The 144,179-nt window shown below is 32.0% G+C and overlaps 3 protein-coding genes and 1 long non-coding RNA gene across 49 annotated transcripts in view; 2 read left to right on the forward strand and 2 right to left on the reverse strand.

Annotated features, from left to right (window-relative positions):
* The first annotated feature begins 306 nt into the window (after nt 1-306).
* LOC148612835 (uncharacterized) lies at nt 307-7,318 on the forward strand. Of its 4 annotated transcripts, none has more exons than XM_088594612.1 (3): nt 307-350; nt 5,717-6,343; nt 6,598-7,318. In XM_088594612.1, the coding sequence occupies exons 2-3, from the start codon at nt 5,852-5,854 to the stop codon at nt 7,228-7,230; spliced, it is 1,125 nt and encodes a 374-aa protein (XP_088450738.1). In that variant the 5' UTR covers nt 307-350; nt 5,717-5,851; the 3' UTR covers nt 7,231-7,318. The 4 variants fall into 4 exon arrangements, with proteins under 4 accessions (XP_088450738.1, XP_088450736.1, XP_088450735.1 ...); XM_088594610.1 differs by lacking the exon at nt 307-350 and adding an exon at nt 2,465-2,583; XM_088594609.1 differs by lacking the exon at nt 307-350 and adding an exon at nt 4,080-4,263.
* Nucleotides 7,319-12,764: 5,446 nt separating this feature from the next.
* LOC148612836 (uncharacterized) lies at nt 12,765-63,511 on the reverse strand. 15 transcript variants are annotated; one of them, XM_088594650.1, is made up of 3 exons: nt 63,440-63,511; nt 40,899-41,131; nt 12,765-16,755 (listed from the first exon to the last, which is right to left on the reverse strand). In XM_088594650.1, exons 2-3 carry the CDS (start codon nt 41,034-41,036, stop codon nt 15,637-15,639), a joined length of 1,257 nt encoding a protein of 418 aa, XP_088450776.1. In that variant the 5' UTR covers nt 41,037-41,131; nt 63,440-63,511; the 3' UTR covers nt 12,765-15,636. The 15 variants fall into 15 exon arrangements, with proteins under 15 accessions (XP_088450776.1, XP_088450774.1, XP_088450779.1 ...); XM_088594648.1 differs by lacking the exon at nt 63,440-63,511 and adding an exon at nt 61,639-61,988; XM_088594653.1 differs by lacking the exon at nt 63,440-63,511 and adding an exon at nt 60,378-60,576.
* LOC148612837 (uncharacterized) lies at nt 17,346-40,322 on the forward strand. Its single transcript, XR_015924509.1, has 3 exons — nt 17,346-17,596; nt 35,636-35,753; nt 38,839-40,322. It is a non-coding gene; the product is annotated as an uncharacterized LOC148612837 (long non-coding RNA).
* A 12,695-nt stretch (nt 63,512-76,206) lies between the features above and the next one.
* The window catches only part of LOC148612838 (disabled homolog 2-interacting protein-like), a 119,092-nt gene continuing 51,119 nt past the window's right edge, over nt 76,207-144,179 (reverse strand). For 10 of the 29 annotated variants that reach the window (XM_088594614.1, XM_088594613.1, XM_088594627.1 and 7 more), the window contains 19 exons: nt 139,699-139,811; nt 134,276-134,388; nt 125,607-125,717; nt 123,329-123,373; nt 95,332-95,553; nt 93,587-93,688; nt 90,219-90,317; nt 89,274-89,359; nt 88,507-88,694; nt 87,282-87,444; nt 86,676-86,755; nt 86,070-86,245; nt 85,499-85,647; nt 85,043-85,118; nt 84,499-84,589; nt 84,142-84,258; nt 82,386-83,801; nt 81,617-81,819; nt 76,207-79,062 (listed from right to left, as the gene is read on the reverse strand). In XM_088594614.1, the coding sequence (XP_088450740.1) occupies nt 78,813-79,062; nt 81,617-81,819; nt 82,386-83,801; nt 84,142-84,258; nt 84,499-84,589; nt 85,043-85,118; nt 85,499-85,647; nt 86,070-86,245; nt 86,676-86,755; nt 87,282-87,444; nt 88,507-88,694; nt 89,274-89,359; nt 90,219-90,317; nt 93,587-93,688; nt 95,332-95,553; nt 123,329-123,373; nt 125,607-125,717; nt 134,276-134,388; nt 139,699-139,811 (3,800 nt within the window). In that variant the 3' untranslated portion in view covers nt 76,207-78,812. Of the gene's footprint in view, nt 79,063-80,739; nt 80,760-81,568; nt 81,820-82,385; nt 83,802-84,141; nt 84,259-84,498; nt 84,590-85,042; nt 85,119-85,498; nt 85,648-86,069; nt 86,246-86,675; nt 86,756-87,281; nt 87,445-88,506; nt 88,695-89,273; nt 89,360-90,218; nt 90,318-93,586; nt 93,689-95,331; nt 95,554-100,042; nt 101,126-110,751; nt 112,382-119,369; nt 119,509-122,213; nt 122,360-123,328; nt 123,374-124,080; nt 124,224-125,606; nt 125,718-127,870; nt 128,018-131,089; nt 131,109-131,965; nt 132,259-134,275; nt 134,389-139,698; nt 139,812-143,732 lie in introns of those variants that run through there. The other 19 variants (XM_088594616.1, XM_088594617.1, XM_088594633.1 and 16 more) reach the window with 17 other exon arrangements.

The following is a 144,179-nucleotide window of genomic DNA, read 5'->3' on the forward strand; positions in this document are numbered from 1 at the left end:
AAAATACTTTGTCTTTTATTTACATAAAAGAAGTTTAACCTACTGGAACGATGAAAATCCTAAATATTTGTTAAATACCTAGAAAACATTCGTAATGAAGACAGTTGTCAAAATTACCAGCAATTTTGAATTAGGTCACTAATTTTACGGAAAATAATACATTTTTGACAAAACGAACTTCAAGTTGGTAAAGGCAATTCGTTGGTTAATTTGATATGTTCGTTTCGCAAATTTAAAAATCCGTAATTTTATCAACCGGAATTACACACTTAAAGGCTAAAAACCAAATATGAAGTTCCTTTTCACTGCTTTTACAAAGGATTTCCAGGATTGCTGGATTTTCTCATCAGGTAGGTCATTGTTTTTCTTTAGTTTAGTCACCTACTCTACCTCAATCTATGAGGAGGGTACGGACACGGCCGAAGTTGCGACGAGTGCACTGTTACTCTAAAATTGATGACGTCATTCGATTCTCCTCGTGAAAATTGAGTAGGCTTATTTATGGGCCGAATATGTAAGTTTTTACTACGGATGTTATTTGTTTGGGCATACTTCGAGTTACGTTCAGAACACAATGTATGATTGCATCAAACACGAAAATTGAGACAATCGCCGTCTGTGAACATAAACTGAATAAAGTAAAAATAGTTCATTATAATGGCAGGGTGCGTGGTTTTTTAAGGGTTTGTCGTTTTTGTTGGAGGGAGGAAGAAACCAATTATTCCCATTGGCCGTTTGTTCGACCTTTAGTTAGAGAATTTCATCATCTTCGATAAAAGCGAAGAGTGCTTACGGGTCATTAATTATGGAAAAAGCCGTTGGCATTTTACGCCTTGACAATGGAGAAGATGTTCGGGACATCGCCGCCTTGTGTGTCGACTCCAATGGTTATATTTGGACTGGCAATTTTCACCAAGGAAAATTGGTGTTATTAAACCGTACTTTTACAAAAATGACTTTGATCAAATTCAGTTACCACTCTTGTCACTGTCACGATGAATTACTATCTTTAATTGGTAGACATCGCACAGAGACTAACGAAAGTAGTCTGACTTCGGAAAAAACATTTTTCAAACTAAAGATTATTCAACTTTATAGTAATGAGACAAAAGTTTAAGACCTGTCACTGTATTCAAAGTTGACTGTTTTTTATCCTCTACCTATCATGTTCAAAAAGACTTTACAAAATCCCATTCATTAAGGGCAAATTTCAACATGCTTTTTAAAGCGTGCATGTTTCACACGTACATGGCTTGAAAGCCACACAAGAACTTCCTGTGTTTTTGTATTTGGTAAGGGCCCGTCATCATGAATTTCAAAGGGTCATGTGATGAGACTTACAAGTCCTATTAGAAGGATAAAAACATAAGGCATACCCTTATGGAAGGACCATTTGGGTATTTTTGAAAAACTCTTATGGTACGGACCGTATATGTAAGGTCCGAAACCAGCTGTATGGTTTTGAGCACCGCGTTTGAACGCAGATAAATATTCAATTCACTATTTCATTCAAACATACAATACTAAATAAAATTTGTGAAATGAGCCTAGTCTAATATCATGTTTTTTTGTCTGTGGAGATAAAACTCTTTAACTACTGATTTTTGTTACTTTTACCATAGACTTCTATATACGCATGTACTTTGCCCGCCACTATTACTCTAAAATTAATGACGTCATTCGATTCTGCTCGTAATATGTGCGTACGCCTTAAAGGCGCTGGATGTGTAAGTTTTTTATTTACCACAGATGTTTTTGTTTGTGCACGAGACATTAAATGATCAATCTTTGATTTTTTAAAAATTTCATCTTAATGTAGAAATTTATATTTTTGAATTGGAAAAGATGTAATTTTTGGCATTAACTTTTGATTTCATAATTGTTACCTTTAATAGTTATCTTCACTCCCAACCTGAAATCGTGATTGGCACGACCCTTTACCTGTAGAAGAAGTTAGAACGGGTTTACACGTGGTGTTTGATTGTAGCAACCTTGATTATTCGTTATCCTAAAAACGCGCATCCGTTTTGATGAAATTTAAATCGATTATTGTAATGCATATTGGTGAAATTCTAACATACATGAAATCTTTCTTCTTTATAAAGTGTTGCATCTTTCATTTCACTGCCTTTTTTTTACTTAACAGTAAATATGATAGGGCATTTATTTAAATAAATTTTCTGATGTATAAAGATAATATGCCCTTTATCCATTTCAAACCTAGAAGTCTTTATTCGTGGCTGATACAAGGTATCTTAAATTTAAATAAATGACTCAACAATCGATTAAAAATCAAAAGTGGAATTATATACTTAGTATATCTAAAGACATTTGACCTTGCTTCAATAAGTATAAATCTTTAAATAAACGTTTATTATTTAATTTTTACGTGACTCAGGTTAGAATTGTACAGTTTGGTTGTAGGTGTCGCGAGATTTGTCAAAAAGATAATGACTAAAACCGCAAACTCTCAATTCCCACCGAAATCCTGGCACGTACCCCGGGTGCTGGTGCATGTCTGAATATGTTAATAAAAGTCGCACCAATTTTACTCGCTGCACTCTGGCTTGGTTTGTCAGTAAGGTAAGTTATCTTTATTGCTTACTTGACTTTATATATTTTATATAGATATTGTTTATAAATGATTACTTCATATCAAAATGATTGAAATTATTCCTGAGTTTTTTTTTCTTTCTTTTTGTGGTGCATTCATTAAATCTTTGATAGTTTATGCATATATGACAAAGGCAATGTCAGAAAAAAAAAATAAGCCAAATATGCAAGTATTCTTTGCCACCTTTAGTAAGCTCGAGCAAATTTTCTGCAAGCAGGGACATAATGTGCAGGAAATCAAATCATAACAGCTATAAGCATTGAAATCTGTTCTTGAACAGCCACAACCATTTTTGACTCACCGTTGAAACCCGGAAGATTTTTTTAAAAATTACTCCATTCTAAATAAGGTTCCATACTGTACAGTTAAATATTCGAACACTCGAAATTTCACCAATTTCGAAGATTAGTCTGTACTGATCAGAAGTATATACGTGAATGCATACATTTTCTAGATACTCAATATAAGTGTAAATCTTATGAAAATGAAGTGAATGCTAAATCGTTTGCTTTTGATGATGCATTTTTTAAATTACTTTTTGTTATTGTTTTTATTATTATTATTATTATTATTATTATTATTATTATGCTGATTTACAGTACTTAATGACATGTAGTTTACGGCCGCGCGTACTAAGATATAATAATATATTTAACAAGTAATGCATTGAGGACCCTCCACGGTCCCGACTATTTTTTTTAAAGCCAAGTGTATGAATGGAGTCTTGTAGCGATCGTTGGATTAAATCTGGTTCATTTTCCTCCCTATATAAGCTTCATTTAACTTGACATGTTAAATATTGAAGAGCGGCTTTATTAGAAACTCATAATATAAAGTAGTCTTTAATATAGCGTTTACGGCAGGTCAAATCCACAGCCCTGATTTAAAAAAAGGGTGTTAAGTGTTAAATGCAAGCATTCTTGATTTCAAGTATTATTCCCAAATAATTCTTGTCTGGAAATGTGTACACCGTTTTTATTTACCGTGGGAACTTAAGTGCAAGTATGGGAAAGTCAGCCAAATTCAACAGAGGTAAATACTGCAGTTTGAATCTCTAAACACTAACACATTTACATAGCAAATAAAGGTCATTCAAAATATCTGTCGCTATTACGGTAATACTGACACCGTTGTCGTTCATTCGACATGCATTTACTATGTAGATATTTGACATCGCTATGATATGTCATTATTTTTTTTTGGCTTACGTCCATATGCACAAAGTTCATGTGTAATTCTTTTTTTTTTTCAGTAAAAAGATGTTTTCAAAACCATACACATATATACATTTTATTCAGTATTGTTGCCATTGAAGGCGTGTGAAACGTAAACATTTTTGTACAACTTATAATGTAATTACATTTGTTCGTTTTCGACAGGCACAATCAAGTTTGAACTCTATAAAATGAATGCACACCCATATGCTGGTTAATAAAGTTTTGTAAGCCTGAGTTGGTCCATTGTAGTTTGATATATGATAAGGGTTTGCCAATCATTATTGACCAGTTTATGATTTATGTAGAAATATGATCCAGATAAATTAGGCAGATTTATGATATAATCGGCTTATCGACAATTGTTGTATAAACTCCCTTTGTTCATATCAATCTAACAACGGGGATCATAGAGCAGAGTCCTTCAAATTCAATGTAAGACTTTTCATAAATATTTGGTTTTATTCCTTCTCTGAATTACAGTACATTTTCCCCAAAAATACTTTCAATTGAAAGAGAATGCATTGTCAGGTTATTGGTTAATTTTTTGTCAATCAGTTTTGTAAGCGAATGCATTAATATTGTCAGATTATTGGTTGAATTTTTTGACAGTTTCGTGAGATGGCTTAAAAAAAACTTTTTCTGAACTGTAATACTATTACAGAAACAGAAAACTTTCAACCAAAATTCACATGTTCTATCAAAAAGATTTCATACACAAAATTTGCTTACTTCATTTTTGTGTTAATTGACTTTATTGCACTAGTACTGTTAAAGGACTTCGGAGATATAGTATTATTTACATGTAAACACGTGCGTCAGATATTCAACAGTTCATAAGAAAAAAAAACGTTAAACATTTTTTTCAATTCATAAACGATACAACATATATCAACTTTCCTATTTAAAAACCATCCTTTATTAAAACGGTCTATATGTCATTTTGATGACGAATCTTAAAAGTACTTGAGAGTACTTATAGATCCTTATAGATTCATAATGCCTTTTGAGTGTTTTGAAAATAATTCCTACGTCCCTCTTTTTAAAATCTTTTAGGTGAATCGGCAAGTTAAATATAACATACATTATCTATATGGACCACTCCAACTGATTTTTGAATTTTAAAAACCCTTTTCAATTAGAAAATTGATTAATTTGTAAAAGGTGAATGAATGAATTACGACATCGAAGGTCTGATTTTTTTCTGCTCGTCGGATTTCAATGAAATTTTGTACTAATAAGGATAATGTCATATCATAGTAGGTAAAAATTGCCGTTTTTTTCTTTGATCACACGTGATTTAAAATATCAATTTCTTCGTTATTTAGATTTCATTTGAAAAACCAATATAATTCATTTATAATCGTAAAATTATTGCTTTACTTTACTTTAATTTAAACCAAAGTCGAAAGGTGTTTGATTGGTTCTTCAAACAAAGTAATTTGGTCTTAAGTATTATGATTATTTGGAAAAAGGAGAATTTTATAGAAACTTGCTACTTCGACGTGAGAAGGTAGTGTTCATTTCATTATTTTAACAGTCATTAGTACATTTTTACATTATTTTTTTCTTACATAAGTACGTATATACACACTTGATCAGGTTTTTTTCCTGTTCTGTCAGAAATATCATATTGAAGTGTTTTCTTTTATTTTGGATATCGTTTGATGCAAAAGTCAATATCCTTTAAGAATATGGAAAAAAAATCAGCGATGTCCCCGAAAGTCGTAAAGCTTTATATTATTTTTTTTTATAAATAATTATGTAGAAAACACTACAGTTTCATTTATTTACATTAAAAATCTATAATTGTCATGATTCAGTTAACTACACAGGATAGATAAATTATCTAACTAATGCTAATAAAAAAAATTTGACTTAATTAAAGGGTTAATGGAAAGTGAATGACGTTAATTACAGAGCTATCAGAACTGATGTGTCAACTATCGCCTATCACCTGGAATAACTTAACACCACTGCTTGACACGGATATCACTTTTAGCATTACAGATATTGATTGTACATGGAGCTAATTAAGCCAAACGCTTCGAAGGAATGTGTTGTTCAAACATTGCGCTGGTGCGTTTCAATGGAACAGACCGACGTACTCCAAGCTCTGCTCAGAACTCATTTCACAAAATCCAAGCTCTCGGACATGTCGGAGTTATGTTACGATCTACTCATCGAAGTCGTGTCAAATGGGTCATGTGACCTACTTCAGCTTATATTACTCTATGTGGATGAAAAATTTTTATCGAACAAAAATAACAAGATGGGAAAGACTTTTCTATCCAAAATGCTCTGTAAAGCCATTACAAATGGCAACAATGCAACAGTCCAGCTCCTGATTAAGAAAGGTGCGAATGTAAACATCTCGTATGAGGGCAAACCTTTGTTACATTCAGCTATTTTTCACGGACATACAGACATTGTTAAGACATTAGTTGCTCACGGAGCTGATGTTGATGGTGCATTGGTTCCAGTTATTCATTCCTCACTAGGAAGCAAGGATAAGGTAATTTCTATAAAATACAAATCAATGAATCTCACATTGTCAAGATTCATCTTTCAATATGAATGTGACTGCATTCTTTTCTCACTCAATCTTACTTAGTTAGAAAATCGATCTCATATCCTGAATGACAGCTTATTTCCTTTAGAGTTGATTGAGATGCCTCCCATGGTCACAAATTCAAATAGATAGTGAATTTCCAATTCTTTTAACATTTATCGAATTATTCCATGACTATCTTACTTTAATTTTTATAGATTGAACTTCTGAGTATACTGCGGAAGCACGGGGTAGATCCTCGTCGATCAGGAAACAACGGAAAACAACCAATCCATGTAGCAGCTGCCCATTCAGCAGCTATCGTCGAGAGCCTTGTCGACTGCGGATGCGATGTAAACGCACAGGACCCGATCCACGGCGATACGCCGATGCACATTGCATGTGGCATGTGCTGTACCGAGACAGTCGAATCTCTTATTAAATGTGGTGCTAAATTTAACTTGCTCAATAACCAGGGAGAAACGCCTTTGCAAAAATTGCTCAAATTCGTTACAAATTTTCAAGACTTTCATGCTCAAAGTAGACTACGACTTGCCAGATTTCTAGTCAAAATTGGATTTACAATTACTCAAACAGACAAAAAACTTGATTGCCGAAAGCAACGAGGCAGAGACAAAGTTGGGGAAACATACAAGAACATTGTTGCGTCATCGAAAAATGTGTTCACGTTGCAGCATATAAGCCGATTAGGAATCAGAGACAATTTGCAATCGAGTGCACCGAAGAAAGCTGTAGAATCACTGGACATCCCAAGACATCTTAAACACTATCTTCAGTTTGGAGATGGGTTCCACTATAATACTCAGATTCCTAGAGCGGTAAAAGTATGATACTGAATGGACTGTGATAGTTTTTGACTTGTTTATTACCTGGTGAATGCTACCATTGTCTTTCCTATAAATGGAATTGTCTACCATATTTTATTTTATTTTTTGCCCCAATCAAACAAACTGATATGCTGAAGATAAATTGGTATTACATGCTTAATGTGAAAGAACCTGGGTGGTACGGTAAAATGAATGTAATTCATAAACATTTTCATTGTAAGGAGACAACTTTTCTCAGCACAATCTATTATATTAAGATATATATGGTAAGATTGCCAATGAGACAGTCATCCACCAAAAGCCAAGCAACGAACAATTAACTTACAAGTCACCACACGGTCTTCAACGATGTGCAAAACCAATATCAAAAAGCAAGCTGTAAAATGCTTTAAAATAATGAGGCGAAACTATTAATAAAAGACGAAAATCGACCTAATCTATTGAAAAACAAAAATGTAAAACCAATAACAATGAACATTAAAAAATGACATCCACTGAACTACAGATTCCTGGCTCGGGACAGGCACATAAAATATGTGGCGTGGTTAAACCCTCCTCCAACCCTGGAACAGTTGGAAAAATGCAACAATACAACGAACTATAAAAGTCTGTTGAATTCGGATTAAACTCTTAAAAATCTATTATAACTATTTACTAACTCAAACATCATTTTGAAGTAAATTTCGTAAACAAAAACACAGTCCATTCCACCAATAAAATACTTAAGGCTAACTTATTATATATAACAATTTCTAGATGAAACCCTGAAGACTGGGGAAAGACAAAGGCAGAATTCGAGGGCGGATCAAAACACTTTAAAAAGGTGGGGTTCCAGCCGGGGTTCATCAGAAAAAGGGGGTATGATAGGACGTTATGTACCTTTTTTTTTTGTCAACTGACAAATTTTCCATAAAAAGGAGAGGTGCCAACCGCCCCTTCCCCCTTTGCACCCTCTCCTCTTGGATCTGCCACTGGAGTTATACATTAAGTTTTCCTAAAATGACGATAATGATTGTTTTTTTACGGTCTTGACCATCCTTACGGATCTCGCACGACCGCCCTTACGGGGATTCTGTTAGTAAATGTCTGTTAGTAGTTGGAGGTAGCGGAGCCCAGCCTTCGGGATACCCGACCGAAGAACTCAGTCAGAGTATGTCCTACTAGCGGCTGGGCTGCTCTGTTGACGCTCTGGCATACTCCCAGACCCCACGTGGGTCCGAGAGCGTTTCCCCACTCTAACTGTTTGAGAGTACGTCAACGCGAAGAGTGTTTCCTAAAATAATCGTGACGTCCTATTTATCCTGCTTTCAAATAAATACAACTCCTGGTGTTTCATATTATTGGTCTAGGGAAATCAACCATTTAATATTAGGGGCGGGGCTACGTGAAAAAAAGACAAGAACATTAATTTATAGTGACAGGTTTCCAGCTAGGATAAACGATACTGATAAAATTAAAATGTCACCAATTGAAAATAAAATTTCTCATAACATAATAAAGACTGAAAGAAAAAATCAACACAACAAACAACCTCCCCACCGCCGCGAAAAAAATAAGGTGCAAACTCCTGTTAAATAATAGCGGCGCAATATGATCCACCATACAAAGTACGGCTAACAATCGTACAAAATTTGAACAAAATCCGTCCGGCGGTTTCCGAGGCACAGTTGTGTCCACAGGTATGACTGGACGCACGGACGCGCGGACGGACATCGGTGTGTCTATGTCCCCTTCTGCGGAGCGGCGTAGGACAAAAATGGTTGGAATGGTTATACACAAACTAAAAAACCATACATGTTTTTGCATTTGAGAAATGAAACTTTTGTAAACGGTTCATATGTACGGTCATCAAAACAACGTTCATCGCGATTCTTTCCCGTAATTGAGACCACCTTTAAGCATTATCAAAAAAGTTGAAAAAGAAGTGCAGCATATAATGAAAATAACATTCAACAACCATAAAAATGGGGGGGGGGATATAAAGAAATACATGTAAGTAAACGTAACCGAATAACAAAATAAATAATTAATTCATGAACAAACGTTTCATTAAATTTTTATTAGTAGTTTCAGATCGATGAGTTGCATTGACACATGCTTTAGTTGAATGTTTTGAGAAGTTCATGATAAAAAAGTGTATTACTTGCACAAAATACAAGGAATTAAAATCACCTAGTAATATGCACAATTATACATATGGTGTCCTCACTACCTACCACGAATAGGACAAAAACAATGTGTACCCCAACAAAGTGGAGGAGAAAACGAGGTCTTACATGTACACTGGTATACATCTGTTAAATTATTTTACTATACAGATTAGAAGTGTACTAAGTCAACAACTGACTTATTCATCTCCATGTGATTTCATTCCATCCACAAATGATCATATTAACATATAAAAATAGGTTACGGTAACCTCCAGTATATATGCTATTAAAATCGGAGTTATTCCGCTTTGTACATTTAAATCTGTTTATACTTCAAAAAAATTAGCACGACTTGTCAATAGAGAGTAAACTATCAGCTATTTATTTTAACATTATTCTATTTGCTCTCACCATAAAGCCACCTAATAAAGCTCACCATGATTCATTGGGAAGTAATATAATTTTGATTTTAAGTTTTTTTAAGCCATCTCACGAAACTGTCAAAAAATCAACCAATAATCTGACAATATTAGAATACAATTTTTTATGTATGTTATGAGATATTTTTTATCAAAGTATTTAAGTAGCGCTCCAGATAAGAATCATACAAAATGTGATTCATGGGTAAAAAGCCTACATATTTTTATTTTTGATATTTTGTTTGAATTGCCATAGTAAACAGATATTAACATTCAGTTTTTCATATAACCCGTGTTCTTATGAGATAAAAATTATATAGAATGCACTGTAGATTTCAAAATTAAGAGAGATAACTCTGTAAATGACACCCAAATACAATCTATTGTTTTGGATTTTCACTGTTGATTATCTCCTAAGAGCAGGCAGATGTGAATGAATAATTACACATTTCATAGTATAGACCTATAAAACAACTTAATTACAAAAATAAAAATATGTAGCCTTTTTGGGGTGTATTACATTTTTCAGATTTTGCATGATTCTTACAGGCTAGAAACCACTAATTCCACTTCCCATAGGCTTCTATGCTAATTTCACAATATTCAATGGCTTCTCTGGACTTTACCTTAACTTTAACCTGCAGAGGACTATATATCAGCATGATTCTACATATGTCAGCTCACAATCCTCAGAATGGCATTTGGGGTTAGCAGACTTGCAGTGCAGTACTGGTCACCGGAAGTGAAGTGTCTATACAAAGCATGGGAAATCCCAGTGTTTTCACAAGATAGGGGTATATTTAGAAATCATTATGGAGATTAGGCATCACATCACAAGAAGCAAAATGCACCTACAAAATGTACAGAAATGTTTTTCCTTTCAGAAACTGTTTAAATTTTTTAAATGAGATGAAAACTTTTTTCACAGCACTATGAGGAGCAGGGGTAATTTCTGCGTAGGACTATTTTTGCCTACGTTCCAAATGCTCATTGGTTGAATTAGTGGTCTGTAACCTACAAAGACAGTTACTTAAAAGCAACTTATGTGCCTAAACGTTTGTAAGGTGTTTTGTTGTTTATGTCTATGTGTATGTGCAAAGGGAAACCTTACAACATATTGTTCTATACTTTATTAATATACTGCAAAGGCAAAACAACAAAATGATATTTAAGATACTTTGTTGGAGCAAGCAAAATCATCTGTGCATGCCTTTAAAGGAAGGTTTTGACGAACATTTGATCAATTCAACATATCTTTCTTTTTTCAGCAAAAAGGTAAAGTAAAGTTTTTCATATGCTTGCTCACAGGACAACATTATACTGCAGGAATACAGCTGGTCACTCAAAATGTAGAGAATCACTACTCTGACTCCTACCACTTAATCTCTTATATGCTGAGGAAGAAATAATTACTGTAAAGTTATTGTTTACAATCAGAAAAAATCTGAAACAAGCATGTAAAAACGTACTGATCTAACAATATATTATGCTTTCACGTATGGAGACATTCTATATTCGAAATAATCACTATTTGATCTCTGCACTACTAGATTTTTTTTAAATAGAATGTTAGAAAGTTAGAATTTTGACTGAGATTTCTGTCCTTAAAATTAGTCGGTTTCAATATCATTACGGAACTATAACTTAAATTACTAAAACGATATGGAATTTTGTCTTTATTCTCGCAAAATCACACTGTAAAAGTTGTGGTGTATTTCTTACCGTGTCAGGTCAGGCCACAGCTAGAATTTTTTAGGGGGTTCAGAGAGGGTTATTTTGACATAACGTTCCTGACTTTTAATAGTGCTTCATCAATTTTAAGCTTCTTAAAAAACTCGTTTTTGCTCCCAAGATCTTTTTTGTTGTTGTAACCACTTCACCTATGTGTGTGGGTATTTCATGTTACAGTGGTTGAAATTAGTGGTAGACCAATGATCATGCAGGTCTACACTAAATTCAAGTAATTTTATATACATTGAACAGAAAATTTCCTGAAAATTTTCTGTTGGTCTGTGATGCAATAAATCTAGTTTCGAACACTGTCCATGACAGTGACTAAAATTGGACCAAGGAAAAAGACAAAACACCAGAACTAATGCAAATCTACTAAAAATATACACAGAAACTAAAGAATAAATTAGCAAAGATTGGGAGTAAAGGCATCAGTAGGGTTAGCAGTTCTAGAAACACTGGCCAAGTAGTTCATTTGATGTCAAGTCAGGGTAAAATTAAACTAGGTAACAACATTGTGAAAATATCTGTTCACATGGTAGAGATGGTCACCTAACCGTCAATAAAGTTCATGTTGTTAACCTCACTTTGGTCCAATAACTTGTATGTAGAAACTGGCATAATGCATGTGCAGTGATATAGGACCTCCTTAAGCAGTTGAAGTACATACAATGAGGACATAACTTTTTGTATGTTTAAACAGGTCTGGAGCTGGTATGTCAGTTTTCTGTTGGTAGTCATTTGTTTGTACATTAGTGGGAATGTATAATCAGTTTCTTTATATCTGTTTTTAAAAAGGGACTCTGATCTTTTAAGCTGATTTTAAGGTATGTTTGATTGTGTAATATTATATTCACAGTGGACAGATTTAAAGGGGGAGGGTTGTGATTTAGCATGTCCCAAGTCAGGAATTTCTAGTCTCTGTATGTCTTGTTTTATTTGCACTTTCATTTTACTTTTATATTTTTGGGAGTCTATAGGAGCATCTATTTCAATGTACCTGCATGCATATAATGTTGTTTTGGGAGCAGCTGCAGTCTGCCCAGTGGTATAAGGTTTCCTCGTCATTTTGAAGACCGATATAGGTGGACTTGAGCTGACAATTTTCATTCCGGTTGGGGTTGTTGTCTTTTTGACATACTCACCATATCCATTCTCTTTATATAATATTGCAAAAACTTCCCAAAATTAAGGCTGCATCGTGAATCAATGCCTGATTAATTTACTGAAGATTAAGTACAAATTCTATAATGTTTATTCAGAGTTATCTCCCTCCTAACAAAAATATTTCATGAAAGACGAAGATGCATATATAGATAATAAAAAAATTCAAAACATTTTACAGTGCATGGAAATATAATCCAAGAGTAAAGAATAAAGCAGTGATCTATTTCACAAAATATTCATTAAGTAGCTCTAAACAGACAAGCAAAACATACACAGACATTTTAGCGATTGTTCTGAAATTTTATCACATTTCTAGTACCAATATTAACAATTGAGTTACCTCCCTTTAGCCATAGTTTCTTTAACAACAACCATTTATTTATGATTTTTTTCCTCTAATTTCATGTGCATCTCATATAAACAAAAGGTTAAAGACATATCACCAGATTTGTTTGCACATGCTTTGAAAGTAGAAAAAAGAAATTATTTATAAGAATGGCAAAATTACACACGACATAGTTTAAAGGTTTAAATTATTATTTTGTTCTCAATTTCAAGAATGTTATTTAATATTAATGGAAAAAATAACCATTAACCATAGACTGACTAGTTTTGTGATGAGTCATTTATTCATGAATTTTACATGAGAAGTACACATAGATTTGAGAGCTGAAAATTTCAGACTACTAGTTCATGTATACCCATGACTTGTACCAAGTAATGTTTAGTCAAAACAACAGATTTTTACAATACAGTGAAATCCATCTAAAATACATTTGATAGTTAAGTGTCAGTCACTGTAAGAATCTGGCAGGGGGTGAAACATGGTATGAAAAAACCCACCATTTTGAAAGTTCAATTTGACTATTTGCATCATAGGAAACGGGGAAAAAAAAACAAAACCTTACAAATCATTTTGGTGCATTGAGTTATAATTTCATTAAAATGCACTGAAAATGAATATTTCAAGGGATTATGACTCAGTCAAATCTGATTTTTCTAACACTCTATAGAAGAGTTTGAGCCAGTCCAATGATGCAGAGATCAAATAATGGTGTTTTCATGTAGAGGAAGCATCCTTGAGTGAAATTATAGTCAAATTAGTGGGTTTTTGACATGCAGGTTTCTGATTTTTACCAACTTAGCCTGATTCTTACAAATACTTCCACTTAACAGACTAGTATAAACCAAAAGGTTCACATATCTTTTTTCTTGCGTAAGAAGAATTTGTGAGTATCAATTCTGCTGTTTTAACTCAGAACAACGTATCATTCACTTTTTTTTATTTACTTATTTTCCATCGAGGAAATACAAAACATCATAAAATATAATTTTTTTTTAGGGGGGGGGGGGGGGTGAGAGGGTGTAAATTGTTTTTAAAATATCAAATGGAATAGATGCATTATATCAGTATTCAATAACAATTGATAAAATTGCTCTTACTCTTGTGCTATTACGATACTGAAAAATATAACATTTTCTTGATGGAAGATAAGGTGCTTTCTTAAGAGATCCGCGTCATTGAAAACTAGTTGTTATATAATTGAATTTGACTGTATTTCCACAAGAGGATAAATCTGAAACAATTCAATATCGGGTTCCCCTCAATTTAAACAAATCAGTTTTGGTTAAATTCCCCAAAAGATTCTATTTCAAAATGGAAGGCTCTTTTTCAGCAGATTTTACCGTACCTCTTCTTATCATCACATTCAGTTGTTTCTGATATTAAATTAAATTATCGGCAGAACCTTTTTCATTGCCTCCATTTTATCTCAACTATGCAGGAGTTGAATAATAGTTTTTGACAATAAAAATGTTAGAACAGGCATTTATATATATAAATTTATTCATATTTGTTTTCAAGATCTTGTAACTCACAAGGAAAGTACTTAGTTAATTTCCTGGAGATATTTTATAAGAGCAAGATGAAAAAAATTAACAACCAAATTAATTCTACAATAATGAGGTAAAACCTTGCTGACCCCTTTTGCTATATCCTTATAATGATTTTATGGTTGAGATAGCAAAGAAGCTGTGGACAGAACTACAAGGACTTGTAAATCAGTTGTTAAGTTGGTTGTACTATGCCTCCACTCTTTTACACCTATGAAATATGTCACTGTGTCATACTTCTGTTTGTCAAAGGAAATCATGAAATTTTATATTAGATTACGATGTCAATCCTTACGGGCAATTCGTGGGCCATTCACACAAGAAAATAACTCATGTAGACTTGAAAAAACTTTGCAGAAATACTGGGGACCCACAAAAAATCTTTGTTATACACTTTTTAATGAGTGCATAGACACATAAAAATACATTATTTTCATAAATTTTCAAATTCATAATGGCGGGTCCATCCCCCCTTGTATCCATTATGTAGTACTATACATTTGCTGCAATAGTTGACAACTCTGAAGTCATTAGTTACAATATTTTTTTTTTCATTTGAAGACAAATCTAGAATACATTCACTCAAATACCTTTCACTAAAAGCATTCATCATTTACAAAATATGAATTGAATATTGACAATGGTATTAAGTCATCGAGCAAGTGTCAGTTAAGAGTTGTTTCCCCTTTTCTAAAACAGAAATAATTGTTGTTTATGCCTTAGAGTTGTGTAAACACAACAGACTTATCTAAAACTCACAATTTCTAGACTACATGTATTATGGTATGGAAAATCTGAAGGCTACCACAAAAATAACCAACAAATTTCTGAATTTACTGCATTGAGATACCAGTATTCATCTTGAATAGTACAACTAAATATGAAAGCACCATTTCTGTTGCAAGTAAACCATATTTAATACAAAATGTGATGAAAGATATCACAGAGACAGTCAAACAAAACTTGTATGCATAATAATGAATATTCATTCAAAAGTCGTAAATATTCAATGGATAGAGGCAAACAATTAAGAATATTCATTAGTTATATCAGGACATGTCGTATCTTTCGAAATGTTTCCTAACTGTTGCTTCCTGTGGTGGATTCTGAGAAATTGAAACATTTCTTTTCTTTTTTGACTTGCTTCCTTTTCTTTTCAAAATAGTTTTTAAATTTTTAAATGGATTTGACTCTGAAGTTGGTGTTTGCGGTGACTTTTGTGGTGTAGAGGATGTGTCATTTTTAGCAGGCATTGAAATATAATCCACCATTGAATGTGGCCTTTCTTTAGCAGGTGAAAGTTCAGCATTTGTGTCTCTTTGTGAAAGAATTGGCATTGAGCCAACAGAAGTTATTTGGTTACCATCTCTATCCAGATAGTTTTGGAATGGTACATTATCAAATTTAGGACTATCTTCACCACTTTCATATAATGGTTGTTCTAAATCTGAACTAGAGTTATTGCCCTTTAATTCAATTCCTTCTGGGATTTCTGGGAAGAAGTCACAATATTCAGGATAACCTGCAATACTACGGCACTTTTTATCACGCTCCCTTTCTTTCTTTTGTAATCCTACTGCCGTGAGATTTTCATGACTACTGAACATACGGCCACGTAACTTTTCCATATTTGATTTAGAATAAGATAAATCCATAGAACTCTTGTGATGCCAGAGCCTCTCTTTCATACTTTCAAATCTTCCTTTTTGAGGAGTTTTAGAGCTCTTGTCTTTCCCTTTATTTTCTTTCAGGCTTTCAGTACTACAGCTATCCAAAGTACCAAGCACAGTTCCATTTTTGCCTTTACGCCCATAAGCCTCTCGAACAGCATGAACTAGTCTTTGATTTGTTTGTGTCAACATATCAATTTGTTCTTGTTGTGATTTGATAATTTCGTCTTTTTGTTTCATCACAGCTTGAACTTGTTTTTGTTCCTTTTTCAACTGACCCTCTAAGAACAATAAATGTGCAAGCACTTCTCCTAGCCGTCTGTCAGCCAATACACGTTCATTTCGTAACGATTCCTGGTTTCGTTTAAGCTGCATTTGTAATGATGAATTCAAAGAATTACTTTTAGCTTGCTGTAGAACGAGGTTTGACTGCAGCTTCTGAACCATCATTTTAGCATCCGTCAACTGCAGACGGAGCGAATCTACTTCTTCTTGTAACTGAAAGGAGAAGAAAATGCTTCTGTAAGCAAAGAGTATGAATTTCACAAAGTATACAAATGGTGCAAAAATAATCTTGATTACATCCATCTGATTGAGTACATGAAGAAAAAACCCTGCACGTGTAAAAATGTCTACGTGAATGTCATTTTCCACATGTCATTGTGTATACTTCCAAAAATAACAACACACTTTGCATACAAAGTAAGACTGCTAATTTCATACTCATGAAATCCATTATCTTTTCCATTTTCAAGATATTTTAAGTTCATATTAATCCTTGTTTTTCACTACCTGCAGTTTGCATTTCAATTTTTCATGTTAACAAGAATAACTATGCACAGGTATATGAATAAATACAATTTCATCTTCACAATCATTATCATTTGTAATCCTAATGCATTTCTTTTATGAGGTTTGAAAATTATCCATTTCCCAATAATTCTTTTATAAAAATCCGATGCAAAATTCAATTAAATTCACACTTCATCAAATCTCAGATACAAACGTAAGTAATTTCTTGTAATAAAGCAGGATTTATACTTTAAACAGGATGAAAGTGTACATTTCATACAAATCCATCTGGTTGTGAAGTTAAATTGAATACATATATACCTAACAGGATTTGAAAAGAATTTAAGTTCAATAATATTGTGTTTTAGAGACATACAAACATAAAATTTAGTGAAGAGAATCATTACATAATTGAAATAAGGTCTCAAGAGTTATCTTCCATTGGCAAAAGATGAAATGGAGTACACCTTATCATCAAATATTATAAGAAAGGTCACATTTCCCTGTAGATCACTGAAGAAGAATATTGATGGATTTTGATTAGAAAGTAAGTAATAAAGTTTTTTTTTCACTTTTACAGCAAAACTATATCTTTTTTACCTGATTTCAGGCATATTTAGTCTATCTATACATTATTGCCCAGATACAAAATCCTTGCTCCTTAATCATATCTCGAGTTCCATTCCTGTTCTTGTCATTTTTGATCATCCAAAAGTTCCCAACCAAATGCCATCTTTAACCTAACCTTTTCTTATATTTTGACAAAGTGTCAATTAACACCCTCCCCACAACTTAAATCATGACACAATCTTTTTCAGTTGATATCAGTATAAATCCCAACACATTATGCCATAGAGTATCTCTAATATATCTATTCTTTTTACTTAATATCATTTCTATCAAACATTCATTCACTATCCAGATATGGTATAGAGAGTCAAATAATCATTCACTATCCAGCTGTGATATAGAGAGTCAAATATTCATTCACTATCCTGATGTAGTACAGTCTTTTCTCTGTACCGAAGCTGGATAGTGAGCAAATATTTGAAAGTAATGATATCAGTTTAAAAGAATACATATATTACAGAGAGACTTGTAGTAAGTCTAATTATGCCATACTCTTATTATGACTTGTAGTTCTCAATACATAGAATGACATACCCTCCCTATGATTTCATAACTCTCCATTACCAACATATTTTGATACTTGGCAGACCTATTCTGATAAATCTTCCTTTTCTTCAACTGAACCAAAACATCAAATACTCCAAACAAACACATTGATATAACCCTCGTTATTGCCTCAATCAATATCTAAATTATTTGTCCGCAGTAGCAACAAATAGTACTACAATGAAGTTGCAATGTAGTACATTCTTTTCAGCAGATTTCACTTTGGGGAAAAAGAAAACTAAACACCAAGAGTAATAATATCCAGTTCAATTCTTCTACAGTAGGTAAGAGACATACAAACATAATTCTGTCGTAACATTTCATCAAAGAACTTTTTTGGGAGAATTTTTTACACTTGGCAATTATGTAATTGCCCCTGGTAATCCAATTGTAAGAATTCATCGAAAGAAAAAGTATATTCATCCTGTGCACAATTAACAAAGTCAAGTACATGCATCCTTTTCTGTGCCCTATTCATAATAGAATACAAAACACTGTTACAAGTAACTATACTATCATGATGAAATTAGATCAATAAATGGTAATTCAATACAATTCATCTACTGTTATTTCACTAGAGTGAATGAATTTGATTTCCAACTTGGTGTTAATTGTGGTGGGCAAAGTTCCCAAGCACAGACATATATAGATCCATCATAAAAGGCTGTTTTCCAAAAAGCAAATTTATTATGGCACTATAATTAAATCACTATATTTAAAATAATTTGTACAAATATTATTCATGTAATCCTTTTCACATCACATATACTCGTTTCTAATTAAACTTTAATATTAAATCTAATTTACGAAATTTAAAAAGGCATCATAGTTAAACGTCCACAAACCACAAATTAGCCCTTAACCTTTTGAAAAGTAAATGTGAAAAAAAATGTGACCGTTTTCAAACTTTTTACAAAGTAACGCAACTCAAACAAACTGTCTAGATGGTTGTGTATATGACAATAAAGGAAAAGCAACATTCTATATTGATTTTCAACATATGTACAAACTATATATGATATTTGGGTAGAAGAGAAAAAAAAATTTTCCACAAACCACAGCTTGTACATTTCAATTAATAATCAATGTTTTATCGACTATCAATCAAAGTAAAATATGTGATATGAATTGGGTTCAATGAATATGATAAGTGAGAAGGTATAATAATAAAATATCAGGAAAAAAAGAAATTGAACAAATCAGTTATGGAGAGGTCATGATGTCATCAAAAAATGAGAAAAAAAATTCTTTTTTTTTTATACAATAACAAATTTTTGACCTAATAAATTTTGTTGAAGGCAGATAATGAAAGTACTAAATGACAACAGAAAAGGAACCATTTCAACATGACAATGCTTTGTTAATTGTCATGGGGTGAGAGAGAGAGAGTGTGAGGAATAGGGTTGGGTGGATTAGAGAGGGTAAAAATGCAAGGAAATTATTTTAATGGAAGAGAAATGTACTGTTTGTGTTAATCAATCCCTCCATCCATACAAACAGTCCCCATTTTTTTCCCATATAACACTAGTACTTCAATGTTGTTCTTGTAATTTAACATAAACTTTTTAAAGTAGAGGGTGTCATTTCAAAAATAGGTTTGACCTTGACTTACTCACATATCCTTGAGACAATGATGCAATATGAAAAATTACAATCATCAAAAATATAAAAAAAGTTTGTCATTACCATAACCAACAGACAGGCATACATGTCCAACCCAATATGAGCTTGCTCCCTATTGCCCTATTACATGTACTTCCTTAACTTCTAACAGATTGGCTATCATACAATAGTAGAACATCAAATTATTTTTAATACTATATAATAAACCTGTTTATATTCAGAAACAGTAAAACCTGACAAGTATTTGTCATTAATAGTCTCGTCACTTATATTTTATTGATAAAACATTTGAGTGATTTCTAGTTCAAGCTAATAAATAATATTTTTTGTTATGATTTAGTCCTTTTTTAAAATCAGAAGTTTTGATCATGTTTATAGAAAGGTTAAGATTATTGTTCTCAATTGCTTTACTTAAAACTACAGTTAATAATAAAATATCTATGTCTTGTTTCGTTTTCACCGTTAATTTATTTTTTATGTTACTTGATTATATAGGGGTAACTCTTTCGCTGTAACTGTGTATAATAATGTTTCGGGGCCAGCTACAGCCTGCCCTGTGGTAAGAGGATTTCCATATAGTTCATTGAAGACCAATGGGTGACCTTGGGCTGACATTTTCATCCCGATGGGGTTCTGTCTCTTTGACATATACACCATACCTATTCTCGATATAATTGTATGAATATTATTTTCTTCAAAAAACTTAGGAAAATAAAAATTACCAATCATATGTATTGCAAATTTCAATATGCTGTACATATTTCAAGGAGTAACCTCTAATCAGCAGCATTAGAGTCAAATATATAGGAAGATCTAATTCCAAGAATTAACTGTATACAAGAAGTACTCAAAACTAAAACTATCTAAAAAGTAAGCCAAATCTATCAACAGGAGGTTTTACAGCATGCAATACAAGGAATAAAGCATCACTGTTTTAGGTATTTTGAGGTCTCTGACATGATAATGTATTCTGGATAACAAAAGGCAAGGAAAACTTAATAGATAGCATGACTAACCTCTTTACTAGGGGTAAATTTTATATATTTTTTTTACTTATTTTCTTAAATACAAAATAATTCTAAATTCTAATAATCCTTGTTCCAATAATATATTACTGCAAATTTGATAAGATGTACACGTTTCAAGGAGTAACCTCTCATCAGCAGCATTAGAGTCAAATATATAGGAAGATCTAATTCCAAGAATTAACTGTATACAAGAAGTACTCAAAACCAAAACTATCTAAAAAGTAAGCCAAATCCACCACCGAGAGGTTCTACCATATGTAATATATTGTATAAGGAATGAAGACTCAGTGTTGTAAGTATATCGAAATTTGTAATACAGTAAATTTGGTTAATATGACAGATAAAATCTGATATAATTTGGGGTTAGAGAAGTCTGACTACTTGGTTGGTGAAAGTATGAGTTGGTGAAAAAAAAAACCTTTTTGATGGATGTTTCCACATCATATATAGTTAAGTGAGTAGGTCTTGTATTCCATTATCTGATACAAACTTATTTTTTTCTTTTTCCACCAGTGAGTAATATAAAGCCAACCACTAATTGTTAACCAATATAATGGAACAGAAATCTGTGGCTCAACTGGAATAAACTTCATCATGGGAAAAAACCAAATAACTTGTGTCCTATGTAGAAACCCAAAAGTAGCAAATTGTTATCATTAGAACATCATGATGGGCAATGTGAAACTAGAATGAAAATTACAATTAGAAGCAATGCTAACACTAAGTTATAAAAAGGGCATGTTCAAGTCATCATAAGAAAATCACGATGGGCAATGTGGAACTAAAATGAGAATTAGAAAGAGTAATCAAGGGAACCAAGGTTATAGCGGTAATCAAAAGAATGTAATCCAGGGACAAAGACCAGACATGGAAAACAGACATACACAACAAAGAACATAAAGTAAGTAAAAATCAGAAATAAAAAGTAACAAAAGCAAATGAGCAACTCGGACTCCACTAAAAACTGGGAGCATGGACCAGGTGCACCGGTAGGGTAAGCATCCTCCATCTCTGAAGCAATGCTAACGCTAAGTTATAAAAAGAGCATGTTCAAAGCAACATGTTCATAATGACAGATTTGGTTCTGGTAGATGCCACTAAATCTTAAAATCTAGGTCAAGACCCAGTAAAATATAATAATAAATTAATACAAGACTCTCATGTAAAACGTAAATTAAGTCATAAATTTTACACTAGAACAAGTTATTAGCACAAACATGTACAATATGACTTTGATCTATCTTGCTCAATCTGACATACTTCGGCTTAAAAGAAAAAAAATGACACAGGAACAATACCAAATATGATAGTTCATGCACGAATGGTAATATTCAATGAATTTAGGGTTTTAATTACCATTAATGTGAACACCATTCAAGGACAAGTAACAAAATATGAAAGTCGGCTGAAATGAGACTGTCTTGTGTTTATTGATTTAACATAGAGATAGGAAATGAGGAAGGAAAAGGATGATACTTTGAACATACTATTGTCCAATTTTCGTGTATTTTGTGGGTAAGGTAAACCATGAAATTTCATTCCCAACGAAAAGGATAATTTATTTCAAATTGTATGACAGGATCATCAAAACCATAAATTCAAGAATCCACTAACTTGTGTTTTTCCCCTAAACCACGAAAACTGATACCACCGAATATAAGTACTTTCACAGTACACAGAGTTACAACTTCAATATAGAGCAATAATATAATGATTAACTTGCTTGTTTTGAACACTACTCATCTTCAGTATCTTAACTACATAAAAGACAAAAACATAAAGTGTGATACAAATATGGTGAACCATCAACATTCTACAATAACTGTTACATGCAGTAATAAACAGTTTATATAATTTGCCTCCTTTAGATACAACCCCCTCCCCCCTTAAAAGTGTAACAATTAACCAATTCTGAGAAAGCCTATGCCTGGCAATTCCTGTGAAGACAGAATGTAATTGGAAACCTGAACCCTATTTTTTTAAATTATTAGTTCCTTAAGTAGAACGGTATCCATTTAATTGAAAACTAAACAAAGTCTGAGTCCTTCATATGAAGTATCATTCATATAAATATCATACACAATTTTATTAGCAGTAACAATGAACTCAATGTTGAAGGAAAAAATCTGCACATAAGGTAAAATTATGTAAAACTTCCAGTTTCACAGGAACATGTCCTGATAACCAAGAAAGAAGTAATAAATAATGAAGGACAATACACCACATTGCCTAAATAAACAGTTACAAGAAAAAATTATGTTACAAATAACTTCTACATAAAAAAAAAAAAATGGAAAAGAAAAATTTTACTTGCCATATCAAAGCTGCACAATGTCATAATAGTTTAAATATGGAGTCACAAAGCACTCTTCTGTATGTCCTTTCAGGTGTAAAATCAACTTAACCTTATCTAATTTGCATAAATTTACATAACAGGTAAAAAATTTACCGTTCTTCGTGTTTTGAAGGTTGACTCATAGCCCGGAAAAAACTAACTGTTTTAAACATTTGATATGCTATTCATTCAATTGAAACAAAATGTTTTTATTTGCATTAAAATCTCAGTTCAAACAGTGTTTATTTACAGATCATGTTTGTATGAAAGTAGGAACAGAATCTTTAGTGAAAACATCCATTGTGAAGCATTAAAACTAAGTACTCTCATAAAACATGTAAAGTAACATGTAAATATGGCATTCAAAATACAGGGTTGAAATTTAGTTGGGCATAAACACAGCATGTTTGAAGATATATGTTACAATCGTTACTCTATAGTGAGGTACATATGAATATTTTCTTGTATAAAAGGGTAGTTGGTGCACCCTAGCTTATTTGTTACAATAATGAATAAAAATCCTAAAACCAAAATTGTTGATACAAAGAACTAAAATCTTTGATGGCAAAGTTTTAAGCCTATGCATGTTACACGGTGTTTATAGATTCTAGCTTTATCATTCAAAAAAAAAATGTAACTAGGTCTGAATGGTAATTTGGGGTTCCCGTTTTATAGGAAGTGAGTGTTTGTCTGTCGCACCCTGGAATGGAGCTTCTGCTCCACCCCTATATGGTCCAGTTGTGGGAGTAGGGGTATAGCAACAAACCATCAAGTTATAATATATCCCCAATTGAATTTGGTTACCACAGATTACTAGGAACTTGGTCTGGATATTTTCTGTACAAATTGCAGTAAAAAATATCAGGATGCTCTTAATAAATGTAGTGAACATGAAAAAAAAAAAAGATCTTTTCCAGATAAATGCACCAGAAAGAAGATGCAGCCTGAGTCAAACATGTCTGAGTGAACAACTGAATTCAGCAACAGCTTGCCTTAGAACTATGATTAAAATATTCCTAGTGCATCTTTCATAAAATTAACCTGTATATAAAGACCACCTGTGTTATCTGACCATGATCTTGCTCTCCCACTGGTGGTCACTTTAGAGCTACAGATGAGTTCCAGATCAGTTATAAATTGTGAATACCATATAAGGTTATGTCTTCATATTCATTATGCGTAATGTTCATTCATCTTGTTTACCACAATTTAGGTAAGGTTGTTTATTTGTACGTAAGAATAGGACAAAACTTTTGTTTATTACTTCTATATTTTCAGTTATTTAAAGTGAGTCAGATGTGTTCGTATTCAAAAGAATCCTTAAATAATCCTACCATTAAATGAAAGTTAATTTACTATCAATTCGGATTATGACAAATCAGAATTTTTAGTTTGCCCTCAGGGAAAGACTATTTCTATTTAAATAAATGAAGAATTGTAGAAGAAAGGATCTACATACTTGAAAGGTCGTGAAACCACATGTAAGAATAAACAAAAACAGCGTCCTTTGAATTTAGACTTACCTCTGGGTAGTCTAAACTTTGTAATCATAAGCCAAATGCACTTGATTGTACTAACTGACTGTTTATCATAAAAATAGTACACCTACGTTTATCTTGAGTACTAATATATCATAAGACAAAAGATGAATTACGACTCCCAATTTGGGAATGACTTTAGTCATTAGGACCACATTTACCTATCACTAGTCTAGGCACTTTGACCATGTATGTGCAAGAGACATAATCTGAGGGTAAAATTACTTTCTATAGGGGAAAGTACTGGTATTTTCCATTTTCACATCAAAGGTCCACTTGAAGAAAATCGAAAGTCCACATTAAAGTGACAATCAAAAAGATTGAAGGTCTAAGACCCAGGTAAATGAAGGTTGAAGGTCTAAGACACAGGTAAATGAAGGTTGAAGGAACAGGACAGATGGTAAATGAAATTTCCAAGGCCCAAGGTTAGAAATTGAGGACCCGCAACTTCGACTACCATTAATTTAAACCACTGCATAATCTTCTAATTTCACTGCAATAAGCCTTTTTTTTTTTTTTTAAATAGTCAGTCTCAGTAAGAATCAGGCAGAGAGAAAAATTGGAAACGTGTATGTCAATAAGTATGCCACAAATTTGGGCCACTCTAATTTTGCTAGATGCTAAGTTGTGGTCTAAGTACCTATGCTCAGAGAAAATATTTCACAAAATTAATTTTGGCATTTTTAGACAGACCCCTAAAATATGCAAAATTAGCACCTTGCAAAAATTACCTGCTATTCGGTACTCAAACCAATGCACTTCCAGTTTCAGCACATATTAAATACAATGGGTTTGTTCAACTAAAATATCATACAGATAATATCGTAAAGAAGTCCTCGAAATTCTTTTCTTTTTACACCTTATTACATAATTTTGATAACTTACATTCAAGGCAATATAATTTCCTGCATCCATGTGCACCTTTCATGAAGAAATGAACGTTAAAGATCCAAGAACAACTTACATCCAACACAACTAAACAACAAAAGAGTTTTAATTCCCAATTCAAGCTTTTAAACATTTAACTCGGAAACACAAATTTATAGTACATCTTGAACAATACAAGGCGTTTTAAACTTAACTGAACAATTACAAACATAACCTGTTAACCGAAAGGTCGCTATCAGAAAATATCGCTATTTTAAAACTTGATTTGGAAAGATACGTAGTTACTGACTTACAAGTTGACCGTTCACAAAATATAAAGTTGCAACATTTAGAGTACACTGGTTACAGGTTATAACTGAATAACATGATGTTAAGATAATGAATCAGTAGATTTCCTTGGTTAAAATTCAACCACTCCCAAAACTATATATACATGTATTAGTAAGACTGAGATGCAGTAGAAATGCTCATACAATAACAACCACAATCTCATGTTTGATCAAAAACAAAAACAAAAGAGCATCCCTAAGCCTACAACATGGGTTTTGACTTTACTCAACTAAATACAAGAAAGAAAATAAACAATTTGACAAAGATTCAAAATTAGCAATTATAGACAGTTCAGAATTCAATAATAAATGGCAAAGGTAATTAATGATTATCAAAACCATTTTGTATTAACCTACATATTTAAAAAAAATACATAAAAAAATGACCAAACTACTACTTGGTCTTCACTGTTTTCATTTAAAGAAACCTGATAATGTATTACAAGTCTTTGTAAACCAGTTCACAAGATTTAGACAGAAAATTAATAGACCCTTTTGTGGTAAGTTGGTGAGCATGCTCAATATACACTTCCGCGAGGCAGGGCTTGGGTAGAACAAAAGAATTTTCCTTGTGGAAGTGTATATTGAGCATGCTCTACGCATGCTCATCAACTACCCAACATTAGCACAAAAGGGTCTATTTACTAGGAACTGACTTGTCAAAAACATTTATACCCTAACAATGTTTTAAGTTCCTAGAAAAATATCAAGAGGATGAAGACAGCATACTAATAATAAGTGGACAATCAAATAATTAACAGGAAGTAATTAGACAAAGGGAGATTATCAAGATTATGTACAAATATAGTAATAAAACTGATATTTAGAGGAATTGCTCAAAAGACAATCACAATCTCATGTTTGATCAAAAACACAAACACTCGAGCATCATCTAGCCTCACACACAGATTTTGATGCACTTACAAAAATGTGAACAGACAAACAGACAGAGATATAACACAAAATTATGAACAGACAGACAGACATATACAGACAGTAAGCGTACAATGAACCCAATGTATTGCTCAACATCTTAGAAAATATGTAGGGGTAAGGCCAAAATAAAAAAATATCCTAGATTCTCATGCACTCCCAACCCATTATTACCCAATTTTTTCATCTGCCCCAAATATATTTATTTGGATTTTCCCCCAATTTTTCATTTAAACTGATAAAAATAAGAAAAAAAATGTGCCCTCCTGCCCCCAATTTAAAAATAAAAAGCTGGATGAGAATGTAAGAATTTTTTTTATGATGGCCTAAGAGATATCAAGACCTATTGCACTGTATAAAAAGGATGTCAACAAGCAAACTGTCTTAAACTTTGGGTCAACCATCTTCTAACTGAAGAGGCAATGTTAATAATTAGGTTTGGTACTAATACTAACTGGTACAAATATATGATATATGATATTATAAGCACAGACATAACAAATCTCAAGCTGCTTTAATTGCAAACAAATAGGACACTTTGAATAAATATAATTGTACAGTTTTTCAATTTCCTCATACAAAATCTTCAAGTACCTGTAAAGCGTGGTTATGGGAAAGTAATATGAACCACTAACTGCAAGATTACTACTAAGATATGCATTTGAAGGTGTACTTTTTATCAAGGCAAATTATTTCCATAAATGGTCCTTGTTGCCATAGAAACCTTTAATGACAGTCATTTATAACAAATTTATGGGTGTTCACATCTGTTTTGGATGCAAGTTTGATAACAGTGATAAAATATTACCTTTGGGTTTTTATAGTAATCAATATCCAGCCCAATAATGGAGTAACATGGATATCAATAACATAAATCCAAAAACAGGTCAAATGTAGTTAACGCTGGTTACTGACTTCCCTTGGTAAAGAATGAATTCACTCGAAAACTGAGACAAAACAAGAGATCAACATATAGCAAATTTAGACTCAAAGAAATACTCTGAATTGATTTTCGATAGGAAAGCAAGACATGAACAAAATCAAAGAGGAGACAACACAACCTCTTTAACATGTGATATACCAGTCTAACCTCTTATTATAGTGTCAAGGTTCCTTAACTCAATAACAAAAATCAGGAAAAGGAAGAACAAAAATAAGGTAAAAATAAAAACTCTACACTAAATTTTTCATAAAGTTCCTTCATAGCATTCTTAGCTTCTTGTTGTACTACACAGACAGACAGACATCAATATATCAAACTATGCCAGAAGCTGGATATAAAATGGAGACCACACATATTTGTATTGAGTTACATAACAAATAAGCAACAGATAAAATTGAAAGCAAGCCCCTTTCTTTGCCTTTTTAGTCAGGTAAATTAGGGTAATTTACAGGTAGTTTTACTTTATCAAGTAACACTAATGTGATAATTGTCTAAATGTGGGTACATTAACATGTCTGGTAACATCAAAATCAGTAAGTGGCCTTATGTCTCACACAGAAGTATACTTTAGATGGTAGACACTAAAATTAAAATTTCATGGAGTGCACAAAGTTCGGGCTGGTTAACAACCCTCAGGGTGTCAACTAAATGAGGTAACCCTAAATTCAAAAGATTGAGGTCTCAAAATAATTCTCTTAGCATGGACCAAGAACCAGCTACCCCATGTTGACATCAGGATTTATCGATTCAAAAGATATTGGTATAGGAAGAGTATAATAAATGCAATATTTATTCTTTCCTAGGAGTAAAATGCAGTGCATAGTACTGTTTTTAGCACTGTATTCCTTTAAACTATAAACTAGACAAACAGAAAGCAAAGCTCACTAGTGGGTATATATCCTCTGCTCCCCATCCATGCTACCATACAATCAACAGAATAACCAAGTCATCAAACAGGAAGTCAATGTCACTTCAGTCTAGAATTGAGTCCCACAATATGGCATGCCTAAATAAAGCTTCTTTCAAAGTATGAAGTGGCAGTGATACATACATATTTGCAAAGAAAATTGTTTTGAAAAATTTGTGGATAAATGGATGGAAAAACACCATGATGACAATATACTTCCTGAAAAGGTAAGGGGGTATAAAAATAGCTCTATCTGTACACTGACAAAAACTATACAGCAACACAACAGTCCACCTGAACCCATACCTTATTGTACAAAAACAATTATAGAACTTAGTAGTCCATCATCTTTATGACCCAACATCTTTACTAATCTCATCAACTCCATCATTATATGGAGTTAACAACACATCTAGCTAAGTATCCTATTAATCAAAACTCTTATGAAATGAGGAAAAATTACTTTTCTATTCCAAGGTGACACTACTGTTTAGACCACTTATTTATGACCTGGCTATATGTAACATTTGGGGTGGTGGAAAGGAATGGTGTGTTGGACTGGACTGGACTGGCCTGGTAAAACGAGCAAAAATAAGACACACTAGTTATTCTTATTTTGTTTGAGCATAGTTTTCTCTGGTAGTTTGCAGGTTTAACTGTACAATGACATCCAATAAAATTATTAGCTGACAGTTTATGCAGCAATCAAATAACAGTTAAGCCAGTTCATGATCCAAGAAACCCTCCCTGTTGTAATTACCATAACATAAATAAAATAGGTTATTTCTTGTTAAGGTAACTTTGTTGCTATCATAAATAATGAAGTAAAAATACAGCTAAGATTAACTACATTAAAGGTTTGCTTCAATATTTGGGTTCCACCAATTCAGAGGATTTATTGGGACATATCAAAAAGGGAGAAAAAAATAACATTTTTGTGCAGTACAACTCCTCTGAACTAAATCTTTAGATGATTATAATACAATTTGATATGATTCTAGTTTCACCACATAAAAATAAGACAAAAATGGAACACTATTTCTGGCTATTCCCTGAACTACATGTTTACAAGCATAAGACAGAAAAGGATTTTTGCAAAAAATAAATCTGGAAAATAACTAAACAGGGCTGAATCAAGTTAACGGGAAAGAACAAACAGTGCCTAAAAATAGCTTTAGCAGTTTGTGTTTCTTCATATAACACATTATTTTTCCTGTCAACTCAGTACATGATTATTCTCAGAAATTACTTATAAATTTGACTTAGCTACTAGTGAACTAGAAAGAGAGGGAGAGAGTTTGGTCTGATGATCACAGGTACACCCCATTCTTAATGTTGAAGGGATAAAGACCCTGAACCATAAATGCAGTATAAAGCAAAACCATTCATAAATGGTTCACAACATTGGGAACACCTTATTAAAAGATGTTAAAAGATTTCTTCATAAGTGTGATGTACAGATGGACAGACATTCAAATGACCAATATGAGAATTACTATATACCCCCAAGTAGTTGATTGGCGGAATATAAAACCAATAATACAAATTAACATTCCTTAATCTTCTCTCTCATCTAAAAATATGGTTTTCTATGTCGCAGTTGTCCTGAGGCAGAATTGAATGTTAGTTCAAGAAATATAAGTATCAAACCTACCTCACCAAAGTCATGTAAATCTTTGTTTTTGGGAATCACATCACAATGTCTGTTTTCCGTCAACATGTTTAATCCAAAAGAAAAAAATTATTATTTTATGCAAAAATAAAAGGTCTATGTTTTCAGACCACGAAAATAGATGATCATAGTCATAAAGTTATGGTCAGCTATTTTGTGTTCATTCAGGTGTGAAATGAAGTTTGAGTGACCATAATAAAGAAGACCGATTACAGGGAAAAGTTAGTTTCACATGGGACCTAAAGTAAATTGTACCATTAGAGGTATTAACTGTTGCAAGAATCAGGCAAAATTGGTTCATATCTCACCAATCAAACACAGTTTTGATTTCTTTAAAAAGATCACAAGGATTGGGAAGCATTTCAAAAAACTGTTAGAAAATCGTGCATTTTGACAGAGTTCACTCCCCTTAATTGTACAGTGAAATTATAATTCATACTACAAAAAGGATTTTACAGACATTTTAGGGGGTTCAAAGAGGGATGTATTTAAACGATTTACTTGATTAAAATAATTAGTAAGCTTGTTTTAATACAACTTTTGCTTCCAAGGGGGTTTGTTGTAACCCTTCAAACCCAGGGAGAGGGGGTTTATTGTAACCCTTCAAACCCAGGGGGATTTGAGTATACTCTTTTATATTTAGATGCTGAAATAAGTGAAAATGCAATGTTATGATTGACTCATCCTTTTGCCTGACTTTTAAAGAGACTGAAACTGACCATGTATAAACAGTGGTCACCTGTAATTTAATGCCATTCTAAATAGCTTACATTTCTTGAATGATGTTTACAATGCCTTGATAACAAGATAATTGGAAAGAAAATATTCTGAATATTTAATACCATGTAATGTTCTTGTTACAGGGTACATGGGACATGACCTCAAACAATGTAAATGTAGCTAAAATATACAGGGTACATGGGACATGACCTCAAACAATGTAAATGTAGCTAAAATATACAGGGTACAGGGTACAAGGCCTCAAACAATGTAAATGTAGCTAAAATATACAGGGTACATGGGCCATGGCCTCAAACAATGTAAATGTAGCTAAAATATGTTGTGAAAACAAATATTCCTGAACAAAGTAATATCAATATTGTGTTTTCTACTTCCTCTGTTTCTAAGCAATAAATACATGCTTGTTTTTGAAATAATTATACTTGATTTTCAGTAGCTTTATAAGGTTCTTAAAAAGTCCTCCATCGTGAAAAAAAAAAGAAGTTTCATATGTGTTTATTTCAATGTTAATCATATATATTTTTCTAATACATGTACATTGCTAGCAAGACAATGCAAGGGGCGGATCTAGGATTATAGATTAGTGGGGGTGCACAGTTAAAAGTTTGCCGAGTGGAGAGAGGCGAAAAAATTTTGAGGTTAATTTCTTTATATATTCTTCTAGAGTGGGTGCAATGTAGATATCTTTTGTGGTAAAATTAGCGAGAAATTATTGTTTCAACCTAAAACCGCCTAAATCTACCCCTGACAACCCATGTTTTGCAAATTTTAGGAGGGGGGCATGTGCCCGCCACTTCCATGCCTGAATCTGCCACTGAATTCATTAGCTCACCAATCTTTCAGATTTAAAAAAAGATAAATTTTGGACAAGAAAATCTGTCTATTTCAGTCAAGATGTCTGCAAAAAAAAACTGCATAAAACTATTCCCAACCTTACAAAATGTCTATCGTTTCTGTTAAAGGAACCTAGATGCTTTAATTTGGTTTAAAATGTTATAATCTCTAAAACTTTTAATGTTTCTTAGAATCATCAACTGTAAATGACCCCATCTAAGCATGGGACTATGTTATTTAAATAGATGGTTTACAATTCAAGAAGTTGTAGACAAATGGTAAGAAATATCTCAAACTATTTGAGAAATAAAATTATAAGCTAGACATTTCTACATAGTATTCATAAATATTTGTTATTTTTGTTTACAATGTTCCAAATATTGAAAGAGTATTTTTTTGAAGTTTCAAATGAACCCAAATCTTGATATGAAGGGCTTTTTCATAGTAAACATTTCTGTCAACAGCTTTAAAAAAAAATGTCATCAAATGCAACATAAGACAGAATTAAAGTATGTAAACAACTTGATATAATTACTTCAGTACAACAAAGGTAATGTTCTTCCATTATAAAAAAAATTTGTCCACAAATTTGTCAACTTTGCTTTGGCCTTGATCTTTGACCCCATATCTATCAAGACAAAAGTACAAAAAGGACACAACAAAAAAGCATCATTTCAGAGTGCAAAATCTGAAATGAAAATTTCAAGTCTTGCTTTTGCTTTGACCTTTGACCTTAGAATTATGAGGAATAAGCTAGTCCATACAATTTTGATCTGAGGTATTGGAATAGGCAGACGGACTGGTGATAATAACATTACAATAGTTCTGTAACAACTTTGTCTAAGAGGAGAATAACGAAAGATTCCTAAACCATCTGGATGGAATAATTTCCAGTTAAGGCAGGGGATTTTGTTCCAAAGTTTCAATGAAATCAATCTGAAAGGAGTAGAGAACACCACTGTTTCAGACAGGTTTCTTGTACAAGTGTCTCTGTTCAGACCTGTTATATTGTAATGATAGACAGTTTACCAAGGATGTCATCAATTTGAAAGGAATGAGAATATAGCTGTTTCTGTCAAGTTTCTGGTATAGCAGAGGTGTTTACTTATACAGATTTCCAGTATTTTCTACGAATATTGACTGCACCATTATGCTCTATGGATTGTGAATATCTCTATAGTACCTTTGTTAAAATTTCAGAAAGTTCAGGATTTTACATATTATTTCCATAGATTATGGTGAAAAATATGGATTGTCATCAAGTAGTATAAACAGATCTGGTATAGGTGTCTCTGCTAAGACAGGTTACACTGTTTATGAAGGGTGTTATTTATACAGCTTTTACTGTACCATGACTAAGTAGGTATATAAATATGCAACCAATCTACATCTTGAGTAAGTAGCCAACTAATAAAGATATCATGTATTTTATTGAAATCTTCCACCAATAAAAGAATTATTCAATTAGTTTCAATACTTTTTTATTGCAGAAGAGATGGAGCACTTATCATGAATTATAGAAATCTATGATTTTAAATTCAAAATAGGTTTAAATCTCTCAACTCTACAAAGCTTAAAGATTTATTTAGGACTACATCAACTTTTCTCTTCAGTGAATAACACATTATGAAGATTTCAAAAACACATTATATTATATTTTGCAAATTTACTCATGTTTCTCGTATTATATTCATTCCACTTAATAATGCATAATATTTTTTAAACCCCACGTCAAAACTGTGAGCTACGTGCTAATCATGGACTGGGATCTGACAACAAAGGGCAGTACTAAAAAGAAATGGTTATGTAACAAAAAAAAAAAAAAAATACTGCAGTTAATTTTTTAATTTGTTTATGTACTTTACTGGGGTAGGCTTGAAAGACGGTGATGACCAATTGGAGTGGAATTGAAGAATGGCCACTTACAATGCTGACGTGTGTGAATGTGTGTTGTTTGTGCGAGTGAATGACAAAAGGTTCATGATCTTGAATAATTATATCTTTATGACTATTTTACTGAATCTTTAAGACGTACAAACAACAGCATGAAAGAACGAAGACTTTAAAGTTATCCAATTAATAAGTAAATTTATGTGCATTATTTTAGGAGTTCAAGATTTTAAGCAACTGTAGAAATGAGTAATGAAACACACTGCCCTTATTTTAAGAGACTGAGAAAATCGAGAATTTTACCAATTGTCTACTCTTACACAGGAGTAGGAGACAATTTATTTGTGATCAGCCCAATTGATAGAAGGGTTAAATAAAATATTATTCTAGAATTCAATAGTCTAATTTTCAATTTAGAATTTAAAAAAAAAAAAAATAGAAAATTTTCTTATTTTTCCCAAGTATCAAATAAGTCTTTCAACAAAGAGAAGCTACTAATGAATATGACTTTAGTTATAATAATTTTCAGTAAAGTTATGGCATTTCACCATTTTAGTGAAAAAAGATAAATTCTGAACTTGTTATTATTCATTATTGATCAGAATGACGTAAATTTATTTAGTCCAATTCATTTCCAAATTAAATGGACCTTGTCACCTAAATGTAAGTGATGATATGAAAATGACCTCCTGAACTCTATGAACTTTAAGGGCCAGTATGAACATGGCAATACAAATACACAAATTAAAAATTTATCTTATAAAAGTTTAATTTCATCAAATTACATCTATAAATCATTGTTTTTATTTCAGTTTTAGTCTTTAACCCTAAATGTAGTCATCAAGTGGGTCAGTATTATTACTTTCAATATTTTGAAGTGCTTTGGCCCAGTAATAAACTCTATTTAAATTAAAGGAAGGACTGGATTCTTGGCAAAATTGAGAGGTCTGATGGTTTATGAATTTTAATATTGAAAGGCATGATGACATTCATTCTGTTCAAGCACTTTTAGCTGTATACAAGTACAATGTTGATAAATTTAGAGCTACAATTATGTAAGGACTGTACCTTGATGCTCTGTCGAGTCTTGTTAAATATTTTTGACCAATAGAAGAATTCACTCGGTGGCATGGTGTATGATGCTCCAGCTATAGAAACACTTAGGTCCCTGTCCCACTAAAACTGATCACTGCATATGTTGTTATCATATAATTACTAGTTACAACTTATTATGTACATTATTACATGTGTCTGTCTCAAGGGGCCTTCAAAGGGGACTATTATTGCAAAATAATAGAAAAAGTCAACAGCAAATGGAAGATGAAGTGAAGTATTTAGCAAACTTCAAGGTGACACAAAAGCAATTGGGTCTATACCTTCATTTCTTAATCTAGTTCATGTATAAATTCTGGCATAAATTTTCCAAAATAATTCCCCCATTTCACCCTTTGGCTAAGTATGTAGATCACTTGTTTTACAAATGGCACTGACAGGTCATGTGGTCAGTGATGATACAGCTAATTTCCCAAACTAATGTTTTGGTAATGAAGGTCAATTATTAGAATCTGCCCTGGGCTATTACTTGTATCAATACACAACATGTATCATTTGCACCGAGCATGCACATCTTCGAAATAACAACTATGTTATAGTTACCGAAATTAGCCCCTTTCTTTAATCTGTCCAAATCCTTGACCACATATCATAAAGTTAACCGGCCCATTAGATATAGACCATATATCTTTTCAGGCTCATTAGCAGAAACTGGCTAAGTCCTACACAGAATGGTAATGTTAGAAGTCCTACACAGAATGGTAATGTTAGAGTCCTACACAGAATGGTAATGTTAGAAGTCCTACACAGAATGGTAATGTTAGAGTCACTTTAGCAAAATTTCTATTCAACATAAAAGTTTCATTTTTCAATTTACATGAAGATCAGAAGTTACTTAAACAGAAATCATGTTTTTTTTTTTCAAATTCCTTATAAAAAATATCCCATCCTAAGGTGGTGGATGTTCCTAATATCCCATTCTAAGGCAGTGGATGTTCCTAATATCCCATTCTAAGGCAGCTGATGTTCCTAATATCCCATTCTAAGGCAGTGGGTGTTCCCAATATTCTATTCTAAGGCAGTGGGTGTTCCCAATAACCCATTCTAAGGCAGTGGGTGTTTCCAATTTCCCATTCTAAGGCAGTGGATGTTCCAAATATCCCATTCTAAGGCAGTAGATGTTCCTAATTCTAATTTTACCATCTCAATTGGAAAATAATTTTAACCACTCATTTTGAAGGATAATTTATATATATTCACCATATAACTACTTTATCTACTTTTCTCATCACATAAAATAAAGACATAAAAAAAAAAATATTTTAACTAACGAGAAGTGGGCAATTGCCTTGTCTGCAAGTTTTCTTTCAGTTCTTCCAGCTTCTATATGTTTCTTAGTTATTTTTTTTTCAATTTCTTGACTAATTCATGTCTATAGATATAGATACTGGACACATAACTTTTCAGAGGGTATCACATAATCCTTTTGTGTGGCAGGATATAAAAATAATTTGCAAGTGTCATCACAAATAGAACTCTCCCTAACATATCTTCCGAAAGAACATAAAATTTTTATCTTTGCTTAAAATTCTTCCAGGGGCATTGAGTTCACATAACTATGTAAAGAAACCACAAACTTCCAATAAAATTTTGGTCTAATTTTATGAAACATATAAATACCAGAAAACAAAAATTTAGCAATTTAAAAATCCTTTGACATCCAATTTTCATTATTTGGTGGGAAGTAATTTTGTTTACATCAAGGTCATTGAAGTGTTTATTTTAAAAGCCCATAGAAATGATTCAGCAAGAATGAAGATGATACAGCTATTTATCTAAAATTAGAAAATTTAGAATACAAATTTCTCAGCTTAAATTTCATAAAAGTATAAAAAGATGAAATTTGATAATTTACTCAAAGGGAAATAAGGACAGCAGATTTTGCAAATAATGATTTAAATGACGCAAGTATATAAACCGCATCAAAATGTTCTTGTACATGTATCATTATCATTTCTTTTTGATCTTTGAACAAAAGAAAAAAATTCTAGTGTGGCTGGGTACACATAATCTTACATTGTTAACATCAATATTTTATATTTATAATCTTCAGGGTCTGATCTAGACACTTCAACAAGGAAGGGTGCATGCTGGGGTGGGGAATGTTTGGACATAATTTACCATTTTTTTGTCAATTTTACACATGAAAATGGCAATAAAAATGAGGGGTGGCAACCCCCTGTACCCCCTCTGGATCCACCACTGATCTTTAAAACATCATGATGCATAATATATCTGTGATAGTCTATTACAACAAATACTATTCCTTTGTAGAAAAAAAAACTCATAAAATATACTGCGTAATTCTATAATTGAGGAAATCTTAAGACAGCTACATGCATGAAACAAATTATGATTGAAATTTTCAGATAAACATTCAATATAAATTTCCTATTAATCAGCGTCTGAAAGAGAGTGTACTTTGTAACTTATGTAAATGCTCAAACATTTAACTTGATATTTCATGATTAATGTGAAGTGCAGTTTTGATTTTTCAGTTTTTTGTTTCTTTATTTAGCTTACGTCTAATACAGGAAAATGTAACTGTTGATTATTGAGAACTTAGTACATGCACTTTAAATGTTGAACAACCTATATCTGAAGACCCTTGTGTAATTTTAAATAACAAGATTTATTTTCAGTAAAATTATCCTTAGGGCTTTCCCCAAAAGATTTTTTAAAGCACCCTTTAAGAAAAAGTCAATTTTTCCGAAATTTTACCTACATATTCTTCAGGTTATTATACAGAGTTAAATGTCACTTATAAAAACAGAAAAAAAAGATATTATGTGGTCAAGTATTTCCTAAAACAACAGACATCAGAAATATTTTATCAAGTAATCAGTAAGATATATGCTAGAATGTCTTAGCCATAACAACCTATCTCACCAAAAACAATGTGCCATTTATATCAGAGATTTACCTGCCGCCCAAGAGTCAAGTTGGGTAAATCTGGTCCAAAGCCAAAGAAAAGCTCTTTTAAACAGACTACCAAAGAGAGGAACTACATACGTAGTACTAATTATTTGTCCTTGGTTAGTACAGAAATACTTGTGTAATTTCAAAACAAATACATGTGATATTTTAATCAAGTTTCAAGGTCAAGGTTTAAATTTCAAGGTCAAGAAACAATCAGTACCCAAAATGAGACAATGATTTAACTTCAATCTAACTGCATAAAAATAATGCTTTAAAAATTTTATTGACAAATATAAAAATAATGATGACTCTAATTGAGTTAAGTTTTTTTTATAAGAATCAGGCAGTGGGTGAAACAAGGTATGAAATAACCCACAACTGTGACAGTGCAATTGACTTAGTATTTGTACCATCAGGATCAACAAATGAAGATTTTCCATATCAGTTTGGTAAAATAAGGAATAATTTCATGAAATGCACTACAAATGATCATTTTAGGGACAGATAACTGAACAACCTAAATTTTCTAACATATCAAACACAAAAATTTCCAGTGATGCAGATATCACATAGTGGGAAGACTTCTGGAGATGATATGCATTATCCATGTTTTAGATTTTTCACTGTTTGCCTGGTTCTTCCAAAGAGTTATACTTAAAGAGGAGGAGGGCCCATATATTTTAATGGGCAAACAATTATGTAAACACAAGTTACACACACACTAGATGGCAAGTGACACTTTATTCAACATATTTTTTAAATGCTCATTCTTGACAAGTCCAAACAGAAAAAAATATCATATACTGTGGCACACTGGAATGAAAATAAAAAATCAAAAGTGAGTTTTTCAAAGATAGTTGGTAAGGAATATTCTTCTGTTATAGTAAAGAGTACTTTTACAATCTGGTTTTCCATTTCAGGCCTGGTACCTTATAGACAAAGAAAGTCAAAGAACTAGACATCTAAATATTTGCAAGATTTCAACTCACTGACAATTATTCTCTTAACACCTTAAATGTCTAAATGTACTATACAAAAGTACAACATGAAGGTTTCAATTACATTGTTTACATTTCGAAGGGAGTCATCCATTACAAATCACCAAATTAATTCTATTACAAATTGTAGAAACTTCATGAAATTAATCAGGTTTTATCCAAAGTTGTTCTAAGTTTACATGGCACATTTGAAAATATCTCAACTATAAATAACTAACATCGGGAAGTTTTGATAGAAAATGCTCTCTGATGTTGACAAGTTTGGTATTGTTGTTACCACAGATTTGATAAACCAACTAATGGAATAGATTTCTAATGGATCGTATGACATATAAGGAACCAGTTTTAATGGTGTTTAGGTTTATTGCAAGATACTTGTAATTTTCTCACACTACCACCGATTCAGGAACACAATATTGACCAATCACAGTACAGAATTGAGCTACAATGATTTGTTTATGTATTGTATGTATTATAGCAGGGAGAGATCAGTAGCAGGGATGGATCAATGTCAGAGTGGGCAGAGTAGGAAACTCACTCAAATTCCAGCCAGTCCTCAATACAATTTTTCAATATATTTACTATATAGCTACATAAATTTTTGCTAAAATTTGCCAGTCCTGCCAGGCCAGGGCTGGCGGGCAGGCTACCATTTCTAACTCTGGAGTGGGTGGGAGATCAGGGTTTGGAACCCCTTCTTTTGTTGGAAAATAATTTTGTTAATTTTTTTGTCCACTTTTGAACAAAAATTACCAAATGATAGCCTAAAATCTGCCCTTTAATGATTTTTCAAATACATAAACAGCTTAAATATCAACCAATCAGATAACAGGAAATTAAGAGATTTGAGGAAATCCACAAGACAGGGTGAATCCCATTTTAAGATGTCAAAAAGAAGAAAGGCCAAGGATCATAAAACAGTTTGTATGTATCCACAAAGAAAAGTCAGAGCGCTGTTTATATAAAAAGGATGAGAAAAAAATTCAACAAAACTTGTAATTTTCTCTTGTAAACAGTGCATACCTCTTAAGCTAAGACCTAATCCTTTATCAAAGCAACTTCAAAAGTGTGTCTTAAATAAAACATACAGAAGGCTAGCCTATTCTGTCAACTTCAAAAGTGTGTCTCAAATCAAACGAAAAGAAAACATCAACAAAACTTTTGTCACACCTGCCAAATGAGTTTTTCTTCAATCATCAAACACAAACTTAGATGGACAACATTATACCCTGTCTTCAAATATCAATTTGCTGTGACAACATTATACCCTGTCTTCAAATATCAATTTGCAGAGATAACATTCAATTTACGAAATAAGATATAATTTTCATCACTGGCTTTGGTTAATGGTGTCAACAAAAAAATATCTCTGAGAGGTAATTACTTCAATACTGACAAAATTTGTGTTACCGTCACTTCAAAACTGCCAATAATTGTAGCATCTCAAGTAACCCTATCTCAATTTTCAGTCTTTTGATCAAATTTTGTTTACTTTGTGGTGATTAAATGGGGAATTCAGTAAAAAAAGAAGAAAAAATTAATGTCGAAAGATATATTCATATGACTCAGCAAAATTGAATATATTTTTTTCCCAATACCTTCATCAATGTAATTTAAGGACAATGCTATCTTCTGTGAGCAGTAAGGTCTTCAATTATTCACACAATGTTATTTGTAGTTGGAGGAGTTTCAGAACTTCCATTAATTTTTGATAAGGGTAGATAAGAATTGTAATGTTCTGTCTACTTTTCAATTTTGTAATCTGTTTTCTTCTGGTTCATTGATAGGGTTGAAAAACAAATACAGAGCAAGGTCACAAGACTCTTCAATGTTCCTTCAGAAAAAATATCCTGAGAATTCACACAATGACAACATGATTACTGTAATTTACTGGTTCTTCCCTACTCTCTCCGAAGTTTTTCTGAAATATTACAGTGAAAAACAAAAAGTGACCTTTGATAATTTCATTATAAAATACATACAGCAGATTTATCTCCCTTGACACTTGTTTCCATAGTATCAACATCATAATTATCTCCCTTTGTAGTTTCCTGTTTCATGGTTTCGTCATCGAAATCTTCCATTGTCAGGACATCTTCATCTCTGTCGTATATAAGCATTTCTCATAATCCAGAAACTAGCTAATGTAAAAATCCCTATAGAAATCTGTCAGAGTTATTTTTCTTAGTCACTAAAATATCCTATACACACAATCCTGAAATTAGAAAGAAATAGGGATCAAAAGAAAAGCACTGCAAACATAAGTGTAGAAATAAAATAAAATAGCAAATGTAAGACTGTTACCCTTCTTTTGTCAAAATTTCCAGATCAGAGCCCCTCCTACCCTCAACCTTCATATACATTCCTGAATCTATGCCTAAACATAGATGGACGTAATGATAATAGTGTTGAGGGCATAATTTGACATAAAGTTAAAGCCCAATTCTGAGGGTTTCCTTTCACAGTAACATGTTTCCATATACATATAAGCACTTTTTTAACCATGACTAAAAGCATTTTGTTTGAATTTATTTATTTGTATTGGTCCAATCTCCAGTCTGGATATAACGATTTAGATGCAACAGGCATGATCTGTCTTAAAACTTCTGAGTTCTTTTCAAAATAACAAAATCATAGTTGAATTATCAAACCTATCATGACACATTGAAATCTGTCTAAACCGAACCCCTTTTGAACTTTAGAATTGGTTTGATTTAGACGCATGTGTACTTTACCAAGGTTCGAAATTTATTTAAATTGATGAAAAGGGACTGTAAAAGGCATCTGGTTTAGACAGGTGTTTGGATTATTAGGGTTCTGTTTGGACAGGTTTTACTGTACATTGTTGCCCATTTTGATATACATTTGAGACATCAGAATTGCAGACTTGTAAAACTTGTGTCACCATCCAGCAGTGAGCATTGTAATCTTACATAAATCAGTCTAAAACGTAATGAGTCATCAGGGCAGAAAAAGATGGGTAAAAAAATGAAATGTCATATTTTCTCATATATTCTCAGCTTTGTGCCTACATTTGAATCTGTGTGATATGACTATGTTCATTTGAGTTAGGCACTCTTGAACTCACCATACTTCTAAAAGCAAGACTTGACAAAGATCCAACACATGACCAAAAAGTGAAATACATTGTCACTCACCATATCATTGAAACCAACTTGACAAACATCCAAAAACAAGAAAGTGACACTACATATCCAGGACATGAATGAATACAGAAAATCTGGACTCTTTCCATACATACTAAAGCATACCTCTATCTGGCTTCTAACCACAAAATACTGATCATAGCCAATCTTGATACTGGCGTTTGATCTCACAAAGAATTTTAATTACAATAATTATACTTCAAACATTGCAGTTAATGTTAAAATCATGATCCTTAATTCTATCAAGAATTCAATTTACTTAATGTGATAATCTTCTTATGAGGAAACGTTCCAATCTAAAAGTTCATTCAGATATTAAACTTCTAATCTTTTAACATAAGCATCTAAGCATTGAAATAGTTGTATGATGTTAATACCTAATAATTACTATAACAGTCAGAGGTGACATGAAAGGCTAGAACAGATAGTAGAAGGCCAAACACTTTATCAGTCAGAAGGCCATTTTACTATTGAAAAAAAAATGTTGATGATTACAAGTTAAATTTTGGCAAAAATGAGCAAATTACAGCCTGGACTCCCCCCATTTCCAAAACTCTAGATCAACCCCTGAAAGATATTTGTATCATAGTTTTTACTGTTCAGATGACACATCCATATCATAACAGAATAACATATATAAAACCTAAAAATAAGCGACAAAAGACCATGAGAAACAGTCCTGATAAAAGAATGTGATATAAAGTTACAAGGAGGGCACCACCCTGCTTTAATCCTGGAAGTATGACTTTGGAGTGCTGTATAGGTTTGGCTGTGTGATAAATCAAGGTAAAGACTGAAACAGCCACTCAGCATCATACAAACTAACAACTGATTAAACTGCTGACATGACCAGAATTTGAGTTCTTTCAACTACATATAAAATGAAACCTGTCCAATCAGGACTGCAGGCTTTGTTCAATTCTGACAGTTGTTTGAATCAAAATACTTTCAAACTGACATGAATGGATTCAAAAATTGTCAGTTTAAGACAAGTATTTTTGTTTATTCACGGTTCAGTTTAGACAGGTTTTACTGTACCAGATTATGCAGGCATTATCACCCACATAAACTGCCATTTGAACTCTGACCGTGATTAACTTTTAAGCTACATGTAATGAGCTTTTGTTGGGTTTAATGAACAATCCTTTAATAAGCCATTATATAACAAAGTAAATTTGCAAAAAAAATAAAAATAAAAAAAATGCACAACTTAACAAGAAATACATAATACTATAAAGATTAACAGGAAGACACAATAGTTCATTTTGTATTTAGCCTGAATCATAACATCAAAGCCAACATCATAAATAAAGAACATATCTATATTCCCAGATTAAATGTGGAGTTGTGAGAACATTCACAAACATGACAATTTTCCTAAGTTCAATGGTACTGAGGACTGCACTTACCTTGAAAAAGATAAGCATTCCAGAAACAACTAAGGCTAACGAAATTCACTGACACAAGGAGGAAAATTACTTAAATGTCTTAATTAATACACGTACATTCACTAATTACTAATGTCAAGAGCATTAGGTAATTACTATTCCTTTCTACCTGCATTTACTTGACAGGTTAAATGATGTAAATGTGTCTTTGATGTTTTAGATAGAACCATGTAGTGACTCAAATCTTGATAATCTATCATTTAGGCCAATACTAGATAATTTCTAGTTATCAGCAACTGTTTTGTTTTTCCTCTCAGGTTTCTGCTGTGATACTAAAAAAATATTGTAAATTTCTTGTAAAACATAATGTCAAAACAACTGCAAAGTCAGTTATAAACAGAATAACATCAGTTTTGAAGTTCTTGACAAATATTACATCTCGCCCTATCAGGCTCACTATGACACTTTCATCCTAGACTTTAAAACTGCTGTCATTCTGTAGCTAATGACCGTTATGAGCAGATATTTTCTTTTTAAGGGCAATATTCTAGGTATTTTTGTTTCCTTATGTTTAAAAAGCAATCTCAGTGGAAATGCAAATACTTTTTTTTAGATTACTTTCCATTCAGAAATTACTAATTATTTCTTTGTTAATGGCTTTCTAGAAGAAAAACTTATAGGGTTCAAGTTCAGATGTAGTTGGGTAATGTCCTAGTTAACAGTTTAGGCAATGTCAAAGTTAACATTTAAGGCAATGTTCAAGTAGTTAACAGTTTAGGCAAAGTCCAAGTAGTTAACAGTTTAGGCAAAGTCCAAGTTGTTAACAGTTTAGGCAACATCCATGTTAGTTAATAGTTAGGCAATGCACAAGATAATTAACAGTTAAGGCAATGTCCAAGTTAGTTAACAGTTAACGCAATGTCCATGTTAGATAATAGTTTAGCCCAAGCGCAATTTAGTTAACAGTTTAGGCAATGTCCAACTAGTTAACAGTTAAGGCCTATGTCCTATGTCTCCCAAAGGAGTAGATTTAATAACACTTTTTTCAGGCCTCATATTTAGTTTAAAGCTGCACACAAATAACAGGTGGCTCTGATGTGTAGTTTGTTAGAAACATAAAATGAATTATAAAGCTATAGATACAAAATATTTCAAACAATACAGATGCTTTAATAACAAAAACAGAAAAAAAAGACATCAAACTGAAATTAGCTTTAGGAAGTGATGGTTGACTAAAAGACCAAAAATAACACTAGACATGGAAGGATTTTAATGGATAGGCAACATAATTTCCCATAAAACATCTTTCCCCATGAGGGACATGTAATCTAAATAAGTTCCAAAACAAGACAATCTATGCAAAGAACATTGAACTTAAATTCCATGTTGTAAAGCACGTATTTTTAGATGATATAAAAGGCTAATTTGATGATTTACTGTATTTCAGTACTTGATCTTTAATTCCACAAGTTCGAAATTCTCATTCATGTACAAATCAGAAAAATATTAGTCTGATTTACTTATCCAAACCTATTAATTATCAAGTACTTACAACTATCACCATATCACAAATCTATACTGATTTACTACAGAGGCAATCGATTGATGAATTTGTTGTAGTTTAAGGTAGGGTAAGGGACACAACTCTTACAAATCATTGGAATGTTTGTATTCGGCATTTGACATCAATCTTATGTAAACATCAAAGTAACACAGATTGATTTCATTCTGTTTCAAAGGAAAGCTTGGAAGGCTATGGTGAATTGAATATGATATAAACACATCACTGATTTCAAGAGTTATTTCCCTTACCCTAGGTCTACCTCCTTAACACCATTACTAATGATAAGTTCAAGAACTTCAATTACCATGAAAAATTTCTTTGTTTCAACATTTATGTTCCTAAAAAAATATCTGATGAAATTTCGTAACTAGTGATAGAGAGACCATCTAGGGAATGACAAATTTCGAAGAGAATACACTTATTTTTCAATAGGGTTCTAAATAAATACATAATCATTTAAAGAAGTTAATCAGACAATCATCAACAGATACCTGTCTTTACATTACACTTTATGACTGTTTAAAAGTTCCCCTACCCTTTTCTCACCAGTGATAGCAATCCAGAAGATGAAAGTTTTTGTCAAGGAGACACCATATTTTGCCAGAGGGTTCTAAATAAGTACATAATCATGTCATAAAGTTAAAATCAGAGGCTCCAAGTCTCCCATGGTGTTACATAACTTTTCACCACTTCAAAGGAGTGCCTGGAACAGGAAGTTGTCATTCTTAAAGAATACCAGATCTGTTTCAAATAAATATTTCAGGTCAGTGACCACATCTCATTGATATTAGAGTAAACCACCATATCAAGTCTTCAAATGAATAAACAGTACATTTATAACATGCGAGGAATGCTTTTAATTCAGCAGTTGTTGCCATTTACCATTTCAGACAAAATTGAATGTATTTTTTTCTTTAATTTTAAAAAAAAATCCAACTTCAATAATAAATAATGCAAAGTTTTTACATTTGTGCTTAAATTGCTGTTTATTATACAATATCATAATTTAAAGTACATAAAATATATTTCTATTACAAACCTACATTAAACTGCTCTAGAACTTTGTTGGTAACATTTGTTCAAGCCTATATGGTGATATTTTCAGATACCATCTGTCTTTCCTGTACTACTGCAACAAAACAGGCAGAGAACAGATGGTGGGGAATTATTCTAATACCTTGAAAACATTGGTTTTTTGGGGGGTTTTTTTTAACAAAGATTGCAAGATTCTGTTTCAAAATTGTAGAAAATCTGGTCTGCAATTATAAGAAATTTATTTGGTTTCTGACAAACCTTCATCAACTCCCCATACAGTCTTCAAGGAGAAAAAAAAATAAAGAATCTAAATCACAAGAGAGAATCGTCAGTTCACAAGTCTTGATGTCTTGATGCCAAATATCTTTTGAAAATTTCAAGAAATGAAGAACCAAGTTGACAATTCATAGCTAGGATCTGATGTCAATATCTTTTGGACATTACAAGAAATAAAGAACTGAGTTGACAGATTCCAGCTACAATCAGATGTGAATATCTTCTGAAAATTACAAGAAATGAAGAATTGAGTTCACATTTTATGTCAATATCTTTTGAAAATTACAAGAAACAAAAAAAATTGAGTTGGAATTCATAGCTAAAACCTGATGTCAATATCTTTCGAACATTACAAGAAGCAAAGAATTGTGTTGGCAGTTCCTAACTAGAATCTGATACTGATATCTATTGCTTATGATAAGCTGGATGGAATTCAAACCTTGGTGTCTGTAATCTCTGTAGATAATAACTGGCACTACATGTATTAGCATTTGATAATACATATATTTGCAAGGTGTTAGTATTTTTTTTCCCAATAGGTACCTTCATACAACCTTGGGGGTGAAAACAGGGAAAAATATAGAGATATATACAACACTTCATGACAGGCAAAGATGCAACAAGAAAAAGACAGACAGACATATTGAAATACAAAAAGAAAAACAAAACAAAAAGACCCATAAAAAAGCATTGAAGCTTTGACAAAGTGGTTTGTTAGGGTAAGCATCTTCTACATAGTCTATATAGTAGGGACCACTTTGGGAGTAAACTATTGGCCATAGCCTCTTTAATTTTTCCTAGTATGGGTCTTGCATTTTGATAAAATATCCTTCAAACTGACTTTAAGGACTTCAATGGTTTGCAGTAATGATCCATGTAATTTTCTATTTAAATTTCTAAATGACCCTTCTTTATCTCGATCATATGTACAAATGACCAATTCTGTTTTCTATCATAAAGGTTCTTCGTGAGACAAACACCTGATTAAATCAGATCAAAGGTCATTTTTCAGAGGTGGCAGGATTTTAACTAATATGTGACCTTTTTTTGTGAATTGGGTATTCAAGGGCTCTAATACAAAACCATAAAATATTTTAAGTTTCCAATTGCAATTAGACATCCTATAATTTGAACTTAATATTGATCTATGAATGAAAAGCACAACAATCAGCTATTTTTTTTTTTTACAAATTTGTTAAACTAATGCTGATTTGGCAAAATAATTGATTAATTTTCAATTGTCATCCATGAAGTTGGAACATAAAATATTACTCACCTTTTGCAAGCAATCCTAATTTATCAAATATATCATCATAAAAAGTAAAATTAATTTAATATCACACAATGTTGTCTGTCATTAACACTAAAATCCAACACATTTAGAAATAGAAATTAAATTTCATCTTGACCATAAAACAAATTTTCACAAAAAAAGCCATGAAAAACTTGTCAACACTTCATTTCACTTCCTTAAAACAAGTAAGAAATGTACATTTAAAGATTGTCAATTTCTCCAGGCAGTCGTTAAAATTAGCCTGATCTTTTTGTATTTTTTGAACAGCTTGACAGGTAACTCTTTGTCAAACATACCATGTGTGTTAGGTAGTTACAGGACTACATCAAAATATTTGTCTTTGAAGAAATTGATTAAAACTTAAACCATTAGGGCAGTTGTATTTAAATTCAACTTTATTAAACCTCTATGGGACATCATGTTTGGAATTATTTGAAAGTAAATAAAATGACTTCCATATATTTGTAGATAAATCAATACTAGTTGGGGTGATATATTAATAAAAATCTTACATCACACATAAAAATTCCATCCTGTAAATTCTAACCCATTATCGTAAAGTGATTGAAGATTTCCAAACAAAACAAATGTACATTTAACAGTTACCAAATTGATGACAAAATTATAGGATATAATCATTTTAAAATCTTTTCAATACAAAATTCATTTTACAATGTAATTGTTACAAAATATGATGATAAATAGTAAGTAACATTCAAATATAAACAAGTACATGTACTGACCCATACCAATATACATGTGCTTTCCTTGTTGCACAAGACAGACTTAAAACACCCATAACTACATCAACTGCACTGGGGTTGAAATAAGCATTCTCCAACTGACTGCCACAAGTAAATTTTATGACAGGCAAGTCAAACTCAACAGAGCTTGCTTGCTAGGCCACCTAGTTTTAGGTGTTTCCATTTCCCATTCAGCATAAACCATAAGGGCAAATAAACTTCACTTTAGGCCAGTTCAGTTTTGATAAAATGTGCCCACTTGACCAGTTGGACAAATTTTGTTGTTTCTAACACTGCTATTTTCACCTAAATGCATTAGTTTCTTAGAAGGACCATGATATGCCTTCAAGATTTGGACCCAGTCCTTTCCAGGAACCCCTTGATTCTAATGATTTTTTCAACTTTTTTATGTTGGTGATAATATTCTTCTTCTATCTCCAATTTATTCTCTTTACTTGAGGAATTTTAACTATTGAAAACTTCAAACATGAGAAGATTTTTCTTATTATCAGAATAGTCGGCATCACATCATATATATACATACCAATTATTTGCTTACACAACAAAACATCCAAATTATATATTCTAATCGTTAGGCACTGCTGAGCTATCAAAATGCACTAATATTCCTGCCAAGTTTAATGATAATCTGATGAAAATTTTTGATATGATTTTTTATTGATTTCCCATGATTCACTGCTAACATTCTAAATCCAAACCTTGACATTTTCCAACATAAACAGAATTGAATTTGCAATTGATACTTAAGATAAAGGTGATTTCTGCACTTTAAAATATTGTCTTAATTCCTACTGACATTAGTAACTGATATCAAAGATGGTATTCCCAAAATGAAAACAATAGATAGTGTTAAAAATAAAGGACATTGATTTTAAATCATTCAAGGAAAAATCTGCTTGTAAACAACAGATTGAACCTTTGACAGGAAACAAATGCTAGTCTTTAGCTTTAACTGTTTATCTGTATACTGATGCATGCTCACACCAAAATAAACGATGTAACTTTCTCCAAGATTAATAGGTCTTTCAAATACTCTGTAATCCATTTCAGGATCCATATCTCATTCAATCGTCAACGAATTTGTGGCCTATAGAAAGTGAATTATTCACATTTTAGAGGATCAAAATTACACAGAATGTTTAAGCTGATCTCTCCTCATGCCAAATACTTACACCAAAAGACAACAAAGTTACAGCCCAGACACGAATCTGGATTCTAGATTTTAGCTAAACCCAACTGTCATCAAAATCATTAATTTGACCTTGAGATCAAAGTTGAAGGCCAACTGTTATCAACCATGGTATGCCACACATAATCTTGAGCTGATCTACCCTCATGACAAATATCAGAAGACAACAAAGTTACAGCCAGGACATGAATCTGTTGCAAAATCATTAATTTGACCTTGAGGTCAAAGTTCATCAACCAAGGTATTTGACACATCGTCTTAAGCTGATCACCAACATGCCAAAAATCAAATGCACACACAATAAGACAACAAAGTTACAGCCAAGACAGTTTTCGATACAAAGGAACAGACTGATTACTATACAACATCTGCCACATAGTGGTGGGCCCTAACTATGGGAAGACAGTGGTACACAAAGTTTAACACTTTAGCTAATTTCTCCACTACTCCCTAAACTGAACTATTTAGAGCAGAAATAGTGGCTCAGAGTCTGAGGGATCTCTTGTTAGACAATTTTCTAAACAAACACTTTATGGAGGGCAGCAATGACACAGAGTCTGGAAATCTCTGGCTATTACACACTCCAACCTAAGACCAAAATAAAAGTTATAGTTAACAGTACTGGCAGACTTATAACATCAACACAGACTCATCACTAAAACATCTTCTGAGGTCACACCCCTCGTGAAATATTCTAGTTCTTACATCTATAAAGAAACTGTTAATTAATTTTGAATTTTAATTACACTGACAATGATAATTAATTAAGTGTCATGTCAGACAAATGCAAACAATCTTTAGCAAAGTTTACAACAGTAGTTTTATGTATTCTTACAATATACATTTCAATGTCAGAATATAACAAATCAGTAATCGACCATTATTTCCTTGATAGGTTGACCAAGGAATTTAGGTCAAAACCTAGAAATACCCTATTTCATCGCTTTAGATTATTTTAACATTTGCTGTGCTAAAGCAATAGTACAATGTAAGTAAATTACTTATTTTTGCTATTTCAATGATGAGCATATACAGAAATTCATATAATACGTTCAAATGAGAATATGATTTTTCATCTTAAAGGTATCCGACTTGTACAAAGCTGGGTCTGTTTGATAGGTCAAACCCTCCTGTCCTGAATGGATGAAATAAATATACAAGAATGTTAAACCACCATCAATCATTTAGAGTATGAAAATAAAAAAACAGGAAATGCTTAGTTTACATGGGTATTTCTAAAAATTTAATGATGATAGAAATTATAGAAATGTGATTATGTAAGGAACAGAACAATGAACTATTTCAAGAATCTAATTTTTATCAAAAAATTTCTGTTTCATACTTTTTCACAAAAGATCTGTCTTATTTCAAGAAAATTTAAAAATAATCATCTAGATTGCACAGGGCTGTTTAGTTTTAATATCGAATGCGATATTACATCAATGTAAGCCTAGAGGCAACAATACCTAGTAGCGGAAACAGATGCATATCTAACACATATGCTACTATTTCATAAATGTAAATAAAACTAATTTGTTTACATAAAATATAATGTATTGGTTAAAATAAAAAGTACACATTACATTCAAAATGTTAAGTTTTTCTAACTAAAGTGGGTTTGTGATCCCCAAAAGTAGATCCACCACTGTCAATGGTTTAGACATATCAACCAGCTATGAAAGTCAGCTGCTGCCACTTCAGTGGGTTGAACGACCATGACTCTCACACTTCAAAAGTATATTAACTAACAAGAAATGTCTTGGAATCTATTGCCATTTCTGACTTCAGTTGTTTATATAATAACATTTCAGTTTTTCATATTCTTTAATTGAACAATATTGATTTATTTGCAATTTTTGTAACAATATGGAATCATTCAATATGGGACCTGCTACATACAATGGACTATTCATAATTGCAGGGGCAGATCATAGATTTTTGGTTATAGGGGTGTGTAGAAGAAAAATATGGGATAAATCAGGCAAACAAGTGCTATCTTTAAAAATAAAGACAGCTGACGCAGTAAAATTGTTCTTTTTACTTATAACTTTCTACATTTCATTCAAGAAATAACATATTGCACGCAATTGTAATTTTTTGATACAGTTTTTTTGAACGCAACTAAGTTATCAGTATTTCGCCAATAGAGAAACAGAATTGCAATCAGGTAACTTGCGTTACCATGGAAGAGAGTCTTTAAGGTCAAAGGGTAAAAAGCGAAAATATACCGACTGTGTCGGAAAAATCTTGATTTCATACTGAAAAATAATTTTTTTTTTCAATTTTAGGGGGGCTTACACCAGGTCTGCCCCCTATGATTCCACACCTTTACTTGTATACATATATTGGGATATACCTACCAGCCATTATTTACTCATATCTACATTTTAGGGAGTCTGCAACATACAGGCAACACAGCCAAATTTATACTAGAGTCTGTAAATTTGAATTTCTGTCTAATTTTTGCATTCCAATGGTCCGATTTATGGCACACTGCTAATAGTCTGCAAATCATCAGTTTTTTTTTACCATCAACGAAAAAAAAATCTTAATCTCCAAGGTTACTTCAATTAATGACTTAAGAGTTCTAGTTTTGAAACCAAAACAGTAAATGAGAGTATTTAGGCTTGAGCAACTTCCTCCAAAGTAGAAACACTGGTCAAAGGGTCAAATGGGTAGACCAGAAGCACACCCATAAGTTTAAACTCTAGTCTGACATCTTTCTAAGCCAATTCTATTTTGACCGAGATTTACTTCAAAAGTTGAATGCCTTAACAAGGCCACTTGGTCAACTTAAGAATGGGAGTATTAGAGATCACAAAACTTTTGAGCAGCAAAGATATGTTAAATACATACTTGTTAAAATGTGCTTTCACGACTGTCCAAATTGTCAAAGCTAATGACATAAGTAAAGCCAGAAAACTTAGCTACATGTCCACTCGATAAATAAAGTAACATGATTAAATATTGAATCAACCGCAAAAACCATTTGACTTTGTAAGATTTTTAAAAAGGCGTAAATGATGAAGCCGTACATGATAGTAACTTCCTGTTGAATGACATGCCGTGTTTTGGACAATTAAAGTACTTTAGACCCATTTAAGGGCTAAACATGACATTTTATTGTTAAAGTCGTTTATTTTGTCATAAATGTCAACTATTAACTTTGATTTTTGTTATGTTAAGTGCTAAGTTTAAATTTTTTCCAATTTTAATTTCCCATTTATAGTTGAACTTTTTTGGTCAAATTTTTAGAATCAATTTACAGTATTTGTCTCAGGGTTTGAGGGCAACTATTTACAACACTTTAATGGGGACATTACATTATGCCTCCCTGAACAGTTATATATTTACACATTAAAAATTCATATGGTAAAAAATAAATATGTTAACATAAGGCCTGCAGGCATGGGCAAAAAAGAGGGGGAGTATCCAAACTAAAACTCGTACATAATTGTAAAAAAGTAATAACTACTTAATTTAGTTCATTAAGCTATATACATTCATTTAACTTTTTATTTTTTGCAAAAGTGAACCTTTTCCTCAGATTATAACCAATCATTTTTAATTAAACTGCAATTTTTTTATGCTTTCCATGAATGAAATATAAAACAAGAGACAGCCTTCATTTTGACAGAAATGGTTCACTAGGGCAGATCCAAGATTTTGTTAGGGGAAATGTTCCTATTGCCCTTCTTATCTAATGGTTCTTGTATCAAACTCGCTTTGACTTTTTAAATTTGAATATTTTTTTTCAATTAAAAACTTACCTTAATTAGTAATTAAATATAATTTTCCCACACTGTGTGATGATTTCACCAGAATATCACTAAGCATTAAACTGAGTAATCCTTTCAACTTACAAGTGCTTCCCTGTGTAATTATAAAACCCAGTCATTGACTGAGACCTTGAGATGAATTTCTAGAAATCAAATTAATATTTACTAGATCTGTCAATGATCTAACTACCAGACTTGACACTGCCAAACCTTATTGAAGAACTTTGTTAAAGTACTGAAACCCATAGCTTAAAAATTAAAAATGATAAACAAATTTCTTCCAAGTACTAAGTACTGTTGACATATTTTCATGGATTCTGTCAAGTGAACATATTCGTGAGTAAGTGCATATCAATTTTTGCGGATTCAAAAAATGATAACCGTTATGTAGTGTTAAAAATCAATTTCACAGGTACTAATTTTCATGCTTTTATGTACACCACAAAAATAGCGGAAATTAGTACACTGCGAAAATGAATAATTTTACAGTATGTTGTTGAAAGTGAAATATTCTCAAACTGAATGGCCCAAACATGAAAACAGGATAGAGAGAGGATCCTAATACAATGTAGACAACAGAGTATATACACAAAAAATGAAGATAATGAAGACAAGACAGCATACAATGAAGAAAAAAGCACTTGCAGTACAAACTCCCAAAGAAAAAAAACTTGGTCTGACATCAGATGCCTTGTAAGGGTGAGCATGTCTTTATCTGACAGAGGATTATCACACTCAAGAAAAATTTTCAGAGCAGGTCATTTTCACATTTAAACTTTCCTTTTACAAATACTCACTCCAACAAATAGAAAGTCAACAGATGCTTACATAATACACATTGTGATATTCCTCAACATTGAAATACTGAGTCAAAAATATCTGACTTTACATAATTTCATATATTATGTAGCTATCCTGTCAAAAATTTAAAGATTTCTGGAGTAAAACAAGATAAATTAATTCAAATGAATCAACGAACACTATATCCTTAATCTAAACTTACCAAAAACAGCAGAAAATTGTACTAGTTTACACATGTATAATCAGCAAATCATAAATTCAATTAGTCCTCCTAATTCAGTCCTATTCGTTATACCAATTACTCTATCCCTTATACAACATCACTGAATGACAAAAATACAGATGAATAATTTATAAAAGTCATGAACACACATAAACTGTATCCTTCAAAAGTACAAGGTACTTTCCATATTCAGCAATAATAGGTTATTCCTACATTTATCTATTATTTTAGTATTTCCTGAAATGTGACTATACTGCAATTTATTACACAAAAAGGAAAACATTATGTGGTAAATTACCTTAAAATAATTACTGTTTATTTCATAATTTTCTTAAAGCTTTGTTTAAAAGAAACAAAAAGATAGATTGTTTGCCTGAACAATACGCCCAAACTAAAAGAATTATACATTTTTTGCCAAATTTTGATAAATACAAACAATGTTTATTTCAGAATTTCATATACTAAACCTATGTGTTATGTTGATTTACATGCATTGTGAAATAAAATCTAATTACTGGTAACTCCTTCTTGGATATAAGACAATTGAACTTACAAAAAAATAATAAGTTGTCAACAAAGTTTGTGTGTTATGCCTTTCATAAGTATTTTACAGGCAAACCAAAAACCTTATTGGGAAAAATGTCAATACACATGCCAGACACCTGCAATGAAAAAACAGAGGAGAAAAATATCCTAATAAAAAGAAAAGATAGCCTTTCCTTCTGTTTAGTAAAGACCTCATTCCAATAAGAAAAATGTACCAAGGTTTTTGTTAAGCACAGAAAAGCTTCCAAAACCACCACAATTTTTAACAAGAATATTTTACAAAAAGTCTGTAATTGTAAAATTTATCAGAAGATATGACATCATAATAGAAATCACCAATGTGACATCATTACTGACGATCACTTTTACACTTACAACTTTATGTGAAATCATCAACCATTTTCATTGTTTCCGCACCAAACTCCCTATCAATAAAAGGTGTCACACAAATGCGATTCCACAACTTTCACAAAAGTAATACCCTATAGAGATCTTCACAGTAATCACACATCACACCAAACCTATAGAGATCTTCACAGTAATCACACATCACACCAAACCTGTAAAGACCTTCACAGTAATCACAAATCACACCAAACCTGTAGAGATCTTCACAGTAATCACACATCACATCAAACCTATAGAGATCTTCACAGTAATCACACATCATATGTTAAACTTTCACCACAGTAATACCAAACCTATAGAGATCTTCACAGTAATCACACATCACACCAAACCTATAGAGATCTTCCCAGTATTCACACATCATACGTTAAAACTTTCACCACAGTAATACCAAACCTATAGAGATCTTCCCAGTATTCACACATCATACGTTAAACTTTCACCACAGTAATACCAAACCTATAGAGATCTTCACAGTAATCACACATCACACCAAACCTATAGAGATCTTCACAGTAATCACACATCACACCAAACCTATAAAGACCTTCACAGTAATCACACATCATACGTTAAAACTTTCACCACAGTAATACCAAACCTATAGAGATCTTCCCAGTATTCACACATCATACGTTAAACTTTCACCACAGTAATACCAAACCTATAGAGATCTTCACAGTAATCACACATCACACCAAACCTATAGAGATCTTCACAGGAATCACACATCACACCAAACCTATAGAGATCTTCCCAGTATTCACACATCATACGTTAAAACTTTCACCACAGTAATACCAAACCTATAGAGATCTTCCCAGTATTCACACATCATACGTTAAACTTTCACCACAGTAATACCAAACCTATAGAGATCTTCACAGTAATCACACATCACACCAAACCTATAGAGATCTTCACAGTAATCACACATCACACCAAACCTATAAAGACCTTCACAGTAATCACAAATCAAACCAAACCTATTGAGATCTTCACAGTAATCACAAATCACACCTTAAACTTTCACCATAGTAATACCAAACCTATAGAGATCATCACAGTAATCATACATCAAATCAAATCTAGAGATCTTCACAGTAATCACACATCATACATTAAACTTTCACCACAGTAATACCAAACCTATAGAGATCTTCACAGTAATGACACATCACACCAAACCTATAAAGACCTTCACAGTAATGACACATCATACCTTAAACTTTCACCACAGTAATACCAAACCTATAGAGATCTTCACAGTAATGACACATCACACCAAACCTATAGACCTTCACAGTAATCACACATCACACCAAACCTATAGACCTTCACAGTATTCACCCATCACACCTTAAACTTGAAAACTCAGAAGTTGAATAGAAAATAGTAAATATGACCTAAATGTACTTATCATGTCTTGATACTAGAGCAGTAGTGTCTGTATCCAAAACACTGATTTGACATACTTGTTAAGTTCTCCTTAAGGCCTCAGTATAAAAATTGTCTAGATTCCCATCCATCTTTGAAGGCAAAAACAAGGGTAGTTATAAAAATATTTAATAGTTTCACTGAACACCAGTTTACCTTTCTTAAGAGACTGTTTACTCAAGAGAGAACAGATATTTTTCTGTGCCTAAAGTGGATGAATCAGAATATACAGGTATTAAAAATCAAATTAAGAACAAATCAAGGAGTTATTTACCTTTACAATAAAGATTTGAGTGCTTCGCTGGTTATTTATTTAAATCTTACCATTTCAGTCAATTATAAACCAACTTTTATTTATTTTTTGAAAGTATGAGTTTGTGATTTCAAATGGATGCAATTTTTTTGTGGAAACAAAATTTTGCAAGGTAAAGTGTAAGTGTGGCTTAGTTGTGTTGATAGAGTGTTGCCCTACACAGTTCCAAGAATCAAGAGAGTGAATTATGTTACTTGTAGGTTAAATGTCAAATACATGTGTAGCATGGTGTGAAATAAGTTTCTGGAATAGAATGTGCTTGATACAGATCTACACCATTGCATCTATGTACAAACCATGCTCTTCAACTTTGATATGCAACCAGAAGTAAACAAATTATGTAACTTGATTAATTTTCAACTTCCCATGTCAAGTACACATTAATCTATCATACTGCCATGTAATGCTCCTGTTGTTAAAATACATGACTATGTAAGAGTCTGGCATGTGGAACTACACCTACAACATAGGCAGAAATTTCATTCAGTTTCACCCAGAAAAAAACCACTTTTGACACAAGAAAGTCTAAAGAGTATGTAAGGAGTGTTTTCGTCCAATAAGAACGGAAATAAAAATGTAAGGAAAATCATGCAGTGTATTCCAACTAATGTTTTCTTCAAAACTGTGAAAGTACTTTAATTTGCAGATACCAATTTTTGTGAATTAGGGAAGAAAAACAATTCATGGATTCCAGAATTTATGGTTTTTAGGTTTTCAGCACACACATCAATGGAAACCAAATTGTGTGGTTTGGCCCACCTACAAAAAAAAAAAAAGGGAAAAAAATGGCACCCCCAAAAGCAATAGAAATTTCACAATAAGCTAGATATATACACAGGTGTATTATTTAATGCATTTTAGCAATGAAATATTCTCTTAAGAAATCCTGATGTATTATTGTGATTATTAATTGTCAGCCTGCTTTATTCTTAAAACGAACAGTGTCAGTACTTGCCAACTCTCAAGGATTAGCACAGTGTCTGGTATAGTTTTTACCATGTAGTGGGCATAAATAATATTTAATATACTTCACCCTTTGTTTATGAACACAAACATCTTGAAATAATAAAACCCAGCCCTTATTATGTCTGAGTCATTCTGCACTTTAAAATAAGTACTAAATATGCAGTTGATATTTTGAATATGTACATGCATTGCTACTGGCACAAAACTCTTTTAAGTCTTAGCTACCAGTACTGAATAAACAATGTATGGTTCCTTTTTTATATACTATACCATATCAACTGTAGAGAGAAACGAGCAATGCCAAGTATGGTATCAACTCACAGTGTTTTTTTACCTCTGACTTACTTTCTAACTTAACCAATGATGTTAAATATTCAAGCTCCCAAGAAATATTTAAAGGGTACCATGAAGAATTCATACAATATCAAGAACAATGGTATATTTGTTATTTCATGTGTTTACAATCTGCCATCAGAACTTACCTCATTTCTGATTTCAGATCCAAGAAGCATATTTAATACATGTATTCAACTTAGAGCATCATTCACATGCTTGGAACTATTTTTTTTTTCATGATAATGATAGCATACAAGCAATTAGGATCAGATTACTGGAAAAGGTATACACTGGGTTTAATATTGAACATAATTTTGAATGCATTTAGAAAATTATTCCACATTCAATTCTCCCAGGAATAATTAAGTCTACTCAGTTTTACTATTAATTCAGTTTATTTATAAATCATTCAAATTCCAAAAATGGAAAAAAAAAACAATAAAAAAGTAAAATATGTATTCAATAGTTGTCATGTCAAAAATATATAACTTACCACGAAACTGACGAAACGAATTCACAGAAACCAGAAACTTCATAGACACAATAGATAGAACTCCGCCTACACTTCCAGAAAATCAATTATCTCAATAATTCAGTCTTTTGATGATTGTATACACTAACTGAAATGTATGTCTCTTACAAAAATGTTGGGTTTTTAAACAGGAAACTGATGCTTGACAATCATAAACTGATAGAGGAGTGACTCCAACAGTAATTATACATTAACTAAAGCCTGCTTGTCTTTCACCTGGTGGGATTCAGTTTACCTGTGATAAAGGAGTTTGCATTTCAAGTTGTTTTTTTATGTTTTGCAGGTGACAACACAAAGTTTTATTACTATTGAATCATGTCGGTTGATGAATTATTGATTTGGTAGAAAAGTACCTTGAATGAGTCATGACAGTCTGACTCTTGGGACTATATCACTACCCAAAGGCTCAGAAGGATTAAAACTATGGAAAGACATAAGGCATTTTACAATATGTATGTGTCTATTTATTAGATAAGAAAAATTTCTGAGCATACAATGAAGCTGCATCCAGGAAAGTATTGATCTGAAAAACCAGAAACTCAGTACCACTTTCCATGCAGCTTGAAAGGTCCTTTCCTTGTTTACCAGATATCATGCTGAGAATCAAGAGGCTTGGCAGACTAAATGTCAACACCAAATCTTTGAACTTTGGAACATTTTTCACTACAAAAACATTTTAACCTGTTGTGGACATGCCAGTTTGATAATTATGGGGAAAGTTGACTACAAAAGCCTAACAACAATAACAAAAAAAAAGAGAAAAAACTTATTCCACACCCTCAAAAAGTTCAATATTGAATACAAACAGCATATGTGCCATTGTCATATGAGATCAAACATCCATTGGCTTACTACACTTCAGAATGGCGTCCTTGATATTCAACATATAATTCATCTCTGATATTTTTTACAAAACAACAAAGAACACCAATTAATAACTGGAAGAGATAATAGCAACAAATGGAAAATAATGGATAAACGATAGGCTTCAATGTCAATATGACGTAATCGTCATGGAGATGAATTACATGCGAATGTCAATGACCTCTTCGATGGTTTTTTTTGACATAACATAACATGTACTGGAGCACTCAGCACTACTTATATGGAGACGAAAAACAAAACTTAACTATTTCACAGACATGGGAATTACTTGAACCTGGATAAATCTTTCACATTTTATAAACTGTAAAATTGCCTAATACATGTATTATAGGTACATGTCTTCAGGAATGACAGCAATATCCTGCAATGAAGCAGAGGGGACCATTCTCCTGATCTTAATAAATATGAATGACAAATGGATAAAATCAACATTTCTGAAAATTCTGAACATTTTATCGAGAAATAGACCTTCAGGAATTTTTTCACAGAAAAATTGTTCATGAAAATTAACCTACCCACAACTGAAATCAACCTACAAATTATCAAAAGAAAACTTACCCTGTAACAAATTTTATTTCCTACTTGTAATGGGACATTGGAAAACTATAATCCTAGTACATTTAGTAAGAAATTGCTCAGTATCTTAATTCAAAGAAGACTGAATGTTTCAATCCAATCCTTATTACTGTCCATAAACATAGCCTTTGGCTCAACTAATTTGTCCTGAAGTAAGAGCTAGTGTAATTCCTTGGGAGAACAGAACAACTTTGAGCTCTCCCTCCCAGTCCCCACATTTTTAACAATACAATATTTAAATCTTAGTTTCCAGTCATTTGGCAAACAGGGCAAAAAAAAAAATGAGAATGTTTATTCTTTAAGTTCAAATGAACTGTGAATACAATCCTTTTCCCCTCGTTATACCACACCTTATTTGACGAGGAAAAGTGCAGAATTTTAAAACATGCTCATCCTTAAAAATTTGTGTTCACTTTAAACCAAAAGCATGAAAAAAAAAAAAGACAATATAAACATGTAATTACTTGTATCATACAAACGATAATGTACAACAGATAAAATACAGAAGGAACGGAGAAAATAAATACATTTCTGAAACATATCATTTGTCTAAGAATGAAAAGTCTTGATTAAACAAGATAGTATTTGAATATGGAATTATTTTGGAGTTTAGAAATGACAAAAAAAATAATTTGTGAAATCAACCCTTTAATAGTGGATTACGTCATGATGGCATGGCTAAGGGGTAAGTCATGATGGCATGGCTAAGGGGTAATAGCAAAAGGCACGGAAAACTTAATAACCACCTCAGTCATAACGGCATGACTATGACCCCTTTAGTAGGGGTAAATTTGGCACATTATTTTTTACTATTTTTTTTAAATCCAAAATAACTCCAAATTCAAATTCGTGTAATACCTTTTTATACAACAACTTGTGTGCAATACAATTCATTGCCTTGTAAACATTTACACAACATATGTACTTCTGTTTTGTTTAACACATATCTAATTAAAGAGTAGCATTTTTTTTTCTTTTCGCATGTGCCTCGTTAACACCATGCTCTTGTCTTAAGGAGGTAGACCTACGGTAAGGGACACAACTCTTACAAATCATTGGGATGTTTATATTCAGCATTTGACATTAATCTCATGTAAGCATTAAAGTAACTTGGATTGATTTCATTCTGTGTCAAATGAAAACTTGATAAGCTTCGGTGAAATTGAGTATGATACAAACATATCACTGATTTCAAGAGTAACGTCCCATACCCTAAGTCTACAACCATAATATAGATACTTACAGATTCAAAGGAGTTACTGACCACATCCAATGAAATCTGAATAATCATGATTTTTTTTAATTCTTTTTATGATTCTTCTATGGTAATACCTTCAATTTTTTTCACGCCATCTTTAATCCAACATAACAAACCTTCCTTTAAGTGCTTATTATGCAAAAGCATTGTAGTACATGTAGTAGAAAAGGCATTATGCTTCCCAGCATGCCCTGAATTCAAACCACTGTCCTACCCACAGTTCTAAGATTAAAGAAGCATGTTGTCTTTTTGCATGTGATACATTCAAGCCATGATTTTTACTTAAGTTTCCTTTGACGTATATCTGTAGAACACGCAGGTCTAGTCTCTGACAAAGACTGCAGGCGCAATCATAAAATATTTCAAATGTAACATGAGAAAGCTTAATAAATGCAGCCTTTTTTAATTTCTTTTCCATTACAATTAAAGGATTCACACTTGTGCATAAAGATGTGCATGACGAGGTTTTTGAAAGTTACATAACATTTAATGTCACCACGCTATATGTTAAATGTTTTCCAATCAACAAAATTATGGTCTTTATCTAACAAGGATCAATTCAAAGCCATAATTTGTAAAAAAATCATTGGATTATTGCATTTAATGTTGTAATTATTTTGTGAGCTGAAAATGATGACATTTTTCTTCCCATTTACAATATTTTTTACATTACTTAATCAAGATTAAATTGAGTTTCTCACTGGGGTGTAACTTTTATATAGTCCATACCTTGTCCCAGACAGACAGTGACATTCAATGTCAGACTTTTTATCCAAAATTCTTCAAAAATCAAAAAATTACAAGCAAAAGAATAACAAGGTTGAGCAGAAAAGACTTAAGTAGTAGTCTTTGTAAGAATCATGCAAATTCTGTAAAATGTGATATACCTAAAAAATGGCAACACATTTTTATTTTAGTTATTAAGTTGCTTTATCAGTCTATATGATGAAATGTTTAATTATTCATTCCAATCTATCTGCTCTTAGGAGATAATTCACACTGAAAATCCAACAGAATCTATAGTATTTTAGTGTCATTTACAGAGTTGTCTCCCTTAATTTTGAATTTTACAGTACATTCTTTATATTTTTTATTTCCTAATAACACAGGTTATATGAAAACCCGCATGTTAATTTCTGTTTACTATAACACTTTAAACAAAATATCAAAAATAAAAATATGTGGGCTTTCCAACCCTGAATCACATTTTGCATGATTCTTAGCCGGAGTGCTACTTAATATTACAATCTTGTCTAACCAAACAAAAATTAAATTGTAGTGGGGACATTCATTTCAGTTTCATAAAAAAAATCTTGTGGAAGTGCATATTTGGACTATATATTGCCAACATTTAAAACACAGCTCTCACAACATTATTTCGGTTGTAAGATATTTTGCTTGGCACTTTCAATAAGTCCTAGGTTAGAAATTTAGAATCCTGGACCTCAGACCACAAAAAAGTTGAACCCCTGCAAATATCTTTTTCCTGGCTTTTGCCTGTTTTTGTTCATGATTTTGTTTCATTGGAGTAGTATCATTTTTTGAAAACCTTTTTGGCCTTATTTTGATCTTAAGCAGCAAGAGCAGTAACACATCTGATAATCTTGGAATAATGTAAACTTGAAAGAAAATACGTTCATTCAATTAAATGTGAGAAAAAGAAACAAAATTATTAATCTATAATAATTATCTTAAAACTTTTTTTAATGCTTGCTTAAAATCATTTTTTAATGCTTGCTTAAAATCATTTTTTAATGATTACAATAAAATATATACAAATACTTACAGAACTTTAATTCTTCTTCCACATCAATTTTTTTTCTCTAATTTCTCAATTTTAAACTTGAATGTCCTACAAGATTAAAAGTACAAGTCACTTCCAATACACAACTAAATACTGTTTGTTTGATTATCTCCCTTGAGTAAAATCTTTTGTCAAAATATTAACATTGCCAGGACATAAGATTGACACAAGCAATTTGTTCTTAAACAAGATTTAAAATGTAACAGACCTTAAACAAAAACATAAATTTTGTGTAACCCATGAGCATGATGGCAAATTGAGTTGAAATGAAAATTTTATTAGTGACAGACTGTTAAACAATAGCTCTAGGCCACTTCAAAAACAGTATATAATGATCTAACATTTTAATGTAAAAGAAACATAGACACATGTTATCCTAGATATACAAATATGTTACCAAAATTTGTTTTTCAGAAATTAATTTGATGGTGTAAGTCTAGAATATTCATGTTAATGAAGATAGACACAGACAAAAACTATAGTCTGTTTTAATAACATCAAGACCCCCCTTTTTTAACAGATTTTCAAGAGAGGGCTCAGCAACTCACACAACAAAAAAACAATAGGACATGGGTACATGTATGTTCCCTATAGATTACCCACTCCTTTAATTCTACAGTCATCAATATAACCTGACCAATATAGAGTCACCCTTTCAAAGGGTCGAAGGGACAAAGGATCTCTATCTATCATAAATAATTCTACTCTTAAGTAAATTTGATTGCCAACAGATTTCAAAGTTCTAAGAATCATGGGGTCTATCATAAAAGTTTTTATACAAATTTACCATTTCTTGAGGGTTTGTCATAAGACCTGTATTTCAAAATTTCCCATCACCTAGAGGTAGTATATATATTAGTTTCGATGTTTATATGACATCATATTAGAATGGTCCGTATCATCGTGCCTTCTAAATCCTTGTAATACTATGTACAAAATAAAGTTGAACTTACATAGCAAAACTAATTCTACCTAAACTTGATGTAGCTTGTTTACTTATCCAACTTACCAAAAAACTGACTAAAATCCCCTTAAATAGTACTGAAATATAAACAGGATGAATTCTACTATCAGAAAGTCTACATCATCAATTTTATTTGACTGATAATGATGAACAATAAATAAATGTACTATATTAGGCCAAAATAAAAAGTATCCTAGATTCTCATCCCCACCTGGCACAATTTTTTTACTTTTACAGAAAAATTTTGATTTTTTTCCCAGTTTAGATAAATTTCTTTCAAATTGACAGAATTTTTCACTTAAATTGATAAAAATTAAAACATTAAATTCACCGCTTGCCTGTAATATTGAAGAATGTTGGATGAGCATCTAGGAATTTGTTTATGATGGCCTTAACGCAATCCTATCCTAATTTATATCCATAAAACCATAATTCATGTATAACTTCATAATTACATGCTTTCAGTCAGGTATTTCAATGAATTATTAGAATAAACCAAATTTAGTGTATTGTTAAGCAGTACATTTCCAAAATGACACCATAAGGTGATCAGTAATAACAATTTTGCAAAATTAAATAAACAGCTGCACTAAGAGCGAAAGATACGCCCGTCCGTAAGAATAGCTGATGGTATAAATTTTTGAAAACAATAACCTGATTTCTGATTACCAAAAAATTAGTCTGTACATATAGTGAGCAAAGTTTTTTCTTCAGTTATTCAAAAAGTATAAATGATCTTACAACTGTTTGACATGATGAAAGTATACAATAGCATTTAAAAGGGAGTCTTTGTTTTTGAACTAGATAAAACTATAATAAACTACAGAATTGAAAACTGGACAAATAATTCATTATGTAATAATATTATTATGAGGTAAGACCTACAGTTAATAGTACAATTCCTTCTACTTCTACTGTAAGGAAGTTCATATTGCCTTGTGGTCAGAATAATAAGTTTCTAGGGTACCACTCTGATATTTGTCAGTATTCATGTATTCAAATCTATTGAAGTCATTTGTTGGTCCCAATATAATACAGCTTTTCAAAACTGTAAGTAAGCAGCAATCTTATGTCGCGGTAATTACATCAGATTTGACAACAAAATAGATTTTTGAAGTGAATAAAGTTCCATAACTCTGGAACGACAAATAAATAATTCTTCAAAATCGAAAGGAAGCGTTCTTCTGTGAATATTAATATTGTGCTAAAATTTCATTTGAATCCGTAAAAGCGAATTTGAGTGATGGACGAAAGGACCAATGGACAGATGGAAAATGGTATACCATTATACAACCATAATCTAGCATGTCTATAAAACTGTATGCAAAATTTCAAGAATAGTATCAGTAAAGCTGAGTTATTACATCAGATTAGACAATAATATAAATTTTTAAGTGAATAAAGTTCCGTAACTCTGGAAGAACAAATAAAAAATTCTTCAAAATCAAAAGGGAGCTTCCTTCCATTAATATTAATATTGTGCTAAAATTTCATTTGAATCCGTAAAAGCGAATTTGAGTTATCTCGCGACGTGTGGACGGACGGTATACCATAATACGTCCCGTCTATATAGACGGGCATATAAAAACAAAATACTATTTCAAATTTTGATTGATCTGTTAAAAGTACAAGATTTTGGCAAAAGGTTTCTTCTACAGTCTAAAAAAAAAACTGTAGATTTTTAAAGCAAAAAATTGGTCTTTTTCATATCTTAACCAGCTTTTGAATCTGTAATCCGCATCCAACATAGTGTATTCTCATCTGACCCTTTGATTACCAGTCTTACAACAAACTTTTTTAAATCTTAAAATGTTTGAAAAACAAAATCTGAATATTTCCTCTCTAGAACAAAAATTAGGAGTATTTTTATTATTTATTAATAGAATGTTTGAAGATTGATTAAGTTGCTAATGAGTCAGACTATTCTATATAATATATTTCATATTCCCCACTTTGGCTTCGGTTTTTAAGATTTTCAGCAAAGGGGAATAACTTTCTAGAAATTCGTTATCCAACAGGCTGGTTTACTGTCAAATGGGAGCAATGGACAGCAGTAGACTTCAAATTCAAATATTCAATTTATTAGAGCCACGGTAAGTACTTGGATACTTTAAAATAACTTACTTCAAACCATTCAGGTACTGAACAAAGTGAAAACAGTTTAAGTTTCAAAGAAAAATGTTTACCAGGTTGTCGGGTGTTGGTGGGTTATGTCCTTTTGAAATACAAGCTTAAATGGCTTGCATTCCATAAATATGAGAGACTATTTGGTCGAATACATATATGGGCAAAAGTATGGACTGCCAGGAGACCAGTAAACTAGCCATTTCTTTTTGTTCTTTTTTTTTATATCAAGAAGTCCATACTATGGTAATTTTAATATACACCACAAAAATAGTACTACTTTCAAATGCATTAAAGAGGAATAAGACATTTAAAAATAACCGTAGTGAAACTGGTCTTCACTCCAGTGTAACCAGATATTTTCATTTTGAACCTGCGAAATCTGAACTGAACACCTGTATAAACCAAACAAATCAGTTAACACAGGTTTCACTGTGTGAAGTAAACTGGTACACCTGCACATCAGACTGAATTCTTACACACGGAATAGAAATAAGCGTTTCCACATAAGAACTCAACCCTATGTGAATCATTGATGTTTATATATCACAAGAGTAATTTTATTGCAGTTTCAGTATTTCATTTTAAAAGGATTATGAGTTTCTTACATACACTATAATTCAATTTAAGGTACCACTCCTATTAAAAGGTAGGGACTTATATATATTGGGTGAATACTAGAAACAGGAAATTTAGCACAGTTTCGATGATCTGTCTAGTTTCACACACTTTTGAATATGCAGTAATATCTCAAATTGAAGTATAATATCACCTACATAATCAAGATTGTAAAATTTTGGTGTTACAGGTCTTACTAAATGAAAGTAAGTGAAAATCAAACTGTGCCCAAAATACCATGGTTTACAGTACACCAATGATATAAGAATTGAAAAAAGAATAGATTTCATAGGGGTGTATATAGTATACAGAGAAAAAAATGTGTTCATTGCAATTCCAACTGAATTCAACAATCAAGAGTGCCTAATGAAAGCATTTTTATGACATACAGGCAGACAGACAAGTCAAAAACAGAAAGAGGGATAAAACAGCATTACTTCATGTTTATTCCATCTTACCGGTATCTTAGTACATTTCCTACCTTTTACTTATCAGTAGCTGTATTGTAATTTACTTATTTCACGAAGACCCTTATTCTCCATAAAATAATTTTACAAAGGTGTTGGGAAAGGGCAGAAATATCCACGTGGGGGAGAGATACATTTAATCTTAGATGTAGTAAAATTGATTAGACAAATAGACGGTAAAAATTAGATTCTAATATCTTCCAGGCAGTGTATATTTAAATGGCTTGTATGGCTACAGATCTTCATGGATAATTCTATGGTAATATATTTTAAAACTTTAAACAGAGCCTCCTGATCTTACTTTATTCTACAGTTTCAATGTGATGGGAAAATAAATGAATTGGACCCATTTGGCCTTTTCTTATTGTGAAAAGTTGTGTAAGATATTTCACTTTGACATTTCAATCTTCAAATTAAGCTGAAAGCCTGACAACTAAGATGTGTACAATCCTAGTGAGACTTGTGAAATTTGTGTATAAGTCATATATCTGAGTATGTATAAAGAATAAGTTAAAAAACATTAGTTTTCAGCAGATATTAAAAAAGTTTATCATCAAGACTAGGGGAAAAAAATGACTTGTAGGGGAATATATAATACTTTGGTATTAGTTTTGCTATAATTAACAAGGGCACTTAACTCCAGGGTTTTAATGCAGTATAGGCAACAAGATATTTTTTAGTCCCCACACTATATTGTGATGGGGGACTTATCCTGTAAATCTTAACAGATGTTCAGAATTCATAAAGGTACATATTACACTTATGTGATTTGACCTGTAGTTTATGGCAAACTTTTACTGCAAGACCAAAATTATAATACAATTTGAGTAATGATTGCAGAAACTATCAAAAGAGGTGACAAAAAAATTTCACATTTTATAGTAAATATATAAATAATAAGACAATCTATTAACTATTTAAATTACAAAAGGATATTTTTTTTTACCCCCTAGAACATCAATAAAGTATAAAAATCAAAATTATGGAACAATATCACCATTAATTGATATGTAACCTTGACATACTCTTTAAATTCATGCCCTTCACAAAAAAAAACAAATTAATAACCATGCATTGTTGGTAAATATCAGGCTTCATAACAAACCACAAATCTATCGGCTCATAATAAAAATGCCAATTGATTTATGAAATTAATTTTAATATAATTTTCCTTTGACAAGTCTGTGTCATTTTTATTTCTTGATTAAAAGATTTGATTAGTTGAGTAAAGCCACTTTAAACACTTTGATGACATGAACACTATTATTTTAGGGACAAAGGTCCTAATATTTAATGATGTTTGTCCCATAAAAATGATTTAACGTTCAGAAGCCTGTAATAAATGTCCGACCATTTTAATATTTTAATATATTTTACCTCAAGCTGTTAAAGAAGTTCAAAGGTGTAAACCCTCCAATAGCCAACCTTCCAAAGGCAGGTTAGTGCTGGCCACTCATCTTATACATCCAAAAACATACCTGGCTTCAGTGATTTTCCAACTCTTATTTTGGGGACGAATTTGGGCCCAAAGTCCAAAGAAACTTGTGCTGCAAATTTCCAAATTTCAGCAGTGAAATTCCCAAATTGCCTTATAATACATCTCTCAAAATTTGCACGTATTAAAATTTGATATTTATATGAAAGATGAAAAGAAGCTCTCTCCACTCTACTATATCATATTTGTGGTCCTCATCAACACAATGGAAATGGTAATGGTACTCATCGGGAGTTCTCATTAGAAATTACTTTTAAAGTAGAATAATACAAAAATAATTCTTCCCCTCATGCATACAGATTTTTTCCAAAATAAAAAATTTTCACGCTCTTTTTCCCAATTGCAAGGGAACCAGGTCCTTCCCCAACGGAAGGTAAATCATTGGGCTTGCTAACCTGCCACTTTATTTTGGCAAGTTGAAATGGAAAGATACTCTTCCATTCAGTGGAAAGAATGTCTTTCTTTTTTAAATGGTTTCAAACTCTGGAAGTTCATTTCATCAAAATACACTCAAGATTGCAGAAAACAGGTCCTCATTATTAATGGGTTACACTGATATGAAGTAAAAGAAATATTCTAATATTTGGTCGATCAAATGAAAACATATTGTATCTATAAAAACTGTGAGTGCAAAGTTCAATAATAGGACACCATCCACTCCCGACCCCAGTAACCATAAGGTTAAAATGAAGTCATCAAACAGGAAGTTGACGTCGCTTCCGTCTGAAAGTAAACTCCCTCAAATATCTAACTATAGACCCTTTTGTGGTAAGTTGGTGATCATGCTCAATTTACACTTCCGCGAGGTAGGGCTTTGGTAGAACAAAAGAATTTTCCTCATGGAAGTGTATTGAGCATGCTCTATGCATGTTCATTGACTACCCCACCATTAGCACAAGAGGGTCTATTGTGATAGGTATCTATAATGTATAAGAGTAATCAAGGGAACCAATGTTATAGCGGTAATCAAAAGAATGTAATCCAGGGACAAAGACCAGACATGGAAAATAGACATACACAACAAAGAACATAAAGTAACTAAAATCATACATACAAAGTAACAAAAGTAAATGAGCAACTCAGACTCCACTAAAAACTGGGAGCATGGACCAGGTGCACTGGTAGGGTAAGCGTCCTCTGCTTTTCTAGAAACACCCGCCGAGTTGCTCATAAAAAGTCAAGTCCAGGGTGGACAAAAGTTATGGACAGATATCCACCATGATCACATTTACACCTCAAATCGGGCATATAACAAACATGCTATCTCCTTCAAAACATTGGAAACAATTGGGTGTCTACTTTACAATTAATAGATTAATACATATGAAGAGTGATACATGTAGTTATATTTGAATCATATATCATGAACTAATTTTTTATTAATTACAGTAAGTGATTGATCATAAAAAGAATCCTTGGTAGTGATTTAGAAATCTTATTTCTTATAAATGTATTTTGGGTGGTTATAAAGATCTGCTGAATGATTCCATGGTGGAAGTCTTGGAATTTTCAATGTTACACTTTAAGGACTATCAGAGACACATAATTAAAGAGATAAGAAACTAACTCAAATAAAATTGATGACTAAAGAAAAATTCAGGGATTTAAGGAAAATTTCAAGTTGAGATTAAAGGCCTGATGCTTAAAAGCAGAGTATAAAGTGATTATCTGAGATAGTTTGTACTTACTACTAGGAAACCAACAAGAACCTTCTGAGATTCTGAATATCAACCCATTTCTCAAACATCAACCTGGTTGGACCATCAACTACAGCATCAAGACTGATGGACTAAAAAATACATGTGATTTTAAACTTTTGTGTGTAATGTATGCTGTAATATGTCTAAATACTAGTCTTAAAGATTTAAATTCAGAAATTAGATTATATCATTTTATTACATGTGATTTAAAATTTAACTAATGACCGAAGATAGTGAGAAATACCCCATAGTGACTTTAACTATAGTGCATGGTTTCAAATAAAGACAAATTAGCTGTGGTACAGGCTACATGTACCTGTAAAACTAACATCTGAAATCTGCTTACATCTAGGAAGAAACGACAGCGGTTTCACTGTCCAAAAAATGGGACTAAAAACAAAAGAATAACTGTCTAACACAGCCCCATTCTATTTGCAGGACAGGCAGGTTGGTTTTATTATTTAGCAGAATAAATAGTTGATGGCATTTTAAACGTAACTTCATGATACTGTTACATTTTTTTAGTAAAGTTTGAAAAGAATGTTTGTGTGATTGACTTAACATCCTCATTATTTATACCTGATATTGATATTTTTGGTCTATCCAATAATATTAATTGGGAAAATATGTGTTTTTTTATTTGGAAATTTAGGACAATAGTACCAAGTCTAAAATTTGTAGTAAAAATCCTCTTGCAGAGGATAAAAACACAAGTCATAAACATTTAATCTGGGTACTATTGAACAGATTACCTGTACTTTGATTACCAAATAGGACGTAATTGTTTTTATTTGAGACAATTTTTAGCCATTTCTTTCACTAATTGGGAAACTTAGCCTTATTTTGGAGCCAATTTAGGACTAACAATATCACTGATACAATTTACATCAAAAGAAAGGATCCTTTGTCACAAGTCTTTTAGTACATTATTGGTCTCCGTACTTATTTTCAAATTTTGAATGAATGATTTTCCTAAATATTTCTTCTATGCCGTATCATTGTTCGAATTTTGCAATATCAATTTAAACTCACACCAACATTTTCATTTTTGTTCAATAGCCTTTCATCCTTTCATTCCAGACAAAGGTGAACTTGAATCTTTGAGGATATCTATATTATTATGAAATATAGATGGTACAATGTAACTGACCCCATTCTCCATTAAAACGTAATAAAAATAAATCTGGTGGTTCAAAATAATAGTATTAAAAAGATTAAGTGGCTTCTATTGAATAATTCTACAAAGAGTTCTCGGGGGTTATCAAAAAGTCATCTTAATCCTTTTTGTATACACATAACGATATTTCAGTTTGTGACATTCTAAAGGGAGATAATTTAAGAGGTCATGAACTTTGCTTTTATGTCATGTCAAAGAAATCATCAGCACTAATCATACTTGTGGTTGTACCAGTCTGCCAGGATATTAAATGTAAAGATGTTTGTTTAAATGTTATAAATTCATTTGTACTTAAAACAGTGCTTGTTTTGCAGAATTAAGACATTGTATTAACATATTTCAACAAGCAATCAATTTGGGTGTAGTAACCATGCAGCCTATGCTCACGCCAAAATTGGAAAATCTGTTTGAATATGGATTTTCTATGGTAATATACATGCACATGTATCCCCACCCCAAAACCCAGCCCCAAAAGAAATTTGACAATTCGTGTCTCCTTCTGAATATTTTTTCTCAACTTATCCTAAATCACCGCAGTCAGTTCCAGGATAAAGCTTAGCAGGGCCTTCTAATTATTTCAGTTTGAATATAACTATTAGTGAACTATTTTTTTCTTGCACAATTTCCCTAACTGGGGGTTAGTAATTTACTAACAGGATTTTGTACTGAAGTAGAAAATTGTAATTTTTAACATCTGAGTCTGGGTATGGTTTCAATTATAGACGATTTTATTTGCACAAACACATTTACAGTAAATGGTTATGGTATGAACAAAAACAGAACAATGTAATACACATTACATATAAATTAAAAATTAATCACCAGGGTGCAACAGTGGTGTAAATCTGATCAAAATCGATTAATCTATAGTTTTAACTTTATATATTAATATAATTTCTGTTAAATTAAATTGACCTTAGATTCCAACATTCATTCATGAATTTGATAGTTATTTTAAGTATTTCTACAGAGCTACTGTTTAATATATATATGCCATGTCTCTTTGTGTGAGGTGAGGTTTTGATGAAGAAATTAAATTATGGTTGTCTAATTTCATTCTGTATTGATTTCTTTGTGGTGTGTAGTGGGTGCACACCGAGAAGAAACGATATTCACCCTCTATGTTCCCACTATCACATGAGTTACAAATATGTTTTTTTCTCTCTATGTTTTTGTATTGACTCCTTTCTATTTCTAGTACATTTGCACTCAAAATGAAATTTACTGATGATCTTTATATTTTAGATTTACAAAAATTAATATATGGGAGTGTTTTAGACGGAATAAATATTTAACGGGAAAATGAGTTTTTTTCACTCATAGCTATTACTATCCACAAATATTTTGGAGATCTGAAAAATAAGACCTCCAAAATTATTTATGGACCTGAACAACTCAACTTCAGAATGCAGACCTCTTGAAATAAATAAATATATTAGGTCCTAAAATCAGTTATAAAGGTCCATAATAATTTGGGACCTGCTTACATGATTACAGTATTGACTAATTCTGCACAACAAATTTTGGTGGCTTTAAATCAGATGGACCAAATTTAAGGTACTAAGTCAAATACGTACAGCATGGACAAGTGTGCCCAAGGCCAAACCCTGGCAGATATTTGTCGCATAATTTGTGATACCAACAAGTGCCTATAAATGTCTGGTTAAAATGCAACGACTCCTGGAATATGATTAATACTTCTTACATTTTACTTAACTTGGTCAGTGAAACTGAAGCTGTCTACAAAAAGAGCTGCACAGCAACAAACGATAATAATTGGCGGGAGAAAGTTTTCGGATGTGTTCGGGTGTTATCGTATTTAAACAACTTTTTAGTTGTAAGAAAGACAACTCTTTTTTCCAGCATAAAACAAATGTAAAATTTTCACCTCAAACAAAGAAGTTTGAGGGAAAAAAACTAAAAATACTTAAATTAAATTGACTTGAGATAAGTCAAAATAATACAGTTCTACCCTTAAAAGTTAAACTGGTCAAATGATTAGAACTTGTTTTGTTGAATTATTGATGAAGGATTTTTCGCCAGAATTCTGTACCTGCGACTCAAACTATAAAATGTTTATACATTTTCTTATTTCCTATTGCTGTCCAATTTTTCTCTGAAGTTTTTAGTTCATATACTAACTTTGATAAATTAGGTTATCATCATATAATTTTTGTGGATTATTCATATTTTGTGTGTGTGTTTCATTAGCAATTACTGTCACTTTATAAGAATATTACAATATTGTTGAAAAACAATGTATTTGTATAGGTTGCCTTTGTGGTTTGGAAAATAGAAACTCTCTTTTACAGTTTGTTCATGCTTAATTGTTTTATTTTAGAAATGTCTTTCCTAGTTTTATGCAATAGTTCTGAGTTCAATATTTTTGGAATAAGATTTTTTGACAAACACAAGGAGTTAAAATCCTTGACAAACAATACCAAATAAAAATAAACTTAAAGCAAGCAACACAATATTGTTTAGTGGTACGTCTCAGTTGAGTATGTAAAACAAAGTATTATTCATTCTGTAGGAGTATTGCAGTTCTTTTAATGATGTCCAAATTGCTTCAGATAACATGCATTGCATGATGCAGCTACATGTAGATATGTATACGTCGGTTGAACACTAAACAGGAGGACCAAATATGAACACAACATTACAAGATGACATACAGACTGACAGACAAAGAACTGAATACCATACTATGTCCCTTCTAGAAAGACAAGCGTATAAAAACAAAACTTCGGATGATTTTGTTTCTTGTAAACATGAGCTGGTAATAGGGTATGTTAAGTCTCGTCACATGACTGTGATTACACAAGAATGGGTCCTAATATACCATTTATAATGCATAGAAACTTAGTCATTTACAGATGGCTGAGTTCAGTATTTAAAGCAAAACATATTTCTGTGTAAAAATACAGATGAAAATAACAGATCTATATTTCTAAAGCATAAAGGTTTTATGAAAACCACAAATAGAAAATTTTGCATTATTATGTAGCCTTTTTAGATCCTTGAAATAAGCAATAAATGCAGATCAGTCTTCAGATTTCAATAGTTCTACATAGAAAATACCGGTAAGGAAAATGGAACTAGATCTAGACTGGCATGTATATGAAACATATTTTATTAAATTCCATTCCTCTGGTTTTTGTTTTTGTCATCCACAACATATACAAAGTTTTCTTGTTAAACTGCCAAGATGTCTTTATTACAATTTAATATTTTATCAGATAACCTGAAAATGAACAAGGGGCTGTAACTCTGTCAAAATAATAATAACCAGTTCAACTAAAAATCCAACGTTATCAGCATTCAGTAACTAATTCATTTAGCTACCACTTCAAATGTAAGTCTTGGCATGTGAATGAAGCTAAGGGAAATGGAAGGAGGGGGCTAAAAGTGTAACCTCCTTCACTAAAAAGCAACACTAATAGTCAATAAACTGTTATCACAAAGGTTAGTCTCGCCTGTTCGATATTGTCAATATAATGATGTGTTTGCTAAATATTATTTATTTTGTGTTGCTTACATATTTTGTACAATAAAATGAAATAACAAAATTATCATTTTGTTTTACCACTACAAAATGCACTAGGCAACAGATGGATGACCATCGAACTAAACTTTTCTTGAGGCCATCACAAAAAACCTCGCCATTTCCAGTGGCAGGGTATAAAAAGTGGTCACATAATTACAACATGTTTGATGAGTAAATGTATATAAAATTATGAAATAGGAAAGGACTAAGAAATTGGAACATCTGACAAATTAAAGATGTGAAATACTTTAAGTGAAAAATTCTTTTTAAAATAACATGAAATTATGAATGACAAAAATGTGCTTAGCTGAGATTAATTGCTTTTTTTATTGCATCACACTGAGATAGTAGGAATTTAAGTAAAGATAAATAAAAATGTCTACATGAACTACAAAAAACCTCAATGTTTAACTTTTGGCATTAACGTTTTTAAGTCAACTTACCAAGGCTGTGGGGGTATAAGCATGAATTTGTGATGCAATGATGGTAATGACCTAGCACAAGGGGTTCATGTTTAAATGAACTTATCAGAAAACTTAACGTTTAGTTTGTGGCCACTATCACCAGAAAAGCAGAACATAAGTCTTGCCTTCCGAGACTTTTGTTGCAGGCAGGACAAAAATGAAAGTTGATATGCTGTAAATGACAAGACAAATGTTTGAAATATCCCATTTTATTTCGCCATTATTTGAAGTACAATAAGTCTCTCGCTACTCTGATCGGAACAATATTATGTACAGGATATATCATCTAGACTTTACAGCACTATAATTTGCATATATTACAAGGATGTTTTAACAAAACATGTTATGCCTACACAAGTTTGCAAAGACAATAAATATTGCACAAAATTTGGGGAAATTAATTTCCCATCACAACGGAGTGCAAACTTGTATCGTCATACATTTATTTATCAATGCTTCTATTTTTTTTCAGTAAGGGAAATCTGAACTTATATTTAAAGAGCTGCCACAAGATTGAAAATTATCTGAACAAATATATGAAGATACTGAATATGGAGAAATGTGTCTTCACCACCCTTCAGGACTGACAGATTTGTTCTAATTAGATAGGTGTTCTGTTTTCGTAAATTAAATGTGCATTAAAACTGATTAAAAGGTAATTTGAAAAATTGTAAAATTTGTTATAGGTTTCAAATGTAAAATATTTCTTCAGAATCAAATTTAGAAGAATCAGAAAGTTATGATTAATTTATAATAGATGTATAACATTTACAGAGGGGCATTATCACTCCTTTTTTTTTCTTTAAATTTCCATATTTCATAATCCCTGTAACACACATAACAATGGTAAATAAACCTATGATGATTCAAGTACCTAACCCAATACCTCAACTACAATCTCACTCAATCCACAATTCACAACCATGAAATACAAAGTCCAGTCTTAGAGTAAACTTTCTTTAGAAATTAAAGGAGCTCAAAATTTCTTCTCCATTTAAGTTTTTTTTTATTACACAATTTTTTTTTTACTTAGAATATAACATGGTAAATAATCACATTTAAATACTAGATGTTATTGCAATAGTTTTTTTTGCCTTTTTTGGTCAGATAAAATCTATGTCATTCCAAGACTGGACTTGCCTATTGATTTTGAGTAACCAGAGATGTCTTCAAATTTCTGGATGATCTCCCTTACAACACAAACTCAAAATTTCAGCATCATCAATATCAATATAATACTGCTTAAATGTAGGAATTCCATATTACAATATACAAATGCACATTATATGAAAGCAAACAGAATGCACATTAATATATTACTATATTTAGCACTTGTCTCGGCAGTGTTTTTAATTAATAATTATGAAAAACAATAAAATATTAAACACCTGGCACCATTATGAACACATGTTCAAAGGTGTTCAAGCTAAACTAGATATAAATTTATTGAAACATTTTCTAGAAAAGTATGATATTTCTTTTTGTGTAACATTTTTTAAAAAATAATTTTTGAAACTTGGAAAATATGTTTTGTACAAGAGTTAAAATTTCTTTCCAAGATGTGTCATCACAATGATCTGAAAATGAACGATTTATTATATCACTCCACACACACTAATACATGTATTGGTACATAATGTTTATACACATTGAACACACAAACTGAGGTATAAATGAACCAATGAGATTCTACCACATTTTTTCCATGATTCTAATCCAAGGAAAATAATTCAAAATATTACAGCAATGTACATGTATAAAGGCTAGTTTAATCCATGATATTTGATTTAATAATAAATGTTAACATTATCCCTGTTCTTCAAATGAAGAAAATTGGTAATGACAGTATTTTTAACTTTAAGGTTAACAAATTTCGGCAGTTTTGTGGTCTTGATATAAAATTAGATTCCTAATTTAAAAAAAAAAAACACTTTCTATTGATGTTGTTAAGACAAGACAGATCAATAGATCTTGGTATTATTCAAAAGAAATTATGTTCATGAAATCTATCATGAACAAAGAATAAAAAAAGTCTTCCAATAAAAAAATACCTCTTTACTTAAAAAATAATGCTCATATTTTGTGTAAATTTTCTTTAAGAATCTACAATGCTTTAAGTATTCTTTTCTTGTTGTAATGTTTTTCAAATTTTTCGTCGTCATATTCATATTTGTTGTAGCAATGCTACTACATATACAAGGATTTTAAACAAATAAAGATTCTGATTTTGTATTTGATGAACCAATTTGGATTCAACAAGAAGCATAGCTAATAATGGTATGAACCAGTATACATAAATATAAATACATGATAAAAAATTTACATCCTTTGGTATATAAATGTAACATCTTTTATTTCAGTACAAACGTCTTTTGAAAGAACAGTTTATTGTTCAGCTTTGCATGTTTAATTTCTTAACACTTCCAGAGATATTATAATGTCAAAATTCTATGAGAACTTCTGTTCATACATTCATTACTCCAACTTTCAAAATAAGATATTAACAAAAATTTGTACAGGATCAAAGATTCTTCCTTAAATTTATGAACATAATTTTTTTTACAAAACTGAAAGCCCTTTTATATTAAGATTAAATTGACTTGATACCATATCACATCAATAGTATTATTCTTGTCATCATAAGCACCTTTAACAATTTACAATTACAATAGTTCCCTAACATAAATATCATATCAATCCATCAATAAAATTTAACGTATTTCCAATACATGTTGTTATGCTGTTATAGAATGTCTTTTTTTACAGATCTAAGTAACCTCTAGAGTAAGAGTTCAAAGTTCAACATGAACTTGTTTTAAATTCTGCTATTTCAGTGGACATAATTGTTGACCTCAATGGACCTAACATTCCATTGTGACTGGACTGAGAAACGCTGCGTAGCTGAGTTAAAGCAGTCATAAGTTTGGCATTTGCGTTGTCGAGGGTCTGAATTCTCCTCTCTTGGGCCTCAATGACCCTTTGTTTTTGTCGAACCAGACTTTGCATATCTTCTTGATCAGCCTTCAATTCTTTTTCCACCATCATCAATCTGAAAAGAGAAAGGAGAACTCATGAATATGCATGATTAAATCCATCTCATTAATATGTATGTGAAAAAGCAATCACAAGAAATATATGCAAAATACACAGTAGTTTTTTTATACAGTTAAAATAAAGACAAAAAATGACCTTGATGAGAATTTGACGAACAAATATGTGAGCCACTTAATTATGTGACTATGAAAATGAGAGTTAACAAAAATAAGATATTATCTCAGTACCCTATGGTATATATCAAAAGTAAAAATGTTTCTTAAGATTGATTTGATAAGCTATGGTTCTTTGGAGATTTAAGGAAAATACATAAGGTAAATTTTGTGATTAGTTTCATCTGAAGACCTACATCTGAATTATATCACTAAAGTTTTAGAGACAGATTAAAAAAAATATCCATGTACATATAGTACCTTGTCAGTGTCCATGTTAAGCAAAGAAGCAAAAAAAAAAGGGTAAGTGCAAAGCACATTTATGTATACATATATAGAATTATGGTACACTGATTTCCACTTATAGAGGAAAAGCAAAGAGAAAACAGTTAAGTTTTAATAATTGATATACATGTATATCTTTGTGTTCCTATATGTCTGTACATATACTGCAACCTCATTGAGCTACTGTGCAATTGCATAGAAAGTGGAGTAGTTGTTCATGACATAGATTATATCTATTAGAACCATGAACCAACCAGCTATTCTAACGTCAATTAATACATAATTTCTAGGCCTAGTAATGGCAGGCCTACTGGTGTATAAGTATTAATACAGATATCTAGCAGACACTTAGAATGATTGACTGTAGTTTTAAGTCCTAGATCAGATTATTTCATGCGTTTTAGGACGAGAACCTTTGACCAATTGTACAGACCCTGCTTTGTTCTAGTCTAACACCCTGCCAGATGTTTATTATGCTAGTTTACAGAAGCAACAGCCTACAAAGAGGCATGTCACCCCACTCAGATATATGAAATTAACTTGAAAAGAAAAATTTATGAAAATGCCTACAAGACCGAGATTGTAACAGCTTGGAACTAACTTATGACATGACAGTGTTTTTCTTAATTGTAAATAGCCAATAAGATTTCTTTCAATAGGCATATCCAAATATGGTAAATAGTAATGTGCCTTTTAGGAGACTGAAGATTCTACTGCTAACATGGTAGACTAAATACTAAAACAAAGAAGGAAGGTGGATCTATCACTCTATATTAACCAAACCAATCTCATTCTATTGCTAAGTGTTCATAATTCAAAGGAGTGCAGGAAAAAAGAGGGTACACTGTAGCTTTCAACTCAACTGTCATTTTTTTTTCAATTTTCAATATGATTTAAAACAATTTAAAAATTTGGTTTCCTGCTAAGTCTTGCTGTTTTTATTTTCAAATGTAGCATTTCTTTCCTTATTGTTAAAAATAATAATAAACACAAGAAAATTTATGTAACAAAACAAAAGAAAAATAGAACATCAAACAATTGAGGAATGATGGGAAATGAGGGAATACAGAATAAAGAAGAGAAGAAATGAATGGGGATTGCACAAAAATATATGGATAAAATAACTGAATAAAAAATACACTAAAAAAGACATGCAAAATGATTCCATGCCTGAAAATAAGATGTTACTAAAAATAGATAACAATAGAGAACATGCTATTAAAATAATTAATTACCGTTTATGTAATCGATACAACTGAAATTATAGAATGGCAGCGTTTCGGTATTTTGGTTTAAAATAGAATTGATCTTTGTGTAAATATTTCTTACATTTCCTAATGAATGAGAGAATTAATGTGTTGGCAACATTTCATTCTTATTTTTTTCTTAAAATTTTTTTTTCTCACTTTGATAAATAGCATACTTGTCTAGACAATGTAAAAAAATGTTTCATGCTTAACAGTAAATATAAATCACGAAACATTAAATGTATATTATCTGTATATAGTGTGGTCCTAGTTTTTAAAAAAAGCATAACATGTTAAAACTGTGGACTGGGTGGATACCATTACCAACCAGAAGCTGACAAGGACAGTATATAATGAGTTTGATTATCATCCTGTACAAACCAACCCATCATTTAATTTTTTTCTTGAAAAGTCCAATCTATTTAAAATCCATGGCCTGATATTAATAAATATCACTAATAAATGTACATTAGATCAATATTTTGGACTTGGATTGTTATCTCAACTTTTTTTTTTTTAATTTGACCTTCAACTTTCAAGGTCAGTCAATATTCCTACTTTCCCCCTATAGCTGGGTGGTCAAATTTTGATACTGAATCTAACTTTCTAAGTCTGAACACATTAAATATCTTTTTTGAAATTGAATAAAATAACAATGAAAGAAATCAAGTCTGATGACATAAAGATTTCTTTCATGATATTCAACGCAGATGAAAATCAAACAACTAGCCACTGTCCAAAAGAAACTACAAAGAGCTCTACAATGCGGATCTACAGTTGAAAGCCAGGCATGAATTAAAAATAAATGAAATTTCACCACAAATAATAGACGACGTCAGGACGATGACATGCGGAATCATCTAACCTTTGAATAATTTGTTTCATCTGATCATCTTTTTGGACCTGTTGTTTCCGGAGCCTCTCTTCACTTTCTGACAGACGAACCTGCCAGTCGTCGACAAGCTGCTGTGTCCCTGTTTCATGTTCCTTTAATCTGTCTTCAGCTTTTTGAAGCCTTTTCTGAGCTTCTATTAACTGTTGCCGTAATAAGTCAACTTCTTGCTCATACTGGAAGGAAAAGTTTAATATTTATGTCCATTCTTGCTATACCAAATCATGCAAAATATTTACAGTGATATAGAGAATTATGCAAAAGCCAAAGAAGATTTAATATACAATAAAGTCTATCTAAACCAAACTTTATTTTTTGGACTGTAGATTTGGTTTGGTTTCAACAGTTAAAAACCAATGTGAAGTAGCTTCAAAGAGTGTCTGGTTTAGACAGGTTTTGGGTTTATTAAGTTTAATTTAGACAGGTGGTTTATTCAGGGTTCAGTTTAGACAGGTTTTTGATTTATTCAGTCAGGTTTAGACAGGTTTCACAGTTAAGATAAATGCATGTACATTTTGAATATTTTAAAATATTGATACTTAACACTTAAGAAAATACATGTTTACCAGTATCATTTAATTTTACTATAAAAGTTCAGATGACTAATAAATGTAAATGAGATCTCAACGACTAAAAGGACAAATTCCTTCGTTGTAGAAAAACATGAAAAGTGCATATATATATATTTTTCAAAATGCCATGAACCAAAAAAGAAAGTAAGATAACAAAGTGGATAGAATACCTCCTGTTTGGTTTTCTCCTGTTCCTGTATTTTCCTTTGAACTGATTTAATTCCCATATGTACAGCATTTTGTGGAGACAATTTTCTAGAACCAGATTCAGAACTATCTGATCTATCATCATACGAGTATTTCCGAGAACTTTGGTCAGGACTGTTAACATAGTTCCTATCACCATAACGACTAGAATTACTTGTAATATCACTATTGCTGTAAGCATGACTTGGTCCATAAGTAATATGAGACGAAATATGTGAATCAGTCGCAGTCCTACGAATAGGATCATTAATATATCGTGGCTGTGTATTAGAAAAGTCAACACTTCCAGTATGTGTTAGAAGATCTTTGGGTCGTGATGGGGCTCGACTTAGTGAGTAATGATTCGTTCCAGTAGGTGTTACATTACTATTGCGAATATCGTCACTATTTGTCGATGAAATAGATGAGTGTAATCCAAATTTCACTGGTTCAAGGTTAGATTGCACAGAATTAGATCTAGTGAACAATGACTCTGATGTAGACATGGATGAATTTGAACGAGTCATTCTATATTGTTCTTGTTCAAGAGATTCACTACTACTGGAACTAGATAATTTAGGAGCAAGGTTGCGTAACGGATCTGTACGTTGGGGACTAAACAAGTCGGAGGATTTCACGGGGCTTCTATTTTTAACAGTATCCTCTTCACTACTGGCTGACCCAGAACTGGATCCCTGTCGAACCACTTTAGGACTAGAAACAAAGTGCTTTGCACTAGTAAATTGATGTCTATACACAGGATTAGAAAATGACAATGGTTGAAGAGGAGTTTGTGATGTGTGAGATTTTGATGAAAAGTCATGTGATGCAGGGTCAATAGGTGAACTGGATTGACTGTATCCAAATGACTGGTACCCAGATGAAGCTATCGTCGATAGTTGACTAATTGACATCTGGCTTCCGTTCATATTGTGATCAGATTCCATTGATGAGTTATGTACATCCTCATCCGCGAAAGACAAAAGATCAATATATTCTCCTTGATGATTTTCTGCAACATTCACAATTTCATTCCAGGATTCATTTACTCTTTGTTCATTTGTTTTAACAGAAACATCTGACACATCAAATTTGGAATTCTTATAAAATCCAAAATCATCCTCTTCCAAATTATTTTCGGAATCGAACACTCCCGATTTTGAGCCCCTTCGGCCACGTAATACAGGAATATCATCTTCTCCACAATGTCTGAGCATTTCCCTGAGTATCTCCGTAGGTGACGTGCTAGCCTGTGGAGGCATATTGACTAGGTTATCATAGATTTGGGATTTCCTATTCTGTTTTGGAGGAGGCACCACTTGCCCAATATCTGGATTTTCAAATGCTTTCGTTAAATTGCTTAAAATGGTTGGCAATTTTCCAAGACTGGACATGGTTTCCTATTAATACAAGTTAACACAATCAAAGTACAATTATTTAATCTATCATCTTATTGGTTAAAAGAAATATCACATTCTGAAATGCAAATAAAAGCAACAAAATTTTAAATAATGTCACATATACCCCATTCCTGTTTGGTGCAGGCTTGTTATTTAAAAGTTATCAGTAATAAATGATATAATGCTTCAAGTTTAATGTAATATCTTGAACATTCAGTAATCTACATTTGATTAAGAAGTTAAATCTAATTGTGATACAAGATATAGGAATAAACAAATTTACAAGCTGAAAGTTCCAAAAGTTAACACCCATTAACTTCTGTTATAAAAAAATATTTACCTGATTGCACTTTTCAAGAGATTCAGTTAATAGATTGTACAAGACAGATAGCTCCTTTCCAAGATCAATATACCCATCAAACTCTAGAAACTGGTTGGCACCATTTGTTTCTGTTGTCTGCAGAAAAAGAAAATGAAAATTATAAATCATAAATGATAGAACAAATTTAACAAAATTTGAACAATATAAAAAAAAAAAAAGCTTCTTTTCTACCCTTTAATGTTTTTAATCCAAGAAGAGAAATGGGAAATTGATTCCAGCTAAAGATCTTTTAAGTTTTGGATTATTCCCCTTACTTTAGCTTCATTTTATCTGAAATCAAATCCATGAATTTAATGGGTTTTTTTTCCATCTTACCGAAATTTGTTGAAGAAACATGGTCATACTGTCTCTATGGCGATCAATGAAGTCATTCATAAAGGTCATGTACTCTTCTTTGGCTCCAAATCTTTAACAGATGCAAAAAAAAACCAGAATGAAATAAAAAAATAAAGAATATTGACCTGTCTATCATTGTATGTAGCATAGTTTTTTTTATTATAATATATTATTGGCACAGAGTTCAAATTCTTCATGAATTGTTTCTACAGGGAAAATAATTTTTATATCATTCTTACAGGTCTACCAGACAACTTTTCTATATCAATTTGTACCCACTGTTGTGCTAGGTTTTCCCTCACTAGCCACGAAAGCTCAACTTAACAGGAAATTGATATTCAACAGCAACCAAAATCAATCCAAATTTACTGCACCCTTTATATAAAGCCACATAAAAATATTTGAAATCAATTCATCATTCGATGGTTAAGATAGTAGTGATAAAATTTGAATGGATAGAATGGCGGAGGAACACGGTGATTCCAATACACCATGAACTCATTCAGTGGGGAATGTTACTTACTTGGTGAAGTTGGCAAGAGTTTGGATTGTCTTGGCAAGAAGAACTAGGTTCCTAGCAGCTTTATCTGGAGGATACTCTGAAATAAATTTTACATCACTGAATATTTTTATCTGTAAGATGTAAAAGCTTGGGTTTTTCCAGTGACCATGGGTTTGTCCTATTTTAATTTTTTCTGCTAATTAGTAACACAGCAAAGCCTTGTCTAAACCACTATCTGAGGTCTCATCATGTTGGTTTCAATGCATTTTGGACCTATGTTTACTGAACACCTACATGACATTAATAAAACTTAATTGGTTTTGGCTCATACAGATTTCACTGAGTTATCCACTGAAACATATTTTGATGTGTTGTACTTCCAGATGGTAACTTAATTTGTGAACATTTCATAAAAAACTTTTATTACAAGGGCAAACAAGGAAAACCAGCATACAGTTTATTTTCCCAATTTCTTACCTCTAGTTAAATTAAATAGACTTGGAGACATAATAGCAGGACAAAGAAATCTCAGAAATATGGAGGCACTTATTAGATTATCAGCAACATTTTCTCTTTCTAAATCAGCACATCTACCTCTAAAATTTGTGAAAACATCTTTCAGCTCACTACAATAGAAAAAAAGTAACATAATTCATTAAAAACTGCATGTAGATTTTAATTAAAAAAAACAATGAATCTATTAGAAATTCACAAATTGCTCCAAAAACAAAAAAATCACACATTAAATTCATGTTATTCTTTTGAAATAATCTTCAGTTCAAAAGTGTCAGTAAGTATGGCTTTACATATGAAACCAAACACATAATCAATTTAACTAAAAATAACAACACTGTAAATTATAAACTTCAAAATTTATCATCTGATCATTGCTGTCTAAATTTTAAAACTACCAAAATGTAAAATTTTGTCAGCTCAGGAAAATTGCAACCTGCCTCATACTAAAAACTGTAAAGATATGTACAAGTAAATGTACCATAAAAATAGTTTTACTGTACATTACGAACTTGACAACATAATGATAGATTACCTTGGAAAATAACAGTGTGAGTTAATAATTTTAGCGAATGCCATTTCACTGTACATGTCTAAGAGGCGTTTATGATTCTGTAAGAACTGTTGAGGAACTTTGGTAGGATCTACTTCACAATCATCTTCTGATTCTATCAGGGACTTTACAAATTCTGAGAGGGTGTCGTGTAAATACTGTAACAATGAATAAAAAAAAAATAAAAATAATGAAACACTGAGTTTATAAAATAAATTTCAATAGCCAGACCGGGTAAGTATGTGTTTCATTGATATTTTAATGATAAAAGCACAAGATTTCATGTCCAAAATGCAGTACCATCACTAAAATGGTCAACTCCAATGAAGTAAATGATATCAAATCTTATCTTACTACACTGACTTGAATGCATGCAATTTCAACATGGTTCAAAACCACACTTCTATGAAGTCATTTACTGATCAATCTACTTATTAAACTCAATAGTTCATGGTTTGTCATTAAAACTGAATAAATGCTTCAATAATCAAAACAACCTGACGGTAATCTAAAAATGTATGCAATTTCAAATAAATAGGAAAAAAAATAGAAGTTATCTCCCTTTGACTGTGTAATGACCTTCCTCACCTTTTCACCAACTAGTTTCATGTAAGCCTCCATGGCCTTGGTTCCTATTGAATTCCCTCTCATTGTCAGGTGGTTGTTATCTGAAATTAAATCACACCATGTGTCAATATCACATTTTACTTGATAATAACTTCCTTGTATATTTCTTTCTGAAAGAAAATTGAGCAATTGCTAGTCATTAGACCAAGGTCAACATGAAAAGACAGTTTCAATGTCCTCAATCGTCCCAGACAGGTGTTACAAGATTGTATTCTAGTCAGTTAAAATAATATATAATATTTAACCACACAGTTGGTAAACAATACAAAGAATTAGAGACTGTATTGACTCAGTTGGCAACAACAATTTTTTTGTAATGTCTCTCTGTAACATAACTGCTCTCAATTTCTTAGTAAGCACTTAGTTTTTCTCTACTGGTTTTTAGAACCAAAATACACCCAAAAATACAATGTACTGAATTAAATTAAGTTATCAGGCTACATGCTCATTTAAACTTTTCTAAGTATTGCCTAATCTTGGCTTCAACTGGCAAAGCCAATACAAAATAAACACCATAGTCTCCCTAACCCTCCCAATAAATGGTTTCTAACAAAAGTTAAACCATACCAAGTCGACTGACTTCAGCCATGATGACATCTGTAAGAAAATCTTTGGCTTTGCCCAGCTTCTCTAAAACATGTACCAAACATGTTGCTATATCTTCCTTGTCTTTCACACTAACAACTGGTTCAAGGGCATTACACAACTGTATGTACTCTGTACTGACATACTGAAATAAATACAAAGAGTTTGATAAAGGTACAATTTCTAATAAAAATTGGAATGCTCATTTGTATAAAAAATGTCCAATTATCGTGTCTTTATATCTAATTTTTTTTTTTTTTTTGGGGGGGGGGGGGGGGGAAGGGTTGCATTGAATGCGATTAACTTTGGTCCTGTTAGTTTATGTACTTTCATAAGACTGAGCAAAATTTACTTTCAATACCATCAACTTTCTGTTTTCATCATTCATGTTATGTAAAGCTCTGAACTGTGACCACCACTAAATTTTATACCTGAAGAGTTATAGTACAGGATAATAATTGTGAAGCACATTCTACAACAGCGTAGACCTATACTAAGTTTTAATAATGTATCACAGTATTAATATCATTAAAGACCTGAGAACAGAAAAAGTTTCTGTTGTAGCAAAGGCCGTTACTTTAATGTTCAGTATCTGATTTTATCCACAGGTTAAAAAGGTCAACAGGTGAAGTTATATATCTATATTAAAATTTGTATGCTTTTCAGATATTGTAAAATAAACTTTTACAGAGGCCTTGAACAGGAAATTAAAGTTATGTTAAATTTTACATCATAAATACCACAATTTGATATACATTTATATTTATCATGCTGTGAGACACTGTAAACCTGATAGGAAAGTTCTTTGCTAGGTGATGCAGTTTCTATATATTTAAAACAGAGGAACTTGGCATTATGATTTCAGGTTTTTTTTTCTTCAAGAGCTTAATTATATCTATATCTACATAACACTTTTTGACTTCCCAGTTCTGCATTCTTATTTTTCAGTTTTGAAGAATTTTGGACAAATCAGGTTTAAAACATTTAAGTAATGTCCTAGTCATCCCTTTTAATCAGAGAAGTGTCTTCTATATTCAGGGTTTAAGACTGGCTCCAGCCCTAATAACCATTCAATTCATCTTCTCATTGACCTTAAAGTCAGGTTTCTTATTTCTTCAGAATTTAAATGAAGACAATGCTCGTGTGTTAGAATCTCAACACCCCTTTACCCTTAATGTCTTCTGGTTCATTATTCCTCTGACATTACCTGTGAAAATTCTTGGTATGTATCAACAGGAAGAATTTGTACAGTATGGTAGCGAGCCTTAATCCTAATCAATGGATTCTCGCTCTTATTCTCTTTTCCTACACGTCCAACAGTGCCAGACATAGAGTTAAACCATTTCTCTACATAACTACGGCCACTGATTTCTGAAGCTGGGATGTTAATATAACCTGAAAAGATAAATGCAGAATTTAGACCATTTTGTCTATTTGCTTTTGTTGAATTCATCTTCATGTCATAGAGTACAGACTGTAATTTAAGTTAGAATTAATAGCTTTAAAACATTTGGTAATTCCTGTGTAAAATAGGTTGTTTATACAATGCACATTTTTCACATAAACATGCACCTACTTAAAGTGCATTTAAAACATCAGCAAATGAATGTGGTATACATTTTATGGTGTCTATTATAGTAATTATGAGCTGTTAAAGGGTAAAGTATTAGGCTGAGTTATGAATGGGTAAAGTATTGGGCTGAGTTGTGAAAGGGTAAAGTATTGGACTGAACTGTAAAAGAGTAAAGTATTGAACTGTTTCAGGAAAGAACCATCAGAACCTCACATGGAAGAAAACTGCACTTAGGACTGTAGGTATCAGTCTGTGATTTTCCTAATCATCAATTAATTGAAAATTCTGTAGAGATATTGTTATTCATGAAGCTGAATGACTACCCCTATATACACATTTTGTGACTTGTTAGATAAACTAAACCCTAGTTTGTTTGTGTTTCTTTTTTGTCTATATCTTACCAATTAACTGGTTTCTATCTTTCTTCTTCTTTTTGTCTGCTTCTCTGTACAGATTAACTGTGACTATTTGAGTATCTCTTAAATTACTGAAAAGGAAATAAATTCAAATGAACCATCAGTGATATCTGCACTTCACCAGAAAATAACATGTAAATCTGTCCATAGATTTCATATCCCTGATTCATTATTCTTATCACAATTAGCCAGTTAGGTGCATTTGTTTTTATTTTTATGAACTTTAAAGAGAATATTTGAAATTCTATAGAGCTGTAGATATCAGTGAATGATTAATGAGATTAACTGTTCAGTATGAGCTCCCAAAACACTATAAAGGCTGTTTGTAAACAAAATCAATAGGCTCTTTGATGACACATCCAATGAGTAATCTCCCTTTATCAAACACATGTCCAGACCATAAATATTGACATTTATTATTTATTTACAATTCTATCTTCATTTATCTATTTTTACAATCAGTCTAATTATAACCTCTCCAAAATCACCTAGTTGGTATTAATAATCATATTATTATAACAAGGCTATTTTAGTCCAGGCAGGTAACCACACACCTGAATGTTTTACATGTATTATTAAGATTACATCATGTACATATTTATCAATTGATAAGGGACTGTTTGTCACTGGTAACAATGTAATCAGCTGTTATGAAAAATTACATGAAAATGGACAATGAAATGCCCATCGAAATTCTTGTTACCTAACCTATGACCTCATAGCAAAATATGAAGGATTAACATGACAGAGGATTCCCCAGGGGTTAGTGGGGGTGTAAAAACATTTCACAGGATGAGCAATTCGGCCTTTTGTAAAGTCATTTCATTTAATTCTGATTTTTTTGCGCATGCTGGTCAAACTTTACAGCTATGTGGATTGGTATCCTGGATTCAGGTTGAGAAAATTACGCTTTCCAGAGTGACAACTTACTTGAATTCAAAATGCTCTCCCCAGAACAGCATTTCAGACTTCATCTTGCTGGAGGTCCTGGCATACAAAACTTTATCCAGACAAATTTCACAGAAATATCTGAAAAACAAGAAAGAATTTCTAAATTATGCAATTATCCATCAACTTACACAAAGGTTAAGTGAAGTTTGCAGGCCTTCAGTTAGGGTTAAGTGTTTCTTCATAAGTATTTCACAAAAAGCTTCAAAGAATTTTGTGACACGATGATTGCAAAAGATGGATTGCATTCTCCAGTTCAGAATCTTTCAACGAAACTCTTTACAAAATTGTACAGGAATGTGAGCATCTGTAGTTTGTAAAATCTGCCATTGACAGCAAAGCCATGTAAAATAGGTAAAACAATTTATTTTTTCCTCTATAATACTGGGTTTTCATACTGCCATCTTGGCATAAGAGATCACTGTCCTGAACTTATCTAAGCACCACTAATTCATCATAAATTTTAAATTAATTTAGGCCATGAGAAAATACCCTTCATCCCAGGTGGTTCAATTATCAAATAATAGCAGATAGCTGACCATGTGATGCCCAGACACGAACAGCTGTTAGCCTGGAATTTTTATGACATATTTAAACAGATCAAATTAAAATAACAGTCTTGATGAACCCTAAACCAAATCATAACTGTATATCTGACCAAAGGATCAAACTGCCAGTGAATATTTTAATTGATCCCAAATGTGCTGCAGAATAACTTCAAGTTAATGTACTGGTAAAAAACTATAGAGAACTGCAGTCCCCTGCAAAGTACATTTTTGTACTTAGCCATGTAAATCTCATAAAATCTAGGTATCCAGCAGGACTGCAGTTGTGTTAAAAGGATTCAAGTCAGCAACATTATGGCCTCATTATATACTAGAACATAAGTGTTTGCTTGGCACTGACCTCTCAGTCAACACACTATATTTCATTAATAATAAAACTTGATCAATTTTTAGATTAAGAAGTAATTTAAATGTCATTTTCCCATCAAGTTTCCTTGAGCATACAAAAAATGCAAGTTCATGTCATTTTGAAATAAATTTTGACGATTTCTGTGTTGATATTTCCGGTGATGAGTGAATAAGAGGATCAAAAGTAAAATAAACATCCTGCATTCAACCCATCGAAACCTGTCAAGCTTAAATTTCAAATACAGCTGAAACCCTTCACAGAGAGTGATAAATTTTACTGAAAGAAAGATATCAATCTATTGCCAAAAAGAAGGTAAAAATTTGATCAGTGCAGAAAGAACAAAACATTCAAATGAAGTACTTTCATAAAAGTGTGTTACAACCTCATGACTCCTTCAGGAGGATAAATGCTTGGGTCAAACAAGATAAATCCTGGGAATATAAAAGTGTTTATCATGTTTCACAACATTTTCCCACATTAATTTTCCTGGTCAAAAGTTGGATTAAACTTAAAACCATCATAGTTGTATGAAATGAATCTGCCACATCAAATTGCATCCATTAAAACATATACATTTCTATTTTAAACAGTGGGACCAACCAAGAGAAAAAGTTAAAGAATGTCACTTTTTTGTTGGTGACATTGTAAAGTACCAATATACCCTTGCTATTATCGTTTTTCATTCTTTTTCATCATTTTTCATGCTTTTAACCATGTGACAGGTGACAAAGCAGAAGGACACAGGTCATTTTGTACCTCACAATAAAAGAGTTCCAGCATATTTGTTTACATCTCCCCTGAATGGTTAAACTAATCCTTTTGTACCCATTGATATATAATCTCTATAAAGACCCAGTGGGAAGTCACTTTTTACATGGCTTTTGCCATTATGAGTGACTTAGACATCAGAAATAACTAGTTTGATGAATGCCAAATTTTTATCATATTTGGCAGATGGTAAAACACTGACTAGGAGACAACACAACAGTCTTGCAGAATACATTCAGATATTTCTAAATGCATTTTTTGCATTTAAATATTTTCTAATGTCTAAAATTACAAAATGAATCTTTTTAATGGGTTAAGAGTACTTAACAGGTGTTTAAATCTAAACATTACCACAGAGGTGAATTAAATTTCTCTTTCAATTAACTGAGAGCCTGTTATTGTGGTCTTCAGTAACACAATATACCTTACAATTATGTTCTTAAATAATGTTTATAGTGCACTTTTCATATTATCAACCTCTCCCCCCTTTAATACAATTTAATACCCAAAGAACACGCAACAGGGCTACAAAAAGGTTAGAAGATAATGCAAGTAAATAGTTGCTGACTAGAATACAAATACACAGATATTAAGGTTTTAAGTCCCTATTTTCAGAGCAAGAACTAATGAATCTTGTTAGTAATCAGTCTCTAATTTTGTGATAGAACATGATATTAACCAATGAAATATCATTCTAGAGGTCAGAGGTTAAACAGATTTCCTTTTTGATCATCTACTTTAAATTCAGTTTTGTTCCTTCAAACACTTAATTTATCAAGAAATTCGTGAGACAACTCATCTTGTTCAGAAAACTTCCCTGAATAGTAGTAATTCATCATTCTGGAAAATTAGAAACTCATGTAGATTAAAGCAAACTTTAATATACATTACATTAGCCAAGTTTCCGCAGTGAAAGAGGGCACATACATGTATAGATCAAACACAGTTGAATGACTAGTAAACATCATGTATCATCTGGATAGAATTGTAACTTCAATATCTATGTAGAACTGTCAACAAGTAAGTTATACATAGAGAGCTGTCCAAATATCTTCCTTTAATCAGGGGTTCATATTAGTGGTGGTCTGAAGACGGACACCCTAAACTTCTGACCCCAGGACCTTTAACCTTTTAATTGACACATTTATATCATCAGTTTATAATTTTTTCAAGTAGACCATTGCGTTATATATTACAGGGAGACTTGTAGCAAGTCTAACATAGTGTCAAATTTTACAATATTCTGATCAGATTTCCAAGTGCTAAGGTGAACAATCTTTATGAACAGTGCATTTTTTATAGCTTTGAACTGTTTTCACCCAGATAAGCAAACCATCAAACATGATACATCAAAAGAAAGGCAGGCGGTTTCCTTATCTCCTTTAGCTAATTACTCCACTTCTCCATTCAAGTACATGTACTGTGATCTTAAATTTCAAGATGTTAAAAGGTACACATCACCATGAACCAGAACTTGATCACAGTGTAGCTCAAAAATAAATAGCAGTACTTTTCTCATGGAGCAAGAAGCATTGAAACAAGTAAGGGAAGTTAAAAAGTGAGGTGGGGGGGTTATCATGAATCAGTCACCTATGGCTAACTTGCTGGTGGACTGACTTTTTTTATTACGTCAGATGAGCTGGTTATATATTGAGAATGATACTCACTTCTTTTTAGCAGGTACATTTTTGGCTTCTTTGATCCATAGCTTTAGGGAATTGTCAGTTCTTCTGATGTGTTCTTGGTTTGGTTGAACAGACTTTCTCAAGCTGTAATACCAGAAATAAAAACATGTTTGATCAGTGATCATATCCAGAAAAGAATGATTGTTATAATTCACTATGAAAATGAGTCAGACTTTAAACAGATAACTGTACTTTCAAATCATCAAGACAAAAAAAACTTGGTAGATATGGGTTAATTCTCACATTAACTCTTCACCTTCACCTCCATATAGTTTAGAATAATTATGCTACAGTGAAATCTGTCTAAACTGAACCCTGAATAAACCAAAAACCTGTCTAAACTGAGGCCTGAATAAACAAGAAACCTGTCTAAACTGAGGCCTAAATAAACAAGAAACATGTTCAAATAAGATTCCATCTAACTCCTTTTTACATTTTTGAAACTGTCTAAACCATCTTAAACAAAACAAATCTTTCAATGGAAGTTTAAGCCAGGTTTCACTGTATTATATTATCTACAGTGTGTCCTACTCAAACAGCCTCTATTACAAAAATGTACCATCATCCCATTAAAAAATTGCTATTGTAAGAAGGAACTGCTTGAAGTACTTTTGAACATGTATATACAATGTATACAACCATTTCTCAGTCATGAAATTAGCCAAAATCAACATCCTTCAACAAAATGAAAAATGAGCAGGGTTTTGGGGATTTTTTTTTCTTTCAAGGTGACCATGATGAATGTAATAATAGTTAAAATATACTCTCATTAAAAGTTAGCCACATTCATCACCTGGGTAATAACTGTGTAATTGAAATGTACCAACTAAATATCTATAAGGGTTCCAGTGTGTCTGTAGGGAGTAGTTTTAATAGAGGAGTAAACAAAACACTATAATTAATTATTTTCTACATATTAATAATGTTACTACATTTGTTTCCCTAATGTTAGCGGGGGAGTTGTACTATATACAATAAAAACAATGTCTTTTTAACATTTTCTTGTGGTTTTTGGTAAGATCAGTGGACAAAACATGGCCTGACTGTCATTTATCATCTCAGTATGAATATTTATAACAGATAATATTTATATTTATTTGTATTTAGCTTCAGGAAGAAGATTTGTTCTTAGACAACAAATATTTGTCCTTCAGTCCACAAACGTATGACAAAGTATATAACTGCCATCACATCCCTGTAACAATGTCCAAAAAAAAGCCCTAAACTACTTCGTCTGGTAGTAAAACTGACATAATTTTTCATTAAGTATACTTGATCTGTCGACATACAAGGACGGTAAAACAAGGAAACATTTCAAGTTCAAGAGAAAAATACATTGTATCAAAACCAATGTACAGTGATATTTAATATGAACTTGGTGGTACAAACTTCCCATCACAATAGATTACATCATCAACAATAAAATACATGTGGGAAAAGGCAAGAATAGCAGCAAACTCTGCACAAAATACTTCTTCCTTAATACTCTAGAAAAGGCCACAAAAGGATTTCTATTTTGGTAATAAACGCCAGAAAATATTCCATAAGAATTTCAGACCCACAGCCCATAGAATCAAACATAATATATTTAGATGAAACTTTCTTGACTTAAAAAGTGCTTAACCAATTTAAAGCTTGTTTTTAACTGTTTTTAATACTATCTTGCTTCTAAAAGGGAGGGGTAGTCATTATAGCACCCTGAACCCCCTAGCTTTAAGGTTACTAACCTTCCAATCCATTTGTCTCTTTCTTCAGCAGTACGGCAGGATATGTATTTACTTCCATTTGAAGTGGATATTTGGAAACAATGGTCTTGTCCAAGAACACTCGAATGCAGTGGTTTGATGTCAAGGTCAGATGCCGTCAGGTCTATGGCATGCATGTTGACGTGGTTTGTCAGGAGGGACTCATGGGACCGTGATGATCTGATCCGAGAGTTTATCAAATTCCTGAAAGGAAAAGTGACAATTTCAAACCAATCTTCAATACGTTCATGAAAACCAGCCGGTAGACTCAACAATCGATGAAATCCTGACACCATTTTGGAATTTGCTTGAAATTTGTTGTTCGATAAAATGAGTTGTATTACAAAATCCTATATAACATTGTCTGCATATCACATAGAAGGCAGATAAGTGGTAATCCTAAAGCTAAAACAGATCCATCATTTCAATAGTTATAAACTAAAAATCTATTGTTTCATTCCAAATCTAACGCAAGCGTCAAACATATCAATTTTAAAATAAAAAGATGTAATCCTTGTTAATCCACAACTACAATACAACACATACAGGTTTCTCTAACTTGTAGTCCATGACTAGGAATACATTATCATTAACTAAATTCCATAATGTAAATATATGGAGATTACTATCAAAGACAAATAAACTCATACAATACTAGATCATTCTGACAAAATTTGATTGAAAAGTTAACTGTTATCATCAATTAAAGTCTGAAAAATGCATATGATTTAAAGATAAATCCAAATTATCCAAGGAAATTGTCAACACTAAGAAAATGTCATTCTCCCATCCATATTGTCTCCAATCCTCAATGTCCAGTGATAATAATTAATGTCAGTCTATATTCGGTCTCAAGGTCTTCACAAGTTTTTACACCAAGTCTATCTTTATTACAATCCTTCAAAATTATCACTTATTGGTTGTGTAACATACACAAGAAGATTAAGCATGTACAAATACATGTACAAGCAGCCAAATAGTTTGTTTCCTGATACTGTTTGTAAAATTGAAGTTTAAATTATATGTATATCCTTTTACACACTTCCTGTGCAGAATGCAAAAGGCGACAAAAATTCTACTAGAATGTCATCAGAGTTTTACGACGAAATCAATACCAAAACAGTTTACTACAGATCAAATGGATAGTTTTTTTACCAAAAATTTCAATTAAACAACAGTTAATTAATTGAAATCACATTCCTAAATATTCACAAATACAAATATACTGTAGAAAACATGTATTGATATCCAATGCCTTATTGACACCACACCTTCATATGGTAATAAAGTGATAATTTGGAAAATATCAACAAACCCTATTTTGCATCAAATTTCTACAAATATAGTGTCACACATTTGTCTGTGAAACATGTAGGTGATAACCACTGTCAATAAATTTTCAGAAAACTGAAAGGATGAGAATATTATCTCCAAATTATTCTACTTGTAACACAAATAACATCTCCAAATTATTCTACTTGGAATACACTTCACATCCTGATGCTACTACAATTCTTCCTTTTTTTTGACTGGCCATTAATACTTCAATTATATTCCATGTCATTTCAGATTGTAACAGAGGCAAATGTATCATCCATGTATAAAATCATTAAAATAAACCCAGAAACTATCAACTCCATTCCAAACAAGCAACTGACTTGAAACCTAATCCCTACATTGTCTACACAGTGTTTGCATATGTATCTTCATATCAACCACTAATCCTTAAACCCAATAGGTTTGATGTTTCCCCTTGCAACCTTTTTATCTGCCCACTAATTAGTGAGTCTGCCACTATTGTTCATAAAACCCCTCTTACATAATGAATCACAATAAACCCTGGAACCCCCCATGAGTCAAATTTCATCATTGTCTTATCTTCATTATTCTAATGAGTCAAATATACTGCTCCTTCATGGCCTTGAGTCAAAGTTAGTATAGTTCCATTCATACCTGAATCATTTTAAAAGCCATAATGAATTTAATTAGGAATTTCAGAAGATAATTGAATATTGCAGGTAAAACCTAAGCACAGGTGAGTCAGTTGTTTTGTTATTGTTTTTCAATAATCAATAATCATTATCTTTAAAATGGTTGGAATATACGTTTTCTCCTTTGAAAAATGATAGAGATTCAACTTAAAAGTGTGTCAGTTTTTGGATCAATATTTTTTAGGCCTCTTGTAAGTCTAGATAAATTCAAAAGGTCCAGCTTTTCATATGGTGGCCAATTCACAACCAATAGTCCTGAAATCATTTCTTTCTTTTCTAATTACCATTTAATTACAAATGTACCAGTTAGATACTAAGTTTACAGATTATAATACAATAAGCCATTTCATCAACTATGTCAATACAGGGGAATATTGACATGGAAATAAATTATGAATTTTAACAGGCAAACATATAATAATGACAAAATCCTTTCTTCCGCTCACCTGTGCTATCTTGTAAATCTATAATTGTGACAAAAACTTTAGTGGGTTTAAATTTATGAATGAAGGCCCAGAGACAAGTTATGTTATCAAATTTCCTCTATGAATTTAAACGTCAAGATTTAAAATTTATTTTCAACAAACACTTGAACTTAGTTGAATCCTGGTACTTCTTAACTTCAAATGAAATAAAAATTTTCACTAATCTTCCATCATTGAAACTGACAACTAAGACAGGGAATCATCAGTCTTGATAACTTATGGGTGTGTCTTTAACAAATTCAAATGTGCAAACAAAATCTCTCTCAGGTGCATAATCAAATATTAAATGACTTTCTGTATTTCAACTTGCCATTCAAAACTTCAAAAGGCACAATTCACAAATTTAAACCCATTTGATGTTCTCACTTGCTATCAAATAGAACTTTACACCCTGACTTCAGTTTGTAAACTTTGGGCTGCATTGCATAAAACAATGATTGGACTATACTCATCAATTTTACTATAATTAGTTTTCATACTTATCCAACTGGGACCATTTGAAATTCAATGAAATGAATATGTCTTAAGTGCTATGAAGGCAAAAAACATACCATGATTTAAACAAAAACTACATTAGAAAAATGTGTAGTGAATGAGTTTATGAGGATGAAAATGTGCTCAAGTATCCCTAAAAGAACTTTATTTGCCATTGCTTTGTTGAAGCCTGGAGATACGTAGAGCACCCTATTTGCCCTTCATGTTTTAGAACCTCATTGGGGGACCAGTTAAAACCACACCACGTGTTTAATCTAAAATTTTACTTATGTCCTAGTAAGAGTCATTTTGTATGTTCTCCATCATATTTTGTCAAGAAATGGCATAACATTACCATAATTATCCCATTACAAAGAAAAAAATATTTTGATATACATTTTCTTTATACAAACAATATTACAATTTAAGTGTAGACACCATATAATTACTTGCGTGAGTTGAAGTACATGTGATATTTCTGTTCTTTTAATTTGACTTAGAAATAATTTAAAAATTCAAATGGTTGCTAAAATGTAGGCCTACCTTTGTGTATATAACAGGAAACAGTAAATATCACGTTATTACCAAGCAATTCATGGACCACTTCAATTCGAACCTCCGGAAAACATATTTCACAGAAAAAAGAGACTTAAGTTGGCTTATCCAATATTTCACAGTGTCTCTCCTTAATTTTGAGTTAAGTTCACACTGCACAGGTTTTCACAAATGCATTAGCCTAGGGGATTTCAATGCTAAAAAACTGTGGAATAATTACCTCCAGACTATAGAATTTGTGTTCAATAGGACAAACATGAATTCTGATCAGAGTAATTGCTGATTTTAATCTGTCACAAAGGACCATTTGCACAATACAATGCTCTTGTACAAATTTTATGGGTCAATTTAAACAATGACAAATTTAATGGGGAGGTTTGTTACTTAATTACCCCTGTCACCAAGTTTCATTACAATCAGTCTGTCATTTAGTGCTGTAATAGTATGTGGAGGAGGTCACTGAATGGATGGAACACTTTAGTGTCAGAAACCAATATGGCATCTGTCAACTTTACAATAGCTATTTACTATTTGACAAGGCTCTTTTCAAATCAAACAAAATTTCAAATGCCAATACACTACAGTCCAGCATCAATAAAACTCAATCAATAACTAACAGAACAATTCTACAGGTATTCAAGGCAGCCTTTCATTTTTTTTGTATTATAATTGTAAATTAATTGAATGCCTTCAGAAATATGACCCATCAGACACCAATATAAACCATAACAATGACATATCTATTACTTAGGTACATTTTAAAATTTGTATCATATTCCAACTATAGCATTAGTATTTAAATTTCTACTGTACAAGAGCTTGAAACATTACAAGGTTATGTAGAGATAGATTCCATAAATAAAGAGAGCTATTTACATTTTACTTATGACTTAATAATATTTTACATGTATCAGTGTATTCCTCATAGAATATGGTTCAGAAGGGGGATGTTAAACCACTAGGCTCCCTTCACCTTTAACTTGCTTTCAGGTATCAAATATTTTAAAGAGTGGATATTGTGTAATTTTGAGGGGTATCAGATCTACAGTGTATATGATATACAATGCCTACATTACCATACACCAGTGATTCAATGTATAGAATGTAGAAGGTAGAAATACTGCAAAAAAGTCATTGTAATAAAATCTTGAACATAACCAGTTGTTTAACTAAAAAAAATTTACTTACAAGACTCTAGAAACAGGCACTAGGTCCGTCAGTATCATTTTGACCTAGTTTACACAATTTAATTATATCCTTTATTTCCAGAACTAATTGTTTGGCTTTGTTGTTAAACAGACACTACGTGTACATGTATTCGTCTCAAACTATCAAATGATTCTGAAGTACAGGAAAGTGTTTATGCTTTGAACAATCGTCCTTCATCAACATTTTCTACAAAGTTTCAAATTTCGTCACTAGAATTCTAATTAGTAACCTTCAATCCACACTTGCTTTAAAAGTGTTGACTGAGACCATCGAAATTGAAAAAAAAAAGTTTCAACACAAATCTGTGGTGTGTCCTTCGACTTAATGTTATATCCAAATGCTTGTCACAGAAAACTGTTTTAAACACACTCCAAATTGAGGAAAATAATTTAGAATAGAGTTATTAAATTCAAATTTCTAGACACTCTGTCCAGTACAAATTGAAGTGGCATAATAGATATCCTGATTGGACGACTTACTGGCTACATCCACATACAGTAGAAAAACATAAAAATCTTTAATCCATTGTCCATACAAATTCCTGCCAATCAAATCATGCAGAGATGTCTCCAAAATGCACAAAAGTAAATATCTCTACTTTCAATCAAGATTTAAATATGCATTAAGTTTGGGTCAAATGTCCAGAAAACTGAATTTGTTTTCTTAAAAACTGACCAGCCAACTCCATTGTCTAATTCTGTCTGTCATTCCTCCAAAAAATTTAATCCACACTGAAATGCTTTGTTCAACGATTCATCCAATCTTCTCACAACGACAAGTCGTAAATGTTAAATTTGGTGACAAACATTGCATGAAATGTGGCCTCATAAACTGTCAAACTATCACTTACAAAAAGTGTTATGGAGAAACTCTATGTAACCAATGTTTTTACCTGAGCGGTAAATATAAATCTCCCGCTACCTGTCCAAAAATTTTCATGTGTCACGATAACTAAAAACATGTATTACTTATGCTAACAGTAAGCTCTATTGGTCTTCAAAATATCCGCAATCACTATTCAATATTTAGTACATTACACAAATTTTGTATACTTTACAGATTAAAATCCATTTATGTTATTACCAGATTGAAAAATGATTCCAGTCCTAATTTAGTGATTACACAATCCAAAACCACCCGGTCAGGTGTGAATTTGAAACAAACATGTAATTTGTCCTAATTTTTTATAATGATAGTGCAGTGTGTTATGCCCTAGAGTCAACTCTGATCAATCTACTATCGTGTTATATACCTTAAGGGACAAGACAGTTATGGACTATCTACCTGGGTCTGGATATGAGTTCAGTTACCAAAATTAAATTAAAAATCCTCACATCTTTTTTTTCTTTGTTGATAAAAATAAAGTTTTATTCCTTTGTGATATCTTATTAAACCTCATGTGATTTCTATTTCTATTTTTACATCTCCAAAATATTACGTTGTAACATAGTTTCAAGACATCTTTTTTTAAAATCTTAGTCAGATTTAAAAACATTTTATTATCAAAAACTTTTCAATTTAGTAACTGTCAGCTGTTGACAATAAAAAGTCAGAAAACTAACTATCCATACCCCCTTTCAAAAGTGAAGTGATACCAGCGTACAACTTAGATCTCAAGAAAATCTATTTTATCACCTTTAAGAAACAACAAAATACAAGGTACAAAATCTTGTAAAAAATCTTCTTTTCAATTCTTTTTTTCCCGAAGAAATTGACAAATCCATTGTGTAGCAGTCTTATATTTTTTTCTAATCATGAAAATGAACTTCTCAAATTGTTATCTTTAGAAAGTTGGACAGTCCTTAATACGTGTAGGATAGTGAACTTGCATTATTTCTTGGTATGTTTCCAATAATTCAACATAGGCTAGATATGACTAGATCTTCCAGCAATTACTTTACTAGTTGTACTATCATTTGTCAAAAAATGTATAGATGCATGTAGTAACATGACAAATACAAATCATACATTTCAGTATTCAGTCACATTGCAACCTCAATGCGGCAGATGTATGTTTCCTGCTGCAAACAGGTCTTTCGAAATTCTCTGACAATACAAATCAAACATAGTTTGACAATTCAATTACATCATGTAAAATCATTCACATTTACCAAAGTTTGCAAGATTCTTGCATTTCTAAGAGGGCCTGGTACAGCATCTAGAGTGACTTCGGAACATCAGATATTGTTTGGAGCTTGAAAGACCATTACTCCATCACCCAGTTATCGTTTTTCCGAGTTCTACAGTGTAATAAGAACTATAAAAGCAGTAATATTTTCCATCCTTCAGTTAGCACCATTCTGTGTCAATATCATCTTCAACAAGTATCTAATACCAGCCTGTGCACCACAAATTTTTTTACAATACTTAAGTCTGAGAATATTCTTAACTCGCACGGTAACACCAATAAAAGTCAATGATGTCACAAACAGTTAAGAATTTTCTCAGACTTATTTTAAGGACTGAATAGAATGGTAGATTTGTGGATAAGAATCCAATAGAAATAATGCATGTTATTGTTTTTAGTTTTGATTTTTTGATAAGACTAGTATTTCAGGACAATTTACATAAACATCCTCTTCTATAAAGTCACAACCTTCCTGGCTATTTCACTGCTGAAGAAAATGTGCAGGGTCATTATCATCATAAAATTTGATCATAATTTCTTATACAAAAGGAAGCTGGCGAAAGTTCAAGATAAAAAAAAGGAATTAAAAAAAAAACAGCCTAAAACCAAATGTCCCTTGGTACAAACAAACAATATTTTTTTGTACAACAATTATCCCACAGTTAAGTCACTTGGTAAAATTCCAGATATGTGGTGTATAAAGAACATGAATGTCATCTAGTCCTATTTGCTTCAAGCTTCAACTCTAACCCAGAAATTCAAGGGGAAAATAACTGACATCACCAGGTAAATTTCATTTCATACGTGTTCCCAATATTTCCATCTGAGAGCTGATTGGCGGACTGCAGTAAGGAATTTCCTGACAACCGTTGAATTTCTCTGAGGACAAGGATGTCTTCAGATCGGAGTGCAGTTCGTAAGAGGATAAACATTTCTTGTGCATGAGGAGAAAAACATTTTGATCTCACTTAAACATATCCAAGATATTTTAAACTTCATACTAAATTGGAAAAATTAAGGTCCTAAAACTAATTTCCTACACTAATACCATACAACAAATCAAAGCAAAAGCAACCCTTGTAGTTAAGATGATCCATTACCCTATCATAGATACATCTGTATATATACATGTAGTAATCCAATGCATCATACAGATCAAAAGCATGCTTTAAAGTCTAGCAGCAAAGCTATTCTATACATCAAGCTAAATGGGGGATGACCCTGGACATTAAACCTTGGGGTTATGGTGTGATGCATGAGAACTGTCTGTGTCTCTTTAATATGAAGATAAGTGTGGACTAAATAGATAAATGTTTAATGCTTTGTAGTAAGATAAAAATGTACAATGTATTCTGAAGGCCATCATGTAAGACTAATGAAAATTACATTTTAAATTAACATGGGCTGATCCAGACACATTTCTAATCAAGGGCCGGAACTTCTAAATAGTAAGCCACACTGCGTTATAATTCGTAGTACAGTTTATATAAAAAAAGTGGCTCCTGACCTAACAACTTAAATGGAAAGCAAGCTACAATTGTTCAAGGAATAACCGGACCACAAGATAGCAAGAACATGATCTTGTATCATAAGATACAAATCAGCTGATCTTGAGTAAAGAATGCCTGTTAACCCTTACACAACCATGACTCAGGGTGAAAAAGATTGCCATCTGAAGCCTTTCCACCTAAGGACAAGGAAATACATACATATCTACCTCAAATCTTCACAGCACCTGTATAATACCTGTCCAAGGCTCGTTCAGGTAAATCCTTTTATCTCCTTTGTAACTTACAGATATTGGATATCTATGCTATCAATAGTATTCTCACCACCGAAGTTTACTTCCAAATTCTACCCTTAATGGTCATACTGGCAGCCTAACTAGATAATAAGAACTACCAACGACCAGTCATTGTGAATCAACTTCCATTGGTAAAACAAACTCGAAACAGAGGAATCCATTGGCTTTCTATCATGTATATCTACGTATACTATTATATACCCCTCTAAGTTTTTTTGTTTTTTTTTGCTCAACACAATTGATGATCCAACCAAATGCTCCAAGTACTTTTGATACACAAGAAAATTCATAGCCATATACTCCATCAGAATCTTTATAAAACAGATAATGCTTTCAGAAAAAAAGATCAGCCTATGTTAAATGTCTCCATGCTTCCACAGGTAATACATTGAAACATTTGAAGGAGAGTACTGTTAACATATTCATTTTCGCCATTGCTAATTTTCACTGAACATGAACATATTCATGGGTATCAATTTTCGTGGTATAAAAAAATGGTTACTAATATACAGTGTTAACAAATCTATTTCACAGATACTATTTTTCACAGATTTCTGTCCACTGCGAAAATAGCAAAAAAATTAGTACACCCTACAAATTAATACGTTTACAGTATCATAAAACAGACAGACATAGTGTTAAAGCACGAAAGGGGCCAATCTTACCTTTGTTTGAGGAATCAGCTTCCATATGTGTTACAATGATCAAATACATGTATACTCAAAACTACAAGTACCACTGTGGACATCCCATTAAAGTACCCCTCTATTTTAGAGTTATACAGGGAACAAGACCACTTTGACCATTTCTGGAGACAATACCAGTATGTTTACTTAAGGTATATATACTTCAAGAGGATTAAAAAGTCCTTAACCATTTTATGACCATAATTATTTCGGTCAATTAATCCCATTATAGATTGTGGTCAAAACTCGAGTGGTCATTATTTTGTTTAGATAATTCTATATTGTGCCATATTTATTTTACGTTTGGATACACTTGTACAATAGACCCTATTGGATAATTAGTAGGTTACTTCAGAATTTTGCTCTGAACTAGAACAAATTTCACAGATAGACATGTTAGAGGCATTTCTAAAAAATGATGCTAAATAAACATTTCTATTTCTAGCCAAAAGTAAGAAAGAAAACATGGATGACATAACAAATATCTCTAGCCGTAAGTCTACAGACTGATTACTTTCCATGACTAATGATAAAATCATACCATTTTTGGCAAATCTTGATCGACTGAATGATTGATTGATTTTAGTTTTACATCCTATTACAGATATGCATTTCAGGACAATAGCCCTTGCTTTATAGTAGTAGTCCAACATTCAGAGCCAGATTTTTCTGGCAAACAGAAGCAACAGTCTACAGGTAAACATGTCAAAGCACTTTGAGACTTGAGACATTTTTAGTAATTGCAGACTGAGGGCTGGGGCACCCTTATGAATTTGAAAATTTACATTAATAGCATATTTTTGCAATTATTTGCACACATTAAAGTGTGTTAATAAAGGATTTTTTGTGGGCCCTCTGATGTCCCCCCACCCAGGTTATTCTCTGGATCTGTCACTGGTAGTAGACAATAACCTAAGTACAGTATCTCACACTGCTATCAGTTTTACAACACTTTGTGCCATGATAAAATTACTTCCTTTTCCGTAAATGCAAAAAATTTTTTACTGCAATAACTAACTTGTAAAAGATTATGGGTGTATAAGTATAAAATTTTGCTGTGGAAATGGTTTTTGTGTAAGTTCATTGTGAATAGATCAACTACAAATGGTTAAAAGTGTCACACATGAACAATACATCACAAATAATGTGAATTAATAAGGGTTACATAAGGAAAAGCCAATTTAAACCTTTATACTTCCTGCTTATTCCAGACATCACTGAAAGCCACATGTATCAGCAAGAAATTCATAGCTCTGATACAATAAACCATCCAAAATGAAACCAGGATTTAACACCACAATTTTAAATCCTGGTTTCCTTGTAAATACTCCAAAATAAATCTTGGACCCATCTCAGAATACCAAAATAAAATCTGCTACACCATATACATGCAATACTGAAGCTAATGCTCATTTTATTTGTGTATTTTTATGTGCATGAATTACTAACAGACAACAGAATTATACATTCAAAGATTATTGAACTAGAGCTTGTAAACATATAAAATTTCTTGTGGAATAAATTACTTCATATATTATAAAGCTTTTAAAGTGAAGTGGCTTCTGACAGCAAAATTCCATTAAAACAGACTTACCAAGCTTGTTTACTCTGCCATGAACCTTAAGCCCAATGTCAAGTAATATTTTTTCAAGACAGATGAGAGGAAAATCCAATATTGATGGAGAATTCCTCAGCAGAAGGTTTTCCCATTGATCCAGATGGAAAACTTCATTTAACATCACAGACATAAACATTTTACAGAGCCTGATTTAATCAGCATTGACCAGGCAAGTGACACAGAAAATGACCAATCAAATCAAGCATAACATTCAAATTAACCAATCAGATGGTGTATCTTGTAAGGGCACCTGCTTCATTAAGCTCACTGGACATAATTGAAGACAAATATTTAAATCTAATAAACCTATTTAAATTCCAGGTGTCAAATGTTAATTCCTAAATGGAAAGGGTTAATGAAGTGAGTTCAAGTTACATGAAAAGTAAACTTTGTGTGAGGCAACTGATTTGATTTTTCAACCCCTTAAGAAAACTACTTGTAAAATTCATTAAAGTACAGTCACACCTCATGTTAAACCCATCAAAATTGAATCTCTTTTGGACTTTGAAGTTGGCTTGGTTTAGACAAGTGTTTGGTTTACCAAGGTTTTAAAAAATGCATTTAAATAATTTTAAAAGTGTTTGGTTTACCAAGGTTTTTAAAAATGCATTTAAATAATTTTAAAAGTGACTGGTTTAGACAGATTATAGGATTTTCTGGGTTCAGTTTAGACAGGTTTCACTGTACTCAGGTTCAAAAGTTCTAAACATCAGAAATACTTTGTCTAATCCTGTGTAACATGACAACATTCTTGTGTTTGGGCTGAAAAAGAAGTCGATTAATTTCACAAAATTTAACAAATGTTAAGTTCAAAAGATCCTACTTGGGTTACATATTTTTACAAATTAAAGTGTTTTATCAAAAGTTGACTTGACAGATTGAAAAATCATCCTCCTTATTATTTTGTGCTTTCAGCAAAATGCTGACAATTCAAGGTAATTACTAAGTTAAGACATCAAAGCCACATATGAGCTTACTTAAGGGCAATAGGAAGTCCCTTATGCATCATTTAAATTTTTTAATTGAGCTAAGCAATTTTCTAAGCTAAAATAAGTATTGGGTCATTATAATATTGAGTTAATACTTAATTGATTATCATAACAATGACTTTAATGGGTCCCTAGCCACCTGACAGCCTAGGACTAGGAATTACAACATTGTTAGCTGGGCTATCATTGTAACTAACTGCAAAATATTAGAGAAGCATCAGACCAGATGGACAGAAACAGCAGAATCTAGAGACAAGCCAGATACACAATGTAGACAACGGCATTAAAACTGAAGATTATAAAAACAAGACTTAAGCAGTTGCAATATGAAAACCCACAAAAAACCCAAAGTGACAGCAGGTACTCAGGAAGGGTTAGCATAAATAATTAATAAACTGTCACAGTATAAGTTTGTTGTTGATATTTTTTTCTGTATTGAGACTTACTTTAACATACCCATTTGATAAACCAATATAGTTCAGCTCATAGAACACTACATACAGCTTTTATCATACAGTCCAACCATACACATTCATCATGTTCATAATCATAGATAAAAAGATGTGTATGGTCTAAAGCATGTCCAAATCTCAAAAGATATCAATGGTACCAGTGAGATTGAACCTGACCTTCAACTATCTCCATCAAAAACATACTTCAGAAATGTAAAGATTTAGAAGTGGCAAAAAAGAGAGGTTGGGAAACTGGAACAACAAGTTGCACCCATTGTTGTTCTATAATACATATCTCCACTTGTACCGGACATAGATATCAGAGAGCAACTTAAATTGCCAATAACATATGCCTCATCTATATGAAGCCACAAAATATATTTGAAATCAATCCATCCATTTGGAGCAGAGGTAACTGCAATGAAAATTTTGGATGGATAGACAGACAAGGTGACTTCAGTATACCACTAACAATGACCAAAATACAACAAGTTACACATATCAACAGGTATAAGACAGTGTCTATAAGAGGAGGAAACTTCAGGCCATGTAACTTCACCTTGTACTGAAAATCTAGTCATAGCATCCCCTTCCCTTTACTCCTGCTATACATGTATATTATTCTACAATCAATTCTATTTCCTTTCAATTGTATTACATTTACCATGACTTGGCATTATATAGCCCCTATCACCACAACCCAATCATCATAAAACAAATGATTTCCTTCAAAAACATATCAAGTGTAATTTTGTTACATAATTTGCATCAACAGCGCTTTGACAGAAATGCTACCAATAATCAATTTACTGCACCCAGAAGTCAAACAGGAAAACATCATCAATTAGTAATAATTAGGTGACGCAAGACCAAGGAATACTCAGACGTTACAATGATTCCTACATCTCCAAAATGTCTGTTTCCCACATTACAATCTTGATTACTTTCTAATTAGTTCCAGATAAAAAGAGCAGATGAAAAAAAGTACCAAACATTTCAAAATCACTTTTTCTTACAGCTCATTTATTTTGCATTATTTGTTTGTAAGTTTTTTTCAGATAAGGGTTCTATCAACAGTTCAAAGCAAAACAAGTCATTTTTTTTTTCTCAGCTTTTTTTAGCATTGAGATATAGATAAGATAACTTCTACCAGTTTTCTAGTAAACAAAGAAACTGACCTAGGGATTGATGCTGTTGTAATTCGAAGTTTGTCAATAGCAATGTATAGTACTAAGTCTATGTAGCTTATCATAAGTATGGAGGCTTAACATTACCATTTCATATATAGTAAAACCTGTTTAAACTTAAACCATTTATCTGTTTGGTTTAGACACATGCTCAATTATACATATTTAAGTACATAAATACTAATAAAAACAGACATCCGGAGCAGCAAGACATGGCAAAATTCGTCAGACTATCGGATATGATCGGTACTTTTAACCGCTGGACTGGTAAAATTTGTGTGATTTCCGGACCAGATGTCCGGTACGTTTTTTTTTTATTATTATTATACACGCCGGTTTAAAGATGGCGTCTGAATCAAGGCAAATTTAAATTTTGTTTTTGTTTTTGTTTTATTTTTTTAGTTTTTTTTTTTTTGGTCCTGCAGATAACTGTTCAGTCCAGCAGATTTTTTTAGGTTGCCGGACCAAATGTCCGACAGATTGAAAAATGATTTCGCCAGGTCTGAGAAGCAGGTTTTAGGTTGGTATATGATGCAGTTAGGGATGAGTTTGCCAATTTCTTATCCATTATTACTTTTCTTTCATTATTATTATTATTATTATTATTATTACTATTTTTATTTTTTATTTTTTTTTGGGGGGGGGGATTGAAGATTTTTCATTATTAATAATATTGGAGAAAATATCGATATCAAATGTCAAAAACTGCATCTCAATGATGTTGAGGATTATCTGTATCATTTGTGTTCATAACCTGTATGACCAGTTAAATTGTCAAGACAAATATAATTTCTGCTTAAGGTGACATATAACAAATGTTATCATTTTACACTTCAGCTATTCTGGGTTTAGTTCAAAGCATGAATATAGTAACATGGGCATGTCATAGTGTTTTCAACTTGTCAAAAATATTTTACAAATATGGCACCTTCTGCTTTCCTTAGAAGTTATTACTCATCACCAACATAGAACAACTCATACAACAGTATCAAGACAGTCTTTGGCAATGCCAAGTAATATCCAGAAGACACAACCAAAACATTTTTATGAATTATAACAGCCAAATCAGACAGAATTATGTAACCAAAACAACAAAGATGATTAACAACCATTGTTCTGCATCTACAATTGCCAATAATAAAATCTGCAGAGAATACCTTCACTGTGCAGATAATGCAACTATTATAATATGGCACCAATAATCATTCTGAAGCTGTGTATTTATGTTGGCAAAATGTTCCGTCAAATATGCATAAAAACCCACAGGTATGCAGACTGATAAATCTGAGATAGTGCATTCTATTTTTGATTTTGAGGCTTTTTGAAACTTTCAGGGCAGATACAAGTTTTCAGCTTAAAATCACATTGGGCCTTTTATATTTCTAGATTAATATCATAATTAATCTTCAAAATATACCAATGTTTATATTCTGGTTGGTAACAAGCAAAAGATTATGTAACCAGTGCCACAAAACATAATTTGTAAACCAAATAAGGACCTTAATACAGATTAAATGAAGAACAGAAAAAATGCAAGAAAGCAATGTCCTTCATGAATTTCCTAAGTTAAAATAACATCTTTTTTCATAATGCACACTCATAAAATGTCCACCTTACAAGAATAAGACAATGAGGTTCAGTTGGAATTCATTATAAATATTATCATCTTTAACAAAAATCTAATATCTTCAAAACATGAGGTCTTCTTCAAATTAAAAATATGGAAGATAAGAGAGAAAAATTAATGCAAAGCCCTTTGGCCAACAGTTGCCCAAAAGTCCTTACAAAGGTCTGTCTGATATAAATTGAAATTGTTCATCTTACCTGTAGAGCCTAGAAAGGTACTCCTCACTGTCCATTTCAGAAACTGACATTTTGGTCTTTAAAAAACTCAATGAAAAATCAAAAAATTAATTATCCATCAAAACCAAACAAACTGTTTCTTCTTGCTGTTGTTTTCAGTTCTATCATCTGGCACAGAGGAAACCTGTTTTTTCCTTATCAGAGGTAAAATTGTAATTCAAAACTGAGCAGTGGAAATACACTCAAAATATCTCAAACTGACTAGAAAATCTATCTCTCTTTATCTCAAAGGAAAATTTGATAAATCAATTTTTTCTACACAGAGAGATGAGTTCATTTCTTCTGATATACTAAGTCCAATAGAAAATTCTGGGAGATAAGATCCACAAAACATTATGTAGTATCAATAATTGTTAACAAAATTATCAATCCTGAGTATGATATAGCACAAATGTTCCCTAAATGTGTATAAGCTGTTTCTGATATTTCTGTCTTGATTTTTCACATCAAAATCATGCTTTATCTTTTCTGCCTATTGTTTCACTAATCCACCTCACTGATTAAGACAGAACTACAAATGCTGACAAGAACTTTCACACAAAACTACCAAGTAATTCCCTGCCTTAATCATCAAACAGAATGTTACTACAAGTTACACAAATAAAACACAAAGAACAGGAATAACATTTGTATTACCATGATCCATTAACAGCAAAGTTCAGAAACTTCACAAAAAAAAAGAATTTACACAACAAAACATACAGTTCAGACTCAGAATGTTTCTTCAAGATGTGTAAGGCAAGTTAACACAAACATCCTCCAGAAGTTGCTTCATAGAAATGGATTGTCTATTAATTTGGTTTTATACACATCCACAAATAATTATTAAGTTCAGAAATTCAAACTTCTCAAAGGCACAAAATTATCTTGATTCCAACACACAAGTATGAAGTAATGAACTTTTGCAGAGTAATTAGAATTTAAGAAAAAAGATCTTCTTCTGGAATATTTAACCCTTCATAGATAATAGCTGAGATTTTGGAGAACTCATCCACAGGTACTCAGCAAGAGCCATCAATCTCTGGCCAAAACCTTGGCCAACACAGACATCTATAACAGTACTGCCCTAATAGATGGCCATCCTAAGCACTGTGTATATATCCATCATACTTTCTCTCATCCAAGCTACATAATGATATAGTGGCTGGGGCCAACAGTTAATAATAATGTAATGTATACTTGACCTCGGGAGAAAATTCTTCTTTAGTAACATGATGTGTTCAAGTGCAGTACATGTAGTAAGGCCATATGTGAACAATTCTTTGTTTTTACTATCCCTATAGGCCATATGCAAATATTTCACAGTCATGATTTTGATGTTATTCTGATGGGCTTCAAATACAAAATAAATAACAATAAAGCTTCGAATTTCCATTGAAAGTCAGACCAAACAATAAAATTTAAAAACATGAAAAATATTTTCTCGACCATGCCTGTGAGACAGTCTGTTTGTCTGTCCTAAAAATGTTTTTAATGACTTACTTTCTGTACTGTCAACTATGTAAAAGAAAGATCTACTAAGTATTTCATTTAACAAATAAAAATTGCAAGCTATCAAAACAGTCTCAATCATAAATTCTGGAATTTAGAGAACTATTTAATTCATGTAAGTAATTCAATTGTTGGATATGACATCAAACAAAATGATTACAGTACATATTTTTGTGATCTCTACAAAAAATGGCATGATGCAGCAAGAGACGTTGGGAAAATGCCTATAAGACCAAGATTTCAAGGTCTGATCAAACCACAACATGAGGTAATATTTTTTAAGGATTAAGAAGGAAAATTGAAAAAAAGATGGGGGAGAACTACAAAAACAGCTAAAGGGTGTGAACAAGACCTGGGTGAGATAGAAAAAATGGTAAAAGATAGATCCAGATAGAAAACCTTTATTGATTCTAAATATGTTGAGGGCATTATGGGTGGTAAGTGTGCATTAACTTGACAAGTAATCAAGTACCATATTATTGTAATGTAGTGGCTTTGCCCCAAAGTCGGTGAAAAAAGAATACTGAATAGTACTGCATAGATATGTAAGTCTGTGTAATTTAATTAACCATACTTAGTAAACAATAACAAGAAATTCTCTTATGTTAAATTGCAAAACATAATTAACCTTGTTATCATATTATTATAACCTTACATGTATGAAATGACTAGATAAAGTCTCATGTGGAACAAACTGAACACTAATGATCCTTAACAATGCTGACATTAATGTCAATTAAGACAAAGAAACCCAGCTGGAGTTCCATATTAGATGTGTAAAAACAAATCGTACAAAGCTAAACAGTTATTGCAGCATAGCTTTCAATGCTGAGTTCAGGAAGGAATACATTATGTTAGAAAATAAATAAATAAAATTCCTACCTCAAACTTGTGAACAAATAATCCTAAGCACAAATTTAAACCTGTTCCATGTGACTTTTTTCAAAATTTAACAACTTCCCTCCTTTTGTTTTCTCAGAACAATTTCCCATCTGGTTGAAATTTAATATCTAAACACCAAATGGTTTTATCTTGATAAAATTTGAAATAATTGAAAACACTCAAAAAGTGTACAACCTCACCAGGAAACAGTTTTCTCACTTCCCCCTAACCCAATTATCCTCAATGAACTTATAGATTTATGATTATCAAATTAATAAAGCATAACAAATCAAATCTACAGGTCTATTATTTTGATACCGAGATTATCAAATAGAATGTCTGGAAGCATGTTCCTGCTGTGTGGTGTCAAAGATTTTAATCTGTAAAGATGATGGAAGACAACTGCCATGAAAAGGTACATTCAGTCCCATGGTGCTGTTGAAAACACAACAGAAATGGGTTGGAGAAGAAATGCATTCAGATTTGGTTGATAATAAAGTCTGTGAAGCCGGTTGATGGAAAAGTGCATTCTGTGATATGATGCCATTGGGTAGAAAATAAAGTTTGTTCAGTGGTTTGGTAGGAAAGTGCATTCTGACAAAAAATGCAGAGGAGGAGGGGGGGGGGGGGGAACAATTGCAGTTGGTTTAAAAAGTAAGTCAGGTGATGCCCAGTATAAACAACTGCACTAGAGCTGTAAGAAGTGTGTCCAGTTCCTTGATGTTAAAGGAAAATATATAACAAGAATAGGTATGGTGTATATGTCAAAGAGAAAACAACCTAAACAGCATGAAAATGTCAGCCCAAGGTCATCCATTGGGTCTTAAATGAACAACAAGAAAATTCTCGTACCACAGGGTGGGTTATTGCTGGACCAAAACATCATTATACATAGGTACAGCAAAAAGACTTTCCCCTATATACTAAAGTAAAATAGTTTGGTTGTTTCAAGCAAAACAAAGAAACAAACACGGCATACAATTCTTAAAAGGAGAGGACAAGTAAGACAGCTCTCAAGAAACAACAGCTCACTAACACAGAGAACAGCACAGAGGATAAAGGCAGAGCTAATGAGAAGACAAGTAAGACAGCTCTCAAGAAACAACAACTCACTAACACAGAGAACAGCATTGAGGATAGAGGCAGAGCTAAGAAGAGGACCAGTAAGACAGCTCTCAAGAAACAACTCTCAAACACAGAGAACAGCACAAAAGATAAAGGCAGAGCTAATGAGAGGACAAGTAAGACAGCTCTCAAGAAACAACTCTCTAACACAGAGAACAGCACAGAGGATAAAGGCAGAGCTAATGAGAAGACAAGTAAGACAGCTCTCAAGAAACAACAACTCACTAACACAGAGAACAGCATTGAGGATAGAGGCAGAGCTAAGAAGAGGACCAGTAAGACAGCTCTCAAGAAACAACTCTCAAACACAGAGAACAGCACAAAGGATAAAGGCAGAGCTAATGAGAGGACAAGTAAGACAGCTCTCAAGAAACAACTCTCTAACACAGAGAACAGCACACAGGATAAAGGCAGAGCTAAGTTTCAGAAATAAAACAACACTGAACATTCAAATGAGAAAATCCACAATGGGCATTCAAGGTTTACAGCTTTGTGTATATAATTTTAAAACTGTCTTCACTTAGAAAAAAAATTCTGCATCCAGATGCATCCCTGTTCAGGCAAATTAAGATTACGTAATGTGTATCTTTCTGTTGATTTAAATTTGATTATCAAATTTCATGATAAGGAAATTTTAAAAATAGGTACCTACAGCATTGTCAGAATTATAACAAATCTTAAAGTTCTCAAGCAACCAACAAAAATGAGGTAAATTCAGGGAAGTAAAAACAGTTAAGAACCACTTCAGGGCTATCAATACCTGTAACAGGTGCCCTAATATTTATTTAGCATTAAAACAGTAGGCTACTTACTCCTCATCAAAACACTCTCATATATATCGAACTATCAAATGACCACTAAATACATCAGAATCATCAGAAAGCTTGACAGAACACTGCACCATCCATCATTTTTCTGCATTATTTATAAAGGTAACTAATTGATTATTTTCTAACCAAATAAAACTCAAAGAAGATTGATTTTCTTAATGGTTTTCTTTGGCTTCTAAAAGATCTCATAAAAAATAATTTTAGAAATAAGAAGAAAACATAATTAGGTGCAGAAAACTCAAGTGTTTTAATCAATGATTCTGCAGCACAGTGAGAACAAGAATGTCTGGATATAAGCAAATTTCCATATAACAAATCATAAAACAAAACTGTAACATTTATTTAGGTGCTTTAATTGAAGAATAAAAAGGCAAGAAAATGCTTATTGATTTGTATGAAGTATGATATCAGTCCCCATAAAACCAAACATGCCTACCTTGGACTAGGGGCTGCTACACCTGTCACATAGATCTGGAGAAACTACAGTATGTACATTGATGTTGGACAACTACATGGCTTAAAGATTCATACAAGTCACTTTATCTCCATGACAGGTGGCAATAAGATGAAAATCAGATGTATGATCTTAATGACCAGTCTACCATACAAATTAAACCTAACAATGATTTATACAGGAGCCTGGCAATGACAATATCCTGTCAATTGTAAATCAATAACATCACATGGCTACATTCTCAAGACAGGGCTTGGTTTATTTGTCAAAGATGCAACACAGCACTTCAAATAATGTGAAAAGAAACTCACTAAGAACCAGGCTTTGACATCAGCACAACCCAAATAGCCTAAGCTTCAAAGTATGGGCAGGATTAGGCAAAAGCTTCATTAGCAGTAGAATACAGTTATGATTTTTGGATAGTGGTCTGAGTAAGAGTAAAAAGGTAGAATATCTAGGGGAGAATCAGGGGTTTCATTTTTTTTGCATTGCAGGTACCTTTAGCTTTTGTAGGAGGTACTTTTCATCATTTTGTTTAATAAAAATGTATGAACTTATAAAATTCTGGAGGTATCTTTCATTAGTTTAGAAGGGTAAAAGTACCTGATACCGCCTCTTAATGAAAGGCCTGAAGAAAGGGTGAAAAATGGATAAAATACTACCCAATTTAAAAAGGAAAGAATCTACAACTCCTCTCCTGGTGAATGATCAACAATCACTTTTTTTTTTCTCAAACATTCCAATCCTTCATTGGTCTCTAAACTCTTCTAGTAATCAAATTTAAATTCTCTTAACCACATATATAGTCTCCCAGATCTTGATAAATGAGCATGTCCCACCAGAACAGCTAAAACCCTGAGTGCAATCTTTACCCATTTGTATACCATGTCAACAGTCAATTAATCAATGACCATTTAATGCCAGGTGGCAGCATATAATCAGATTTGGGGTCTATGATTAATATTTATTGACTTGTTAATAGGGGAATTTTTCATCTTCTCAATGTAAAGACATATCAAGCATCTTGTTTGACAGAGCCCTACAAAAAGGATTTTGTTTTCTGTGTAAATGCTAAATTCTGTACAAAATGGCATATTCATGGTCACATGACCCAATTTCCATACTGAAAAATGCTTTGAAGTAAACCTGAATCTAAACCAAGATCCACATACTTGAATTTAAAACCAGATCATACCAATAACAGTTGATCCAATGCAAAAAAAAAACAAACTTCACAGAAACATACTGAAAATCAAAGAGGAAAAGTATAAAATCTTAAATATTTAGAAAATATACCACAAAAATTCATTTTCTCCTTTTCAAAATACCCCTTAACTTGAATTCCTAGATATACTCATAAGGCAACACATTCTTCAATGAAAATCAATTTATGGCCACTAACTGCCTTAAACAGTAAACATTTTTGTTTATTTACAATTCGTTACTCTATACAAGTTCTGATGAAATATAAAAGAATGAAACATCTATTTGTTGATTGTTAGTCTGTTCATTGATAATGGGTTAATGCCCTTTATATCAATTTCCTCTAACACACACCTCATTAACCATAATACTACCTTAGATAGAAGTGTGAAAAATAAATATCCCACACACGACATGTATGATCCCTTCGATCAAAATTAAAAGGTCGCTGATCTCAACAAGAATATCCTAGCAGGGTCGAGTCACATCTAGTGTACTGAACACAGCTTGCGTGTCACACTTGTCTCCCTATTGATTTTACATAAATATGATCATAAAAAGATTTCCCTTGAGAATGAGAAAGCCAATATAGGATTATGAAGTCCCTTGTTTGCTAAGATGCCGCCAAGGGTCTGGTAAGTTATTGTTGTGCAAAAAATATGATTTCTTCTACAAAATTTCTTATTTCTGATTCATTGGATTCTCACAAAATGTTTCATAGGGAATGATCTAAACCATAAAATTCAATTTTCTCACTAAAGAATCAATTTTAACATATTGTATTCGACTGAGTTCCCTGGATGGATGTAATGTTAGGCAATAATGGCTATGAGGTACTCAAGATTAAGTTTTTCTGAACTTTTACAGACTTGATCAATTTCTCTAACATATATTTCTTTGATTGGAGCTTTATCAAGTCATTAGCAACCTCTCCATAAATATTTTGATGTTGCTCCAAATCATTAATGACTTTTCATAATATGTTACGTCATTTTCAGTGCAAAATGCATCCAAATCTAAGAAGACCTTTGTAATTGTGAAACTTATTTATTTATTTTCTGAGTAATTCCAGGTGTTGTAAATTAACCATTTGCCTTGAATCACAGCACACACTGCCATCTCAAGGTAGAAACCAGCCAAATATCAGGAAGAGTGTACTTCAGCAGAAAAGGCATTACTTAGGAGAATAGTGTCTAAAATATGACATAAGCTATTACAGGAGAAAACAAAGACTATTGGCGGTGGTGCATCAAGAATTCAGGTTAGAGGGGTATCAGCAGTGAGACAGAAAAATTTGGTAAAGAGTGGGTAAAATTTGTGAAAAAAATTCCAGACTTCATGTAAAAATAATAATAAAAAGAATGTTTCCACAATTTTTTATTTTTTTATTTTTATTTAATTATTTTTTTTTTTTATTTTTTTTTTTTTGGGGGGGAGGGTTGGAACCTGCCATGAATCTACACCCTGGTTTGTTGTAGAATGGCAGAATAAACAACAAGGATAAAACTACATACGCCGTAACTTTTTTGTTGGTGAGGACATTAAAATTTTGGACTGAAAATATGCCCTTTTATGCAAATGCATAAGTAAATGTTAGGCTCCAGTGTCTATTCATAGTTTGGTCCATTAACTATTTAAGGAACCAAACAAAATGTTAACATTTTATAGTACACTCTAAACCCTTAAAATATTCTTCAGCTGCTCAAATTCACTAATGACTTTTCTAAATAGATTACATCATGTTGAAGACAGACTGAATCTAAACCCCTGAGGACTTTGTAATAGTGAAACCATAACATCATTTTGACTGAAGAATTCCAGGTGTTACAACCAAAAGAAAGAATGAATCATCCTGAACTTTTCCCTCCAAACCAATTGTCTTTCTAATCATTCTGGAATTACCATTTTTCAAGGAATGGCATATTTGTTTTGATTATAATGATTCAGGCTTTTGCAAAAAATCATCTAAACATTGATTTAAAAATTTGAAATGTTTTTCCAAGAGCTCTGCCTAATCTACTGTTCATCAATAGAATGCACATGGTAATTGTTGCCTGCATCAAGATGAAAAGGGACAGACATTGGTGGTTCACATTGACTTTGCCCAAGTTTTCCTACTGCCAGAGATAGATAAAACACAAGTTTACCACACAAAAATACTCAGCACTAAATTATGGAAGCAATTTTAAAAAAAAAAAAACAAAAAAAAAACAATGTCTTACTTGCTGTATACTGGTAAATATAACATGCGAAATAACAGTAGGTTAGTAATTTTACGAAAGAACCGAAATTCAGTGCTTCAAATGTACATGTACTTGTATGTACAGGCCTAAAACTTAGGTACAAAGTCAAACAGGGTTATGATATAATGAAATTAAAATTGTCACAGTATTGGTGCTTTTTTTGTCATAAACTTTTGGCCAGACTTGTCAAATATCTTTTTAATATTCATGATGATTTAATGCATGCCCTCAATATACTCACCCCAAGAATCTACACAAAGTAAGTGGACTCTCACTTATTAAACAAAAGTATGCCCTCTAACATACAGTAACCAGTAAAAAAATTCTGTAAATTCAATAGAATTATTTTACCTTATTCTTTTACAAAGCTGCGTAGGCATTTCTCAAACAATATGTAGGAGACAATCTTTTAATCCTTTTATCCTTCAGTCAATATTTACATACATATTTTAAACATCCTTTGTTTAAAAGACAATAGATTTAGAACAAAATAAACTTTTTTAAATGACACTTCTTTATATATATTAAGGTAATGAATCATATTTTGTTGAAGCAATTTCCTGACCATGTTAAAAAGTGATATAATTATCACAATTTAGTGAGAAATTGGCAGCTCTCAACTTATTGAAAATTTATAATTTTCAGCGTAATGTACTAAACCACCCCAAATTATAGATTGGACATCACTTTTTCTATAATTTCTCTTTCCGTAAACAAAACAAAAGTACATGTCATACAGGACATGTGTCTTGGTACGAACATGTACAAATACTTCCTAAGAGGGCAAACCAAAGTCTTGTGACTTTACAAACTTATCTATGACGGTTTAGAAAGAGGATAAATAAGCCCAACTTAAAGTACACTTGATTTGCTCCTTAAAAAACTAAACAACAATTATGAAGTTTACATTTAATAAAAAAAAAAAAATACACCAAATCAATATTGTACTGTGAAAGTACTTTAATTCATTGATACCAATATTCATGGAATAGGGAAGAAACACAAGTTTGTGGATTCTTGAATTTGTGGTTTTGGAGGTATTCAGTATGCACATCTAAGAAAATCTCCTTTTCGATGGAACCAAATTTTGTGTTTAGCCTACTCACGAAAACCATGAAAATGGATACCCCACAAGCAATTTTAAAGTGAGAAAAGCTATGTTTTTGATATTTTTGAAGGTCAGTCAAAAAGCACTCTTTTATCATGTTGGTTGTAAGTACAATTTCTATCAAAATAAAGCTTAATTCAATAACTTCCTACTCCAAAAACAGACTTATGAAACCAGAAACTGTATCAGATAACGCTCTACTCCGTATCTCAAGCTTGTATAATGTAACAAAATATATTATCGAACAAGAGAACAAATTCAATTGAAAACTATATAGTCTGACAAATAAATGAATCCAAAATCTGTACAATTCAACACTGTATCAAAAATCTGTAAAATGTAAAAAATAACAGACAGTACCAAAATACTTTACCAGAAACATGAATACTACAATGATTGAATCTATCAAACAATATTGGTTACTGGTCAATAATTTTAGAGTTACTGATTACACAAAGAAGGTACACCCTAAGTGTGACAAATGGGCTGACAGACAGAGTCGAGCAGCTACTAGACCTGCTTCCATCATTGCATATTTCTCCAGATACATCTATACACCAACAAAAACTACAAAATCTTTATTCTTTAACACCACTCTGCACCCAGTAACCTGCACTTCAAAAACTTACTAGACCAGAAAGCTCTTCACTTCAACAAGACACAGTTCTAAATACCAGAGTGTCTTCTCTTAAAATAAACTGTACTAAAGCCTCTTTAATTCAACAATGTTCTGATTATAAACCTGAAGAGTAAACAGGATACCAGTTTTAACATAAAACATAACATACCATACACTGTTTAAGTTTATTCCTGGTGTCAAAAACAAATTTTACCAAATATTCTTTTGGACTAAAAGACTCCATCATATAATAGAAATTACAGATATCGTGCAAGTTTCAGCTGAAGTGGTCTTTCATGAACTATAACTGATCCAGACTATAACCTAAATGCTAGACCTAATGCATCACGTACAATCCCTTATGTTCAGTTTCAGACAATGCAAAGCCATTGGTTCAGTAACAGGAGTCAAAACTGATCATTCACTTCTCAAATTATACATTTGATACAAGTATATAAAAGGAAAATGTCCAACATAATATGATATAACTGTCTTAATGTGATTGTATAAGATACTTATTTGATATACAATCATATATACTTGGGAACTAGAAAGACACAACAGTCTTGTATTACAGTGCATACAATGGTGATGTTCAGGGGATCAAGTTGGTTTTCCATTGATTAAAGGACGATCATCTGAGGAACTTCCTTAGGCAAATGACTGGACAGTTATTAAAGAAAAAATTTGACTTCTAACAGATAATTCAATAGAATTTGAAAGAAAGTTGAAATCTCATTCTCAATTACTCAATCAATAAGTTAGGTAATCATGTAGTGATGATACAATTTCTATTCTCTGATCATTATCATTGTTTGAGCTGTAATACTTCTTAACATGGATCTGACAATACATTTCATAAAAATCTGCAAGGGATGATAAATTTGAATATTTTTTGTTCTGAAGTAGGTCATATTTTAATACAACACTGCCATTTTGCATACTTAATCTTTCTAATCAGTGACTTTAAAAGTTTTTAAGTCAAATTTTTGCTTACATGGCAATTAACTTGTACAAGTACATGCACCACATGTCATTCAGTGCATATAACAAGGAACATGACAATGATATGGTATATGATTATGAACATTAAATACATGGATAATATCTGGAATGTTTCCTGTTAAAAAGAGTTCTAGAAAGAGATAAAACATTGCAAACCAGTACAACAATGGCATAAAGAAAGTCAGCTGGTCATTTAAAAAAAACCTAACCCCTACCAACAGCCACTGACCAACAAATGGTAATCAAACTGGATAAACTGGGATGAAAATTGGTGTGTGTACAACATATCAGGTTCAAACCAGAATAATCCTATGTTTCAGTGTCTTTACTGGTTAATGTTATCACCATCCATTCAATAAAATAAAACCAAATTTTGTTTTAAATACATGTACTATTTTGATTACACTCTTAAAGTTTTAGATTTATTTTATAAAAAAAAAATACTCTATAAAAAGTAAAATACCTGTAAATATTGCTGAAAGTCATAGTCCTGCCCTCTAGACACAAGAACAATGTGTATAACACATGGGAGTTTAGAGGATAGGTTTATGTAATGTATATAATTCTTTCCTCATCAGTACCAGTCATAGATGTACAAAAACACAGTGCTTGCTGGAAAGTGTTCAGCTACTTCAAACAAAGTTATAATTGGTGTGAATTAATCATAATTGTTCTAGTACACCTACATATATTGAGCAACAGCTCTTAAAATGTCAAGAAGACCATTATACATATCTTTTCAGAAGCAGTTATGCCTCTGTGGCTGTACATTTTTTGGGGTAATGGGAGATAAATCTTCATTTGGAGGCAACTATTCGAATTCAGCACAACAATGAATGACAAATTGTTCTACACTGGAGTAAAATGGTTCTTAGGATGTGAACATATTCTATCCTCAATTGTCCTCACTTCTCCATAAAAGATCAAATTTGTATATATTACAAAAGATCTTGGATACTGAGACCTTATCACTATGAACAGCAGGTCCACACACATCATATAGGAAGTACCTAATAAATAGCTAAAATCAGGAGCATTTATTTTTTTTATAATTTGTATGCTATTGATAATCATTACAATTATCATATATTCTAATATGTGTTTCAATGCCCTTTAGACCACAGCCATGGTAAAAGCTATTTCTTGGGGTAAAACACTGCAACATAAATGGTGTCCATTGTAAAACAATGATAAAATGTGAGTTCCTTGATTTATTTCTTAAATTACTTGCACTCCAGAGAATTAAGAATAAAAAGACTGCAACATAGACCATCTTTGTATTATTCTGCTTATAAAATAAAAAATCATAGTAGTTCCAAGTTCCCAAAGTTAAGGTATTGTCACCACTATATTATAGTCGGACTCAGTCTACCACCACAAAACTTCTTCTGAAAATGGTAGCATTCTGATAGATGTTACTAAATGTGGTAGAGAAAGTAGAAAAAAATACACAGAACGTTCTAAATGCCTACAAATTATCACACAAAACTTAATGTCAAAACCACACTGTGTAATAACAGGAAGGAAGCTACATACATGTACATGCAAGATTATGTAAAATGAAAAATGACTAAATACCATGTGGATTTATTTTCTGGAGCAGCAATGGCACAATCACTGACCCTGTTTATGGGATAAAAAGAAAATGATTACTTCAAACCTGGCAGTGCCAGGGAGTTTTAAAACCACCACATATTCAATAGCTTTCCTACTGGTTAGAAATTAAATGGTTTACTGAAATACTCTGAAGTAAAGTGGCAAAAGGAAAGATATAAAAGAGTGATTTCTATTGACTTTAGCATATACCATAACTAACATGAGATTATAAAGACATATAAAAAAACCAAGTCTCTTCATATTTACAGGATGTCATCACAATTCTTTTTTTTAAAGGCAACAATTGAAGATATTTGGGTGCTGCATTATTAAAACAAATCTTTTTCTAAATTATCACTGAAAATTGACGGAATAAATTGGGCAAGAAAGACACTGCAGAGGAAAAAGAGAAAAAAAAGTTGCTATATTTTTTCTCTTTTTCATTTTGTGTCACCATCAGTTGACTGTTTAATAATTCAAATTTTGAACCAACACACAGAAGTGTCATTAAGTTGCAAGTATTGAATAATCAATCAAATTGATTAAAATAGCTTGACTGGGTTAAATGACCTTATACTTTTATCAGAACAAAACAAGTTCAACATGAATTTCAAAGTATTATCCCAAGTCTTTGTAAATCACCCTACACATAAAGATATCTTTATAGGATGATACTCTTATATATATATATCCTAGCCTTAGAAATATCAAAACTCTATAAAACTGCTACAGACCTCATTGTAAATGATGGATTTATTCCCTCAAAATCACTTCAACAAAATGAACCTTTCAGTACAATACTGTTTTCACAACTACACTTTGGAAATACTCCAAATCATTTCAAGTGAAAATCCAAGACACTTGCAGAAAATTAGCATACCATCCTAACCAAGCACATGTGGGATTTCAGAAAGAAAAGAATAAACAATTTTTTGGATGATTTATCATTTAGGGGATGCCTAATTATAACAGTATATATACAAATGTTTAGGGTTTACAGTTGTATACAAAGTTCACATCTGTTAGTTTTACTGCAGGCAACATTTTATTTTCTTACATAAACCTTTAAGTCATATGAAGTACAGAAAGATGCCATTTTGTCATAAAATCTCACTTCAAAGACACTTTCATACAGATTTATCATGCATTTCAGTAAATAGAAAAGATAAGTCTTCTACAACTGACAGAATAACACCACAATTCAAAGGTGACAAAAGCACCATACAGTAAGAAATCAGGTGCTTTTAAAGTTACAAACCAAGAACTTAGTGGTACAACATAACCAAGCTATTACAAAATATCTGCAGTTACTTAAATGAACTAGAAATATTTTCAATAAACCTACATGTAAGACGCTCAGTAATACACACAACAAAATTCAAACATTTTAACAAGGAGCCAGTCATTACAAATGTAAACACCTAGTGAAACAATTATTTATTTACAGCAAGGAAAATGATAAACATCATGGGATGGAGATGGAGATTGTCTTCCCTTGATTGAATGACCTATTATCTAATGAAATGGTTTCTGTAGCAATGATCATAATTAATGAGGCAATTTAAGGAGGTAGACCTAGGGTAAGGGACATAACTTATGAAGTCATTGATATGTTTGTATCATATTCAATTTCACCAAATGCTATCAAGCTTTCGTTTGACACAGAATGAAATTAATCTAAGTTACTTTGATGTTTATATGACATTGATGTAAAATGCTCAATACAAACGTTCCAATGATTTTTAAGAGTTGTGTCCCTTACACTAGGTATACATCCTTGAACTTTCTAATCTTTCAGTGATTTTAAATATCTGTGAAATAGCTCATAGGTAAATATCCTTGTTAATTGTCCTGTTAAATATGCAAGTCATATCAGTCAGTGAAGAGCCATGAGGTTTACTATTTTACTCGCTGTGACTCTAAAGTCAAGCACAGAAAACAAAACCAAACTTCATCCCAAATCACAACCCAAAAATAGATTATTTATTATAATAGTACTGTAGTTGTTTCTCCAGCCTATTGGATTAAAGAAATTCAACATTTATTGCAGGTAATTTTGTCATAGTTTTAGATTTCTGTGAAATTAAGAAAACCTCAAATCATTTGAATAAAGAATCTTAAAAAGGCATGAAATATATGTGATTACAAAGCCACAGAATCTATAAAAAAATCTGTTAACAAACCCTTCCTATTTTTTCCAGTTGTAAAAACATTGAAATAAAATTCCAAATTTAGGAGGTCAAAAATTAAAAACACTTACAGTCTTTGGTTGGATCCTTGTAAATCTTCTGAGACAGGATTCTGGCGGTTACGTTTCCGAGTCAACCTTCCAAGACTCATTGTTCTTTTCAAAGACCCAACAAATGTGCTTCTAAAAAGTGAGAAATAACAAAACGGGTGTAAGACAAACGTGCATAACAAAAATTAACAACAACACCAAAGTAACAAAGCATGTGAAATTAAAAAGTATGCTAACTATTTATCAAAGCACAATAGGTTAATAAAAGTACAAGGAGGCACAGTTAGGACAAACATGCATTCAAAATATAAACATGGAAAATAATAAACATCATTTAAGAGGTCCATATTTCAGTCTGAAGTGTCAGTTATTTTATGAGGTACTTTTGTAAATTACAACTTCCTAAAGAGACATAAAAAAACAAGTACATTTACAGAGGAGTGAGTACAGTTTGTCCCATAATGTGCCCCTTGTTTACTGCAGACCACTTAAAGCAGCAACATCAACCAGGAAAAGTAAGCTTGAACAGTCTCTATTGTGTCATGTCATTGACATTAGGCAACAACAGCAACTCCACCCTTACAAAAAAACACATGTCAGTGTAGCCTTCATGACTGGCGAGTTTTGATAAATATTTCACCTTTTTATTAAATTTCTAAATGTACTATATTTTTTTTTTACTTTCAGTACCCGTATTAACTTTGACTACTTGGCAATTGTTCTATCATTAGCCAGAAAAAAATACTCAACTTTAGTTGTTTAAGCTACCAAGATACATCCTTGTTTTCTTCAGAAGCCTGAGGAAATAGTGCTACTTTTTTCAAATTCCATTAAAGAAATAAAAATATGATTGTTTTTGTCCAAGATTCAAGTCACAGACAACTTTCAAATCACAAAACAAATATTAATGCGTAAACAACCAAAAATTTATATTCATAAAACATATTGCATGCAACTTTTCCATTATCACATAAAAATATGGGTATCAGGATACAGAAGTTGCATGTTGAAGACAGTAAAATTAGCATAACCACCCCCACAGTCCATAAATCAATAACTTGGTTTCCATTCGAAGGTAGTACTGGAACTTTAAACATCAAAAACATTGATGCCCACTACCCAATATGCTTATGTGTGATGTGATGCAATGAAAGACATTAATGAAGAGTTGCTTAAAATTTTTATTTGAATGGCCAAGTTTATTCAGACCATTTAAATTTTACAGATTTTCATCAGTAAAATGAGTTAAAGGGTATGTACTTTTCTCATTATATGTAAGGCCATCCTTAAACACTCATTGATTTCCTTTTTTCTTTTTTTTTTCTTTTACTTTGATTAAAACTTTGGATGTAGGTAGGAAAGGGACATTTGTTTTTTATGTTCATTCTTGTTTTTAGGGGCAAAAGATCCAACAAAAAGTAACAATAAAATTTCTTAAAAAGCATACCAGTAGGCACATTTTGTGAATTTATCAATAAACAACAAACCAAGAACATTTTAAGGATGGCCTAAATATGTCAATTCAATTTCAAGTCACCAATAGGAATTTGTGAAAAAAAACAGAAGTTTATCTATTACCATTATCTTCCACAGCCTTGATTATTTATCTATGTGATGCTCCTTGTTAACCAGAATAGATAGTCCTAACAATAACACATGTTAAGTTGCAATGAAGATAACACCTTACTCCAGCATCAGTAAGTCAAGCATACAAATCTATGTGTTTTACTCTCAGTTTTTGTTAACCTGTAATTAACTGGTTCCTCCTATTGTTCCATAATGCATGCTTGTCAAAGTTTGGTTTCTCAAATCATTTTGTTACGTGACCAAAAATCATGCACCCTAGTACATGGATGACAGATGGCATTAATCATAGAGAGCTCAAAGATGAATATACCTTCAAGGGAACATATCATTTCTGACATTGATACCCATAAAATGAAAGAATTGTTAAATTGCAAATATTTCAAAATTTCATCCTCTGGCATTCATATTCCACACGTTTTATCAGCATAAAAAAATAACACATTTTCCCCTTAACAGAGACATGCTGAAAAAAAAAGTCTGTGAATGTCTGAGGACTATAAAACAGCATGATAAATGAACAAAGTAGATGTTGGAAGGATGGAACAAAAGGCAAACATGGAATTAAGGCCTAACAGCAAAATTCCAAGAAAATTTCCCAATATGAAACTAATATTTGTTCCTTGTAATCTAATATTTGTAATCTTTACTATTTTGCTTAGATTTTATAGAAATTTCAAAGCTAAACAAACGAAACATACCTTAATCTGCATCTTGGTTTTTGACTTAGACATATTTCTGACTTGCAAAGCCTTAGTGACATTTCCTATCCTATGAAACTTGGACCAAAACAAAACGTTTGCCAAGATTATAACAGACAGTATACAGACTCTGAATACAGGAAATGGGTACACATCTGTTTACAGATGACAGGAAGTCTAATTCACATCGGAAACCTGAATCAGTTTCCTATGTACATAACAACACTATATGAAGTCAACACAGACTAATTTTTTTTATTTATTTATTAGATTTTCTGTAGTTGTTACAACCCTTACATCTTAGACCAGATGAAGAAATTTTCGAAGAAATGCGGCTTTCCAGTATATTAATCTGTGATATTATCTGGTAGCCTTGGGCAAAATAGTAAAGCATAATATTAGTCATTCTATAATTTTTATTATCTTCCAAAGATACAATTGCTTTATCTAAGATTTGAGAACCTTGAAGAAACCAATTTCCTTCATCAGGTACCTACATTAGTTACTGACAAACGTGATTTTTTTTTTGTACAAGTTTGGATATATACTCACACCAAGATCAGCAGCAGTGGTGACAAATCATTAGCAATGTTAATCTTATTAAAATTATATACCTATCAACTGTTCTATTCAGTCACTACATGTAGGATCTAACAACACTCCAATCTACTTTCTGTTTGGATGAAATTTTTTATCAGCCAATCAGATTTCATCTGTCATGATTTTATACAAGCATTATACAAAGGGAAAGACCCGAGGATTCTGAAAAGGTCATCTGAACAGAAAGTAGAATGGAATGTTGCAGTGACTGGATGGAACAATGGATAGGTCTAATTTTCATCAGATTGAATCCCATAAAAACGAAGATAAATGGTCCTAGTTTCATACAATAATGAGAATTGACATTTTCTTTTTTAAAAAAAAAAACATCCTGTCAGTTAAGTCTTTTAAAGGACTAATTTAGTAAAAACTGATCTAAGAAAAAATTTTTGTAAAAACAATTATAACAGGCAAGAAATATATAAAGAAATTTATTCAAAATAGAGCTAAGTAAACTCATACTGGTTTGGAGCAACCATCAATTATTTGGTGAATTCAGAGAAATAATGTCAGTAAACTGGGAATAATATGCATTTTACATCAGAACAGATGTGCATGAGGGGAGATAGGCGATGTAATTATTTTCTGCCAAGTAGAATTGCTTGTTAAACATCTGTTGGAAGTATTTTTACCAGGCAGGAATCCATGACAAGGGAAGTAACTCTAAACATATACTGCTGACACTGCTGAGAAAATTTCTATTAGCAAACCATTCAAGTTTACATCAACAAATATTTCATACTGACTTTGATTTTATACATCATGTGTAACTCCTTGTCTACAATACATGTAAGACAGTAAGAAAGATGCAACTTTAAAAAGTATAAAATATTACTTCATGCCATAGAAACCATAAATTAGGAGAAAAATGTCACTTTTTTTTTACTGTTGAATATAAAAACTATAAACTATTAACTATAAAAATATGTCAACGAGACAGGATGACACAGATAATGAACTTACCCCAAAACCCATGTTCATATTTCAGGTATGGTGTTACTTTCAGGTAAATCACAGGTTAATTATCATGTACTGGCAAATATCATGTCACACACAACTAATTATCAATTAGTCAATCAGTGGCCAACAATATTTTCATCACTATCATGGATTTTAACCCCAGTCCCCTACTCTTGGTAGAATGGTATCTTCTATTCAAACTATTTGGGGTGTACTGGTTGTCCCAACTAAGATTATTAAGGATGACATAAAATTGGGTCAATTTGGAGATTTAAATGCATGTACTAGCAAAACTGAAACTATGAAATACCAATTTTCTCCCAACTGGCAATAATAAGTCCTAACAGAGGCAGATCCAGTCACTTTGAAAAGAAGGGGTACTAGTACATTATTTGCCATTTTTGTTTTCACTGTTGAATATAAAAACTTCTTAAAATTTGTAAAGGGAAAATTGATTGACACAAGTGGTATACAATGTATATAAAGATATTTGAACTTCAATTTAAAAATCTACAGGTTTATTGTTCTCCTCTTATTTTCTGTTTTGTTCAATCCAAAACAAATCATGTCCTTAACTATACAACAGAAGTAATCTTTTATTTGACCTAATTTCCAATACAGCTGCTAATGCATTCAACTGCACACTCCTGACACACTTCCATAACAAAGACAGACAACATAATAGAAGATGTCATTCATTTTATAACAATAACATTTGTACAACTGATCCAATGATTTATTACCCTACACATCTGCTCGACATAAAAAATATTCATAATTTCAAAAGGTTTATCTCCCTTGAATTACATATCTTTCTTTTGAAGTAGCCTAGCAACTATTCATTAACTACAATATAAACTTATGAAGAATTTAAGATAATACAGTTTTTCATAATTCCTAAGGGTATAAATGATGCAACAAAATGCTTCATAAATTTTTATCATTTCTTCTGCAGTACTATACTTCCATGGTATATCATTAATAGAACTTAAAGTTAAATTATCATCCCATCATTTAGACATGTATTTTATCAGATTTGTTTGATAGTACATTCCTTGTCTAGGCTTCAGCTAGGTTTAAAAAAAAATCTATCCTAAAGAAAAATAACCGAGCTGACAGAATAAAGTGCTATGATAAAAACTTGCAGTAATGGGTCAATGAATTCAGCAGATATGGTTAGCAGCCTAGGCTGACAGTTGAAAGTGCTATGATTAACACTTGCAGTAATCAATAGGGTTTAAGGGTTTACTGAAGAAAAAAAAACAGTGCTTCAACTTAAGGAGATCTGCAGTTACGGATAAAGCTTGCTGAAGACAGGGCTCTTACTCGTATAGAACTATGCAGTAACAGATATAATCGTAGAACTCACTGAATAAAGGACTGTTTCACAAGTAATTCTACAGTAATTGATAGGTACTATAACTAAACATCTGTACAATGAATGTGTTTTGTTTTTAGTCGTTTTAATTGTGCGGACCATAGATTAATATAAAAATTTCAACCAACCCACCACTTATCAGTACACCCTCAATATAGGAGAATATTTCAAATCCCATTTATTTGAAATAAGAAAATCTTTAAATCTTGCGAAAACAAATGAACAGAATATGAGTAAATTTTAGACAGTTGACGGTTTCATATCAAAAGTATGGTATTTACCATTTTGAAATATTCCAGCAAAAAATCCAATGTCATTGAATATACTAAGTTCTTCCTCCTTCTATCAGCACAAATATGTCAACAAGACAGGATGACACAGATAATGAACTTACCCCAAAACCCATGTTCATATTTCAGGTATGGTGTTACTTTCAATATCACAGGTTAATTATCATGTACTGGCAAATATCATGTCACACACAACTAATTATCAATTAGTGATCAGTGGCCAACAATATTTTCATCACTATCATGGATTTTAACCCCAGTCCCCTACTCTTGGTAGAATGGTATCTTCTATTTGAACTATCTGGGGTGTACTGGTTGTCCCAACTAAGATTATTAGGGGTGACATAAAATTGGGTCAATTTGGAGATTTAAATGCATGTACTAACAAAACTGAAACTATGAAATACCAGTTTTCTCCCAACTGTCAATAATAAGACCTAACAGAGGCCGATGCAGTCACTTTGAAAAGAAGGGGTACTAGTACATTATTTGCCATTATTGTCAATTGATAACATTTTCCAATAAAAGGGAAAGGTCCAAACCCCCTGCACCCTCCTGGGCCCTAGATCCACCAATGCCTAATCACTGAGACATCCATATTTGACAATATTCTAGCAGTCTCATTATTTAATACAGCAAATAGCACAATGAATTCATAAAAAAAAAAAAAATGATGAATTCGAAAGGTTTTAAATAACATTGCTACATGTTCTGTTAACTTATATTTCCAGATATATATTTATATTTTTGTGTAAAATATACAAAACAACAGGTTTAATACATTTTAAAAAAATGTTAAAATGAAGTCAATTTTCAGAGGTTTCACTGTCTTAAAACTGCAATACATTTACTTAAGCATTGTATTACCTTTGAGCCAGCCTATGCTGTGCAATGGTCCATGATATATAAGACTGATTTTGTCTAAACTGAAACCAAGTGGTCCTCACATGAGTATGTTTTCTTGGGAGAGAATTCTTCCGTAAGTATACCACAGAGTTTCTCCTTTTCGGACTAGTTGGGCTAGCAGGAGTTACTGATAATCTCCTTTTAGAGTTTCTCCTGTTAAGAGGAGACTCCTCAAGCCTTTTAAAACTTTTAGCAGATCTGTTTCGTCCAAAGCAATAGGGAAATTTTTTTCTCACCATTTTCCAACAATAGTTGATTAATTGATTGATTGTTTGGGTTTAACGTCCGAGCAGCAATATCAACAATAGTATACAAGGCTAAATCTTTCCAAACACTACCGGTATTCTTTTAAATCCAACAATATAATAAAATTCACTTTTCTACATGGAAAATCAACTGACACAAATACACACAACCAGAAAAATTTAGTTCTTACTGCGCAATCAATGTTAGTAAGTAAATAAGTTAAATAGATAGTTGAATCAGGATACAATTTTTAATTTTTTTCTTATTTTTACACTAATCTCCCTGATCAGGATCCTGTTGTTTAATTTTACTTGCAAAATGTTTCATCTTCCTGTCCATATTAGAATTATATCATATATATACGACTTCAGTCAATGGTATTAGTTTATATATGTATATACAACTGGACAAAAACAATACCTCAGAGAGACTTGGAGTCTACTGTGTGGTACACTTGGTATTAGCCACTTGATGAAAAACAAGAAATAGTGGCACATGCCCATTTCTGATAACATATGACACAACAAATAAGTCACATTTAAATGCTTTTAGAAGAAAAAAATGCAACACCGAAAGAAAAACTACTGAATTCTATTCAATAAAACTTATACAAAACATGTGCAGATCCTGATATTTTAAAAAAGGGAGAGGGGGTTGCATGCTATTATTTACTCATTTATTGTCAAAATTTTTACAAATTTAGCATGGTAAATTTTCCAACAGAAAATTTACAACAGTAAATTTTCCAAAAGGACAGATTCCAGCCCCTATAACTTGAACCCCCTGTACTTGCCACTGAATAGACGGAAGTGGCACAAAATAATAACCTGACTCAACCCTGTTTGTTGCATAGAAAAAGGTCAAGTAAGAGGTTCACCAACAATAATGAAAATTTCAGCCCAATTTTTACAGCAAATGACACTTTCCCTATATAAAAATTCCTTTCTCACAATTAACAACCAATATTGATGTACAGTATAAACCACAGTTTACATATAAGTATCCCATTGTTGTTGTTATATACAGAAACAATTGTCCAAAACCACAGGCGAATGTTTATAGATAATAATTATTATAAATTACAGGAAAACAAGGTAACAAAAAATTTATTATAAGTGATTTGGCAAGACAGTTGATCGTGAGTTGTAAAGGTCATGTTGAACAAATTATTCAGTAAACCAACACTGATACTAGTTTCCACCATTATTTTGCAGAGTCATACATAACAGTAGAAAGGATCTAAATATTAGTATGGATAAGTAGGTAATTTGATGCCGTTCTCAGCATCAGTACTTTTAAATGTCTTAAAAACATACCCTTCTTCATTTTAACACAAATGAGACACTTGATGATTTTAGAAAATAACCAGAGATTAACTGTGGTGTAATGGGGTTTTAGGACTTAGAGCTATTTGTAACCAAAGTAACTACTTAGTGATAATGCACCACTATGTTCTAGCAAGAATATTCAAGACTTTCTAGATCAACAACTCTACTCCTGCATTAAAATAAAGTTCAAAACAATCACTTGTACATTACGTACATCATTTCTGACAGAGACGTTATGAACCATTCTTTCAGAGCCCTTACATCACTTATGCGCAATTCCTATGATATTCAATATCTATCTTTCACCCTCCTGCTTTAGTATGAAATGGTTTAAGAAAAACACAGAATCACAATGTGTGTAACTTCATCTATCAAACATTCCTAAAACTTGTAGTATGTAAGTTCACATAAAGTAAGACAACTATTCCAGGAAATTCTAAGCTGTTATTCCCTGAAATTTCACCAATCTATCACACAGATAATAACTATTCTATGAATCCTGAGATCCTAAAGCTTAAAAAATCAAACAACAGTTGCATCACCATTCATAAAAAAAAAAATTCCCCTGAAGCAAAATTATTGTGAGAGATCTGATCACATATTATGGTAGAAATATCAAGGTTCCAGTGATGACAATCCTGCGCTTTCCATACTCAATCTAAGACTTTCCAAACAAGACAACATAGATAATACTTACGATTCATGGTCTGAGATATTGGAAGCTGCCCTCTTTCTGTCCACTTTCTCAAGTTTTGTAACACTTTTTGTCCGCTTTAAATTCCCTTTAAAGCCTTTCCGAATGAAGAAATTCTGCAAACAAAGTAAAAAAATTCAGTTTTTTCTTTGTATTAAAATATTTTAAGGTTAAAAAATGCTGAACAAGGTACTTGAGTGATTAAATCTCAGTGTCAAGATGCTTTGTTTTAAGACTGACAAAACCTAGGTGTAAGAAAATGGGTCTTGGTATTTGCCAACAAAATACCTGTATGTAAAGCCTTTATCAAGTTCTTTGAAAGTTCAAATACATACACATTGATTACAACAAGTTTTTCCGACCAGAATTTAGGACTTGGGTAAAAGGTACAAATCTTTGAAAGGGGGAGGTAATTTTGAAATTCCCTTTTAAATGTACAAGAATGCATTGGTGAAAAACACAAATCAAGATGACTCAAAATAATGAAATTGTTATGCATCATTTAAACTATGTCAGCAGTACTTTCACACCATGTAGAGTACAATACAACAAATTAACAAGACTGATCTGAAATCACCGTGCATGTCTGATTAAAGTAAATCTTCAATAAACCTGTGACTACTCTATTTCAATGTAACCATTTGAGGATAAATAGCAATTCTTGTATATATATCTTGTGACAGACAGACAGACATATACACATCACAAAAGCCTCTCACCACCAATGGGTTGCAAAGCAATATCAAACCATGTTACCATGGAACCATCGTCTGAATATAACTGAAATATTGCTGCTCGGACGTTAAACCCCAACAAACAAACAAACAAACCAAACAGGACCTTATTCTACCAAGAGAGCTTAAAATGTCAAAAAAGACTTACAGAGACCTTGAAAAATTCACAATCCTTATCCTTTCGAAAACTATCCTCAAATCTAAGTTTTTTGTAAATCAGTGTTAACAGCTGTTCCCTGCTTTACTTATGTTGCAATATAAATTCAATCAAATATGCGTGGGTTTATCTTTGCCTAGACAAATTTTGTTATAAGGCAATCAATATATTGCTTTTACAAAAGTTTGCACAACTAATACCTCTGTTCTTTCAGAGAAGTTTCAATATCTGATTTGAAACTTCAAGTGTTGCAATGAAGTATTGCTTCCCTTATCATATTCTGAATATGTAAAAAGCTGATTAAAATGATTCAAGTACCAGTTGCTAATCACAGATACAAAGTAGACGTGGCCTGTAGGGAAAGGGATTCAGCTTAATTGCCATTTTACTTAATAGAAGAAAATCTACAAAAGCAAAGGACTGTTTTACTCATAAAATGATGTTTCCTAAAAATCAGTGTGTATTGACATGTGAAAATTGTCTTTAGAATCCAAGGCATTTTAAACCTTGTATTTCACTTTTAAAATCCTCAGTATCTGAGAGACTTGAAAGAAGGGCTGATAATTAATACTGGTATCTGCGAATATCAATTTTAACATTTTTGTTCATTCAAATGTATTTAGTGATTAAATTTTGTTAACTAATATAATGTATAGCAGTCTTTCCAAAGGTTTGGGTTTTTTGTTTTTGTTTTTTTAGGACATTCAGTCCTTTGATGACATAATTCTTTCCTAAAGGTTTACATGACAGTGTTTCTTACTATAGACTGAAAACTTGATTACTCCTCAGTATTAAGCATTCATTGCATTATAAAGCATTAAGTGAAAAACATTTGTACTACTTAAGATTGAACCTAAATTTGATAAAATTTCCTCTGAAGGGGAAATCAAGGGAACCAGGATTTAGCCAATAAAATAAAGTTGTAATAAAAAGGAACATAGTCTAAGGATAAAAACTAGACATTGAAAATTGTCAAACACATAAAAAAAACATGAAAAAAACAAATAACAAGTACAAAGAAACAAATGTAAATAAGCAACCCAGACTCCACTACAAACTGGGAGCATAGACCTGGTGCACTGGTAGGGTAAGTGTCCTCTGCTTTTCTAGAAACAACACTTCCCAGAACATTTACCACTACTATCTTGTGAAAATTTCAAGACCAAATCATTTCAGAAAATGAATCTGAAAACAGCAACAAGAAATGATGAATACTAATTTAAGATTCCCTATGTAAGTTAAACTTGTCATGTTTTTGTGCTTGTTTTCTTTTGGATTTTTGGAACAATTGCTTATCTAACTATAATTGATCTGTCTACAATGATATGGATATATGGGTATGTTGGCAAAAACCTCAAATAACTTTCAGTATTACAGTCATCTTGAATCATACCTTTCTTTATTATATTTAACAAAAGTCTTTATCTAAATATTGCATCTAAAAACCCACTAAATAGGACTAATATAGTTCTATATGTGAAAAAAAATGAAATAATATAGGTCAAACTGACTTTGTGGTTGATTTGTGACTTTTAATGACAATAGACTCTGAGCCACCACATAAATATTAAAATTTCTAGTATAATAAGTATACCTTTTAACAGAAATATGATTCATACCATTTTAAAAAGGAATAAAAACTGGAAAACCACAAACAAAAAATTGCGATCAACATTTAGGTCAATAATGTAGCTTGAATCATGCATTCTAAGCTATTAGTGTGCACTGCTCCATAAGATTCTAATTGATTAAATTGATATCTCATACTACTTTATTATAGAATTAGGTAATTGAAAAAGTAATTTATAACCAATTATTTTGTATATTCACATTAACAGATTTTAATGTCCTTCCTAATTCATTTATTTTCATAATCGGAGGTAACAAATTATAGAACTTCTAACAGTTAACAACCTTGAAGGAATTTCATGACCTTTCTTAATAAAATATCTTTAATTTTATGAAGAAGTTAAATATTAAATGTATAGGTAAATATACAGACAAAAAAATTGACTCATATTTTTCTTTATTTTTTCAGGAACAACCTGATACGAAACACCTGTATAAACAGCAGGACTATTAAAATATAAAATCTGAAATAAAATCAAACCTAAATTGATATTTGCTACCACAAAAATCACTTAAAAACAAATATTGCTTTTTGAATGTCAATTAATGAGTTTCCTCATTCATAAAAATTCAATTTTAGGGTAACTTTAAACTTAATTCTAACATTTCAAATTAGCTTGAATGGACTTGTTTGAGGTGGTGAAAATATGGAAGTACATTGATTATACAATCAATATCTTTATATATCATATTCTAAAAGACAAAAATAAAAATTATTGGTGTTTTTTGATACAGCACTTAAACATTTTTATATAAAAGTAGGAATGCCAACCATTAGTTTAGGCATTTGAAAATCAACTGGTATGTAATTTTGAGAGGGTGAGAAATTCCACAGGGTATCAAGCAACAGTGGAAAAGAATTTAATTAGTGAAAGAATAGCACTAGAATAGCAATTTGCTACAACAGGACATCTTTAGGTTACAGACCACTAATTCAACCAATGAGCATTTGGAACGTACGCAAAAATAGTCCTACGCAGAAATTACCCCTGTTCCTCATAGTGCTGTGGAAAAAGTTCTCATCTTATTTAAAAAAATTAAACGGTTTCTGAAAGGAAAAACATTTCTGTACATTTTATAGGTGCATTTTGCTTCTTGTGATGTGAAGCCTAATCTCCATAATGATTTTTAAGTATACCCCTATCTTGTGAAAACACTGGGATTTCCCATGCTATTTATAGACCCTTCACTTCCAGTGACCAGTACTGCACTGCAAGTCTGCTAACCCCACATGCCATTCTGAGGATTGTGAGCTGACATATGTAGAATCATGCTGATATATAGTCCTCTGCAGGTTAAAGTTAAGGTAAAGTCCAGAGAAGCCATTGAATATTGTGAAATTAGCATAGAAGCCTATGGAAAGTGGAATTAGTGGTTTTTAGCCTATATAGCTCTGGGTTCTATAGCCCAATGGAAAAGAAAATTTATGTTGGTTATGTTAAAAAAATATTGAACAAATGAGATATATTACACCAAGTTCTGAGGACATGAGGCATGTCAAAGTAATTAAACATCTTTGTTATTAATGTGGTGTACTGCATCTATTTTAGTGATTTGCACCCCAATTAAGCCATTTTATCATTTTACCCAGTTCAAATACTACAAAAAAATCAGGAAGAGGTAAGAACTGATTAAATTGAAGAGGAGTACTGACAGCAACCCCTCCTAAACAACATCATATAAAGCTACTTCCATTATTAACTACACATGAATACAGGGTAGGAAATTCACTCAAATTCTACCCAGTCCTTAATACAATTTTACAATATATTTACTATATGGCTATATAGATTTTTGCTAAAATTAGCCAGCCTTGCTAAACAATAGCCAGTCTTGGGCTGGCGGGCTGGCTACTATTTCTAAATCTATGAATAACAAACCTTCATTTCAGGTATGTTCCTTCCAGTATTGGACAATGAATTAAAATATGGCACATTAACATGTAGTAAAGAAATTGTGGTAAGGCATTGACTAAGAAGTTGGGATTCCCTATTTTGTGACCACAATTCAAAGGGTGGATGATTCAGTACAGTCAGCATAGGGAACTATTTTGACTATGCCAAAATCTGGAACATTGTCAAAGATAATTGATATTGTGACTGTTTCCTCAAGACAACCAAACACCTGGCTAGGGGTAATGTGTACCTGAATTACTTCTGTTTAATTCAAAATGCCATGATGTCAAATAGTTAAAATCTAATCTTGAAATCTAAACAATTTGTCATTTCAACATTGATGATTTTTTAACCTAATGAGCAAGGGGAGATAATGCAAAAGTAAATATCAGTGCTAGTGAGTAGAGTTATCTTTCTTGTGAAAGAATTTAGAAATGAAGTCAGCTTTCCCGTCATTTATTAGATTCCTATATTGACGCATGCATCATGAATGGGACTTACAAACCAATTTAATCATTGTTTTTGTAAGGAATATTTGTTTCCTTCTAAATTGCAGCAGTTCAAATTATAGAGATCTGTACAACAGAAATAAAGATACATTATGCCAGACCTTGCATAAAAAATGACTTTCAGTCTGAATTCATTTAAGAGATGGTGTTACCTATTCATTGAACTGTTCAGTCTGAATTCATTTAAAAGATAGTGTTACCTAATCACTGAACTGTTCAGTCTGAATTCCTTTAAGAGATAGTGTTACCTATTCATTGAACTGTTCAGTCTGATTTCATTTAAGATAGTGTTAACTATTCATTGAAATGTTCAGTCTGAATTCCTTTAAGAGATAGTTTTACCTATTCATTGAACTGTTCAGTCTGAATTCCTTTAAGAGATAGTGTTAACTATTCATTGAATTGTTCAGTCTGAATTCATTTAATAGAGTGTCAGCTATTCACCCAATTGTTCAATCTGAATTCTTTGATAAAATTACATTAACTATAAAATTATACTTACAGCAATTCTGGACGGTGTGGAAGACGAAGTATCCATACTTTCTTGTTGGTTAATAGTTGGGACTAAAGGAACACTGCCTCTACGTTCATTGGGAATCTTCTCATAAGAGGCATCTGGAGAGGAAAAGATTATTTCTATTTAATATTCTGATGAAAAGTTAGGGAAAATATTACTGAAATTCAAGAAAGAATACTCATCAATAGGTCTCTTATATACCCATGCCAGTCAGTGACAGTCTAAGTTTAGTTCATATATCAGTACAGTCAAACCTCGATGTGTCAAACTCTGAAGTCGAAATCTTGCATAACTCAAACTCATTTGGCAGTTCTGTAAAAACTCCCCATAATCCAATAATAACAATAATAATAATAAAATCTTTATTTCAAGAGGGTTACACAGTTAGTTTACAAGCTAATCTTCCCTCAGGCCCTCACACACAAAAACTATATCTACTAGAAATTAAAAATAAACAACACCACACAAAAACAAAAGCTGATTTGACAATACCAAATCACTTTAAGATAATACAATATAGAACATTTTAAAAAAAGTGTAAGCAGCAACAATTTTCTCTTTTAAGATACTCTATTCAAAAGTGTTAAGGTACTTCTTTAGAATGATTTTGAATGAGTTGTCAGTGGCTTGATTACGTAAATGTTTGGGTAACTTATTCCACAAGACAGACCCAGAATGTATGAATGAATGTCTGAAAAGTTCAGTTTTAATATTTGGGATTATCAAATTTCCTTGTTCAGCATTTCTTAGTGAATAAGGTTTGTTTCTTGAAACATAGTTAAACTTTTCTGATATGTAGCTTGGTGCTTCCCCATGCAGTGATTTATAGATTAATAGGTATTTGTGATATTTACTCCTTGTTTCTACCTTCATGATTCCTAATTTTTTTAACAAGGGTTCTGATGGAGAAAAAAAATACAATTTTACCTGTGATGACTTGAATTCAGATGAATCGAAACCTCGGATAACTTGAGGTTTCCAACCAGTCCTCTCAATATGTCTTCAAAGTTAATTAACTTTGATGTATCAAAGTTGACTAATTAGTGATAAAACTGATTGCTTTGTTACAAACCATGACTAAAGTTTGTTTTTACAATGTTTAGCAGTTTGTTTTTACAAAGTTTAGCATGGCTTATGTAAACACTTGTTGACACCTCTATGACAATTGTGTATTAATACAAAATAGCTTGTGTAGTTAAAGGAACGAATTTGATCACACTTTGAAATTCACATCAACAGTGATATCAGTATTTTGATGATCATAAAAAAATATTGATACATTTTATTTGTTAAAATGAAATCTGAACATTGAACTACACGCCAAACAGACAATAGCAACTGAAGTAATTCAACGACTACATTCGTCTCTCAAGTGAGTCTGAAATTTTATGGAAGTAATGACAATTACAAAGCAACATGTTATGTGTTCTAAAACATTTCGGAAGGAAAAAAATAAATAAAGAAAAGAAAAGAAAAGAAAAAGAAAAAGAAAAAAAAAGAATTTTTCCTGCAGATGTCACTCAGTATTCAAAATCTAATTGATATACAGCACACCAAAATTTTTTCTGATACATTGCACAAAACATCATGATCTGATCAAAGTATTCTGGTTAAGGGAAGTTAAATGCAAGACAACAAATTGTCAATAATTTCCAGGTTTATTTGACCTCTGATGACTCCAACCTCAGATAACTCTAACATTTTTGCCTTAAAGAGGTTTGACTGGTAAAACTCCATGGTGATCACAAGTATATGACAGAAGCTATAGACCCTGAGAATGCAATATTGAGTACTTTTAGATAGGGGACAGAGGGGAATCAGAGTTCTAGAAGAGAATCTTTGACAGGTAACAAATGATAATATACAAGTTGGGTACAAGGTATGAGGCAGGAGTAGACCTAACATTTGTAGTGGTGATTAATTGACTTGGTAGAAATTAGAAATGGTATCATAAAATGACAATTTATGCCAAAGTCTTTCTTAACGTTGGGACCATTTTTTGGAAAAAGGACCCAAATACTACAAAAAACTCAAATATTGCACCCGCAAAAATAACCGGCCTTATGGCATGTCTAAAGGGACCATTTTCCATCAGACCAACTTACTGTAAGAACCAAATTCAGGAAAAAGGCTCCAGGTACTACTGGTATGTCTAATGTCTATATGAATCATTTTTATCAGGTTCAAGATACTATGTCTATAAAAACCATTTCCCATTAGCATTTGGGGCAGAGGTACCATATCTATAGGAATGGTTTTCCATCAGGAGCAAGGTTCCAGTATTTTGAATATCAGGATCATTTTCCAACAAAAGGAAGGTCATAGACACTATGTCTAAATTCTTCTGTATTAAGAAGATATGACTTTCACCAAATATTTTGTCAGTCACCAATGTAAAAATCCCAAAATAGTGGATAAGAATAGACTACATAAAAATCACTGCATCAACTGCAGTAAAATAGTTTACTTTAATCAATTTTAACTGTTTCTCAGTCTATCTTGTAGTTCCTGCTCAAAACACTGTAAGTCTAACTCCTGTACAGTTCTAAAGTCAGTAGTGGTTATATAAAAGTAAAGTTCGGAAGTAAGTGCAGTAGACTAGTAAAGTAATACATGTACATGCAGTAGGCCGGTAACTTGTGGTTTAGCAATGATTGCAAGTAATTCTGCTGTCAATATAACAAATACATGTACATGCAGTAGGTCGGTAACTTGTGGTTTTGCAATGATCGCAAGTATTTCTTCTGTCAATATAACACACCTTTTATAGATCTTAGGTTCACAATAAAATTATTGGTAGAACACACCCAAAAATTGAAAAAAAAAAAAAAAAATGCAAGGTGCTGCTGGTCTATGGTATACCTTCTAGGGTACACATATTAACAGATAAGTTCAAAATTATGAAAATATCAAATAGCTAATGCAGAAAATTCCACAATATTAGAATTCATCGCAGACAAATAAAGAAAGGACATATCTTTATTTAAAACAATTTCTTCCAAATTTTCTTCATCGCAAATTGAGCAATGTATGGGACAACTTTAATAAGCTTTAATCTCTAGGAGCTCTCCTTTTCCCTTAGATAATGTTTTTTTTTCCCAAATTCTAAGTGGGTGATTGAAAATGCACATGACTTTTTAACCACCAAGTAATGATTAAATTTCTGTGAAAGTGTTCCCGCCATTTAACATTTCCAAGTTTTCTAAAGATTTCATGGGACAAACAGATTTTCCTCAAATGCTCTTGGAGATTACAAGATTTCTCCACTCTCAATGCTTAAATTTTAGATTTAACCCACAAGCAAGTGGGTTTAAATAAAAAATTTAACTATCTCGGAGAAATTTTGAAATCCCCTCGAGATTGAAGGAGAATCTATATACAACTAAACCCAAGGCAGGAATAAATTAAAGAGAAATAACTCCTTCACCCCCCAAAAAAATCAACCAGGTATGAAAAAAAATATGTATTCAAAACCTGACAGAAAAAAGTTCTGAATGAGTTACATCTAACCAAGACAACATCCAACTGAAATGAAACAACATATTCCATGGTATGTAAGAATGGCACAGTGGTTAAAATTGTCACTTCTACTACATGGCATGTAAGACTGGCACAGTGGTTAAAATTGTCACTTCTACTACAGAATTCTTTAAAACATTTTTCAAATTCAAGCATTACATTTGTAAATATTCACCAAAGCTTCACAAAAATTGGTGGCAGCATTTTTGGTATACCATACTATGTCCAGTCTAGACATGCAGGCGTACAAAACGTGCTGTATATATTTTAGCTGCCCAACCAAAACCTAGGCCTTCAAATTGTCAAGCACTTTGAATGAAAATATTTAACAATTTTCACTCTGTAAAAAAAAAGTGTGACTGAAACATTCTATTGGGGATTCCAAATTCAAAAATTTCAACGATCAGTTAATTTTTGAATTACCCCCCCCCCTCCCCCCTAGGTTTATCAACTGTACTTAGCCAATTACATGTATCAGCATTAATAAGAGAGAAACAAACCATATACATGTAGTGGTGAGAATATCCATTCCTTTGATTTCCATTTTTTGAGTTTATCTGTGAAGTACTCATCCTGCCTCTCACTTATTAAGTTCCTTTTAGAAAACCTCCTCTTAGACTTCCTCTGAAGACAAGAAGGGAGACAATTCCCTTTGAGACAGTTCATTTTAATCCAGATTCTGGTAGGTAACTAATTTTTTATTTTCTTTAAACCCCAGTTAGCATTCTCCAAAATGTTTCCTTTTCCACACATATATGACAATTTGAAATAGTATTTAGGATTCAACAACTGAATAAAAAGTCACTCCATTTCTAATAATTGCCAGAATATTTTTATCTATATATATATGGTAGTTCCATGAGTGTTCTAACTTTCATATGTCAAATTGAGACGAACATTGGGACCAAGCCTTTGAAGTTACCACACATGACAACTTTCTCCATTTA

This window comes from Perna viridis, chromosome 7 (genome assembly GCF_037379345.1).
Source record: "Perna viridis isolate PV_CMFRI_1.1 ecotype Kerala chromosome 7, ASM3737934v1, whole genome shotgun sequence".
Taxonomy (NCBI): Eukaryota; Metazoa; Mollusca; class Bivalvia; order Mytilida; family Mytilidae; genus Perna; species Perna viridis.

Bases quoted from the DNA above. Each gene is read 5' to 3' on its own strand.
- LOC148612835 (XM_088594612.1), top strand. From the start codon at position 5,852: ATGGAGCTAATTAAGCCAAACGCTTCGAAGGAATGTGTTGTTCAAACA. The intron at 6,344-6,597 runs GTAATTTCTATA...TAATTTTTATAG, and splicing joins CACTAGGAAGCAAGGATAAG to ATTGAACTTCTGAGTATACT.
- LOC148612836 (XM_088594646.1), bottom strand. From the start codon at position 18,678: ATGTACTTGACTTTGTTAATTGTGCACAGGATGAATATACTTTTTCTT. The intron at 16,756-18,522 runs GTATGTCTCTTA...TTCTCCTTTCAG, and splicing joins GTTACGACAGAATTATGTTT to TTACAAGAAGAAGTAGATTC.